The sequence below is a fragment of the Amia ocellicauda genome, chromosome 15, assembly GCF_036373705.1.
Source record: "Amia ocellicauda isolate fAmiCal2 chromosome 15, fAmiCal2.hap1, whole genome shotgun sequence".
Lineage (NCBI taxonomy): Eukaryota > Metazoa > Chordata > Actinopteri > Amiiformes > Amiidae > Amia > Amia ocellicauda.
Genome location: NC_089864.1, coordinates 4,387,815 through 4,528,589, shown reverse-complemented (window position 1 = coordinate 4,528,589; position 140,775 = coordinate 4,387,815). Strand labels below are relative to the sequence as shown.

General features: G+C 43.9%; 12 protein-coding genes and 1 long non-coding RNA gene across 17 annotated transcripts; 8 read left to right on the top strand and 5 right to left on the bottom strand.

The window, feature by feature from the left end:
• Positions 1-34,260: 34,260 nt before the first annotated feature.
• On the bottom strand, positions 34,261-40,132 carry LOC136771824 (uncharacterized). The gene is made up of 6 exons (XM_066724355.1): positions 40,026-40,132; positions 39,503-39,552; positions 38,679-39,029; positions 37,598-37,867; positions 36,868-37,128; positions 34,261-36,080 (listed from the first exon to the last, which is right to left on the bottom strand). Exons 2-6 carry the CDS (start codon positions 39,546-39,548, stop codon positions 35,965-35,967), a joined length of 1,044 nt encoding a protein of 347 aa, XP_066580452.1. The 5' UTR covers positions 39,549-39,552; positions 40,026-40,132; the 3' UTR covers positions 34,261-35,964.
• A 2,371-nt stretch (positions 40,133-42,503) lies between these two features.
• Positions 42,504-45,071, top strand: LOC136772086 (uncharacterized). The gene is made up of 5 exons (XM_066724777.1): positions 42,504-42,516; positions 43,112-43,444; positions 43,636-43,737; positions 43,984-44,036; positions 44,139-45,071. The coding sequence occupies exons 1-5, from the start codon at positions 42,504-42,506 to the stop codon at positions 44,277-44,279; spliced, it is 642 nt and encodes a 213-aa protein (XP_066580874.1). The 3' UTR covers positions 44,280-45,071.
• Positions 45,072-52,144: 7,073 nt separating this feature from the next.
• LOC136771556 (serine protease FAM111A-like) lies at positions 52,145-53,635 on the top strand. Its single transcript, XM_066723928.1, has one exon. The coding sequence runs from the start codon at positions 52,258-52,260 to the stop codon at positions 53,131-53,133; it is 876 nt and encodes a 291-aa protein (XP_066580025.1). The 5' UTR covers positions 52,145-52,257; the 3' UTR covers positions 53,134-53,635.
• Positions 53,636-55,305: 1,670 nt separating this feature from the next.
• Positions 55,306-58,310, top strand: LOC136771551 (uncharacterized). The gene is made up of 2 exons (XM_066723923.1): positions 55,306-56,688; positions 57,082-58,310. The coding sequence occupies exons 1-2, from the start codon at positions 55,786-55,788 to the stop codon at positions 57,271-57,273; spliced, it is 1,095 nt and encodes a 364-aa protein (XP_066580020.1). The 5' UTR covers positions 55,306-55,785; the 3' UTR covers positions 57,274-58,310.
• A 16,167-nt stretch (positions 58,311-74,477) lies between these two features.
• Positions 74,478-78,509, bottom strand: ppp1r11 (protein phosphatase 1, regulatory (inhibitor) subunit 11). The gene is made up of 3 exons (XM_066724166.1): positions 78,213-78,509; positions 77,528-77,636; positions 74,478-77,051 (listed from the first exon to the last, which is right to left on the bottom strand). Exons 1-3 carry the CDS (start codon positions 78,294-78,296, stop codon positions 76,870-76,872), a joined length of 375 nt encoding a protein of 124 aa, XP_066580263.1. The 5' UTR covers positions 78,297-78,509; the 3' UTR covers positions 74,478-76,869.
• Positions 78,510-78,735: 226 nt separating this feature from the next.
• On the top strand, positions 78,736-89,238 carry vars2 (valyl-tRNA synthetase 2, mitochondrial). The gene is made up of 30 exons (XM_066724159.1): positions 78,736-78,955; positions 80,195-80,446; positions 80,686-80,767; positions 81,069-81,169; positions 81,296-81,417; positions 81,513-81,579; positions 81,708-81,805; positions 82,081-82,162; positions 82,512-82,631; positions 82,882-82,990; positions 83,166-83,254; positions 83,366-83,456; positions 83,676-83,803; positions 83,959-84,062; positions 84,266-84,347; positions 84,485-84,561; positions 84,692-84,779; positions 85,000-85,105; positions 85,261-85,331; positions 85,481-85,606; positions 85,857-85,961; positions 86,098-86,166; positions 86,329-86,407; positions 86,534-86,661; positions 86,842-86,994; positions 87,233-87,436; positions 87,628-87,739; positions 88,099-88,283; positions 88,504-88,653; positions 88,808-89,238. Exons 2-30 carry the CDS (start codon positions 80,222-80,224, stop codon positions 88,886-88,888), a joined length of 3,234 nt encoding a protein of 1,077 aa, XP_066580256.1. The 5' UTR covers positions 78,736-78,955; positions 80,195-80,221; the 3' UTR covers positions 88,889-89,238.
• A 600-nt stretch (positions 89,239-89,838) lies between these two features.
• mgat1b (alpha-1,3-mannosyl-glycoprotein 2-beta-N-acetylglucosaminyltransferase b) lies at positions 89,839-98,559 on the top strand. Of its 4 annotated transcripts, XM_066724162.1 has the most exons (4): positions 93,340-93,488; positions 94,379-94,421; positions 95,144-96,071; positions 96,725-98,559. In XM_066724162.1, the coding sequence occupies exons 3-4, from the start codon at positions 95,346-95,348 to the stop codon at positions 97,427-97,429; spliced, it is 1,431 nt and encodes a 476-aa protein (XP_066580259.1). In that variant the 5' UTR covers positions 93,340-93,488; positions 94,379-94,421; positions 95,144-95,345; the 3' UTR covers positions 97,430-98,559. The 4 variants fall into 4 exon arrangements, with proteins under 4 accessions (XP_066580257.1, XP_066580259.1, XP_066580258.1 ...); XM_066724160.1 differs by lacking the exons at positions 93,340-93,488; positions 94,379-94,421 and adding an exon at positions 89,839-90,235; XM_066724161.1 differs by lacking the exon at positions 94,379-94,421.
• A 2,705-nt stretch (positions 98,560-101,264) lies between these two features.
• Positions 101,265-113,064, bottom strand: ddx39b (DEAD (Asp-Glu-Ala-Asp) box polypeptide 39B). Its single transcript, XM_066724165.1, has 11 exons — positions 112,927-113,064; positions 111,585-111,809; positions 111,284-111,411; positions 110,984-111,076; positions 110,637-110,820; positions 110,406-110,524; positions 102,947-103,078; positions 102,694-102,803; positions 102,406-102,550; positions 102,141-102,288; positions 101,265-101,941 (listed from the first exon to the last, which is right to left on the bottom strand). Exons 2-11 carry the CDS (start codon positions 111,799-111,801, stop codon positions 101,925-101,927), a joined length of 1,293 nt encoding a protein of 430 aa, XP_066580262.1. The 5' UTR covers positions 111,802-111,809; positions 112,927-113,064; the 3' UTR covers positions 101,265-101,924.
• Positions 113,065-113,286: 222 nt separating this feature from the next.
• On the top strand, positions 113,287-114,807 carry polr1h (RNA polymerase I subunit H). The gene is made up of 4 exons (XM_066724167.1): positions 113,287-113,513; positions 113,732-113,835; positions 114,105-114,214; positions 114,428-114,807. Exons 1-4 carry the CDS (start codon positions 113,396-113,398, stop codon positions 114,450-114,452), a joined length of 357 nt encoding a protein of 118 aa, XP_066580264.1. The 5' UTR covers positions 113,287-113,395; the 3' UTR covers positions 114,453-114,807.
• A 2,737-nt stretch (positions 114,808-117,544) lies between these two features.
• Positions 117,545-120,039, bottom strand: LOC136771835 (uncharacterized). The gene is made up of 2 exons (XM_066724372.1): positions 119,755-120,039; positions 117,545-118,708 (listed from the first exon to the last, which is right to left on the bottom strand). Exons 1-2 carry the CDS (start codon positions 119,810-119,812, stop codon positions 118,137-118,139), a joined length of 630 nt encoding a protein of 209 aa, XP_066580469.1. The 5' UTR covers positions 119,813-120,039; the 3' UTR covers positions 117,545-118,136.
• A 439-nt stretch (positions 120,040-120,478) lies between these two features.
• LOC136771834 (uncharacterized) lies at positions 120,479-123,002 on the bottom strand. The gene is made up of 2 exons (XM_066724371.1): positions 122,709-123,002; positions 120,479-122,322 (listed from the first exon to the last, which is right to left on the bottom strand). The coding sequence occupies exons 1-2, from the start codon at positions 122,770-122,772 to the stop codon at positions 121,706-121,708; spliced, it is 681 nt and encodes a 226-aa protein (XP_066580468.1). The 5' UTR covers positions 122,773-123,002; the 3' UTR covers positions 120,479-121,705.
• A 5,321-nt stretch (positions 123,003-128,323) lies between these two features.
• Positions 128,324-130,837, top strand: LOC136771521 (uncharacterized). Its single transcript, XR_010822336.1, has 2 exons — positions 128,324-128,392; positions 129,971-130,837. It is a non-coding gene; the product is annotated as an uncharacterized LOC136771521 (long non-coding RNA).
• Positions 130,838-131,356: 519 nt separating this feature from the next.
• On the top strand, positions 131,357-138,500 carry LOC136771951 (uncharacterized). Of its 2 annotated transcripts, none has more exons than XM_066724540.1 (5): positions 131,357-131,464; positions 135,329-135,697; positions 135,998-136,108; positions 136,437-136,501; positions 137,530-138,500. In XM_066724540.1, the coding sequence occupies exons 1-5, from the start codon at positions 131,422-131,424 to the stop codon at positions 137,659-137,661; spliced, it is 720 nt and encodes a 239-aa protein (XP_066580637.1). In that variant the 5' UTR covers positions 131,357-131,421; the 3' UTR covers positions 137,662-138,500. The 2 variants fall into 2 exon arrangements, with proteins under 2 accessions (XP_066580637.1, XP_066580636.1); XM_066724539.1 differs by having other exon boundaries at positions 135,986-136,108.
• Positions 138,501-140,775: the final 2,275 nt, after the last annotated feature.

The window sequence follows — 140,775 nt, the reverse complement described above, 5'->3', positions numbered from 1 at the left end:
GTGCGTGTATGGAGACACATGGGTAAATGGGGCAGTGGCTCTGCAGTGGAGGAGGAGTGTGGGCGGAGTTGGGTGCGTGTATGGAGACACATGGGTAAATGGGGCAGTGGCTCTGCAGTGGAGGAGGAGTGTGGGCGGAGTTGGGTGCGTGTATGGAGACACATGGGTAAATGGGGCAGTGGCTCTGCAGTGGAGGAGGAGTGTGGGCGGAGTTGGGTGCGTGTATGGAGACACATGGGTAAATGGGGCAGTGGCTCTGCAGTGGAGGAGGAGTGTGGGCGGAGTTGGGTGCGTGTATGGAGACACATGGGTAAATGGGGCAGTGGCTCTGTAGTGGAGGAGGAGTGTGGGCGGAGTTGGGTGCGTGTATGGAGACACATGGGTAAATGGGGCAGTGGCTCTGCAGTGGAGGAGGAGTGTGGGCGGAGTTGGGTGCGTGTATGGAGACACATGGGTAAATGGGGCAGTGGCTCTGCAGTGGAGGAGGAGTGTGGGCGGAGTTGGGTGCGTGTATGGAGACACATGGGTAAATGGGGCAGTGGCTCTGCAGTGGAGGAGGAGTGTGGGCGGAGTTGGGTGCGTGTATGGAGACACATGGGTAAATGGGGCAGTGGCTCTGTAGTGGAGGAGGAGTGTGGGCGGAGTTGGGTGCGTGTATGGAGACACATGGGTAAATGGGGCAGTGGCTCTGCAGTGGAGGAGGAGTGTGGGCGGAGTTGGGTGCGTGTATGGAGACACATGGGTAAATGGGGCAGTGGCTCTGCAGTGGAGGAGGAGTGTGGGCGGAGTTGGGTGCGTGTATGGAGACACATGGGTAAATGGGGCAGTGGCTCTGCAGTGGAGGAGGAGTGTGGGCGGAGTTGGGTGCGTGTATGGAGACACATGGGTAAATGGGGCAGTGGCTCTGCAGTGGAGGAGGAGTGTGGGCGGAGTTGGGTGCGTGTATGGAGACACATGGGTAAATGGGGCAGTGGCTCTGCAGTGGAGGAGGAGTGTGGGCGGAGTTGGGTGCGTGTATGGAGACACATGGGTAAATGGGGCAGTGGCTCTGCAGTGGAGGAGGAGTGTGGGCGGAGTTGGGTGCGTGTATGGAGACACATGGGTAAATGGGGCAGTGGCTCTGCAGTGGAGGAGGAGTGTGGGCGGAGTTGGGTGCGTGTATGGAGACACATGGGTAAATGGGGCAGTGGCTCTGCAGTGGAGGAGGAGTGTGGGCGGAGTTGGGTGCGTGTATGGAGACACATGGGTAAATGGGGCAGTGGCTCTGCAGTGGAGGAGGAGTGTGGGCGGAGTTGGGTGCGTGTATGGAGACACATGGGTAAATGGGGCAGTGGCTCTGCAGTGGAGGAGGAGTGTGGGCGGAGTTGGGTGCGTGTATGGGGCCACGTGGGGACAGCCAGCATCTGTCCCCGTTAGGCTCGTGTCCAGAACAAATATGTGATAACATTTTATCTCTCCATACGGTTACCTCACCCAGTGTGTACATGTTGTTTTGAACGTGAGACCATGACCATAACACGCTTAGATGCAGATGTCTGTGGGTGATAAACTTTTATCGGAGTGAAATAGACACCACCAACATATACGGCCCCCAACTGAATTCTGTAATAAGAACGACATTTGTGGCGGTTTCCTGGTATATTATGTGGAATACAATTTTGTGTGATTCTTAGAAAAATTATGAAATACAATTTTGCCCCCCCCCCATAAATAAACGGCTCCAAGCAGTTAATTTCACACATCCGATATAATATATGAAGGGGTACCGTCTTCATAATGGCATCTGACTGGGGTACATTTGATGAGGACGAGCTAGTAAATGCGTTATCATGTATTGATGGTAAGAATGTTTTTTATAGTAATAGAGTTGGGTTTAAAGTGTTAGTATATCATGCATAGTTCATGGTTTGTATAATTTAAGGTGAAACACCGGCCTTGGAGAGAACCGAGATATTACAGCACAGAATAACAGAGCCGAGACTGTCGGGCCGAGCAGCCTGCAGGGGACCAGGGAGAGTGGAACTCACAACCCCCAACGCCTACGTCCCGAACAGCGCCTTCCAAACCGCAGGAGACACGTGTTCTGAAGGTGGGCCAAAGCAATGTGTTTTATTCAGATTTCATGGTATGCCGTAGAACAAGTTGTTACATATTATGAATTAATTACATCTTCTAAAACATAATAACGTGTAAATGTATCGGTCCAATGTTTGTTTTTTGATTTGACAGTTGTCAACGAGCCTGTGTTTAACCCACATAACTACGCACTCCCCCATCCACTCCTAGTCACAGAGCGAACTTTGAATGGAGGTGTGTAACATTCACCGTTATTTTACCAATGTTATTATTATTATTATTATTATTATTATTATTATTATTATTATTATTATTATATTTTTTATTTTTCGAAATGTAGTTTGTTTTATTATAGCTATGTGGCATGTGGCACAGCCTGCATTGCCCTGCTTGAGAGGCGTGTCAAGAGGTGAGACCCGATCGTGCTGATAAGGGGAGGTCCGTTCTACAGTCTATCAGCCAGACTTGGAAATTCAGGAATATATAGATCAGGATGTATCTAACGAACTAGGGCTAGGTGCTAATAATAATGATAATCAGATCGGGGGTGGTGGTGCGGCAATGTTAGAGATGAATAATGAAAATGATGAACAAATGCCCGAGGGTGGGGTTGGTGGGAGCCCTCCTCGGGTGTTTTTAGAGATTATTGTCGCTATGACCGAGAAATTAATAGGTTTCGGGGTATGGAGTTTTATGAAGAATTCAGGTTTGTGAACCTGGATCTGGTGGAATCTTATACGGATGCTGTCCGTATTGTGCATGGAGCTGTGCAAGGGTTGTTAAATGAAATATCACACAATGTGGGTCCTAATGATTTTGTACAGCTTAGACTGAGCTCGGGGTCATTAAATAATCCTTTCTATTCGAGGAGGCGAAATTTGGGGGAGCTGGACGCTGCAGATTTCTTAGAGAGCATAGCTAATTTACTACAAAGTCACACCGAAATTCTAACAGATGGGAGTTTGCGAATAACGGTCACCGTGATTAGAAATATGCAAGGTGGTGGTGGTGCGCGGAGGCGCTTAAAAGGTGTTTCATTTAGTAAAACAATAGACAAAAAAAGGGCTTGTCTCATTGATTTCAAAAACCAAGGTAACAATTTATGTTTTGCTGCCAGTGTGTACCGCCTGTGGAAGGGTGAAGAATGTACAGATTCCGAAATGTTAGATGGTGCCAAACGATTGCATAGTCAGCTTGGGTTTTCAATTCAGAAAAAAAAAATGTTTTTCAGATATTCAGGCATTTGAAAGACTATTGGGGGTCATTATCAAAGTATTGTACCATGAAAACGGATGGGAATATTTTACTACCGGACCTACACCTATAAATGCTAAAGTCCTGTTTGTGTTACTTCACGAGCAGCATTACTATGGGATTTTAAACATCAGAACATGTATAGGTGCTAGCTATTTCTGTGATTATTGCCATGCGGTATATGGGCATACAAATAGACACAGCTGCCGGAGCCGGTGCAGAGCGTGTTTAGACCCCCACTGTTTTGAGGTTAAAGAGACCATCACCAGATGCAGTGTATGTAAAATATTCTGCAGGGGTAGTGCGTGTCTCAGGAGACACAAGGCTAAAGCAGCGACCAAAGAGATCACTTGTGTTCAACACTTTTACTGTACAGAGTGCCGGACTTTTCTCCCAATAACACATACTTGTGAAGAAAAGCTGTGTCCGCGCTGTAAAACTGTTATCTAGACACCGGACTTACATTTATGCTATATGAATGTAATAAACACCCCCAAACAATCAAAAAAATACATATTCTTTGATTTTGAATGCATGCAAGAAACAGGGACACACATCCCAAATTATGTTTATGCCTCACACATAAACAACGAACACACATGGGAGTTTTATGGGGATTCTTGCTTATCTGACTTTGTGAATTGTTTCATCGACACGCGTTTTAAAAACTACACTTTTATTTCACATAATGGTAAAGGCTATGATAACTACTTGGTCATTAGAGAGCTCATACGTGAAAAGATAGATATAAACTTAATCACACAAGGAGGTAAAATGATGTGTATGACAGTGACCGCTCTGAACATTAGGTTCATTGATTCATTAAATTTCCTGCCTATGAAACTGAGCAATATGCCAAAGCAATGGGGTTTGAGGGTGCGAAAGGACATTTCCCACACTTTTTTAATACTGTTGCAAACCAAAATTATGTAGGCCCCTTACCTGCTGAACAATTTTACGGGGTAGACTACATGATGGGTGCTGATAAAGCAGAGTTTCAGGAATGGTATGACGGGCACAAACACTCTGAATTTAATTTGGATGATGAATTGAAACGCTACTGTAGACAGGATGTGGACATACTGAGACAAGCTTGCACGATATTTAGGGATGAGATCTTAAGTATGACAGAGCAGATACCTCTGAAGTGTCCGTCTGACCCCGATTCAGACCTGATTAAAGTCAGCCTTGACCCGTTTCAGTACATCACCATCGCTTCAGTGTGTATGACGATGTACCGGTACATGTTTCTCAGACCGCAGACCATAGCATTAGTCCCACATGAGAATTATCACCGCCAGAAAAAGCGCTTCTCGACCCCCGCTATTCAGTGGCTCCTGTATACTGAACACACAGACAACATCAGTATACAACACGCACTAAAGCCGGGTGGGGGGCGTCAATATGGCCAGTACTATCTAGACGGTTTCGCAGTAATAAACGGAGTGAACACGGCATTTGTGTACCACGGTTGTTTTTTTCACGGCTGTGATAGATGTTATAGTGAAAATGACTTTAACAGCGTCACACACACAACATTTGGTTGGTTATATCAAAAGACAATGTGTAAAACCGAATTTTTAAAATTACACGGGTTTGATGTCAAAGTGATGTGGGAACACGATTGGTTGGCAATGCAGAATGAAAATCTGGATGTTAGCGCTTTTATTTCTGAAGTCCGGTTACCGGCACCTTTACACCCCAGAGAGTCTCTGTTCGGTGGTCGGACTAATGCCGTAACCCTGTATTATCAACCAAAGCCTGGTGAGGAGGTCCGATACTATGATCTTACCAGTCTCTACCCTTTCGTGAATAAAACCAAATTGTACCCTGTTGGTCACCCAGATATAATATGCGAGGGCTTTGAAGATTTACAAAATTACTTTGGGGTCGCAAAAGTCAAAGTTTACCCCCAAGGCGCTTGTTTTTCCCGGTGTTACCGACCAGGGTTGGTAAAAACCGGTTCTTTAGGCTCTGTGGGACGTGTGCTGACACCCAGCAGGGCCCCCCCTGCACACACAGCGAGGAGGAGAGAGCGCTTACCGGTGTCTGGTGCGCGCCCGAGCTGCTGGCGGCTGTACATAAGGGCTACAGAATAGCAGAAATATACGACATCTGGCACTTTAAGCACTCGGCCAACACGCTGTTTAGTGACTATATTAAAACGCATTTAAAAGGCAAACAAGAGGCCTCAGGCTATCCAGAGTGGTGCACAAATGACACAGACCGTGAACGCTGCGTCAGAGAGTATTATGACACAGAGGGGGTACACTTCGATTATTTCAACATCACTAAGAATCCGGCCAAAAGACAGATTTCAAAACTGTTTTTGAATTCTTTATGGGGAAAATGTGGACAGCAAACCGATTTACAAAACACCAGTATTGTGCGAGACCCCAACGAATTATTTCAATACGTGTTGGCCCCATACCCCGAGGTCTCGTCTTGTGATTTTATTGACGATGACTGCGCCTGTGTCACCTGGAAACGGGCAAGAGAGCACTACACACAGCTTTCAAATGTAAATATTTGTATCGCCAGTTTCACCACCGCCTATGCTAGGTTAGAAGTGTACTCTCTTCTGCATGCATTACAAGATCGCTGTTTGTATTATGACACTTATTCAATCATTTATGTAAGCAGGCCAGGACAGTGGGACCCCGAGTTAGGAGATTATCTGGGTCAATTGACAAGTGAGCTGCCTCCAGACCAGCACATTACAGAGTGTGTTGCTACAAGACCTAAATCCTATGGATATAAGCTCTCAGGAGGGAAAGCCTGTATCAAGGTAAAGGGTATCACATTAAACGCGGCTAATAGTGAGAAAATTAATTTCGATAGGCTAAAAGATTTGATACTCGACTATACGTTTTAAGGAGGCTGGTGCAAATGGTGACATAAAAGACATTACACCGGGGATAGTACGTGTTAAGCGAGACTGGCACTTAGAGACGAGAACACTGCAAAAGACCCTGAAGGTCGGGTATGATAAACGTGTCCTGGGATCAGACCTTACATCCTTGCCCTACGGGTATTGAACAATGGATTTTAGACTGCAGCACCCGTTTTCATGTATTCTGTCAGGGCCCTCAAACTGCGGCAAGAGGTTTTTTACAAGACAGTTATTAGACAATGCTAGCCATGTATTATCATGCATGCCTGATCATATTGTTTGGTTGCATGCAGCCGCTCTATAAAGAACTGAAGTTAAAATACCCTTTTATTAAATTTATAGAGGGGTTGCCTGAAACATTTAATGACGATGAATTACTACCATGTGATAAAGTAAACATGTTGATTATTGATGATCTTATGGAAAGGGCCTGTGACGGGTCTTTTCCCCCCTGACACCCCTGTGGTTTATGTGTATAAAAAACAAAGAAAGTAAAAGACTGGTTTTCCAGCTTTGAGCGCATTTGCGGTCTGTGACTGTGGCTGTCAGGCTGTCACCGCGCATGAAGAGAAACCTGGTTGTCCTGCAGCTGCTGCTTAAAGCCGCCCGTAACACAGGAAGGCCATTCTGTGCGCCGCGGGGAGCGACCTGGTGCCGCCGCGTCAGAAATCGCGCTAAATACACTGAAAGGAAACATCCGCTTGAGCGCTAAACAATTTCGGAAACTCAAGTGGGGACTGTTAAGAGAAAGAGAAATCTATTGAACCAGTCTGGGGGGTTTATCGGCAATTTGCTAAGTATCGCCCTCCCTCTCATCACTAGCTTACTGACCAAGTAAAAAATGCAGTTTACAGAAAAAATGTATTTAGTTCCGCAGAAACAGATGGACAGGATAAAAGAGGACTTTCCAGTTGAGCACGACATACGAAAAATAGCCACGTATAAATTGGATGGGGAAATGAAAGATATTGTTCAAAGCTCTCATTTGGGACAATATGAAAAAGCTTAACGCTATGCACAAGTGTTGCAGAGGTACTTGACCCTGACGCGTCAGGCGGAATCAGAAAAGGCCGTGTTAACTTTGCAGATGCCTGATACGGACACCCCGGGTCAAATAACACCTACAGAGCCTGTTTTTGATGATATTTTAGAGGCTATACCACAGAGGCAAAAGACAAATGCCGAAATATGACTTAAGAGAATGGTGTCCAACAATGCTGTAACTTCATGGAACGAGAATGGGGAATTTGTGTACAAGGGGCTCCTATCCGCGGGGCTCATGTCATAGATCTGGTCAGGGCTGTCACACAGCAGCACACACTGGCCTCAGGCAGGACACCGAAAGGTTGGGGGAGTTTTATGACCGCTATGGCTGAGATTAATATCCCCGGCTCTGTTTTGTCCAACAGAGTTAACCGGGAGTTATTGGAGAAACTAAAAATGCCCCCTACTAGAGATAGATATCCTATTTCTCCTGATCCAGAGTTTATCTCACTGGAGGGGGCTGTTGCCCCAACCGAAACTCCACAGAGAGGCCACCCCGCAAAAAGACGCAAACTATTTGGGAAATTTCCATGGTTATCTCTGTAAAAATAATACGTTTTTTATTATTATTTTGGTGTGCGTTGTTTGCTTATATATAGGCTATAGAAATACATAAATTGTTGTTATCTGTAAAATGTTTAATCCTTGTGTGATTCTGATAATAAACAAATTATTATTATTATTATTATTATTATTATTATTATTATTATTATTATTATTATTATTGTTGTTGTTGTTGTTGTTGTGTTTGTATACCAAATAACAATTGTCAGTGGTGTTTAATTGTTGTTTTTATAAAAAAAATTGTGATAATAGAGATGAATAAAAATGTAATGTGTGATGAACAATGGTGTTTGTATGTGTGAATTTATTAACTAGGTAAAACCGTACTTATTGTGCATATAATATTTTATTATCTGGTTAACAGGCATTGAATATATGAGAATTACAAATTTCATTAACAGGCACTATACATATATAGCGTTATTCATACATGGCTCTAACGTTGTTCATTTCTGTTCATGGATGAGCAATTAGCAATTATGACCGATCCTAAAATCATGCATTCGGTTACACATCTGACAATTCTCATTTAAATGAAGCTTAAACAAATACATGTGTCTGGTTCTCCTGTTATAACTTTTAACAAACTGCATTACCAAGTTGTCATTACTAATTAAATCTTCAGAATACAAATCCAATATCTGATTATAAGCTAAACCTTTACAACGCTGTTGTAAAAAATACACACAATGGTTTCCACATGTTGTGGACAAAGCATCTTGCAACTGGTTACTGTTATACATGATTAACAAGGCATTTGTGTTTAAAAAACACATGATTGATTTAGGGAAAAAAGGAGCATTGGGTGGGAATCCATAAGAATCAAAGAATTCAGCCTCCCCATCTCCTCCTAGATAGATAGCGAGCCAGTGCTCCCCGGGTCGGTCGTGGGGGTGGGTGTTAATGATGAGACAGACTGGCCTGCTATTCGGTACTCGTGATCGTTTGGGGAGCTTATCAGATGGAAACACCCCCAGAAAATAGTCTCTTGTGTAAATGTCCTTATTCATGATGGCTAAAAGTTGTTTGGTATCCATGCCCCGTTTAGTGAAAGGTACAAATCAATAGTTTTTTTTCCTTTTCAGCTGTAGTTATAAAGGACTTGGCGTCTCATGTTAATTTCAACAATGTTGTCAAAAACAGCATACACTATCATGTTCACGGTGGTTGGTAATGGCTGGGCAAAACGAATTTCTGCTCTCAGGTTCCCTGTTTTTATGAGTGTATGGTGCCCGGTGCACTCTTGATCCGGGCTCAGGTTGAACGCAAACAGTGTGTAACCTCTGGCAAACTCCTTACTCCACTACCAGAGGCTTGTCTTTGAGGCGCTTTCCGGCTGTTTCCACCAGGTTAAAGTACTCCCGGACACAGTTATCATTTGCGAAATCCGGTTGTAGTGGTTTAGTAGGGATCTGTTCGCCATCCGCATACAGGGCCAGGAAATTTATATCACAATGTTTAAAGTTGAAGGGGTTGTGTGTAACGTCACCACTGAATGCGGCGTTATCCACAAAACCAATTACTATTATTTTAGGCAATTGGCCCAGAAACAAATTTTCCTGGTTGCAGACCCGACTTCCTCTGGCCAGACTGAACACTTTCATCTGAACCCGATCTACAGGGTATTTTGCATTAGCCACCTGCAGCGCATCGGCGTGGCCCAGCCTGACAACGGGGGCCACTTGGACCCTCTTCACAAACAGAGCTGCTGAGAGAACCGACAGCTTGAAATCCTCAGCGTTGCTCATGAGACAGAACGCTTCTCTGTTTCGGGTGAGTTTAATTTTTATATCAACGCCGTTCAGCATTAATTTGTCTTGAAAAAACATGTCTGCATGAATACAACCCAACAATTCTAGTTTTCGGCTTCCTGCTGTATAGGCAGCTCTAGTTTTGAACCCCAGGTTTGCCCCGTTCAGCGCGGTTACTTCATGCTGGCCGGCTGTGTCCTTGACAAAAAGGCCTGCAGAGTACTGTGTGTTCAAAGTGCTTTCACTGTAGTTGAGAATGGATTCAATAATAGCTCTGTACGGATAACAGTTGTTGCTCTGGCTAATAAGTCGGTTCTCGATCGTGATGTCGACCTGGCTGAAAAGGGAGGCCATGGGGTAATTGACCAGGCCCACCCGATCATCCAGGGCCAGATCGGTGCCATCTTGCCTAGTTATCTTACAAGTCAGGTAGATGACGGTATTATTCAGGTCTAAATAATCTTCCCCGTTTCCAGTGATGTAGAATTCCAGGGGGGCATTGTCAGAGAGTGCTGTGAGGGGGGGGCACCTCCACATAGAAGCTCTTCTCGATGCTGGTCTGTGTGGGCGCCAGCTGAACTGCAGTGAACGAAAGTCATGTTTAAAATATATCCCCGCGATGTTGTCGCCTGGAGCTCTTCTTCTTACTGACATAGTGGGGCTTATCATATAACAGCGTAACAAACTTGCTTTCTTCCCCTTTTTTAGGTACACAGCGCAGAAGTGGGGCATAAGTGTCACCCACTAATTGGTGTTCAATTATATCGGTATAAACATACATGTGGTTAAAACCCGCAGTAATATCAGCAGGATGGGGCGATTTTTTACCTCCCTTCTCGGGAATGAACCCCAAGACGTGTGCTAGCTGGCTCCTGGTAAAAAACAATATAGTCGAATCCCCGAAAATGCACACACTTCTACTAATATAGTTGTATTGAAAGTATACCTTGGGCGATGTGGGGACAGCCTTGACAGCATTTTTCATGGCTGTTAACAGCACATCAATGTTTTTATAGTAGCCTTGTGATATTTCATAATACCAGTTTGTGTCAGTTGTTTCAGAATGCAATTCGAAGCTCTGTTTCCTGTCAAACGTATTGACAGTCATGGGGTAGTGCATCTCCACCATCCCTACCTCCCATTTACCTGCTAGATCGATGGATTTGTCTAGATGATCAGTAAAGTTGGAGCTCTTTTTATTAGGAAATAGATCCTGTGAGGCATTGCTGGTTAAAGTTAGGTAAAATCCGTTTTCACTCATTTTCTGACCCTCTCACAACCCCGGGGCTATGTCTTTCACCTCTGAAGCTTTGATCCAACTATCCAACTCCCCACCCCAACCATTTGACTAAAACTTGTTTATTTCTACCACGACCTCACGAGTCTAAAATGTTTTGTATACGATATACTCGGTCAACATTCAGGTTTATCTTTTGTAACTCTTCTGTGTAAAACTGGCCTTTTATCAAATCACCCGCATAATCTTTTAGTTTGTAAATGGGTCTTAATCCCGGGATACATTCTTTGACTATGAAAATCTCATCTGTGAATGTCTGCTCATACCCCTTTTCAAATCACCCTTTTACCCTTGATACTCTCACATGATCACCTTGTTTAAACTTTAATATTGAAGGTTTGCTTTTCAAAAATGATCCATACACTGTCCTCCATACCCTCAGGGCATTGTCAGGGGTGACATCTACTGGACGCTCCTTGACAGTTCTATGGAATGTGTGATTGTAACTGCGCACCAGGTCTGGTAAGACATCCACATATCTAAAAGTGTTCACGGCTGTAAAGTACTTCCACATTTTGCGATTTTATAGTCCTATTGAACCTCTCTACCATGCTGGCTTTCACTTTACTGTTTGTCACAAAATGTACAATTTGGTGTTGCTTGAGAAGACTTTGAAAACCATGGTTGAGGAATTATTTCCCCTGATCTGTCTGCAGTTTCTTTGGAACGCGTCCTTGGGTGAATATTCTTTTAAAGGCTGTGCACACTTGCTGACCCGTTTTGTTTTTTAACGGTACTACCCAGACATATTTGGACAACACGTCAATGCAGGTTAGAATGTATTTCATACCGTTATTGAACTTTGAGAACTGCCCCATTTCCACCAGGTCTGCCTGCCATTGCCAGTCAATGTCTTGTACCAGTGTCAAGTTCCTCTTAAACCTAACCCGCGCTGGTTTGTGCACTGAAGATGTGTATTGATCCGATAACCATTGTGAAACATGTTCTCTTTTTACATGGACACCCTTTGCTCTGGCACTTCTCAGTAGTGTATCGAGTCCTCCAAAACTTCCTGCTTCACCGGGTGTATAATATATCTCTTTTAATCTCTTTTCATAACTCATCCTCTAATGATTAAAAAATCTACACTGTGCTAGACAAAATAGCAATGATCTGCTCTTGCCAGTAAACAGGTAGAGGGTGTTGCTAGTGCAGTGCAGTTCAGCTGTTTCTTCCTGGCGGCTGTAGGAGTTGGGCATGGGAGATCACTGGTCACACGTGTCAGTATCTAAGCTCACTGTTTACTTCTGACCTGATACTATGTTGTCATGTTTAGATTGGTCACAATAAAAAGACTGTCATTGACACATATTTTACTGAGTCTTGTTTTTTTATTTACTAAAACGTCATAAAACAATATAACCTAAAATAATATATGTGTGTATTTAAAACATTTTGTATTCTTTTAATTTACTAAAACAGTATCATAAAACAATATAATGAAATATATATATAAAACTTATTTTTTAATTTACTAAAACAGTATCATAAAACAATATAACATTAAAAATGTATGTGTTTAAAACATTTTGTATTCTCTTTTTATTTACTTAAACAGTATCATAAAACAATATAACCTTAAAAATGTATATATATAAAACTTATTTTGTAATTTACTAAAACAGTATCATAAAACAATATAACTTTAAAAATGTATATATGTTTAAAACTTGTATTTTTTAATTTACTAAAACTGTATCATAAAACAATATAACCTTAAAAACACTGGTACCCTCGGACCCTCACCACGATGGATGTCACCCTAGCAAGATGGCTGCCATCTTACCAGATGACCTATGACCTTACAAGATGGCCACCATCCAAGATGGCTGCTGCCATCCAAGATGACCTATGACCTTACAAGATGGCCGCAGTTCAAGATGGCCGCCATCCAAGATGACCTATGACCTTACAAATGGCTGCCATCCAAGATGGCTGACAGGGAGGGTCAAAGGGTAACTCAGAGGGTGCTGGGAAGGAGAGAGAAGTTCCGGTTCAAAGGTGGGGGTAACCGGAAGGTGAGGTGGGCCTTCCGGTCTATGGTACGTAGGGAGGGCGGGACTTCCGGCTGTCAAAAAAGTTACATGAGCTGCCATTTAGACTACTGTGCTAGACAAAAGAACTTTTCGACTGTCTCCATACAGTGGCTAGAATACCTGAGTGTCAAGGATAACATCTTCCTCAGACATGCTTTAAATCAAGGGGAAGTCAAAATGGGGCCTTACTACTTAGACAGTTTTAGCGACTTTTCCGGGGTGCGTACTGCTTATGAGTTTGCTGGCTGTATTTACCATGGCTGTCCGCAGTGCTTCGACCCAAACACCTTTAACCCAGTAACACAAAAACTCTGCAGTGATACGTACTATGATTTCCAGGAACGAATTGAAACTTTAAAAAACACCTATGTTTTGAACATAGTGATTTGGGAACACGAGTGAACAGCCCTGAAGCAGCAGGATGCGGGGGTACAACGGTTTATGGAAACCTTGGACTTTCCTGTACGTCTAAAGCCCCGGGATGCATTATTTGGGGGTCGTACCAACACCATCTGTTTACATTATGAGGTAAAGGAGGGTGGGGGAGTAAATGACTATGATTTCACCAGTCTGTACCCTTTTGTCAAAAAGACCAAAATTTACCAAGTGGGTCATCCAACCATCATTTATCGTGACTTTCTCAAACTGGTTTGATCAAGGTCACCATGTACCCTCCTCGCGAGCCTTTCTTATCCGTGTTGTCTTACAGGTGTTCAGGAAAATTGATGTTCCCTCTGTGTAGAACGTGTGTGGAAACTGAAAATCAGACTACCTCTTGTCTGCACAGTGATGAAGAGAGAGCGCTGACAGGTGTCTGGTGTAGCATTGAGCTTGACAAGGCGGTGGAGAAAGGGTACAGTGTCGGTAAGGTGTATGAGGTTTGGCATTTTTCTGAAAAATCTGATACTCTTTTTGCTGATTACATTATGACCCATCTGAAAGGGAAACAGGAGGCATCGGGCTATCCCTCTTGGTGTGTTTACACCATGGACAAAGAGCGTTACGTTCAGCAATATTTTGAAAAGAAAGGGATCCGTCTAGAACCGGGGAACATAACTGTAAACCCCGCCAAGAGACAAATGTCCAAACTGATTTTAAACAGTCTGTGGGGTAAGTTTGGGGAAAGAAATAACCGTCTAAACACAACCTTGATTAAAACCCCTGAATAGTTTATAGAATTTATGTTTTCCAAACAACATGATGTATCACACTTTCAATTCTTAAATGACCGTGTGGCACAGGTCCAGTGGAGGGCCCTGAAGACTCTGTATAGGAAGTTGAAGAAAGTGTTTTGTGATAATTATTTAATGTTTTGTATTGGTACTAGCATTGGTACCAGATTAGATTTAGCAGGACAAGTGAAGGGTCAACAAGGTCGATTTGTTAGAAACTCCTGTTGGTAATGAAAGATTACACAGCACCGAAATAGCCTACAGATGTCTGCTGTGAATTTGTTTATGGCTTAATCGTTTCTCCAGATAAGGCAGGAATGTTTCTGTTACTGAGCGATTGACACTAGGTAAATGACATGTGGGATCGCATCTTCCTAGTGCACATCATAGACGGACATCTGCTTGTTGTATCCATCACCTCTTCACGGGAGGACAGATCGTAAACGGACCCGGACCTGTATCTTCTGATTGGATGAACGGCCATAAGATGTTACGTCATTTCCCTATAAAAGTTGTACTCATGTCTGTAAATATTAAGCCTCACTGAAGGAATTATTTCTGACAGTGGAGCTTCCGAGCCAGCCCGATTAAAGTTCTGTTCGCTTTATCTCCGCGAGTCTCCACTTATTTCCGAGATGGTTCTACAGCCCCTAAAGATTTCCCCACCAAACAGGGTAACGTTAATGTTTTCATCTTTGTCACCAGACCAGGGGATTGGGTCCCTCCCCTCGGGGACTACCTTGGGGAGTTAACGAATGAACTAGATCCTCAGGACCACATAGTGGAGTTTGTTTCAGGGGGTCCTAAGACTTACGCATACAGAACAGAGGCAGGTAAGACATGTATGAAAGTTAAGGGTTTCACTCTGAACCATTATAACAACAAGCTCATTAACATCAAGTCTCTGACGACACTGTTACAAAGTTTTGTAACCGAGAAAGACGCGCCTCCTCGTGAGATTATTACTGCCGGAAATCAGATCTGTCGCAATAAAAAGGGGTACACTTTGGAAAATAGATCACTAAACAAACGGTTCAGGGTGGTGTACAATAAAAGAGTGTTGAAGACTGATTATAACACTCTGCCTTATGGATATTAGTGGCGGTTTTGATAACAGACTTCAACACCCTTTCTCCTGTATTATAGCCGGTCCCTCCAATTCGGGTAAGAGCTATCTTATAAAGAACATCATAGAAGATGTGGAAGCAACCATGTCCCAAGCTCTCGACAACATATTGTGGTGTTACTCTTGCTGGCAACCACTCTACGATGATTTGGCTTCGAAAAAAAATAATCTGAAATTTGTGCAAGGATTCCCCGCCTCATTGTGTGACGATGACTTGTTCCCTCCCGGTCAAACTAATCTAGTGTTCCTTCATGACCTGATGGAGCAGGCTGGTGACAACAGTGAAGTGGAAAAAGCCTTCACAAAGTACACTCATCATAGGAATTTAAGTATTATTTATTTAGTTCAAAATTTATTTTTTCAAGGTAAAAAAAGCTGCACTATTCATTTAAACACCAATTATATAATTATTTTTAAAAACCCCAGAGATAAACTACAGGTCGCCGTCTTGGCTCGTCAAATGTACCCTAACCAGACCAAGTTCTTTTTGGAGGCATTTGAGGATGCCACCAAAAAACCCTACGGGTACTTGATTGCGAACTTAAAAGCACAAACCCCAGAAGACTTTCGCCTCAGAACAGGTTTGTGTCCGCCCGATTGGCCGGCAGTGTATGTGCTAAAGAGAAGGAAATAAATATGAATGTCTGTTCGGATTAAAAGAAATCTGCCACTTTTGCAAATGTTAGTTGGGAGGAGCACGTGCCATAGGAAAGCTGTGCTGGCCGCGGCCCCCTCGGATTTGATCGAGACCCTGTGTGAAATACCTTTAAACATCTTACGCGGTAATATACCCCTAACCCCTTCTCAACATTCTAAACTCCAAAAACAAAAAGCTGTTATCAAGATCATCGCTAATAAAAGTATTCTATTAAAAGAAAAAGAAAGAAGATTAATCAAACCGGGGGGTTTATTGGCACACTCTTGAGCATAGCCGTGCCTTTCCTAACCAGTCTTCAAGCTTCCAGAGTGGGTTAATAATGGAATATGCTCAGAAAATGTTTTTGATCCCTCAGGAGCAGCTTGAGAAACTGAGAAAAAATGTTGTCGGGCCAAAGCCCATTAGACAAACAGCCGAAAACAACCTGGACTCTGAAATGAAAGCTATATTGGCCAGGGCCGATTTAAATCAGTATTCCAAAGCCCAGTTGTATAGCAACACGTTACAGCGCTACCTCCGTCTGGTTAGACAGGGTGAAAAAGATCAAAACACTTTAACTTTAACCATGGCCTCTCAAGAAAATGGTTCTGGGACTGATGTGGGGGCTACGGTTGATAAAGATGTTGCGGTGACCGAGCCTGTTGAGAGTTCAGAGGGAGATGTTGTAACTGATGTTTTGAGAAACATGCCGGCCAGAAGCAAAAGACATGCGGAATATATCCTGCACAAAATGGTTCAGAAACCACGGGTAATGGCTTGGAATGAACAGAGTGAATTTGTTTTTAAAGGACAACTGATCAAAGGTTCACACATGTTTGATTTGTTGAAGAGCGTCACTAGCACTAATAAGCACTAATAATAATAATTATTAATCTCATGTTTTTATTTGTCCCCCCTGTAAATAATGACCCGACAAACTAATGTTTTTTTTTTATTTTATTTATTATTATTTTTATTTTTTCAAATGTTGTACATTTATTGATAACATAACCCATGCTTTTTCACAAACAGCGAGGCCAATAATATGGTCAGTTTATATTTTTCAGTATCAGGGGTCATCAGACAAAAAGCATTTTTACTACGGATCATTTTAATTTTAATGTCTACCCCGTTGAGCATGAGTTTTTCTTGGAAAAATATGTCTGCATGAATATGCCCCATTAGCTCAAAGGTCTGCCCTTCTGTTGAAAAGGCTGTTCTTTTTTGCAAACCCTTATTGAGTCCCTCTGGATCCTTGTCGTCCATAGCTCCCGGGGTGTCTTTGAAGAAAAGGCCGGGGCTGAACTGTTTGCTTAGGGTCTCCTCACTATAATTAAGGATACACTCCATCATGGCTCTATAGGGGTAAGTATTGCTGCTTTGACTAATGAGCCGATCTCCCAGGGTCACATCCACCTGTGAAAACATGGTGGCCATCTTCTCGATTGCATCGCCATCCTCATCAGCCACTTTACAGTTCATTAAAATAAATGTGTTATTCAAATCAATATAATCCTCGCCATTGCCTGCTATGAAAAACTCCAGAGGGGCCGTGTCTGAAATTGCTGAAAGAGGTGGAATCTCTACATATATGCTCTTATCTATACTCGTTTGAATGTATGGAACTGTAAACAGATCCAGTTCTGATTTGACACATTCTTCCGATAGAACCATGGTTCTTCGTCACCCTGGTGGACACGTGCTGTTTCTTCTTTTACCCCCACTCCTCGCCATTACCATGAGACCCGAACCCTCCTGATGCTCATGGCTAGCTGCCCGGTTCATAACATTGGTGATCACGTCACTAACAATGTTTTTAGCCGCAGATTTCAAGTGGGGTCTGGCTATAGCAAAGCCTCTCTTAAGCAGGGGTACGGCCATTCTAAAGAGACCACGAAAGAGCCCTCCTAGACCATGTAAGATATTATTTGTTAGAATGTATTTTTCTATGGGAAATTCTATACCATCTGGTTTGGTAGAGGAAACAGATCTCCTCCTTGTAGCCCCTGGTAGCCCCTGGTAGCCCCTGGTACCCCTGGTAACCCTATCTTTATGACCAGAGACCAAAAGGTACCTGTCCTCTGATTGGCTCTTAGCCAAATTCAAAATGACCCCCCACTTCTAGATTACTTTAGCATAAGACACCCAAGTCATGGTGGTGGCAAAATGCTATTGGTTGGAAGAAAACCTTATAAAAGGGAAAACAAAGAGAATTTGAGTTCTCTTAACTTCTTCATCCTGCAACGAGACACAAGACAGAGCTGGAGAGGAGAGACAGAGAGAGACACACCGCTTCCTGCCTGACCAGACTGGCCTATAAGCTGTACTGTGAGGAGAAAGAAGAAAATGGGTATTATCTGTTTCTTACTGTAATCCAGCAGAAGCTTAATATTACTTATTTTCAGTAATATAATTGAATGATATTAGTTTCCTATTTTTGTCACAATTGCACATCTCTGACTTGACCGCATCTTCCCTCTAAAAATAATCTTAAAAGAGAAACCAATTGACTATGAGTTTTCAGTTCAGCTATTTATTTAGATTGACTGAAAAACCAAGCATTCAAATTCTCTTACATAGTGGTGGCCAGTACGGGGGGATGACGGATATTTGCTACAAGTCACAGATTGCTCTGCAGTATTAATGTGCATCATTGACAGAATAGCCTGTATATCCGACTTTGCCTGAAAGATGAACCTCGCGTAACGGTGTCGTCAGCAAAGCCAGGATTGTACAAACTGATCATTGACCTTAGGAGTGTGTAGTGATTTCAACTCCAAGGAGGAAAAACACATAAAGTGTGGGCGAGTGATTGAAAAGTTACCTTCTGTGAACAGAGGCAAACATGGATCATCTGTGTCAGAAGGCAAGCCGGTGTGTCCATAAGGACCGAATTAAAAACGCGATAAAGAAGAGTCCGAGCACTTCATTACAGAACAGAGTCCTGTTTAGCGGAGTTAACACACGAAAAAGTGAAGAAGTCACAGCTGAAATTAGCTGCTCTGTATGGGTTAGCTCAGTGTGTTAATATCTTATCTGATCATTCTGCAGAGGTAGAAACTAAATTGAAACGTATTAGCGATGAGAAATCTGCTCTGCTTTTACAAAATGCAGAGTTGAAACTTCAGATGCAGACAGTGAGCAGTGATGCTGTGATTGCAGCTGCTGCGTGTTTCGATGAAGAGCTGCGCAGATCTGAGAATGAGAGTCTGAGACAAGAGAACCGCACTTTACAGCAACAGTTTAATGATTGCCAGGCAGCTCTCAGACACACTGCGTGCAAAGTAATCACACCGCGTGTAAACAGCTAGTAATGCACTTAAAAACCAAACTAGGCATGAAAACTGCTATCATTGCAGCTGTCGGAGCTCCGTGTCCTGAACTGAGTTTTCAGTTCAGCTATTTATTTAGATTGTCTGAAAAACCAAGCATCCCAAATTCTCTTACAACCGGCTACATACATTGTGGGGGCTCCTACAAAACCAGACAAGCCGTTCCCTGCTTGCATCTTGTAATAATCCACATAGGTGCTAGGATCGACATAACCCCTCGAGGTATCCATTTTAATAATGTACGCACTGTTTCAGGGGTCGCAAATGTAGTTTGACAATAACTTTACCAAAGCGGAAGGGAACGTTGATATTCTGATCCGATTTTACTTTGATTGTGATGTTGTCAAAGTGGGTCTTTGAGACTGGTACGTAGTGCGGCTTGTCATAAGTAATTGTGACCATGTCATTGCTTTTAACTTAAATAAGTACGTTTCTCAAAATAGGGACATAACTATCCTGACCCTCTGGTGGGTTATGATATCCGTATACACATAAAGAGTGTAAAAGCTGCCCCTGATGTCAGCCGGGAAGGGGGCCACCACTTCTGAGAACCTGCTCTCTGTGTCAGAATAGAACCGTAATATACGGCCCAGGTGGCCGCTGGTTTGAATGCTAACCCGGTTTTGACACCTTGTACTATCTGTTTTTAATAGGGTTGTAATATAGCTTGAGGTTGGGGGTGCCTTCTGAGAACTTTTTATTAATCTCATCTAATATTTTATCCACGTTGTCATAATAACCTCCTTGTATCGTGAATGTCCATTGACTCTTTTAAACATCATCAAAAATGGCGAAGGTGGTATCCTTATCTTGTAAAACAGACCAAGTGTGAGGATACTGTATTTCCGCCAACCCCACTTCCCACGACCCCCTTAGATCTATAGATTTTCCAAATTGTACAGTGTAACTGGATATTTCATTTGTAGGATATATATCGAAGAGAGGCGTTACTGGGTAGAGTCACGTAGAAGCCTCCTGATTCCATCTTGAGTATCTAAAGTAATGCCCCCAACACATCCGCGGTCAGGTTGTTATAAGGATTGAATATCGCAAACCTGTTGTTCCGGGACCCAACTATTGAACTTTTCAGGCCATCCTCGCCATTTCACTAACACATATTTTTTCCAGTTCTGGGTTTTTTCAGCTAATATCTTTTCAACTCGGTACACACTGTCTTTACCCACAATCATTTTTTGTAACTCGGCTTCATAAAATGTTCCTTCTATATCCTCCCCATCATAGTCTTTTAACCGGTACACAGGGGGGTCTCTAGCCAACTGTTCGGTAACGGTAAAATATTCATCAGAAAATGTTTGTTCATAACCTTTGGCAAAAGTACTCCGTAGCTTTGAAACGCAAACCACATCACCGATGTAGAACTTATAAGTAGTTTTTCCCTTCTTAATAAATGGTCCGTATACATTTTTATAGACCTTAAAAGAATTACTTTGATCAGCATCTATAGGCTTCTTTTTAATACTGGTGTGATACCCATGGTTGTAAGCCTCGATAAAATCCTGAACTTTATCAAAATACTTGAACGTGTTGACTGCTGTAAAATATCTCCATATTTTGGTCTTTATGGTGCGGTTAAACCTCTCCACCACCGATGCTTTAAGCTCATTACCGGTGGTGAAATGATGTATTTTGTGTCTCTTCAGTAGATTCTGAAATTCTCTGTTGAGAAACTCTTTTCCTTTATCAGTCTGCAGATTTTTAGGACACCGACCCTGACCCAATATATCCTCAAAGGCCCTTGTCACCGCCCTACCTGTTTTATTATGTAGGATGCGAGCCCAGGCATATTTCGATAACACGTCGATACACATCAACATCAATTTGTGACCATTGTTATATTTTGATAAATTTGACATATCGACTAGATCCATTTGCCATTGTGATTCTATGTCAGTTGCATATACGCGGTTTCTTTTAAAGTTAATCCTGAGAGGTTTATGTAAGGTATAGGCATCTTGTTGCCGTAACCATTCTGAAACAACCACATCATTAGCCTTCACACCTGCCTCCACGAGTCCCCTTTGAAAACCCTTCTTACCCGCCAAACCCCCAATCTTGGCTGGGTTGTAGTATAGTTCCTGCATTTGGGGAGCTTTCCGAGTCATTCTGTCAAATAACAACACAGACCAACACTATGCGCAAGGTTTTTATACAAGGTTTTTTATTCAACGTCAGGAGAGCAGATACCCCTTTGTAGACATTTGAGAAAAGTATAACATACACAAAATAAATTTCTACGGTCCAGACAAAAAGAAATCAGATGATTGGTTACTTGATCTATATCAACAAATACCTGCTTCTTTATCTTGTAGGCACACACCTCAGTTACATAAGTAAATAAAACAACAATATGGGCTATTTTTAAAGTAAACAGAGGTGTATTAAACATGCTCAGTAAAAGGTCATCCAGATGTTGATGAAATGGCCTAATATCATTCTTGGCCCCCTTGAGTGCTTCATCCCAGTGTTCATACCCCCCAGTCTTTGTTACAGCAGCCATTAACTTTTCCAGGTTTGAAAGTTGGTCCTCATCGATGGTTAAATCTGTAGAGAAAAGGCTCGCGTTGGCTATTTTTCTGTCAAGCACATGGTGTAATAGCGCTCTCAGGTTAGCTGCAGAGTGTTGATGACAGAACCAGTTGCAGAAGCAGTCCAGAACATTCCCCATATTCAAAGTCCCTTAGTTCAGGTCAGAGTCTGAATCATTGGGGTAGATGTCGAATTCTTCGTCGTCGTTCCCAGCTTTAACTTCTTTACGGAAGAAATAAGTTTTTAGCTTGCCAGCGGGTTTTTCTACTCGGCTCATCCAGGTCGTTGAGCAGCTGACCAAGTTTCTCTATTATAAACGGCTCCTTTTTCAGCTCCAGCAAAATCTCATCTATGATTTTCTGGACTTGAACCGGGGTGACATGTAAGTGGGAGTAAGACAGCGCCTTGATTAGCGCAGGTTTCAGCCACGGTTTGTTCAGTCTTCTGTAAAACACGTCGAAATAGAACTGGAAATAGTAGCGGTCGATGAGAACACTCAGAATATACACCAGGGTGCTTTTAACCACTCTGCTTACTTGGGCACGTACCCCGGGCATAAATCCAGCGTCTTCATCACGCCCCCGGGACAGTTCGATGTTCATTGGGTCACCTGGTGGTTTGTGGGGTGTTTCTACATCCATTGGAACGGCCCCCTCCTCAGACACATAGACGGTAGACAGTTAAGCAAAATTGAGGCCCTCCAGGAGCTCTAGAGGCTGGGGCTCACCGAGACTCAATTGGACATCCATCGCACAGCAGGCTGTTTCGTCCTCAGGGACCGAGTGTTGAGGTCTTGGAGGGTAGCCACAGTCAGAGGGTTCCGGAGTGTATACAAAATCTGGGGAATAGAACCAGGGGAGATCCCGGGATTGAAGAGGTCTGTAGAGCCTGTCGATGTCCACAGCTTTCGGGTAAGACATTCTCTTTAATTTTAAACCATGAATGAAGTGTTGCGCCTTTTATCCTATCTCTTCACTACGTCACGACAGACCGCCCTCTTAGAAGAGAGTAGCCCCTGAGCCGCCAGACCCCCCTCCAAACCCCCACAGGTTGTCTGTTTTATCATCGTCGTCGTCCTTCAAGGGGGATATATAATCCATAATCCAGCATATTCTCCTTCTAACAAAATCCAGTTGCGAACATTTGATCAAGATGTCAAAACCGTCATTTATACAGGTTATGACCTCTTTCAAGAACAGCCAGTCCAAGTCGTCAAACATGATTTTGGTAACCTGTTTTTCTGGCTCCTCCACAGCCCCTTCAATAGGGTTTGTAATCAGGGTGCTGCTAAACAAAACCTTGCGATCGGTAGTTATCGATAGACTCTTCACCACTCTACCGTAAATCTGCAAGCTTTCCCATTCACACCTTTCAAAACCCTGAGTCAGAGACCCTGTTCTCTTGGAACCTCTTGCAGGTCTTCTAAAGTCTTATCCACAAGACCCAGATCTCTCCAGGCCATCACCTTCAACCAGTCCTCATAAGAGTATTCAATTACCGTCTCAAAAGGTTCCAACATAACCTCCTTTTCTCCCAAAGCAAAAAGCTCCACTCCAACATAGCTGGGGTCCCTTTTAAAGCAGTAACCCCATTGAGCCCCCCAGAACAGCCTCCAGGTGTGCTCAATCTTCAAATCGGTGAGTAGAGGAACCCTTGACGGGCCCTCTTCTTGCGGGGTTTCACGTTGATGTCGCTGGACATGTTGAAGAAGCTGGATGTTTCAGATGCTGAGAATTAAAGAGGTATTGCCTAAAAGCAGTGCGGGTTCTTACATAGAGAGGAGAGTTTGGGGGGTGGTGCCTTCAGAGGGGGTGTGGGGTATTTAGGGGTGGCCTTGTTGTTCAGGGTTTTATGGGTGTACACTTTTTGATGGATATGACATAGGAATAATTAAGGAAATAACTCCACCTAAAATCACGCCCCCTAATTATGACGTAGGAATATGAATAAGGTTAGGTCATACGTCATAAAAATAGGCCGCGCCCATAGGACCCTACTATCTACTTAAATGAAACAAGAAACACTTTTTAGACATTTATAATGCATGTATTAATGATTAAAGATCAATTACATTCTTTCTGTAAGTTTTAATCTGTGTTAATGTATGGCCATAGTCATATTTCTATAGTTTATATTGTACATTATGGCACAAAATGTAATATTGGTGCTGAAGGTAAAAGTATTCATACAGTTTAGCATTCAAAACAACATACCATTGGAAACAATCAGCTATATTGCAACATCCATAGATAATGTTTGGAAAGTAAGATATATTTTAAATATACTGTGTATGCAGTGGCTGTTTTCATTCTATTTTGCTGCATTTTCCAAAAATAATTTCTGTATTGAGTTCATTTTAGCTATGAATGCTAAAATGAATGCATCTGTTCACTCTGCTGTAATGAATGTGAATACATTGCATACATAACTGAATTTAGGAGAGAATCGCACAGCAGTGTGGAATAGTGTTTAAGGCTCTGGAATCCTTACTGTAAGGTTTTGGGTTCAGTCCCAGGTGGGGAACACTGCTGTTGTACCTTGAGCAAGGTACTGTACCTAGATAGCTCCATTAAAAATCCAGCTCTAAATATAGGTAATTTTATGTAAAAAATAACATAATTGTAAGTTGCCATGGATAAGGGCATCTGCTAAGAAATATATTAATGTTTTTAAAGGTCCAGTATAATCAAAGTAATCTGACAAATAAAAAAAGATATTAAATACAATAAATACAATGTTTTGCTAAAGATGAAGCCAATACAGAACATGTCACCAAAAGAACATCAATAACATTTTAGAAGTTAATGTTAATATGATTACATAACAAAATGGTGGACACATGCTTGATAATTTTCAGACACTAATCATATGGCATGATTTGACATTAATTATGGAAAATATAGAAATCACTTGCTTTGAGATTACAAGATAAGTGTGTGTGATTACAAGATAAGTCTAAGAATATGTTCCTATGAAAGCAATATATTGATCCAAAGGAATATATTAACAGCACTAGTCCATAGTCTATTAATAACATAGGCAGTTTGACCACAACTGAAAGTTTTGTATTTAGCCTGCCAATTTATAATACAGGTAATCAATCATGAATTTCAGTGTAAATGCATCACAGTGGCCTATGCTTCTGTTTTGGTATATTTTATGTGATCAGAAGAATATATTCAATTGATATATAGTTGTAAAGTGTAATTTGTTTTCACAAAGTATGGCCAGTATGGCCTCATATTTTGTTTTATAATTATTCTCCAGCTGTGTCTTGAAAGTGCAGATGAACCATTTCCAATACAATTGTTCGTGACCATCTGCAGTGATACTCCACTTTACACTCAAGCTTCCTTAGATTTTTCTTACTAATTAAAGCTGCACTGGCATTTCCTTTCTTTAAAACTTGACAAATGTCTCCCAGTGAGTTGTTCAATGTTCAATTTTTGAGAAACTCCAGATCTCCTAAATCTTCATTTTCAATTATTCCCAGGCTTCTTCTTGGGATTTCCATTACTTCTCCCAGGCATTTACAGAATTCATCCAGCCACATGGAGGCATTGCTATTCATCTTTTTCACAGCTGTATTAACTGTGTTGGTGATTTGAAAATAGTCCTTTATTAAACCATCAAGTTTTTCATAAAGGGTGTTCTCTAATTTTCCACTGGCTCTGCAGTATTCCTCAAGCCTTTCTTTACTGTAAATTGGAAGGTATTCCTCTATTCTGCCAATATATTTCTCACAGTTCGTAATGTTGTCCTCTCTTTCCAGATGTGTAAGTATTAGTTTTTTCAATGTGGATCTGTTGCTACAGAAAGCTCGGTATTGTGACCTAATCTCCTCTGCGATGCTGATGTTGGCTTTGTCATACATTGCCTGCTGGATCACTGTTAGTTTGTAACACAGAAACACAGTAAAGAATGTGACAGGTGCCCCTCCCTCACAAAACTTCTCAAAACCCCAAAATAATTCTGTTTTCCTGCTTTAAAAGTGTGCCACCAGACCATTTTGTTTTTTGAAAGAGCAGCTAATTTACAGAGGCAGACTGATACATCAGTTGTCAGTTAATCTGTGAATGACAATTCTGTTGCATGTTTTTCAGGTTTACTTGTCATTGTTTTCATTATCTTTAAAATGTCAATGATGATCTCATCATTGAAGTCCCATTGATTCTCCTCTATCTTGTCAATGTATTGCATGACAGCAGTCTTCACAAAAACATTATTAGAGAAAAAGTTAACATCATAATGCTTACGGGTTTCGACTTATCTTCCTCAGAGCACATACATATACACATGATTTACTGTCACATAACAACAATAACACAAGTAATAGTAATCATGCAACACGTGCGCTGTACAATGGTACAGATTCAGGAAGATTTAACACAGCCGGGTTTATAGTGGCGCATTTAACATACGATACGCTGGACAGGGACATTTCTTTTCTGACTGTCGCGTTTTGATTCTACTTACAAGTACAGCACGTTGTTAATACAAAATAATTATAATAATAATACAACTGTTGAACCACGTCACCATCTTAATAAAACGAAAATGATACTTTCTGCATCTGTTTGCACTGCTTTCCAATTTATTAAAATGCAAACAAACGTTATTATTAATTTTATATATTAAAATATATGGGGGGGTGCTTGCAGATCAAGTTCAGCCCGGCGACGAGAGCGGGGCGCAACGTGTGCGCTTGCTCATTGAAGTATCTCTTGGTTATTGTGGTTATTCTGTGTCAGTTCACTCTCCTCATGTCTGTCTGTGTTTCTGATGCTCATTTCTTGCCGCATCTGACACGTGTGGAAGAACCGGGGAGAACGCAAAGCGTCCTAATGACGAAAAATATTGCCGTAAAGATTGCGATTTTCGACATCACGATATAAACGATATAGCATAATATGAAACGATAGACTTTTTTTCTATCATCATACGATATATATTGTCATATCAAACAGCTGGGCATCAGGCTGAATGTAAATGGAGGGATGCCGATGGTTCATTGTGACATATAGAAATCACACACCTAAGGTCTATAGTTCAGCATTGGAATTGAAAATATGTTTTCAGACCAATATCATTGAAATGGGAAAGGGTAATGCTAGAATTACTTTTAATACTTTTGATACAATCACCTCTCTGATGACTATATATTAATATGGGTCATTGTGAGGAGTTGGCCTTGTATTTCAGTGACAAAATAGACCAGATTAGGGAGTCATCATCCAATTTGCATTCTGAATTGCATGCAGTTCTTGACCCCTCTATCTCTGTCTGTTCATACTGTTCCTGTTTCTCTCTCCCATACATGCAAAATGATTAATAAGGCTAGGAGCTCAACTTGTGCTGTTGATCCATGGCCAACATACAGTATATTTTTAAAACTTGTGATGATACATTCTGTTTCTAGTTCTAATATATTTAACTCATTTTCTGAGGGAGTAGTCACAGCTGCATTGAAGCAAGCAGTTGTTAAGCCAATTAAATAAAGATAACTGTTAAAAGTAATAGTAACCAGTAATTTTTTACCAATATCAAATCTTCAGTTATTGGCTGTTGTTGTAACTCACACATCATATAATAACATAACGGGGGGAAAAACCTAGTCTGTTTTTCACATTTCACAAGTAACGAAACCGCAATGGTCAGGGTAGTAAATGATCTCCTGTTGAATGCCAATGTTGTTGCTCTTTCAGAACTGGTTCTTTTGGATCTTGGTGTTGCTTTTGATACTATTGAACACCACATTTTGCTAAAGTGTCCTGATTGGTTTAGATCTTATTTATCAGTATTTGTCCTGCTGTTTGTAATTCCACTAATTTCCAAGTAGTTCATGGTGTCCCACAGGGTTCTGTTCTTGGACCCCTTCTTTTTAACATCTGTATGCTGCCACTGGGTGATGTAATTCAAAACTATGTTGTTCAGTTTACTCCTATGCAGACAATACTCAGATTTATTAGACAATAAATTCTGACACTGATGCAGTCTTAGGTGCCTGTTTGCAGGATGTAGGTTACAAACTTAGATGTCAAATAACTTTTTAAAACTGAATTACTGGTTATTGGATCCCTTTCCCTGGGTTCTCATGTATACATAACAACAACTGTTCTGATTAGTTATATGACTGAAATATTGGATTTATTCCCAAATACATTAATACATTCAGAAAACAACAATAATAATAATGTTCTATGGCACTACAATATGTTAATGCATTCATGGTTACATGTGCAGGATTTGACACCTTACATCGATAGACTTCTTGACCTGCCCTTCAAGAATGATTGACGCTAGGAAGAAATACAAGGGTGAAAAGATTTTGCCAAAAGTAAAGGACACAAATAAATACCAAAATTAATAAATACAAGAATTAAACGTATTTATATTGATTTCCTTTATTTCTGTATTTCTATATTTATTTAGACAAAGTATAGCAGCTTTCTCTGTGTCTCCTCAGTTAGAGCAGCAACACCACAAACCACTACACGTAAGTGTGATGCATGCTAGTGTAATAAACCACTTGATTCACAAAGCCTCTTGCACTGTTCCTTACAGGCAACACGGACCAGCCCTCACCAGCCGTACGGGACTTCAGTCAGGTAACATTTTAAAATGTCCCTTGCAAGTGCAGATTAAATATATCAGTTTATATTAGGGTACTTTCAATTCCAATGGATTAGATCTTCCTTCTAGAAAAAACAAAATGTGCAAAACATTTTAGACAACATAAAAAGAGATAAAATAGAATTAAAATGTATTCAGAAAAAAAAATAGATATACTTACAATAAAACAACTTGAGTGGACTAGTAAAATAAAAACAATATTGTCTATGAAAGTATGTATTGAGCTGTTTCTTAAAACTATTCTCTAGAGGTTAGAGCTCTAATTTCACCTGGTATTTTGTTCTTCGGTGGATAATAATAAAAGCCTACCTCACCATACTTCCTGTATTTCATTTTTGGAACATTTAGTAAGCCTACACTGGAAGATCTGTGTGTATGATTAGGTACATACAATTACAAATAATTAGAAATATATTAATGTGCCATATCATTATGAGCCTTAAATACCAATAATAACATAAAATCAATCCTAAGAGAAACAGGTAGCCACTGTAAGGATGAGCCCAGTCTGCACAGAGCCACTGGTTTTATTATTTTGATCAAAGTCAGTTTGTATGAATAAACTATGTTGTAATGACAAAGGTTATTTTATTTTATGGTGGTATTAACACACCTCTGTAAATGTTTTTTGGACATTTGAATTTTGTCACTGATTAAATACTGATGACTTTGTCGGTAAAGCAACATTTCCCTGTGCCATCAAGAGGAAATTGTCCTCTTATCTGCTGTGGCTTCTTCAGTGTGTACTGTGAGTCACACTGTCAGACTCCACTGCAACCCTGGATGCAAATACCCAGCTCTCAGCTCTGCCATTGCACAATACAGCAGGCAAGGCAGCTCTAATTAATGATCTTGTATTGAGTTTCTTTCCTCTCGTATAATCTAATTAAACATCTCGGTTCTCTTGATGGAGAAGTACATTTAAGTAAACTATGTGGGGGGATGGAGTTATCCTATATTTACACGTTAGGTGCAGTAAAATATTCCTGTAGTGAAGAAACCAGTGTAATATTTAATATTAAATTATATGATTGGTCTTCACATTGGCATTAAAAATACTGGTCAGCAATGTAGTGGGAAAATATACACTTATTAGTTTATTATTTCTGTATTTGTTTCATGATATAGTATTCATTTTGGTTTTGCCTATGAAGCAATCATTTGTTTGTATGTACCCCTTTTTAGGAACTACTTTAATTTACTTTATATTCTTTATCTTATTGATCATTTGTTTGTATTTACCCCTTCATGGGAACTATTTAATTATTAGTTTACATGCAGTAATGCCATGCAAGTCATGTTACCTTCCCTCCACCTCAAGGTTAATTGTTTCTTGAATTGCATACAGCTATTGTATTGAAGTTACTCTGCCTCTGCCTTAAGGCACACTGTTTCTTTAATGTATAGGCCTACAGCTAATTTCTTTTGAATACCTGATCAACAACTGTATCAGTATGCATGGGGTAAATTGAACTCATACAGCTGGACTGACCTGGATTTCCAGTAACCTATTGTCTATCAAAGATACAAAGGGGATTATTCCAGGTCACATCTCTAGTATTTTTCTTCACTTTATGTGAGAGGAGGGCTCCAGGTTAACCTGTATTTGTTTTCTGTAATAAAATTGTTACTACTTCATTGATGTATCCTGGGATTTACTAAAAATACTAAGAACATAAGAAGGTTTACAAATGAGAGGAGGGCATTCGACCCATTGTGCTTGTTTGGTGTCCGTTAATAACAAAGTGATCTAAGGATCCTATCCAGCCACGGCGCTGTTCCTTAACCACTGCACCAACTGATATACAACATTAACATTAACCCTATTTTAACCTGCAGCTGTCACTGCCAACGGTTGTATAAAATGGTATAAAACCTTTATTATTGGGGTTATAGTCTCAAGTTAATGTATCACTGTATAACATTTAGTATAATAAATAATACAAAATAGTTGTCTGTGTGTATTTATATATATTTACACCAATCAGCCATAACGTTATGACCACTGACAGGTGAAGTGAATAATACTGATCTCATTATCATGGCACCTGTCTGTGGGTGGGATATATTAGGCAGCAAGTGAACATTTTGTCCTCAAAGTTCCCAGTGTTCCCGGTCTACGGTGGTCAGTACCTATCAAAAATGGTCCAAGGAAGGAAAAGGGGTGAATCGGCAACAGGGTCATGGGCAGCCAATGCTCTTTCATGCACGTGGGGAGCGAATGCTGGCCCGTGTGGTCCGATCCAACAGATTGAGACCGCTCCAAGTTCAGAAACGCTCCCTCCAAATCCAGCCAGTGGAGTTCTCGGACACTGAACTGTATGATAGTTTCTTCATGGACACAAATGGCGGAGGAGGACATCACAAGTAAGTGAGACAATTTTACGACAGTTCACACAAGTGCAAATCTGAATAGGACCTGCTCCCTTAAAAGTAACTGGCAGTCCGAGAGGGAGACGATTTATAAGCATAAATAAAGGTTTTACCACACTTCACATGTGAACCAGTCACAAGAAAATACATTCACAGACAGAATGTATTTATTAATATATTTCATTTTCATAATTAATTTGTTAATATTCCAATTCATATTTTTGGTAATGTGGAAGAACAGTCATCTTCAATCAGGTTGGAGGGTTAGTTGCAATGCCTTTAATACACGCAGCGTGGAGAGGAACAGTGAATCAAGATCCCAAAGTCACTCTGCCTTCATTTTAACAGTCAGAGGCTTTTATACACAAAAAACTAAGATCTGGTTACAATCACAAAGTCATTACTATATTATCTTAGAGAGTTAGCTAAGCAGAATATATATCATTATATATATCAACACATGGATTAGGGAGCAGGCACTTCAATCATACTGTTTGACATTGTCTCCAAGATTCTCATAGTAAATAACAAGAAGAAATCAAGCTTCCTTCTGGCCTGTCCTTCTGGCTTGACCTTATCTTTTTTAAGTATACAAGAGAGTAAAACAGGTATGAGAGAGAATTTCTAACTTTCCTTCCACAGAATCATTTAAAACTCTGAAAATGCCACATTGTCATCAGAAGCATTACACTTCCGGAGAGTAGTCAATCAGTCAATCACAAAAGGGGAATTTATTTTTGCACCTGATGAAATCATTCAACCGTTTGTAATGTCAGTTATTTCTCCCTGCCCACCCTGTTCACTGTGTATGATCAAATCTTACATCCCCTTGTAGCTCAGCCAGATAAACAAAACTTGATTATGTTGTGCAAAGAAAGAATGTTATTTATTTATTACATGTATACATACCTCAAATTCAAGAAAACACCTAAAACCAGCTCTTTATAGAGTTATTTACTACAATTTTATTAACTTATTTCCATGTCCTGACATCTGGAAAGATCTGGTAGGTCTCTTTTCATATCCACTTTATCCCTGTTTGTGCTCTTACTTTTTCTCTATATATATCTCTCTCTCTACATAAATATATAATCTACTAGCATCCATTCATATCCATCATTTTTCTCTCTTAATGCCCCCCCCCCCCAACATCCTCTCAGTGCAGTGTTAATGACCCCATGACAATTCGTCCCCGGTGACAATTCATCTCCATGACAATTCATCCCCATCATTATATGTTCTCTGCCATCTGCTCCCAATGTAAAGTGGCAATGGTCTTGAGGATGTCCTCGCCTCTGGATAGTCTCTTCCTCTTCATCTGCTGGCTAGAAAAGGCACTCACTGTGGATTCTGCTGTGGACATACCCTCATCATCACTACATATCCCACGGGGGCCAGAGGAGTAGGACAAGTCAAGTGGCCTAGCACTGGGTGTAGGACGTCTTTGGGCAGGCTGCTGGGAGGTCAGATGTTGGACAGGAGTTGAGGATCTAAACTGGTGTGTAGGGGTGGTGGACCTTATGTCATCCAGCTCCTCGATTTGTAGTGTCCAGAAATTGCCCTTCTTCAGGACTGGGTGTTGGTATACTTTAATCTAACTGGAATTACAATACAAAATAAACCAAATGAAAACCCAACAATAGAAATAGGTTATGTATTTCATATAAAACTAAATCAGTGCCTGTGATTATTAGAGTTCTTACATTGTTTTATTAACCTTGTGTTTCTATTTTTTTCTCCAGACCGTATTTTTATAAAATGTTTAAACGGTTTTACGTTGTAAAACATACCATTTTCTATTATTGTACTCCCCCCGTCTCTCAATTTAATTTCAATTTAAGGACCTTTATTGGCATGACAAACAAATTAATGTTTGCCAAAGCAATTGAACATAGCATATGCGTTCGGGGGGAAAAAAGTCTCCCCATCTGTTCCCTACATGCATCTTTTTATTTTATTTTAAAGGTCACCAGGCAATGCCCAAAGTCTAATTGTGTGATACGTTTACATGCACCATTGAAAGCATGCTTCCATGCTACCTCAAAATCATTTCTGAAGGCGAAACTGGTCTCCATCTCTCGATGCTTTATGAATCCATGGAGCCAAGACAGCATAAAAGAATATGCCGGTACTTTCGGTCCACCAGGCCTAGGGTCTCCACTATTGCACTTCATTTTTTTCTTGAGCCGCACAAACTTATCTCTCATTGCCTTCCATCTTTTTACTCCTGGGTCTTCGCCCACGGTTTTTCCAATTTCCCTCCAAGAAGTCATCACGACCTCAGTGTTTTTATAATTTTTAGAGGATGTGTCGTACAAATGTTTGTACCTGCGAACCTCTTCTGCTAGACGCTCCTCAAACTGCTCCATTTTTGTCCTTTGCGTAATGGAGGTGTGTTTCAGATATAATACCGGATATACTTCCCTGCCCAGCCTATCGGTGCTGGCCCGACACAGAGACGTGCAGACGCGTTGTTGAGATCTCAGAGGAGTGCGCGTCTGCACATCTGCGGGCCTCTGTGGGCTATGCTTACCCACAAACCTCTGCTCTGTGTCGCTACGCAGAGACGCAGACGCGGACCTACGCAGAAGTATAAATCGGCCTTCAGCTGCAGCTCTGGGGCAGGCTGGCCGTCTCTCAGCAGGGTCACCTCCACAGCCCAGGGTTAGAAACTGGTCACATGACAGGTCACCTCTGTCCTCTCAGTCACTAGATATCTTATGGAAAGCCCTCACTCTAGGATGGACTGCTGTGCATTGCAATAAAATAAAAAAACATGGTTCAAAACATGATAAAATCATAAATTAAGTGTACCATAATAAAAACATGGTAAAATACGTGTGTGGTGAAGCATGGTAAAAATATGGTAAAGTATAGTATACACAGAAACACATACACAGACCATATGGGCCAAAGACTGCAGATAGAGACTTCGAAGTCCACCACATGACAACACATAATAAGCAGCTTTAGGAGCATTTATTGTAGTTGTTAATAATATTAACAAGAACAACAATAAACACTACTAAAGTCTCTATTATTATGATATAAATGATAATAATGATAATAAAGTTAAATAACATAAAATATATTTATGCACAGATATCAGCATACTTATAGAGAATTGACAAAGTACTGTATCCCTTAATTTTTACAGTGTTTCATACCGCATAAACTGTCAGAGGAGTGACTCATCATAATCGGTGTACCATAAAATGTGTCTTTCTGAAAAATGTGTCGCTCCAGAACTCACTTAAAGCTAGGGTATGCAATCCTGAGAAGCCTTGTAAGCATAGAGCCCGCCCTCGCTTCAGAGGCGTCTCCAAAGCCACGCCCCCTCTATCACACATGTACGCACACACAGAGCAGAGTCTCAGCGCCAGGAGGGGAGACCGAATGCAATGATTGGCCAATCCTTTTTTAGTCCTGTCCCTTCCACAGAAGGAAGACCATTTAAATTATTGATTGCTATCAGGATGTGAAGAGACTTTCAACCAGTATAACAAAAAATGTTTCTGGAAAAGATTGCATATGCTACCTTTAATTGGTATCATGATGAATCACAGTACAAAACTGGTATGTGTATCACAAGAACTGTAGGAGAACGGAAGAATGATCATAAAGAACATGCAAGAGAACAAGACTTCGTAAGTTCTCACTTGCAGGCTAATAAGTGCAACATACAATAGAATTTGCATATGTCACAACTGATCTCCTGTATTGAATGACTGCGCTACCCCAATTTGTATTTTGGGTACTCACTACCATCATCTACCCCCTGCAGGCTCGGCACCATGCACCAAGGACTCCAGATAAATATCAAAGGCATGTATTACACACAAATATACATATGCAAATATCACACAGCAAAAAATGAACAGTCAAAGTAGTAGGGCACAAAGCCTGTTAGTTTGGGCACTCTACGGTTTTAACATGAATCTAATATCTCTATTTTAAATGGCTTTAATTATCTGGGCATGGAAATAAAGCCTAAACCCTTACTTAAAACTATAGCCCCTAAATCAACAATCAATAGCAGCAACGAGAAGGAAGAAAAGAGAACTTTTAGTTTAAACTTTTAGTCTAGAAGAACTCTTAATTTAGTATTTTAGTGTCATGAGTACAAAGAATATGAAGTGGGGCTTATTGAGCAAGAAGGACATAGTGTTCCTCTCAACCAATCATATCGGAAAACCTCTATACCATGAGCTCCATACGTGATGATATCATGCTTTACTATGGGCCCCCTTTCTGTGCCCAGGCCTAAGGTCATAAAGTGAACAGAAGAATGCACTGTAATCTAGTCTCTTTGGATGAGTTCAGGCCATGTATGGATGTGAATGGTTAAACTGCAGGCTGATGCAGGCTGCCATGGAGAGAGTCCTTCATGGCAGAGAAATATGCGGTACCTACAACACAAATTAAATGGATGGATGCCCTGTTGTCAATGTATTTGCAATTACTGGCAATTACATTAACAGTATATTGTTGATTATCATTTTGTAAGATCTGTTCTGAACCAGATCCTAGTGATGATAGTACAGATATTCAATTTAGAGATCCAGCTCCCACTCATTCATTATTCACCCCAAAGACTCAATATTGAAAACAAATATGTTTCTAAATATATCTTTCTTTTTTCTTTTTTCAATAATATATCATTTTTAATTCACATAGAATAAAACAGATAATGTGCATATTGGAATATAGTAACAGGGCCATAGAGACCCATTACTGAACCCATACAGAATCCAGTGCAGAAGAACACATCCTGTGCAGAGCAAATAAAGTGCAGACTTACTAGTGCAGAGCAGAACATATGACATCCAAGCTTTAAAACCCCGGAGACCAATCTCAAAATTAACCTTTGTTTTGTCCAAATCTCTGTGTAACTCATGGGAGAGTAGGGTGTCAGGTGGTTCTATAAAGAGCATGTTTACATTGACCGGTTTAGAGAGTTTGGACTAGATGTCTGCAGTGTTTATGAACCCCTCTCTCACCTGAGACACCAGACAGTTTGGGTTCTGAGAAAACTGTTAGTAATTAGGCTACTTTACATAAATAATCTAGTGATGTGGAGGTAAACACACACACACATAGACACCATGAAGCAGTATCTGTCAACAAAGGAAAGCGCTGCCATTTCACAATCCTCAAAACAAAAGTGCATAAACAATATTTATCATTTAGATCTTCTTAATTCTCTTCTTCCTCCTCTTCCTGTGCTGCTCACCAGGCAGGCAGGAGGGATGGACAGAGGAAGGCAGAGAGGAGGAGAGAAGAGAGGATAAGAGAAAAGGTTGCTCTCAGTCTAGACCCATCAGAATGAGATTGCTTCTCCATACCTACAGAGGGAGAGAGGGAGAGGGAGGTAAATACAGACAAGTTGGCTGGCTGACTGCCTGGACACAGTACATCAACACTGCATACTGTAGCACAGTGGAAGCAGTTAGGAAGCTTTGGATCCCCTTGGTGGATCAATCCCACAACCTCAGCCCCCATATCAGAAACTTTCCACAAACACCTGTCAGCCCAGCAGGTGCAACACATTGTGGACAATAAGGAATGGGAGATCTATAAACAGCATCTTTTGTGAGGATCTGACTACAACCCCTACTTCCAAACCACAACCATGGCTTTGGACTGCGATTCAACCCCGTACTGTACTGTGTAAATCTGTAGTAGCCCTGAGGTAGATGGGGACTTTTTTTCCCACATTCAGTCAGCGCCCTACAGTGGGGCTGGGTGTGATTTCATACACCCATATCCACAGCATCCTGGGTCCAGAAACACCTCTCCAAAACCCCCTTTTGTGTCACATTATATATATATATATATATATATATATTTCAATACACTGTATGTATTGAAATATATTATATATATATATATATATATATATATATATATATATATATATATATATATATATATATATATATATTATATATTTCAATACACTGTATGTATCACACAGTACTGTACCATACTGTTTTATACTGAACTGTAATTCTGTGCTGTGTCCCACTGTATTATCCTGCTCTGGACAGAATAGCACTATTATTATCCTGCACTGATTTGTCTTTCTTCTATGGACCACATCTTCTCATCCCGCCTGCAGCTCACACTCACCGGCCACGCTGAGCCTGAGCTTGTACACAGTATTGCCCTGGGCGTCCTGCACTTCATACAGCCCCTGGTGCCCCGGCGTCAGTCTCTGGATCACCACCCTGTCTCCCTCCTCTGTCCTGCCCTCGCCACCTCGTGGGGGCGTGTAGACGGGCCGGGGGGAGGAGGTGTCTCCCTCAGGCCAGAAGAGCACCAGCAGGTGTCTGTGTTCCTCAGGCAGGGTCAGGGGGTCTCCAGGGCTCAGTGTGCGCTCTCTGGTTGACTCTGAAGGGGGAGGGACGAGAGAGAGGTGGTTACAGGGGGGTTGGGGTGTTGAGAATAGTGTGTGTTTGTGTGTGTATAGATCTGTGTGTGAGTGTGTGCATTTCAAGATATATGTGCTGTGTGTGTGTGTGTGTGTGTGCGTGTGCACCATTATAGGGTTGTGAGTGTGAATGTCCATGGTGATCTGCGATTTTGTGTGTCCACATGGGTCTGCACGTGCGTGTGTGGTTGTATGTGTGTCTGCATGGGTCGACAGGTTTGTGTGTCAGTCCGTTAGTGTGTGTTTAAGGTGTCTGTAAGAATTTGTGTGCCTGGTTGTGTAGGCTCGCCTTTGAAGAGAAAGCCAAAGAAAGTGTAAGAGAGAAAGAAAAGGAAAAATCCAAATGAAAGACAAATGAAATAAGACAAACAAAACCATATGTTTAAAGGACAGGGGGGAGAAAACACACACACACAAAATATGTCCTACCCTCCACAGTGACAGTGACCGTGCTGAGGGTGCAGTTGCGACTGTCCAGCACAGTGTAGCTGCCCTGGTCAGCTGATGTCAGCAGCTTCACTGTCAGCTCTCTAGCTCTTTTCTCCAGCCGGTCCCCATACCTGCCCTGGGGTCCATTGTGCCACAACAACTCCCCAGGGCCCCCCGCTGAGCCCTGGAACAGCACCCTGACTCGGTGGTGTGTGTGGAGGTCCAGGTGGAGGTCCTGCCCGGATTTGAGGTTGATGTAGGATCTGTGACCTTTGCAGAGAGCAAGAGAGAGGTTTACTACAGGCACACTGACTGGACACTGCAGTACAATAAAATGAATAGAGATGGATGGATAGTAGATTAGATATTAATGTAGAGAGAGATATAGAAAGGGATAGAAAGAGCTCAAACAGGGATAAAGTGGATATGAAAAGAGACAGACTGATAGCAGATCTTAACGTTGTTGTCCAGATGCCTGTCAGAACATGGAAATAAGTAAATACAATAGTGAATAATTATATTAAGAGCTTCTGGTTTTAGGTGTTTACTTGAATTTGAGGTATGTATACATGTAATAAATAAATAACTTTCTATGCCCAACAGAATCAAGTTTTGATTATCTCGGCTGAGCTGCGACGGGATGTAAGATTCGCAGTGCACAGGGCTGGTAGGGAGGAATAAATGACATTACATGTGGTTAAATGTTTTAATCTGGTACAGAAATAAATTCCCCTTTTGTGATTGACTGATTGACTACTCTCCACATGAATCAAAGAAGGAAGTGTAATGTTTCCAGTGACAACGTGGCATTCAGAATCTTAAATTATTCCAAAATATGAATGGGCAAATGAACAAATTAATTAGGCTAATGACTGAATAAATAAATGAGTGCACTAAATGAATAATTATGTTGTGACTATCAATGTCTTTTCTTATGAGCAGTTAATATGCAAAGTGTGGTAAAACCAAATTTATTCATGCTTATCAATTGTCTCTCGCTTGGGTTGCCAGTTACTCTTAAGTGAGCAGGTCATATTCAGATTCGGACTTGTGTGAACTGTCATAAAATTGTGTCTCTTACTTGTGACAGTCAGCCAGACACTCTGTAGGAACATCCTCCTCCGCCTCGTGTCCACAAAGAAACTCTCATACAGTTCGGTGTCCGAGAACTCCACTGGCTGAATTCGGAGGGAGCAGTTGCCGTCCCACTGTGCCCCCACGACCTCCTTTGCCACCTCCAGCCCTACCCGGCCCAGGAACTGGGGTGCCTGGTACACCGTGCCCTGCTTCCACTCGAACACTCGCTCCCTGGGGGTCTGCCACTGCAGGTGCAGACTGTCTTGGGGTGGACTCCCTGTTTGCGGCGTCCCATGACATGGCAGGACCACTGACTCCCCCACCTTCACAGACACTGAGAGGGGTTGAGCGGAGACTGTGAGGGGTGGGATGGGGGGGAGAGTAGAGAGAGGCAGAAAGAGAGATGCACATACAGGGTGATATATTGTTTTTCAGTTGCCATTTTATTTCTAACCACTGCAGTCTAGGAACTACAATTTGAGTGGTTTAATTAGTCACTATTCTACTTTGATGCATTGTGTCACTCAGAGGAGGATACATCAAACATGTTCGTCTTTGAGGGCTGCATTTCCCACTTGTACTGGTAGTAAGTCAACACATGATGAGGTATAAATACTGAAAGATTGTTGAAAGTAACTGAAATTGTTCAATATCTAAATCTTTAAAAACAAAAAAACACAGTGATTCTGAACGGTTGTTTGGATGCTACAGTGCATTCCTACACTACAGTCTTACACTACAGTACATTACACTACATTACACTACAGAAATCACATTTCACATAAAATGGACACAAGACAATTAGACACAGAAAAATAAATCACTCACTCAAATGCAACGCAACCAAGCCGAATAGAAGACAGGACCTCTTCATCTCACTTACAAAGAAAGGGAACCACATAGAGAATGCATTAATGGACCTATACGCAGCCAGTCATAGGCTACAGCCAGTGAGCTCCTTCACCCAGAAACTCAGAACAAGCACGTCACTGTTAACATATTAACATATTTAAACCACAAACTGAGCGCTGAAACGAAACCCTCATCATACTTTTCAGCTCAAAACGAAACTTACAGGTTTCAGGAGACCAATTAAACACAGCAACAGAGGTGTTTAATAAGACGAGGCTGACGAGACAAGGTTGATTAACATGGCTGTACTATAAAGGTCACCTCTTTCCAGCTGTGCAGCAGTGCTGTGGCAGTCTGAGTTAGAGCTACACCGTTTCAATCACATTTCACAAGTTAGTCTGCACACATGTGTCTATAAATCACAGTGGCTGCAGTAACTGTCTGTGCAGTACAGTGTATGCACAGTGTCTATCTATATCTAATATATGTATATACTTACTTCCCAAGATGCCTCCACTGTCACTCCACACAGTCCTGCTGGTCCAACTACCCGATATTCCCATCATAATGATTAGGCTTCGCTGCTGAGCACTGTAGGCTAAAGGCAGTTTCGTTTCCCTCTGTCTGAAGGGTGATGCACCCAGCTGTAAATGAAAGTGAATCTTAACTCTGTGATCTCACACAAAATATTGTAATATATAACAACAAACAGCAAATACATAGATATGGCTAAGTTGTAACTGACGTGAAAATGAAGTGGAGTGTTTTAACACTATATACAGCGCACTATACTGTTTCGAGATACAGTGTTTAAATGACGCACGAATGGATTGTGCTTAATGATACAGTTTAATAATGATCAGACATTCTTCATAATAATCAGACAGACACTGACGGTCATATGTTTAGTTTCCTGGAGAATTTACTGCAATGAGATCTTAATATTCATCGTCACATGTTTGTTTGTTTGTGTGTGTGTGTGTGTGTGTGTGTGTGTGTGTGTGTGTGAGAGAGAGAGAGAGAGAGAGAGAGAGAGAGAGAGAGAGAGAGAGAGAGAGAGAGAGAGAGAGAGAGAGAGAGAGAGGAGGGGTGCGTGTACGGAAAACGTTTTGCTTTGAAATTAAATAACACATCACAATTCTCTCCTGAGCAGCTTTATTTCTGTTTCTTAATGAAATGTGTGTTTGGTCTCATATCCACAGCTTCTATCCTGGTTTGCGGGGTTATAATACACGTACGCCTTTTGGTTATACTGCCTGCAAAGACTTTTCTGTGCATCCTGGACGTCTCTTGAGACACTTCGCAAAACCGCCGTGTCGCGGTGTGTTTTCTGTGTAAAAGTCCTCAGTGTCTCCCAGGAGCAGCTGAATCGAAACCGGACACCCTGCTCTGTCCCGGCCTGCGCCCCCGGCCTGTCAGCTGTCCTAACTCTCGTTTTGACTCGGTCGATCGGTGCCTAGATGTGCTATGCCAGCGGCGGCGCTATATCTGTTAACTGCGGTTTTGTTTCATATAAATCGACCTTGGGTGTGACGTTTTTTTTTTTTGTTGGTTTTTTTTGTATTATGGACGCCTGATTCTGAATGTTTTTTGGGGTTTTTTTTGTATCCGCCAGAAAACAAGGACGGAAATTCTATGTAATTTCAAAACACATTGCCTACCACCAGTACAGAAAAAAAGTATTAACACGGTTCTCAGTTCTATAAAAGCTTGGGCACACCTCATTTGCTGTCATAGTTAATGTAATATTACCTCTGCAGACCCCCGTCTGAGAACAAGGCAGACCCCACCTCCGAGTATGAGTCCCCTATCTCTCGGACTGGCAGGCCTCTTGCTGTTGTTAACTCGTAAGTAGGGATCTATGTATATATCTATCAATCTGTCTGTCTGTTGGTCTAAAGTACCTGTCTATCAAATAGCCTATATAGCGCCTTGAATAAAGACGCCATTATGTCTCAACACCGTCGACACAATCCAATAACAAATGTAAGAATAATTGTAAGCCTAATCGGAAAAACAATCGGACAGATTTCAGGGCAGGGACTGATAGTGCCTTTATAATTGGCTAATTCCTGGTCATTAAGGATGGGGTGTCCATCCCAGAATCGATTTTGTTTAGTTCAAATTTGGGAATCGATTCTATTCCTGGAGAGTCGAATCCAGCACTGGGATTGATTACAACTTCATGGAATTGAATAATGAAAATAACAATGATAAAATAATAATAAAATAAAAAAACATCTAACATTTAATGTTGCAGACTCCTCTTTGTGGGGTGGTATCTAATTCCAAAAACATCACAAGCAACCTTTTTTATGTAGAATCTCCGTACGAAGATGTCTCAATATCTGTGGAAGGGGTTAGTGTGTTTGGTTCAGAATAACAATAATAATTAAAGAAAAAAACGAATACATTTTTATTTTATTATTTATGTTGATGTTGTTGTTTTCATAATCGACTATGAAATGTATGGGATCACCCTTTCCTCTAATTATAAAATAGTTCTTGTTGTAGTTGCAGCAGTAGCAGTTGCTGAGCAGTATCTGCTCCATACCTTGGTGTTCTCCATTGGTCCTTAATTAGATTTGTACGTTTTATTGCCCTTTACTTTGTTAATTTGTATTAATGTTTTTGTTACCAGTAGTAGTATGCTAATGCAAGCACAATGCTCATACAATAACAGAATCTTCATTAAAATAGAAACACATTAATTTGTGCTCGGATCGCAAATATTAATCATCACCAAAGTATGCAACAAATATATTACTCATGAAAGACATCAATGGAGGGATGGAATGGATTGATCTCAGAGATGCGTTGGTTGATGAATGTACAGCTACCACAGAAAACAATTGCAGGAGACCCACTTAGCTGATTATTTTACATTGCTATAAGCAAATAAATCACACTTCCAAGGATTGCATAGGCTACAGCTGTTTCATTAAGAATACTATAGGGTGTGTGTCTGTCTGCTTCAATGACAACTTTGGGTAACTTGTCCCAGGCTCTGACCACTATCAGCTCCCACCATTATATGAGAAGTTACACGTGTTAGATAATCTTGACTGTTTAGCAGGGATGCTGCTGCACATCTGTGTCCCATTTAGCAGGAAAACCATTTTACACTCTTACAACTAATATTTTAAATGTTAGTTCAAGGACAAAACAATGTTGTGTTAAAATTCACTAAAACACAACATAATAATGTGTGTTTTAACACAATAATGTGTAATTTTAAAACAATGTGTTTTTACCACGAAGACTTGTGTTAATGAGACGTATTATTGTGTTGACCTTTTGTGAATTTTAACTCAAAGTTGTATTGTCTTTGAAAAACATAATGTGTTAAATTTAACACATTTAAGAGTGCAGTGTGACCTTCAGTTAGCCATACAGAAATATACACTTTTCACAAACCGTATTACATGTAAAAATACTACAGTGGGACCTATACAAAATAGGTCCTTATACAATTTAAGTAAAATCTAGAACAAAATATATTGCAATGTAGATTAATAGCGAGGGCAGTGGGGTCGGAATGAACACCATTACTAACAGCGCGCAGTGGCGCTCTCTCTCCCCCAGGCGGGCGCGGTGGCTGGGCAGAGGTGCGGGCAGTGCGTCCGGGGGACTCCGTCAGTCTGCCCTGCGAGGTCCCCTTGACCTACGAGACCTTCTGGTTCTCACTGCGCTCCGAGAACATCACACTTCTCACCACCACCTTGAAAGACAAAGTCGACAAAGACCCTTTCACCACTAACAGCACCGAGGGCTTCACGGCCGAACTGGACCGCTCGACTGGCCTCGTCAGTCTGCGCATTGAGAAGGTCAGCGAGGCGGAGCTGGCGCTGTATTTCTGCGTCGATAGAGACAGCGGAGGGATGCGCGTCGGGGAGGGAATCCGCCTGACTGGCGCAGGTTAGTATCCATGTCCACTGGACTGGGTCACAGTCTCAACAGTTGAGGCTGCTGTAGTACATGTACAATTGCGGTCTCGGATCCCAGAGATTTCCCATATTATTATTATTATTAGTAGTAGTAGTAGTAGTAGTAGTAGTAGTAGTAGTATAGCGGTGGTGTTGCTGAGGTCTGTGTGTTTTGCGCTGCAGACTCTGGAAGGCGTTTCTCCGTGTGCTGGACGGTGCTGAGCTGTGTGACTGTGCTGACCATCGTGCTGGGCTGTGTGTGTGTATGTCTGTGGTACAGACCCGGTGAGCAATCCAATGATGTGTCCCTCTCTCTGTCACTCTCTATTTATCTGTCCACCTGTCTCTCTCTTTCTTGAGCTCTCTCTGTCTCTGTGTCTGGGTCATAAAGTAGGTGAACTCTCTCTTTATTTGATTGTCTCTTCTATTTTTATATGTCTAAAACAGAGATAAACAGATGGATACTGTGAAAGCTGTTATGTTCATTGTAATGTCTCTGTCTTGTGTTCCTCTTTCGCTGTTCTCTGGCAGGCTGTGGCTGTGGATCAGACTGCTGTGTAAGACACAGGACCAGAGGTACACAGGTACCACTCACACAGGGTTCACACACACTGCCAACACACACAGACTGTACACACCGGTACCTCCATAACTGACCACTCAGACACACATTATTATTGTTATAGGACTCACAGGAGCTGCACTATGCCAGTCTGGAGCTTAGCAATGACCTCCACCCTTCTGGAAGAGAGAAACCTCAAGACACCATTTATTCATCTGTCAATCTTATGAAGGGACGATCACATGACGGGACCATGCCCTTCTAGGAGAAAGCCCCCTGAGGACAGGAAGCCGGCCCCACCCTGCCAAAAGAGAGGGGCTCCCCTTGACCACATCCTTGTATTGCTGTCAGTCATAGCACAGGCCAAGCACCGCACAACGACAGCCATTGGAGGGAAGAACTGCCTTCCTTCATACAATCTACTTATATTGCTGTCAGTCATGTCAGAGACTAGGAATGCACTCAGTGACTGGAGTTTTTGTCTTTGTATCTGCAGAATGTATCTGCTTGTATGTACTGTACATATGTATTTAGTGCTGAGAAAGTATAGATATTATAAAAGAAGGCAGGAGTAGGAGGATTGGAAGAGCTCTGGGAAGATGGAGAGATTAAATGTAGAAGTGTGAAGAAGGGGATGAGGAGCGACTGAGAGAACCTAGGAGAAGAATCCTTAGGGAACAGGTCCCGAGTTTAATGAGCTGTGTGCAAGTGTGGAATTAAATTGATCAAGCGTGAGTTAACATTACCAACAGTAACAGCACTGTGTGCCTGTGACACTCACATCAACAGCTTTTCAACTTTCGATCGGGGGACCGATGATCAATGGGAGATGGGTTACACCTAGTGGTATAAACTAGCCTTTGGGGTTCATGGTAAGTCTATACTTTCTTCATAGGACTAGGGCTTGACTTGACTTGTGTAAAGGCTTAGAAGACACCAAACTGTAAAATGTAAAAAATAAAAACTATGGAAATGAAGTGTTTAATTAATCTTCCACCACAATCACAAAACAGAACAAAATAAATTATGTACATTGTATACAAAGTTACATCTGTAATTTTCCCATTCTTTAAACAAATATAAATAAATATATCTATGTTTGATGTAAACTCAAGAGCACTATGCTTATAATTTAACAGATTTTTTTCACTGTAATGAAATGCACCATCTTAACCCCTTAAGTAGGATTATAAATACCAAGGTCAGCTCCTCTCGTTTAGAGTGCACAACACAAAGTAAGATGCTGTTTTAAAGTTCACATTATAGTACAATGCACATATGTCAGTACATGTGAGGGATAGTGTTGGGCTCCTTGCGTGATGAAGGTAAATTAGCTGTGTAAATCAGATAAGTCATCAATGATAACAGTAGAAGAGCACTAAACAACAAGTTTTATTATGTAATACTATGGACACAGACTGCATAGCCTCTACTTTAACACCTTTCACACTAAATCATGGCATTTCACCTCAGCAGCTAGAGCAATACTCCGGCTCGAGAATGGGGTGAGGAAATTAAAACGCTTCACATGCTTTAGATTGTTGTTTATTATAATACTCTTTTTTCAAAAGCAATTTTATATAAACCAAATATTGTAAAAACAAATGTTCAGATTTACAGCTTGTCTTTAGGCATGTGCAAAATAGTCAGGAGTGTTCACAAATGACACCCATAGTAAAATTATTTACAGAAATCCATTTGCGCCTCATGTTAGGAGAAGAGCTCAGTGCCACCAATACAAATTTAACATCAGACAATAAGCCAGACTTCGATTCAAACCAGTGTGGAACTGGGATCCTGTTTTTCAGGTTCTGAAATCACAAAATAATAAGCAAAAGAAAACTAAATGAGAAAACAATTACTATCTGTAGGTTTTCATATATGATTGAACCACTGGAACTGTAAATCTGTGTTGTGTTCTGTCATGTTAGTATATGACCCCTTACCATCAGACTCCATCAATACTGAATGTATACAGTGACACTGTAACGCAGAACACTGTGTCTCAGCTATACTAGTGTGTCTGGATGTACAAGAGTCACCCTCTCTGGGAGCGTCTCTCGCCCCAGTCCATGTCTAGCTTGTTGTCCATGCTGCTGTGAGTGACCGTGTAGAAGTACTGGTGCTCCCTCTGCCTGAGGGGATGACAGTCAGACTCCTCCTCAGTTAGTAGGTCCACTCTCTGTTTGGCAGCACCTCCCCCCACTCTGTGTTCATTGGTGCTCTTCAGGCAGCAGATGTCATCAAAGACAACGTTTTAAGTCCTCAATGACATACCTGTGCCCCAAAACACACAACCTTCATACTGTTTAACTGTTTTAGCTGATTGAATAACCAAGAAGGCAGTAGTTGATTGAAATAACCCAAAGAAAATAGCTGTAAACAACAAAAGAAACAATGAACCAAATGAAGACCAAGACAGGGTAGCATGACTGGTAGATCTTTGTAGCATCCTGAGTGCAAAAACTACAGACCAAAATGCATTAAGAAACTAATAACTAAAGTATCCCCCAGAAAGGAGTAAATACAAACGAATGATTACTTTACAGACAAAACATAAATAAAAACATGAAACCATCTGCAATATACAGAATATAAAGAAAATAACAAAAATGTTCCAACTACACCTTACATGTTGCTTGTGACTTTCTTTGTAAACACATGTCTGGAATACACCTTTAGGACATGTGTCCTAAAATCACCTATACTATTATACCTATACCTACACCTAATTACTCTAAGTACTTACATATGTATATTGTGGACTCTGATTCATATGAAAAAAGTAATAGTTACACACAGTAAAAATCAGTTTTTTCCAAAAAATAACAAACTACACAATGTTAAACTATTACTTCAGATAATTCCCCTGCAGGCTGGATGACCTTTTCCTGCCTCTCCCGTGTTTGACATTGGCACACCAGGAAACGTTAATCTTTCTCAGAAATCCTGTGTAGCAGAAGAGGGTGATTTTACAGGCTGGGAGGATGGGGAACACACTCCACACCGCTTGCCAAGCCAAGAAAACAAAGAGACAGAGAGATGGGCAATAAACAGTATGACAATTGGCTATTCAATTTTCATGTCATGAGGTGACTCAAACTGAGCACGATGCAACATAGGGAGATTGAACTGAGCACAGGGTTACTGTTTACCTTAATATCTATCTGCACATCCGTGAAGCAACTGGAACATTTCAGTACTGATTCCACAATTACAGAATGGTTAGAAAAGCATGCAGCTGGTGTACACAGGATAACATGCATCATTTCCTTATTGAAACACCCATACTGAAACCAGCCAGCTTGGTTTACCCATTCTCTGTGACACTGGTATATGTTAAAATGCTATTGCTTCTTGTCAGGTTAATCATAGCTTGAGTTCTCCCTCACGAAGCAGGTACAGTGTTTCAGAGGCTAGCTGGATTTTTCTCCCTGTGGTGCTACGCAGTTTGCTGCTCTATCATTCTTTGAGAAACATCCTGTCCTTTCTTCCAAACTCCAGGAGATCAAACAGTAAGACATTTTACTTGTGTATTGTAATTATACTTATAATTTAGTCTTGTATTACTGGAGGAACAATTTTAATATTTTAATTAAACTCAGTTTGGGTCACGAACTTAAAAAGTCTATAGGCTGGAGGAGTGAATGGAGTAACCCCCGATGTAGAAAGACTGTGCTGTACCCCATTCTCTAGTCTACACAGTCACCGTCTATAATGTGATATATTAACAACCCTGGATAAGGGTGTCTGCTAATCGAGTAATATATTGAACTAATTACTTTATTTAGGCCTCATCTGAAATATTGTGTCCAGTGAGATTTCAAAGATACTCTCCTGAGCCTTGTGTGTGTGTTAAAAGGCGCTTTTACACTACAATTTCTGATCCGGATCAAATACATCGGAACATTTCATCAGGATCAACTTTCAGCCGTCACAGGGGTCTTCGCATGCGCACTTACACGCAAGTGCGAACATTATATGCATATATTAAATTGATCCTTTATAACATGGCAATATCAAAAATGTAGTTTTATCTCTTTACGAATTATTCTAACAAGTAAAACCAACGCAATTCTATATTTTTTCGCAACCGAAGCATTCTAAATAAATGTAGGCCTACATTTTTTGCTAACATAAAATAAGTTACTTTTCGCAGCCGAACTATTTTAAAATACAATTCTATACTTTTTACTAAGACAAAGTAACGAGCCACATAGTGATAATTTTAACAATATTTTATTTGTAATAAGGGAAGTAGAGAAGGGTCTCTTATCTGCTCCACTGATGCACGTCTGCCGCCTCCCTTTAAAACGCCGCCGCATTAGCACATCAGTGCAAACTTAATTATATGTAGCCTATATATTAAATTAGTCTTTTAGAACACAGAGATATATCGAAATCGGTCTTGAACTTATAATGATTTATTATTATTATTATTATTATTATTATTATTATAAGATGTCATGATATTTTAATTAAATTAAATCATAGTTTAATGAGCTGCATGCAATAGCGGAATTAAATTGACCAAACGCCAGTTAAGATTACCGATTACCAGAGTCACAGCAATGGCACCGTGTCACTGTGACGCACACTTAAGAACTTTGTTAGTCGTTAGTCTGCAGCTTTTAATCGGGAGATCGGTGATTAGTGGGAGATGGGAGGCACCTAGTGGCCATTTGGAGGTATAAACTAGTCTTTGGGGTTAATGGTAGGTCTATGGTTTCTTCTTATGACTAAGGCTAAACTTGACTTGTGTTAAGGCTTAGAAGACACCAAAATGTGAAATGCAACAATGGAATAAAACAAAACAATGGAAATGTAGTGTTAAATTAATCTTCCACCATTCATTGTGTAAAAAGTTGAATCTGTAATTTTCCCATTCTTTACAAATATAAATAAATAGAATTGAACTAATAATTTTCTAAATCATTTTAATCATTTAAATCAGTTAAGTATAATATTGTATGAGGAAAATATTAAGCAACCAACTTTTTATCAGTTACACAATTTAAATAGTCAAATGTAACCAAATTACTTCAATTAAGGGTTCAATTAAGTAATTGAGAGCTCAGTTGGAACAAAAACCAGCAGGGTAGGGGGTCCCCAGGACAGGTTTAAAAACCACTGGCTTAGTAGATGGGCGCAGGTCTGTGCGGTAGATGGTGGCTAGGCCTCCGCCACAGCCTGTTGTACGGGTCCTCTGAAAGTAAGAGAAGTCATTAGGGGAGGCTTCTACTAATGGAATAGTGTCGTCTGGTCTTACCAGGTATCAGTCAAGGTGAGCACATCTATGTGTGTGTCAGTTATGGTGTAATTTATTAAGGCTGCTTATCTAGGTAGTGAGAAGATGTTTAAGACAGCAAGCTTATATATGGGAGAAGTAATGTGAGCAGGTATTTTCTGTTGTGTGGTTTAAACTTTTACTAGATTGTTGAAGTGAGGGCCCAGAGAGGAAGGAATACATCCAAGCCTAGGAAAAGTTACTGTTTGAATAGGATAACTAATAATTTTGTTGGTATAATATTTAATTTCAGGACTATGTACTTTATTGGGTGCCCCCAAGCAAGGATCTACGATCGGGTTCAGGTTATGCTGGGAGTTACAGGCTGCAGCCTGACCGGTGCTCTGAAGAGTCACGTTTTTAAACAACTAGCTATATCCAGCTACATCCAGCTTGGATGGAGCCCATCTCTTCTGTATAAGCCAGGCATTTTCCCCAAAACAGTCCCAATGGTTAACAAAAGCAAATTTCTTTAATGCACACCAGCTTGTCAATCAGCTGTTTAGAGAGGACAGCTTGCTAATGGCCTCACCCCCTTTGTGTAATGTTGGTAGAGGGGTCAGGGCCTTTTTTGCTAGGCACCATATTTTATTTTAAAAATCTCTGATTGTCTATGTCTAAAATCATTAGTGCCAGCGTGAATAATCAGAGTAGAAACTGTACTGCTGGGCAGTTCGTCTAATTTAGCCTCGATGTCAGAAACTCTGGCTCCTGGGAGACATTTTACTGTTACTGCTGGTGACACTGACTTTATATTTCTAACTATGGAGTCTCCAATAATGAGCAACTTCTCAGCAGACAAGCCACTGAGGTTCGAATCTGTTTGCAGTCCGAATAGGAGACTGGTGCACCAGAGCTCTAGACTTTAATTTTGTGCTTCTAGATCCCCATAACAATCTGGGTTGACAGGGATCAGGGATCTGGGTTGACAGTAACCGTCAGGCTTCTTTACTGACTTCTCTTCTGTTTTGCTTGCTCTCTCTCCCCACTTCACGCACTCCTTCTGCTTCTCTTTAATCAAGGAGACATAGTCTCCCTTGTATATGTACATACATATATAATTTATATATATACATTTTTTTCCAGCATATTTCCCAGAGCAGGAGGAAGTTTTCTGGATACACTTCCACATTTTCCCAATTGTGTGATCTTTGCTTTTGTGGGAGCCATGTCAGCTCAAAAGGGAAAAATAAAGCTGGAGAAACTAGCATCAAATAATCATAAGATTGACGTGATGTTCAGGTAAGAAAGAATGTAATTCTGTGATTTGTTTACTTTAAAAATGTTTATTAGCTGCACTTATTCATCAATGGTATCTTTTCAGAGTTTATTGAACACTCATACAGTCTAGATAAAATGAGAAAACAATAATTGGATTTTCAATAGAGTATATCGTGTTTTATTTTATTAATAAGCATCATCTGAGAAAATACAATATAAATACAGAACACACACAAATGACATAAAAAGACAAGCATACTCCTGCTGTCTTCAGTACTACCCAATCTCCCTTCTCTCATTGAAGATGGCAATACAATATACCAAAATGATTATACTTACCCCTCCAATATTCATTTGGAATATTTCCAATTAAAATAATTGTAGATAATAAATGTAAAAACAATATCAAACAGGTCTTAATATCATGTTTATTATTTGTTTCCTTGTTTGTTTGCTTTGTTCTAGCAGTCCCAGAGGGAGATTACACCAAACCACTGAGCACAAGAAAACAGCAGCAGGAGAGCTCCTCCCAAAGTCCTCCTCAAAGGTAATGATGTTTTTTGCATGGTTGGGCATCCTTAAAGATTAGGGTACATACTTGTACTCATGTTTTAGCAGTTATGAGAAAAAATACGAATTACTTTACTAGTCAACACATTTTAAATCAAGAAAATAAAGGCGTGTCTTTTGGACTATTGGATGTTGAGAACTAAGATTTATATATTTTAAAAATAATTTTTGATTTATAGAGAATATTTGTTTCAGTAAACTGGCATTTAAATGGATAATAATCAGACACGTTAGAAATTTACCATGTCTCCTTTGTAAATCTATAATTTTCTTCTAGGACAAAACTGAACCTGACAAAACCTCACACATTAAACAAGAGGCCAAAGACTTATCTCTTCATAACGTGACACTGAAATCATTTGCGGTTGTTTTAAAAAATCAGTCCAAAAGGCAGTCTAAAACTATGATACAGGGAAAGCCTAATGAAAGCATTTATGAAGCTTTAAAGTCCTCCCCTACAGTTCTGAAAACTATAAAAAGGGTGAAGAGATACAATTGCTAGATCAAAGTGGCAAACTAGGCTATGTGAATTTGGGGATGCCACTGAAGTGTCTGGGGGAAGAGGACTGTTTTCGTGTGATGCATTTCAAAAGTGCAGTAGATGGAAAGTGGAGATATAGAAAGGAAAGCACTATAGAAGGGCAGGACTGTGTTCTATTTTACATCAAGACCAGTGGGTTTTGGAAAGGTGGGGGTGGAAACCGCCCTTTGAATATTTTGTCTAACGATAAAATGAAGGGAAGACAAAACTTGTGCGTTTTCGCTTCTCAACATGAAACTATCATGGAGGCATTGCATAAAGATGGAAGATTTGACCTTGAATGTGTGGAAGACGGTTGGAAGCTAGCAGGAGGTGAGAATTTTTTTTATGAAAACTGCTTTCCTGTCAGTAATCTGGCACATAAAAGATTTGATCTGGTGGGAGAACCAACTAAAAACCATACAAGAAAAATAGAAAAAAAGAATTGTGAGAAGCCAGAGTCTGACAACCAACCAACCTTTGCAAAATCATCCAGAAGAATTTTTAGCAACCCTTTCTAAACCCACTTGTCCTACAGTAGTTTCCACACAAGGTAATGTAGTGGATCTCCCAATCTTCAGCACTCGTAAAGAAAAGATCAGAAACATCCTGAGTGAAAAGAAACAAATCGAATGGATAGATGCAATGAAGGTAGAGTTTGGGAAAAAGAAGCTCCAGAAAGATCGCGTCAGAATTCAGAAGATCCTGATGAAGTGCAGTGAGTTCATTGGATACGTCTGGTGGAACAACAATGAAAACAGAGGGTCTGCCACCTGCTTTCACCTTGGAAACGGATATATCCTGACCTGCTTCCATGTTGTCAGGGACATTATAGGGAAGGACATCGCTGTGAACACCAATAGAGCCCGTTGGCCCAGTATATTTTCAAAGTGCACATCAATTCACTTCTCTTATGAAAAACATAATCCACCAGCTGAGGCTGATTTTGGGCTGGAGGAAGTTTTTATCCCAAACGAAGAGTTGGATTGTGCTGTTTTGCAGCTGAAGAAGATAAAACCTGAAGATTCATTTCCACCCGCTATAAATGGCACAGCCCCACCACCATTGAGTGGCCTGGTGTACCTTATAGGCCACCCAGGAGGTGAGGAGAAGTCCACAGATTCCTGCTACATTGTCCCAGTCATGTGTCAACACAAAGAAGCCCAGAAATGTTTTTTAGAAGGAAGTAACGAACCCTGTCAAGAAAGTGGCTGTTGTGATCCTGAGAAAGATAAGTGCATCCACAGTTTTTCCTTGAGATCTTTTGACGACATAACGAATCCAAAATTTGTGACCTATGACACCTGCTTCTACCATGGGGCCTCAGGCTCTCCTGTGCTCAACTCCGAAGGGAAGGTTGTTGCCATGCACACTACAGGTTACTATTATAAAACCAAAGAAGGGGGACACAGCATTATGGAGTTTGGTCCCTCAATTTTAGCCATTGATTATTTCCTTAAATCAATACCTGAGATAACAGGTGACCCCATTACAACTGCTGAGCCAATGGAAACAGACTGAGACAGGCTATCAGAGATGTCAATAATCACAATGAACAATCTGTAGAAATCATTGAAGGCAGTGAAATAAAGTTAGATAGAAAGGCAGTGTTTTGAAATACATAAATGCTACAACTAGTTGATAGAAAAACAAATTGCTATGAATGGCTAATTTTTAACACAATGAGTGATGCAATTAGGATTTATATATTCATATAGTATATTTTACATTTAAAAATTGAATTTGTGGGGGGTTTAAACTATTTTTCTATATATGTATATTGTAATATTCAGAGCTGACATTATTTACATTTGTAATTTGGTATTCATTTAATATTAAAACTACAGTCTAATTGTAATTACACATCTTAAGACTTCCAAATTTGAAAACGGCTAGTTGTGCTAATGGACATTTACAAGATACAATATACCTGTTTATAGTGCTTTGCTCTCATCTCATTGTAATTCTACTGCATAATTGTAACTGTACACAATGGCACTGTTATTGTAATTCAGATGGTCAAAAACTGCTGTAACACTTTGAGATATAATAAATAAATGAAATCAACTACAGTGTGGCGTACAGAAATTTTATTCCATACTGTGCTATAATATACACCGAGCAGCCATAACATTATGACCACCTGCCTAATATTGTGTAGGTCCGCCTTTTGCCGCCAAAACAGCCCTGACCCGTCGAGGTATGGACTCCATTAGACCTCTGAAGGTGTGCTGTGGTATCTGGCACCAAGACATTAGCAGCAGATCCTTTAAGTCCTGTAAGTTGCGAGGTGGGGCCTCCATGGATCGGACTTGTTTGTCCAGCACATCCCACAGATGCTCAATTGGATTGAGATCTGGGGAATTTGGAGGCCAAGTCAACACCTTGAACTCGTGATTCATCAGACCAGACCAGACCTTCTTCCATTGCTCCGTGGTGCAGTTCTGATGCTCACGTGCCCATTGTAGGTGCTTTCGGCAGTGGACAGGGGTCAGCATGGGCACCCTGACTGGTCTGCGGCTACGCAGCCCCATACGCAACAAACTGCGATGCACTGTGTTTTCTGACACCTTTCTATCAGAACCAGCATGAACTTTTTCAGCAATTTGAGCTACAGTAGCTCGTCTGTTGGATCGGACCACACGGGCCAGCCTTCGCTCCCCACGTGCATCAATGAGTCTTGGCCGCCTGTGACCCTGTCGCCGGTTCACCGCTTTTCTTTCCTTGGACCACTTTTGATAGGTACTGACCACTGCAGACCGAGAACACCCCACAGGAGCTGCAGTTTTGGAGATGCTCTGACCCAGTCGTCTAGCCATCACAATTTGGCCCTTGTCAAAGTCACTCAGATCCTTACGCTGCCCATTTTTCCTGCTTCTAAGACATCAACTTTGAGAACAAAATATTCACTTGCTGCCTAATATATCCCACCCACTGACAGGTGCCATGATAACGAGATTATCAGTGTTATTCACTTCACCTGTCAGTGGTCATAATGTTATGGCTGATCGGTGTATATATATATATATATATATATATATATATATACCTGTCATACAGACCCACACTAGAGCCTCTGTACTATAATGGATTTATATATCTGGTGTACGGATACCTACTGGAGTCACTGTGCTGCATACATGCACCTGCTGTACAGTTGTCAGTGACAGGTAATGCAGTGTGGTTTAGAGCATATTGTTTTCACACATAAACCAATTCAACAATGTAAAATAAGAGCAGCCTTACAGGGGCTTTGGGCTCCCACAGCATTCGCCACAGGTTAGCACAGACGAGTCAGGGCCAAGAGTGAAGACGCCATTGTGCATTCACAACACAAGCACACATTTCTCCCTTCATTTATGTGTGTGAATGACAACTGGGGGAATATGGGGTGATTCTGGACACAGGGAATTCTGCAGTGGAAATAAACTATTCCTTGCCATTGCAGCATGGTGCACTGGGGGCTGTTCATGTCTGCAGACAAGAAGAAGATTCATCATCATCATTAACACAGTACTGTTGGCACTCATCCTTTGTATTTCCCCTTCAGCAAGTTATGAAACTCTGATAGGAAGAAAGTTTGGCACTGAAGTCTAATCTTCTCACCCGGTGCAACAGTTACATCATGTTGCTCATTCTGGCAGCGGCGTGATAGTTATATATAATATCGATTCAGTGGCCATAATGAAGGTCTGCACGTCATTCTCATGATCATTCGTGTATGTGGCCAGTTTCCGCACATGCTGACGTGAGACGTTTGGCAAGATCTGTGTGTGTGGAGGCATCACACATATGTGCGCTGGCACCATTCGCTCTGCGTTTCAGGGGAAAGAGGCTGCCAGCGAGCTGCGTCATCCCGACACCGCCGCGGTCTGGTTTCGCCCGGATCCGAGGGGTACCGCGACTGACAGCTGCGAGTCCAATCCTCGGCCCGGACGGGCTGCCTGAGCCGGCCAATGGGAACCCAGACCCCGCTACCCCTTTCTGCCAGGGCCCGCCTATTCGTTTAAAGTTTACCCCTTCAGCTGCCCCTATGGGGGTGTATTTACTGACATAGCCTCGGTCTTAGTAAAGTAAATGTATTTTACTAGAGCCGTCAGTTTATAGTTTCTGCCCTTTTGTCCTTATCTCGGGGTAAGTGTTAAATGTTGCCGGACAGCTGCGTCTGTTACAATGGCTTCTGCTCCGTCCGCCTCGGCCCGGGCTGCTGTCATCCGCTATCGGGGGAACCTATTCGGCAGGACACCAGCTAGCAAGCCGAGGCCTCCCTCCGGCAGCTACAGCCGGGGACTCGAGTACGGAGCGGCGAGGGGGACAGACCCGCCTCGGCGCGGCAGCGGGCTGTGCTGGCAGTGGGGAGGCGCTTTTCGGGAATGGGGGCAGGGGGTTTTCAGGGACCTGTCGATGGAGCTTCGAGGGGGCTCGCTGGCGGGGTGCAAGTGGCAGGTCACCCGGGGGAAGAAGCAGCAGCCCAGAGGGAAGAAGGCACTTTGTTCCGGACAGCCGCCTCATCCCAGGACTGCTGTCGGACTGGCCGCCGAGCCGAGGGTGAGCCGGGCCGAGGCCGAGCAGTGCCGCTGCCTGCGCGTCTGGGGGAGCTTCCGCTCGGTTTGGTGCCTGGTGGCTGGAGTGAACAAGGGACTGGGCTCGGTGTGCGGACGGACGGGTGGCCACGAACAGCTGGAGTCGAGAAGCAAGACTGTTTGCCTCCCCGCCCCCACAGTTTGGGCTCCGAGACCGGTTTTGCGAATAAGCTTTTTAACATCCCCGTCGGAGGACAGAGCCCGGGACCCTCTGCTGTGGGGCCGGCCCGAGTGGACTGCTCTGAGGAGAGGGGGGCTGCTGTGCACCGAGGTCGTGTCTGAAATGCTCCGGAGGAAACTGGGGCTCTGGTGTCGGCGTCTCTGGGCAGGACCGGGCGAGGTGGCCGCCGGCGTGGGATCCGCCGCCGCTGCTGCTGCCTCACAGCCGGGAGATGCGGAAGAGTCGGCTGTCCCGGCCGGGCGTGGGAGCGAACAGAAGTGGGACAAATCCTCCGCCTTGTCCATAGCGGCCAGAGACGACGGGCAGCCGGCGGTGAGTGCCGTGTGTGTGCTGTTATATTGCAGTGTTCATTATCAATGTAATGGTTTTAACTATAAAGTAATGGGATAAACCTTTCTTCCCCTGAGATTAATTATCAAAAAGTCACTTATTCACTATTAATGTACAATAACACAAAATAACCGCTTCAAGTCGAGATGTGGCCAACATGTTGCTCAATATTACCTGTGCACTGACTTATCACTGTAAATAACAATGACCCGTGTTACCTGCAGCAGCGCTTTTCACATTATTTCTGTTCTGCAATGATGTGCTTCTGTCAGAGCTGCGATCTGTACATTTTATAGACACTCGGGCACTGTTTATATACTCCTTGTGTCCAGTCTGTGAGTCTATTAACACTGTCTCTCTGTTTCTCTGTCTCAGACCCCTGTTGAAGAGGTGGGCAGTGTGTCCGGACAGAGGCAGAACTGGCCCTCGGCTCTGGGGCAATGGGAGGCCGGCCTGGCAACCTCCACTGAAGCCGGAGAGAACAGGGAGCAGAGCCAGACACTGCAGCCCAGGGCAGAGACACTGAAGTCAGGGAGGAGAGCTATGACAGTGGGCAGGCTGGACTGAGACCTTTCACTACAGAGCATGGCAAGGTGTAGCCCAGGGGTGACTGAGCTTCTCCAAGGTCCTGGTTCTACCAAGCTGGGGGGAATCATGTCCATTTCCATATGTGTTTTCACACCCCTGTGTCGCTTTTGAAAGTCTTATTGGCTCTATATCATATTGCCAAGTGTTACCATTTAGAACTTAAAAAGCTGGTTATATTTAAGACCTGTACACTAAGGTGATCTGCTGTTTCTGGTTGTGGAGTTGGAAGTATAAAAACATTGTGTAACCTTGAGAGAGCCTTCAGATCTGTCCAGTTAAATCAAAGCCCTGTGTTTATCAACTGTTGAGTGTCCACTCATAATGATGGTTGGGCCCAGCGCTGGCTCCAATCTGGGCTCTGTACCATATAGTCCATCACAACATCACCCCTTCCCTCTAACCAGGCTCCAATGCAGAATAACACATCCAGAAGGCATTGCATTGTGGGAAGAGTGTGGTCTGCTTCCACTGCCATGTCTTTTCCCACCATCTGTCCTGCCATCTTGAAGGGCCCGATGCACAATTGTATAGGAACGGACTTCAGGACACCTTAGTGGTGTTTTAATTCTATACAATGTTCTAGAGCCCTTAATACTTTGTGGTGGGAGCCGATGTGTGAGACTCTGAATAGAAAGAAAGAAATGCTGCTTGCATGAGCTGTCACTGCCACGACTATATCGATTGCACACGTAGAGTTTGTCACTGTGATTGGAGGAGGGATAATTAAAAAAAGGCTGCACCCGGTTCACACATTGAGAAAGATCCTGTCCTGCCTACAGTGTAATGAAGTCCACACTGGCACTGGGTGCTGGGGACGTAGTGTATTGTAAAGTCCTGTACATGGTTCATAGTGTACCAGTTGAGGTGATTCCCAGGCACAGAATGGAAGAGAATGCTTTGAAAGGTTTTCATTTTGAGATTTCTGGTTTTGTTCACTTTTTAATTTCCACCAAGTAGCAGTAGGAGAGGCAGTACTAGTAGTATTAAAATTAATAAAACCTGCACAAGGCAAAGTATGCTCTTCTGCACTCTTGTATGTTTTGTGCTCCTGGTTTACTGTGTCGTCTCGAGCTGGACATCTGAGGTCTGCACTGCTTTAGCCTTCAGAGTCACACTGTGTGTAGAACTGTTTAGTAATGTATCTATTGGAGTATTCAAAGGCAAAATCCCTTTATAACATTACAAAGTGCAAAAAGTTATAAAATGCAGAGTGGATTAACACAAAATAAATTGTTATAGAGGAAAGCAAAACTGCAAAGTAAAACACACTCTTAAAGCTAAGTGTTGATGTTATACACATATAATAGTTCTATGATCTCATTATTTCACATTACACATTTTGTGTAGCTTTTATACAGTCTTGTGTTGGATAGCCTATTTCTCCAATGCAGTTAAAATGTGTTTAACTCCCAGATGCATTTTAAAGGGTGTTCTGACATATTGATAATCTACAGTAGTGTTTCTAAAGAATGCAGTTCTAAATTATTACATGTATATCTATATATACATACATAGATAGACATTTGTATATATAAAACAACCCGTTTTAAGATGAGCCCAGCATCTGTTGTCCCTCTTGAAATTGATAAAAGCTTGTTTTGAATAAATTTGTTTTAATAGCATAACTGCAACTGAAATAAGTTTATGATTACAATGTTCTTGAAAAGTCAGGGTATTCTGGAACTAAGTAAAATAATAAAAGGCTAATGTGTGACAACCGCGCAGTGCTGGTGATAAACGTGTGCAGGGTGCAGAGCAGAGAGCCGGGCCGGTGGATGCGTCGGTGCGGTCCTGATGTTCCCAGGTTGCTATTTCTGCCACATGGGGGCGAGGGAGGGAAACGGCACTGGGGAGAGATCGAGGAAGAGTAAGTGTTGGGAAAAAAATACACAACAAACTTCACTTAGTGTAAATCACCTTTAAAATTAATGTAGTTAATAACTGTCCTAGTTCATTAAAAAAACTAATGTTTGTATAAAATAATCGGCCTAGAAACGGTGCATTAAAGCGGAGACTCGAATTTGTGATTGTATATGTTTTAACAGTTAAATCTTATCCAAAATAATAAATCATTGCATCTCTTTTTTACATACCCATATGACTCCATGAACCAACGCCGACCTCTACTCCCTGTCCGAAACGTCCATCAACTTATGGTTTTTTTGGGGATCCTGTGGTATCAGACACACTCCCCTCAGAGAGCCTTTACTGTGTCTATTCCTGTATGTCTCCATCAAGACAGCATCCGCGAAATCCATGTAAACTGCGGAGAGATCTTGGGCCTTCACGATCTTGATGGACACGCTCTCTAACTGGACAGTGGGAGCAAACGGGACGCCCAAAGCTGGCGCTGCAGAGTACATCTGGTATGTGCGGGAGTTGCAGAAAGGACGCACCCTAGGACGTCCGAGAGCTACATTCTTATGGACGCCGACCTGTCCTGCTGACTCTTTGACGTGGACAAAGCACTTGCTCTGTGGGTTTTCCGCTGAAAGGATTACGCGCTCGGAATACTGCTGTTGCCGCTGTAATGTGTAATATCTTTCTTTCGTCAGATAGGACAAGCAGCACCCGAGGCATCGCAGGTTGAAGGCCGGTTGGATATTGCATTCTCTTATGAAGACTTCTGCATTGGTGCTGAGTCCCTGGTGACGTCTGCTCTGTTCTTGGCAGGATCGGTGGTGTCTCGGATGCTCTTGCGCCATGGTGCCGATATTGATGTAGGCTAAATCGTGTGTTTGTTAATTGTAGTTTTCAATTTTCAGACGATAATGAGAGGAAAAAACAGTTTGTTGTTTTTTCCCGCAACTACCTGAATGGAAATGTACCATTGGATTACAAAATACATGAACATCATATAGTGGAAAGTGGGGCAATATGGACCTCCTAAGTTCTTCCACCACACACGAAATCACATATAAGTGACAATTCACATTACACAAGTAATGTGTTAAATTTTACGCATTCTTTGTTTGTTCAAGGACAACACAACTTTGTGTTAAAATTCACCAAAACACATCCCAATAATGTCTTTTTAACACAATAGTTTGTATTTTCACCCAGTAATGTGTTTTTCCCACACATACTTGTGTTAAAAAGACACATTATTGTCATTGGCGGCGCCAGTCCGTAGGGCTTTATTTTTTCTCAGACCCACTCAAAAGGTTACGATCAAAGAACTTGAACTTGATATGCCGGATAAATCATTTGCACACATAAAAATATGTGTAATTAACCTTATTTTGCAATGTTAAAAATTGTATTTTAATATATGGTTAAAATACATTGAATAACCTGGACATTTACTATAAAAAAATGAAATGTATGGTTAACATGCTAGGAGCAGCCCCTCCAGTGGGAGCATGTACAAAGTTTAACCACTAAGTTTGTATTCATTACATTGTCCTGTCAGCCCCAGACTCTCACCCTGGTCTGTCCACCCTGGATTTGTAAGTAAGAGTCCAATACCACACCTCTGGTTTTCCTGCCTGTCTGTGTCTCCCAAGTGTCAGTTCACGGCTGTTCTTATACAGGATGCCCGAGGCGACGCTAAATGAAAAGCTGTCTGTGCCTTTGAGCCGGAGTCTGCGCATGCTCTGAACACACAAACTCTCGAAAGCGTTACAATACACACTTTTTGTTTTTGTTTTTTAATCACTGTTAATTTATGGTAAAAAGACTGGTAGACCAGCTGCTAGACATTTCGACGCAGAATTAGGTGCAGTACCTTAAACTTCTCTACAGTGTCATTAGGTAAATTTACAGCAATTTACATTCAAACTCTTCTGGGTTTTACTGTAAAATAACGGTGTTAAACATGCATTTAGCATGAATAAAATAAGTATGACCATGGGGACGCTGTTTTCTGGCACTTGGACAATAAACTAAACTCAGCCCCCCAGTCTCAAACAGGTATAGGACCACCATCAGCTCCAAACAACCCTACCCAAGCCCCACTATAATTGTAAGTCAACAAATGCCCCTGTGTTGTGCTTTGGTGAATTTGAACACAAAATTCTTTTGTCCTTGAACAAACACATAATGTGTTAAATTGTTAAATTCGTTCTTGTATGGTTCAACTTATTATTACATGCAGTGAATAAATACTATGTTTCTGCAATGTCATGCATGTATCAAGAAACAACATGATTCTACATGGTATAGCAGCTAAGACGCAACGTTGTGTTGGCAGGGTATACTGTGTATCCGTCAAACAAGTTCATACTTACTCTCCAAATTGTCTCCACGCAGTGAATTAGCGACGTTGCGGTAGAGCCTGTTCGTCTGTGAGAGGAGAGAGGAGATCCAGTGTATATATATATATATATGCTATGTAGGTTATATATATATATATATATATATATATATATATATATATATACTGTTTTATTGTTTGAAGTATTTTACATTTTACAAATAAAAACATTCAAAATTTTAATTCTTGTGATTAAATTTTTTTTTAAATCAATTACTAAAATCACTTAAAAAAAATTAAAATCTCAAAGTGATTAAATTCAAAATAACTGAACATGTGCATAAAAGAAAAACAAATGTGCTAAAAGCAAACCTGCTAACCAACAAAAAATGTCAAATACATTGAAAATAACTGAAAATGAATCGGACAAATCAAAAAAATAAAATAAAACAAGAAAAATAAAAAACAAACCAAAACAGTCCAATTCATTTAAAATTAAAACCAAATGGCCAATGCATTTGACAAAGAAATATAACAAAAACAACCCAAAAAAACAATCAAACTAGTGTTTTTAAAAACAACTAAATCTTTAAAAACAATTAAAATTCATTTTTAAAATTCATTTTAAAATATAATCATTCATAAAATAGTTAAAAGATCTTGGCTCGGGCTCCAGCAGGGGGAGATGACCGTCCACGGAGGTGGGTCCCATCAAGGGATCCTAAGCTCCCCCAGATCTTGTATATGCCAGTTCTTATAGGCTTCCTCCTTGCCCCTCTGATGGACCTCCAGATTGACATACTCACGAATGAGTACCATGCCCCTCCGCGCGGTGACAATCGGGTCCAGCTCCTGCTTATTAAAAAGGCAGATGTTCCGTCCCTCCCACAGGGCCTGCTTCACTGCGCAGACGACACACAACCAGCACCTCAGGGAGGGAGACGTTATTCCCTTGGCAGGGCCATAAAGGATCCGCTGGGCGGTCGTCCGCACAGGAACGGCAAACCTGCGGAGGAACGGGAAAAACAGGAGCCAGACCCTGCAGGCGGAGGGGCAATCCCTAAAGATATGAGCCTCCGTCTCCTTCCCCAGGCAACCCTTATAGGGGCAGGTGTCATAAGGAGCTATGCCCCTTCTGTGCATGAACACTCAGGTGGGGAGACACCGACTCACAGCCATCCAGGAGACATCTTTCTGTGTATTCGTGAGGCAAACGTGCGTAGCGTTAGCCCAGATAAACCGGCAGGTTTTGGGAGGGAAATCTTCTATCCGGCTGGTCTCTCTCGTTCGAGTAGGCCACGACATCCCTGAGCAGCATGGCGTTGTCGGCCGCCGATCTCCCCCGGGCACCACAGACCTGGTTGGGACCCACGACTTGAGGGAGTGGCCGCTGCAGCCGGATTGTCAGTGCTTTGGCCAGTATCTTGTAGTCAGTGCACAGGAGGCTGACCAGCCGCCAGTTCCTCAGATCTTTTTGGTCTCCCTTCTTGTGAAGAAGGGAGAGGATACTCTTCTTCATAGAAGGGGCCAATCTACCCTCTCTGTACATCGACCCCAAGACCTGGGCCAGATCTTCTTTAAGCACCTCCCAAAAGATCTTATAGAACTCAGCAGGGATCCCATCGGGACCCGGTGTCCTTCCAGAGTTAAGACTCTTTATCACCTGGGAGAGTTCAGTGGTGGTGATCTCTGGATCCTCCTCCTCCTCCTCGTCCCCCTCATTGCGGGACTCCAACAGGGACAGAAAGTGATGGATCAGATTTTGATCCACCACCTTCTGATCATACAACTCCCTGTAGAAATCCCGCACCACTGTCTCAACAGCCTCTCTGCCCTCCACCTCTTGCCCCGAGGAGTCGATCATGGAGGACATTGCAGGCCGCCTCTCCTTCGTTTTCTTGAAGAAGAAGCGGCTGCATTTCTCATCGTCCTCCATGATGCGGACCCTGGAAAGGACCTTGATCTTCTCTTGCTCCTCCCGATAGAGGGCGGAGAGACTCAGTTTGACCCGAGCCACCTCCTCAGCCATGTCGAAGCCCAATAGCTGTAAAAGACTCAGGCGCTGGAGGCGGGCGTTTAGATGGGAATATCTCGCCCGCCTCTCACGAGCTTTCCTTTTCCCTAGCTGAATGAAGTAGCCTTTGGTCCTTTTCTTCACCATCTCCCACCACTCTATGGGAGAATCAAAAAGGTCCTTCAGGGTCCTCCACTCCTCGAGGCGTCTGCTAAAGGTTTTAATAACACGAGGGTCATCAAGCAGGGAGGTGTTGAGCTTCCAGACCCCAGGGCCCGACTCCCGTGTGCTCGGGATGAGCACCTCTGTCGTCAGGAGCCTGTGGTCTGAAAAGAAGACCGCCTCCGAAGACATGGCGGTCCTCTCCAGTGGCTTACTGAGGAGGACGAGATCTATCCTGGAGAAGGGGGAGCCAGAAGAACTCACCCAGGTGAACAAGGGGACCAGGTCCCGACCTGCGTCGCAGAGTTCAAAGTCCTCCACGAACGCAGCGAGGTCCCTGCTGGATCTATCATTGCGGGGCTTACTCCGGTCTACATCCCTCAGAGCACAGTTGAAATCACCTGAAATGATAACTGGTAAGGTGCCGATCAGGAGCGGGCGTAGCTGAGGGAGAAAGAGGACTCTCTCTCTCTGGCTGGTGGGGGCATAGACATTGACCAGCCTCAATACAGCCCCCTTGTATTTAAAATCGAGGCTGGCCAGTCTGCCCGCCTCTATTACCTTAAATGCCTTTACCTCTATGAAGGGGTTTTTCAGGAGTACGGCAATCCCGTCCGCTCGGGACACATTGGACCCCGACCAGAAGGATTCGCCTAGGGTCCAAGTGTCCCGGAGATCTTTATATTCCTTTTGGAACAGGATGCCGCACTCCTGCAAACAGATGACATCCGCCTTCATACCAGCCAGAGAGTTTAGAACATCGGTCCTCTTTTTCACCTCAGCAATGCTCCTCACATTTATTGATATAATAGTTAATGCCATAATGGCTGTGAGGGCAATTACCTGCTCCGTAACAATCATGTAAAGAAACCCTCCTCTTCCGCACTTCTCTCTTCTCCCTCACCTAGCTTAGCGCTCGCACCCATCATTTCAACCATTTGCCTCACCACTTGATCCTCTAGGAAGACTATGTGGGGGGCTCGGCTCCCGCCACCCGGTAAGGCTGGCGAAACTCCACTGGGCTCAGGGCCCGCGGTGCTGGAGGTTCTCCCTGGTTCCCTTGTAGCCGAGGCCCGACGAGCAGATGGCAGGGCAGAGGCCTTGTATGCGACTGAGGAGAGGACTGGATAGACCCCGCTAGTCGTTCTTTTAACTAAAGGTGGGGGAGGGGGTGGTTTCTCCCTTCCTGGCTGTCTGTTGCCACAGGCCTCCTCCCTTAGCGCCAGTGACTCTGCCATTGCGGCCCTGAGGTCTTCTTGGCAGAAGACACTGGCGCTGACTCTCCTCTCCTGAGGACCTGCGGCTCTCCCACTACTGCCGGGAGGGCATACCTGTCCCCTCCCCTGAGAGAGTCTCGGTCGTGGGGCTGGAGGGATGTTACTATTTTGGGGCCTGTCCTCCACCAGGCTGCCCACTGGGGGGAGTGGAGAAGGCCCACAACTCTCCGCTCCGGACTCGGAGTGGGGCGTGTAAAACTGAGAGGGGGAGGTCTCTGCAGCGGGGTGGGGGGGGGCTGGCGGGGGGGGGGAGAGCCAGCAGAATTGAACCTCTTGCTCTTCGCACCCCCCCCACCCATGCTCCTCTTCTCCATCCTTCTCCTCTTCCCCGCCACAACTGTCCACTCCCCCTCTGCCTCCACTTCCGACCCAGAGTCGGAGAGGGAGCCTATGAGACTCCTGAGGACTGTTTCCTCTCTACCCCTGTCTAGGGGAATCTGCGTTAAAGGAGCCTCCACTTGGTTTTCTGTCTCTCCACCACCCCCGAGGGCCCGCGCCCTATTTGCATAGGAGAAGGAGCAATTCCTAAAAAGGTGCCCTCCCCCACCGCACAGGTTGCAGGCCCTCTCCTGCTTGCAGGCCCTGGTCAGATGTTCTCCGCCGCAAACCTTGCACTTAATAACAGTGCAGGCTGTGGCTAAATGACCCAGGGCCCCGCAGTTCCTACACAATTTGGGCATGCCATGGTAAAAGACAAGCCCCCTATTTGCACCTAAAACTACGGTGCTCGGCAGGTGGCGTACTCCGCCGATGGCGGCCACTTCCACCTGCAGGCGCACCTGCCACCGTCGAGCACCGGTCCAAACCCCATCCTCGTCATTGACTCTCTTGCTTTCTGACAGGATCTCACAGTGTCTCCTCAGCCATACCTCTACATCATACTCTGCCACTGCTTCGTTATAAAACTGAAACGTAACGATTTAAATTTCTCTATCAGTCAGGGCGTCGACCACAAAGTCACTCAGGGGTATACATTATTTTTTCTCTCTATAGATATTCCAAAAACACTCCAGCACTTGAGGGTTCTTAAAACTCACCTCAAACACGTCCCTAGGTCCAGGCAGTTTCACCACGCAGTTCAGCTCAGAAGGGGCAAAGCCCAGGCCCCTCTGCAGCACGGACCTGCTGAACTCCAGTCGGGTGAGGGCCGCGGTCTCGGCTCCAGCCTCACGGCTGAAGCGCACCGCGTTATGGAGCCTCACACCGGCAGTTCGCTGGGCCATGCTGCGCTTTCCTACCTGGGAGAAGGGTCCAGAGGCTCTCAATCCGGAGGTCGGGGCAAGTCCACCTGGCTGGGGAGCAGCTTCCACCTCCGGGGCTCTTGCAGGGAGCGGGCCTTGCGGGGAGAAGTCCGGGCCCTGGCTGCAGGAGGCCTCCCTCAGGGACGTTGCCGATCGGCCTGGTCGGTCCCTGGGATCCGAGGCCTCTCCTGGATCCTGGCTGGTGACGTCAGCAGGGAGCAGTCCTGGTCAGGCCGGGCTCCGGGTAGATGGTCGGCCGGGCTTCTGGATGGGACCCACTCCGTGAGGAGTCCGCCGACTCCTCTGGCTAGGTCCCCTGTCGCTCCCGGTCCGTCCCAATCTCCACTCGCCTCGGCCTCCGGACCGCTCCAAGGACCCAGGACTCTGCAGCTCTGTCAACCGGCACCTCCCCGTCTCGTCTGGTCTGGCCTGATGGATCAGCTCCCTGCAAGGTTATATATATATAGGAGGTATTCGCTGCCTCGCTGCCTCTTCACCTACCGAGAGTCCACAACTCAGTGCTCCCCACTTCAACCACTATTTATAGAAACACGCACCATTGTGGGCGATGGCAGAACGATATAATTTAACTGTACGTTTATTTGGCAAACGCCCATTTCTCGGAAACATGGTACTAGGTTTCTTTTTTTTTTTAGGGTATTACTTATTTGTTTATCATCATTTATCAACTTAATTGATATAAATGCAAAATCATCTAAATCCAGGTGTATAACATCCAATCGAAATACACAGTTTAAAAAATAGTGCTGTACATACTCTGCTAATATTCCTCATACCAACATCCCGGAGATTATTTGATCAGAAAAGCTGCAGTGTGCTGGGAGATTTCTTAGTTGAGTATGAATTGAATGGCTTCAAAAAGCTTTGAACGTCTCTGTCAATGATTGTGATTAAATCGTTATGGATTTTTTATGTCAAAATATGTCTCTCTTTAACATTACTCCGCAAAGACACTCGAGAACCAATGAGAAGCTCATATGTGGAAAAGGTTTATTGTGTGTGTATGTATTTCTGTCTCTCCGCATCCTATACTATGTGCTGCGGACTGTGGTGTTTGTCTTTCGTGTTGTGAAGGTGAAGGTCACTATTGTGAGGTCAGTGTTCTTGGGTCAACATCTCTCTGCTGCGCGCCGTTTATAACGAAACGAAACCGAATGCGTATCATAAATGGTCGACATCCACCTCCGTGAAGTTGTTTCCGTAGTCCTTCTTCCTTCTTCCTTATTTTTCAAAACATAAGTAATGGTTATTTATTACTTATTTCTGATTTCTCAAAATAAGTCATGATTACATATTTAATTTTTATTTCACTGTTTCTCAATACATTAAGAATGGATACTTATTTATTGTTACTGTTTTCAGTTTTTCTGCAAAATAAGGAATGTTTACTTATTTTTTATATCTGATTTGTGGTATTCGAAAAATAATAAATGGATTCAGATTTTTCCGAAATATAAGTAATGGTTGCTTATTACTTATTTCTGTTTACATGTTTTCGAAATATAAGTATGGTTACTTATTTTTACTTTTCCTTGTTGGTTACTTTTTCTGTTTGCCTGTTTTTTTATTTCTAGTTTTACCAAGAAATAAGTAATGGTTACTCATTTGTTATTTCTGTTTCCCTGTTTTCCCTCCCTGCAAACACACAACGTTGGCACAACTATACATGATGTAATTCTTGTGAATCCATAATGATTTAAATGCTCTAATTCATATGGAATTCATGTTTAATAAATTAAGTTGATCATATATATATATAAATCATGTCTTCATACATTACACAGAGGGGATGAGGCCTTCAACAGGCTGTCCTCTCTAAATAGCTGGTTGACAAGCTGGTGTGCATCAAATAATTTCGTTTTTGTGAACAATTGGGATTGTTTTTGGGAAAGGCCTGGCTTACACAGAAGAGATGGGCTCCATCCGAGCTGGAGAGGAGCGCTAATGTTATCTGATAATATAGCTAGTTGTTTAAAAGCGTGACTCCTCAGAGCACCGGTCAGGCTGCAGGCTCGCAGTCCTACACTGCAGTCTGCCTGTAACTCCCAGCACAGCCTGACCCCGATCCTAGATCCCTGCCTGGGGGCATCCAATAAAGTACATAGTCCTGAGATTAAATCTTATACAAACAAAATGAATAGTTATCCTACTAAAACAGTAATTTGTCATAGGTTTGGATGTATTCCTTCCTCTCGGGGCCCTCGTTTCAACCATCTTGCTGTCTTAAATATCCGCTCACTACCTAGCAAAGCAGCCTTAATAAATGACACCATAACTGACACACACATAGATGTGCTCACCTTGACTGAGACCTGGTTCAGACCAGACGACACTATTCCATTAGTAGAAGCCTCCCCTAATGACTTCTCTTACTGCCAGAAGGCCCGTGCAACAGGCCGCGGGGGGGGCTGGCCACCATCTACCACACAGACCTGCGCCTCTACTGAGCCATTAGACAGCTTCACATCTTTTGAAATTCACCAGGTAGAATTTAGGCTTAATCCACCTCTTCAGTTTATAGCTGTTTATAGGCCACCAGGCCCCTATTCCTTTTTTATGACCGAATTTAGGAAATCTCTTATCTGACTTAGCCATACACTATGATAAACTCATTATTTTGGGGGACTTTAACATACATATTGACATTAAATACGACCCCCTCACTGTTAGTTTCTTGTCCCTATTGGAGTCTGTAGGCTTCACTCAGCATGTGTCAGGACCAACACATCATCACAGTCACACACTAGATCTAGTTATTACCCGTGGGGTACAGATTCACAACCTAATAATATCACCCCAAAACCGGACGATTTCCGACCACTGCCTTATTACATTTGAGCTGCCTGGAGTAGAATCAGACACACAGGAGAGGAACATAGAAACTCGCTGCCTAAATCCCACTGCTATTCATAAATTCACTACCCTGTTGCCAAATGCTAGCTTTATCAAAACAGGATCTGCAGATGAATTATTAAATAATTTCAACAATACACTAAGCACTGCTTTAGATACAGTAGCCCCATTAAGGACACGACAAATTAAACCAACAAAACACTCGCCATGGTTTGACGAACTCACTGGCTCACTTAAAACAGAATGTGAGCGTAAATGGAGAGAAACAAAACTAGAGGTCTTCACATGGCATGGAATGACAGTATAATAAGATACAAGCAGCCCTGTCCTTTGCTAGGTCTCCTACTACTCCAATTTAATAGAGACGCATAAGAATAACCCACGTTTTCTTTTTAATACAATAGCGACACTTACTAACCAGCAGGTGAAGCCTTCAGAGGTTATCCCCCCCAATTTCACCTGTAGTGACTTCATGGATCATAGCAAAGTTAACGGCATTAGAAAACAGATAGAACAGGAAACATACACAGATACTATAGCCGACACATGCAGTCCTTCACAGCCCCGGCCTACCTTGGACTCGTTTAATGTAGTAAATCCCCAGGAATTGGTCTCCTTAAATACTAAAGTGAAAACAACAACCTGCGCACTAGACCCTATACCCACTAAACTGCTAAAACAATCTCTGCCATTAATTATTCACAGAATACACAATATTATTAATGTCTCTTTATCCTCAGGATGTGTTCCTGAATCGTTTAAAATAGCTGTAATTAAACCACTTCTTAAGAAACCCAGTGCCGACCCTAACCAACTTAAACGCTCGACCTATCTCAAACCTTCCCTTCCTTTCTAAGCTTCTAGAGAAAGTAGTTGCAAACCAACTGCAAGCTTTTTTAACCGATAATCATCTTTATGAAAAATTCCAATCAGGCTTCCGTTCCGGCCATAGTACAGAAACGGCCCTGTTAAAAGTATTGAATGACGTGTTTCAGTCCTCCGATGTAGGGCAGTGTTATTATTTTATTAGACTTAAGTGCAGCTTTTGACACAATCAACCACAAAATCTTGATACACCGCTTAGAAAACCGTATTGGCCTATCTCGCAATGTGCTTTCATGGTTTAAATCATATCTGTCAAACAGACTCCAATATGTACAGATTAACGAGAACCACTCAAATTTAACTAAGGTTAAGTACGGAGTCCCACAGGGCTCAGTCCTCGGACCTATATATTTTTTATTGTACATGCTCCCTTTAGGTGATGTCATTCGACGACATAATATTAACTTTCACAGTTATGCAGACGACACACAATCATATCTGTCAGTAAATCGTAACAACACCATAGACCTAGAAAAACTAATCTGCTGTCTGTCTGAGATTAAAACATGGATGACAAAAAATGTCTTATGCTTAATTCTGACAAAACAGAAGTCATAATTTTAGGAGACAAAAATCGAACTGTTTATCATGCACTAACAAAACTGAGTAATGATAACTTTAATTTCTCCCCTAAGGAGATGACACAAAACCTGGGTGTCATCTGTGATCATAATCTATCTTTTGAATCACACATTCAGAATGTGTCGAGATTTTCCTTCCTCCGGCTTAGAAACATTGCTAGACTAAAACAATTCCTCTCCTTACAGGACACTGAGAAATTGATAGACGCATTTGTTACATCTAGATTGGATTACTGCAATGCCATTCTGTCAGGCAGCACAAACAGAGCTATTTCTGCACTTCAGTTCGTCCAAAATGCTGCTGCAAGAATCCTAACAAAAACAAAAAAACATGAACACATCACTCCAGTATTGGCTTCTCTTCACTGGCTGCCCGTGCACTACAGGATAGACTTTACAGTGCTCTTATTAACATTTAAAGCACTAAAGGGACTGGCACCTCCCTACCTAAAAGATCTCCTTATCGAATACACTCCAGGTCGGCCATTGAGATCACAGGAAGCCGGTTACTTAGTGCTCCCTAAAATACACAAGAAAAGCGCAGGTGGTAGAGCATTCAGTTATAGGGCCCTGAAGCTGTGGAATGATCTTCCAGCCAATATGTCAATATGTCTCTGTCTTAGCCTTTAAATCACAGCTGAGGACTCATCTGTTTAGTCTCTGTTTTTCTAGCCCATAGTGCCGCCGGTGTACCATGGACACAACATGCAATTGCACAACTGTCTTTGGAAATGTCCTGCACTGCATGACCAGTATCTGAGCACGACTGCCCTCTTGTCTTCCAGCAACAGCCTCCTCTGAGGGTCCAACGAGGCACCTCGTCCCCCACCATGGAAGTCTGTTGAGGCACAACCCATCCCAGAAGCACCTCACCACGGAGGGTCAATGGGGCATCCACACTCAAGGTTTGACGAGCCATCGCAACCCAAAGCCTGTTGTGGTCCAAACCCTCCACCCCCGATGGCCAGCGAGAGGCCTCCTCCAGAGGGAAGAGCACAGCCAGCAGCACCGATAAAGAACTTTCTGATCTCCTTGCTGCTGTAATAACTTTACTGCTTGGAGGGGAGGCAACCATTAGGCCTAGGCCCTAAGCCGTTGGACCCCCAGAGAGTCATTTTCTCCTACATGCCATCCATAGGAGTTTTTTTGTTTTTCTCTCCTCCGTGCCTAAATGGTTTATTTACTTAAATGTTCACTCACTTTATTCTAGATCATGTAAAATGTTTACAGGTCTATATTTGATTTTATTGTATTTATGGGTTTTTTTTTGCTATACGTTTGTTGTATGTTTACCAGTCTGTAAAGCGCTCTGTGGCTACCCTGCGAAGGGCGCTATACAAATAAAAATTGATTGATTGATTGATTGATTGATTGATACATTCATTCATGTTTTTCACAACCCCCTGGCAAGCGAGTAAAAGGGTATGAATTAATTATGATTCATGGTTATTAAGGTGTTAATCACGTGTACAAATTCGGATTGGCTATATGAATAAGAGCAAACAAAATGTATGGATTCATCACAATTTTGATTTTTAAAATGTATTTTTCCAGGTAGAGTCCAGAGACTCGTACAATCTGTGCCAAGAGCATTGAAGCTGTTCTGGTGGCTTGTGGTGCCCAACACCTCACTGAGACACTATATGTTGGTTTATTGTTTAATTTGTCACCCGTCTGTATATTTACAATGAAAGCATGATCACTGAAATGTAACAGCCAACACCCTGGTGACCAGAAGTGGTTTGTGATGAGTGCGAGTCACTCCTATCATGAGATACAGGTGCTGCATTTTCTGTTCTCAGGCTTAAAATAACTGATCGGCTGCAGTTCATTATCAATGTGCTGAATTTGCATTGGTCTAAGTGAATATAAACTCATGGTTTCAACAGAGACAGAACCGACTCGGCACAGACAGCACTGGGAGTTTAATACAGGATGTGTGATGGTGGATAAACAGGACCAGAACTGAGAACAGGTGTTCTGACAAACTGAGCTACCTGTCAGAATGAGCTGCCTAGCGAACGTATGCATGCTAAGTGAACACGCCCCTAACATTAACATTATTTTGACCGTGTTATTTCATAGTGACTAACTTGCTATTTACACATAGATGACAGAGTGAGCTATCTTGGTTTTCACACAGGCATCAGCACCAGATACATGTTGCTGTAGGCAAACTGCACATCACACTCATATCTGTATGAAATTTAAAATAAAAAAAACCTCTGACTGTGAAGGGATTTTAATGTTCTAGCCAGTTCAGATGAGCCCAGTTATAACAACATGAGTTCAGCCTCTCCACTCTCCACAGCATGATGCTGCAGTAGTGTGCGCTGGTGTGTGTGGCTCTGGATACAGGTCAGGTCCAGGTCAGAGCAGTGCAGCTGGAGGAGGGGTCTCTGTGCTCTCTCCTCACATCAGTGTCTCTCCTCTGGAGCTGACCCTCCACCTGCCGCCCCTCCAGAGCCAGAGACCCCAGAGCTCTGCCAGCCCCAGTGACCACAGCCGGCGCCCCATCCCTCTCCCCCAGACCCTCTCATGTCTACATCAGAGAAGGAGGGGAGCTGGAGAGTCAGGCAGAAGTCCCCCTGTCTGATCTTGTCCAGGGGAAGCTCAGCTCTGTTCTCAAACCCTGGGCCATGGTACCTCTGATCCTCCATCCCATTTAATGTAGATCTGCTCTATAGGAGTCCCTCTGCAGGCTGATCCATCACAGGGCAGAGTGACAGAGTCCCCGACTCAGACATGATCTGAGGAGACAGGAAAGATAATTAATTAAATATTCATTACAGTGTTCAGGGGGTTTGTGTCTTAATTTAAACACTCATAGAGCTGCAGCACAGTCAGTGGGATGTTTGGTGAGGTGAATGACTGAAAAGTAGAAACACAGACAGGCTTCTGTAGTCAGTGTGTAGGAGAGAGACAGAGAGATTTGATTTTTAACACCTTTATTTTACAAAAAAACTAGCAAGACACTAAAACAAAATAGAAGCACATAAAAACCATGAACATTTTCTTGACATAAAAACCCATCCCATTAAAACCCTCAATAAAAACACTACACATGTGCTACCATTAAAAGATTAAAATGAATAAAACCAGTTGGTTGGAGTGTTCAGTGTCAATGGCACAGAGGGCTTCCCCAACCCCCCACCTCCATAGGTCTCCAAGTCTCCCGTCAGGCTGTAGAAACTGGACTCCAGTCGCACCCTGGAGCGCATGAAACCTGAAGAGGGAGAGTGCACACTGCTGCTGCACGCGCTCAGGATAGCCAGCTTTGGCTGCCCTACTAGAAAGTTTGCTAATTGACAACCATGTCTGTGGCGCTACCTGTACTGTACTCCTAAAATACATATTAGTGTAAGTGCAAATTAAATACAAAAATATACAACTTAAGTCCTAATTTAAGTACATTAACATTTCACTGAGAAAGACATGGGGACTGAATGACCAAACAAACGGGAGTCAATGGAAGAGAAACAGTCAAACAGTGAAACAGACAGGCAGGTACAGGACACGTGTGGTGAGGATGTTGCGGTTTCTTTGGCATGTGAACATCATTCTGACACAATGATCTGTTAGATTGGCAGACACTGTGAAGAAGAATGAGGTGTACAGAATAGATCATACATGGAACAGCAAGTCAGACCACATTAATGGGTGCAACATCTCTCTGCTGTGTGCCGTTTCAAACTAAATGAAACTTAATCCTTATCATAAATGGTGTACATCCAAGCACATCACTTGACTCATTCTTTACAACATTTTGGGAACTCCTTGGTGCTCATCATTACTCAAGTTTTAACCTGTACTTCATGTTACGAAAACACATAAACTATTAGTGTACTACCACTGCTGATAATAATAAAATAATAATAATAATAATAATAAACAAGAGATGTTCTAAAGAAGAGAGTCTTTCATGAAAGAAACAAAAAACAGAAATTACGTGACTTGACACAGAACTCAAACATGTCTTTAATGATGATCTCTATACAGAAAGATGCATACAGTTTATCACATCATTAAAATCATTTCCATGCCTCATTTTGGCATACACAGGAGTAATGAAATCTTAAGAATTTGATAATACAATCCATCCATCCATTTATGCTGATTTCATGTGTTTGTGGTTGGTTTATATTAATGTGAATCCCATCAAATGTGTGTAGGGGATGCAGTGACAGCAACAATCAGTATATATATACACACACACACACACAATGTCCTAGACATTTCTCCCTCCCAGCAATATCTCCCTCTTTCCCTGTGAATAGAAGATCAATTATTTCTTCCAGTCATTCACTACTATACCAAAAGTATTGGGACAGGCCTGCCTGTGAGTACCGGCCTGTCCTGTGAGAGGTGCTGTGCTGTGTGGAGCTTGATGGGCTGTTGTGAAGGGGCCCTGTGACTGGCCAGTACTGGATCAGTGGGATATTGTGGGCAACCACACTGAACTGTCCTGCCCAGCACTGATGGAGTTTGAAGGTGAGGGGCCCCGTGTACATCTACCGACACACTAGAACACAACACGACACAGTGCAACACAGTGGAGAGTTGGAGAGTTGTGCGGTGTGGTGTAGTATAGTATAGTATAGTATGGACTGGAATACAATCAGGGAGGGACCAGCAGAGCCCACCTTGTTTGGCACTACTGCGCTGTAGTGTACTGCCCTAGAAACTGCACTGTGAGAAACAGAATCTATATTGTAGGACACACTGCACTGGAAACTGTAGTGCAGGGCATTAGATTCGGCTCTGCAGGGAGGAATGGCACAGTTTTCCTATGGCAACTATGAAAAAAGACTGAAGTGCTGCAATCCTTTAGGCCAAGTCTCACCCTGCAGCGTACCATGCTGTTCCACACTGTTATAGCCTGCACTTTACACTACACACCACAGTAAATACAGCTGGGATTGGTATTTGTCTGCTGTTCTAATTGTGTAAAATACTGTATGTGTACAAATATGGAACTGGTCAGAAATTAGGTTACTGGGAAACTGCACTTTACCTTGGGGGAGCAATGTGTGTGTGTGTCGCTGCTTAAATTAGGGATTGTCTGAAATTCAGATTTTGCCCCCAGATCCACTTAGAGTCTGGGCTATTGTGAGTGCATCAGCCAGTGTGCAAATAAGTCAATCAGTCCATCTCCCAGTCAGTCAGTGTGTAAATGTATCAGTCTGATATCTTACATAATTGTCAGTCAATTTATCATCATCATGATTTTAAAATTATTTATTTTTGTAATTGAAGGTCTTTTGAAGTTTAATAAGCAGCCATCATTCTAGAAGAAGACATGGACAGTTCTGATACAATCACCTTTTTTTGTTTGTTTCGTCGATGGTTTGGATGATTAGTTTCTTTTAATCAAAACCATATCAACATATTCGCAACAATTGTAAAATTAAATAAAACAGTCCTTTCACTATATACAGTTCCTCACCACAGAGTGATGCAGGCGCCAGTCCTACAGCACTGGAGTAATATCACTGCTCTGCCCCCACCAGTAGAGAGAGAGAGAGAGAGATTACAAACTCACACACAGAATATGGGGAGGAGAGAGAGAGAGAGAGAGAGAGAGAGAGAGAGAGAGAGAGAGAGAGAGAGAGGTGTGAAAGATGTACAAGGTAGAGACACTGGAAGACTGACTGATGCTACAGTGTAGTAAAGTACAATACAGAACAGTGTAGTGCAGTATGGTACTAGACAGTAGAGCAGGAGAGAGGAGAGCAAACAGGGGGAGTGAACATGTATTATTTAACACCAGTGCTGTGGATCTGCGGATGTTGTGAGTGCGGTGGCTGTGAACTCCACTCACTGGCCCCATTCAAACTGTCAGACGAGCTCCAATAAGACAGCAGCTGTCCAGTCAATAGTGCGTCTTGGGAATAAAATATAATATCATATACAGCATCTGGTCAACTTAGGTCAATACTGAGTCTACAGCAACAAGTCGTTATACAGGAGAGAGCGAGCGAGAGATGGGGGAAGGAGAGAAGAAAGGGGAAAGAGGGAGGAGTTTGGTGGAGAGAGAGAAAGGAAAGGGAAGACAGATGGCATACAATCATATTTGACCCATCTCTCTCTCTCTCTCTCTCTCTCTCTCTCTCTCTCTCTGTCTCTGTCTCCCTCCCTCTCTCTCTCTCCTCCCCTTGTTCGGAGTCAGTGGGACACCATCAGTGTTTGTGTCTGTTTTCCGCCTCTCTATGTTTAACATTATGTTCCTTCTCCATCAGATTTTTCTGACTCCATCTCTCGGCATCCTCTCTTCTCTCCTCACTCCCCGTTTCCTCCCTCTTTCCCTCTCCCTGTATGTTCCCCTCTGTCTCTCTCTCTCTGGCTCTCAGTGCGAGTGTCGGCCCTGCTGTGGCTGCTGTCCCGATCCTCCGGCTCCCGGCGGCGCTGTGTCAGACGCTCGTTGCCGGTGTCCCATGATGCAGTTGACGCTGCCGCAGCCATCCTCCTCACCCTCACTCTCTGAGGAGCTCTCCCCGAACCGGCGTGGCTTCTCATAGATACAGCAGCCTGTGGGGAGAGAGGGTCACTGCAGTCCTTCAACACCTACTGGGCCCTACACTTCATTAACACTGCGCTGGGTGAGGGAGATTGGGGTTTAGTGCAGACACAGCTTGACACATTACACTCATTATTAATATGCATATACTAATAATAATAATATGACAATAATAATATTTATTAGAAGATGCCCTTACCCAGGGTGACGTACAGAAAAATATCATATTAGTGTAAGTGCAAATTAAATAAAAAATACTAAAATATATAACAAGTCCTAATTAAAGTACATTAACATTTCACTGAGAAAGGGGACTGACTGACCAAACAAACTGGGGAGGGGCACAGAGACACTGAAAGTGTCAATCGGAGAGAAACAGCCAGTCAGTCACGCAGACAGGTGGACAGACAGAGAGACACACAGTCGAGCGGACGGACAGACACACAGTCCAGCGGACAGACACACAGTCCAGCGGACAGACACTCACACTTGGATGACCGCCGGCCCAGGTGCTCGTTGTCCACAGTGTCGCTGGACCACTCCACCTTCTTATCCGTCTTCCTCTTCCTCAGCTTGATGGTCAGACTGCGGCCCTCCTGCAGAGACAGAAGGCAGGTGAACATCACGGTGTATTACTTAGGACCGTATGGACCCTCTCAGAGAGAGGACACTACAATACAGTCTCTGAGCACTGTATTGTACAGAGAGAGAGACTCACAGACACACAGGCCTGATCCCAGACCTCAGCTCCCCGGGGAGGGATACAGACTGGCAGACTGCTGAGGGAGGAGGCACAGGCAGCGGCACACTGAGCACTCTGGGGCCATAACACTATGCATACAACACTTACTATGCTTAATACAGTAGATATACATGTCTGTATCAATATCTGTTTAAGTCTTACGTGTATAAGGTGCGGGGTCTGTCTCTCTGTACCAATATCAGGTGCCTACACGGACTGTCCACTACAACACTCAGCTATCACTCCATTCGTTTAGTGTGTATTTTCGCTGACTGTATCCCTTTATGCAGAGCCGGTGATTGCAGGGACCAAACTGCAAACTCTCTGCTACATCCACATGCAGGTACAGATACAGATCTATATACATACCAATGTGGTATCAATTCATTTGTTTAAAACAATGACGCAGCGACTTATGATCGTGTATTACCTGCTGGGGTGGCGCTGTGTCCGTCTGCACCGTCTCCGTCTCCGTTATCGTCTCTCTGGAACCGCTGGCCGCTTCCGCCATCATGGGTAAAAATCAAAAAGCACACGACGCGCAAACAGCAGCGGCTTACCAGTAGTACCTAACCACACTGCAGTTTATTAAAACGATGACAGCTCAGGCCGAGGGAATGGACCTCGATACTGAACGATGCGGCGGGGAGGGGGTTGTTGTTGTGGCCGGAGTCGCTGCTGTGAAGGCAGGGGAAGCGCAGCCGCTGCACCTCCTGCGCGGTCCGGCCGGGAAACACGGGCCGCCGCACCTTTGGTTCCTAGTAAAGTAAAACCATAACCAGATAGAAGTGCCAGGTTTTAGCCTTACTTTGATACTTTAAGACCTTTAGCTAAAAGGTCATGTCATGGACATTTTTCAGGGGACAGATGATAGATAGATGGGTTCAGACCACATGATCGTAGCTGTCTGACGATATTTGCACTCAGTGACGCAAAATACAGCACTGCGCTAGTATGCACCTTTACAGACCAGACTGCAAGGATGTTTGTTTTGATTGTTTCTTAATAACTGGGGTGATGTTTAATGCTGAAACGTTATCTAGGCGTTGACAGTTGTGACGTCTCTGACACTCACGCTGCACTTGTTTCTGGTTGACAAGCGTGCCGTGCGTGAGGTTAAAGGTTGAAAGGAAGATGGCGGCGCCCTGTATGCCTTCCTGATTGTGTGCAGCGGTCGGTATTCTTATTCGTATGATGATGTTGATTATTGTTATTGTTGTTGCTGCTGGTATGTGTGTCTTATGTCGGTGAGTTGTTTTTCTGTCTTGGTCGCGAATATTTTGAGTTGCATAGATTGACAGATGCAAAGACAAACGGAGCTTGCTACAATTAATGTACTACAGTACAGGACCAGGGCTGAGACCCTGCTGGACTGGACTATGTTTTTGCAGGACCAGGGCTGAGACCCTGATGGACTGGACTGTGTCTCTGCAGGACCAGGGCTGAGACCCTGCTGGACTGGACTGTGTCTCTGCAGGACCAGGGCTGAGACCCTGCTGGACTGGACTGTGTCTCTGCAGGACCAGGGCTGAGACCCTGCTGGACTGGACTGTGTCTCTGCAGGACCAGGGCTGAGACCCTGCTGGACTGGACTGTGTCTCTGCAGGACCAGGGCTGAGACCCTGCTGGACTGGACTGTGTCTCTGCAGGACCAGGGCTGAGACCCTGCTGGACTGGACTGTGTCTCTGCAGGACCAGGGCTGAGACCCTGCTGGACTGGACTGTGTCTCTGCAGGACCAGGGCTGACACCCTGCTGGACTGGACTGTGTCTCTGCAGGACCAGGGCTGAGACCCTGCTGGACTGGACTGTGTCTCTGCAGGACCAGGGCTGAGACCCTGCTGGACTGGACTGTGTCTCTGCAGGACCAGGGCTGAGACCCTGCTGGACTGGACTGTGTCTCTGCAGGACCAGGGCTGACACCCTGCTGGACTGGACTGTGTCTCTGCAGGACCAGGGCTGAGACCCTGCTGGACTGGACTGTCTCTGCAGGACCAGGGCTGAGACCCTGCTGGACTGGACTGTGTCTCTGCAGGACCAGGGCTGAGACCCTGCTGGACTGGACTGTGTCTCTGCAGGACCAGGGCTGAGACCCTGCTGGACTGGACTGTGTCTCTGCAGGACCAGGGCTGAGACCCTGCTGGACTGGACTGTGTCTCTGCAGGACCAGGGCTGAGACCCTGCTGGACTGGACTATGTCTCTGCAGGACCAGGGCTGAGACCCTGCTGGACTGGACTGTGTCTCTGCAGGACCAGGGCTGAGACCCTGCTGGACTGGACTGTGTCTCTGCAGGACCAGGGCTGAGACCCTGCTGGACTGGACTGTGTCTCTGCAGGACCAGGGCTGAGACCCACCCCTATCCTAAGTCCTAATGCAGTCTTATGTCATTCCTATGTCATTCCTCTCTCTCAGGCTGCAGAGCAGGAGTAGAACACAGCTATGTGGCGCCCAGTTTGCTGTGCCCCAGTGGGAGTGGGCAGACTGGGGCTGCTGCGGGACCTGTGGGGGGCCCGTGGGGGTGTCTGCAGACTCTGTAGCAAAGATTCTGGGACCACCCCCCCTCCCCCTCCCCCTCCCCCTCCTTCACTGAGACACCGTGCTGAGAAAGAGAGGAGACGGAGAGAGAAGGAGAGAGCCATCCTGACACACTGCGGCACTGACACTGTGAGAGAGGGAGAGGGGAAGGGAAGCAGAGGATGGGTAAAGTGGGAGAGAGGGTGAGATGTAGGGAGGGATATGGAGAAGAGGGGTGAGGAGAGGGAGGGAGATATTTAGGCAGGGGATAGGAGAGAAGGAGGGAGAGGGAGGGAGAGAGGCAGAGAGTGTGGGAGGTACTAGTAATTACTGTCATCAGTCTCTGTGTGAAAGACTTTGTGAAAGTCTTTTTCATTGTGTCCTGCTAGGGTGGTGAGGAGCGAGGGGTGAGATGGAGGGAGAAAGAGAAGGTGGCCTACACCATCCCCACCCCACCCGGATCGAAGAAGGGTAGGGGAGTCGTTATAGTCTTCAACACGCACCTCTCTCTCTCTCTCTCTCTCTTTCTCTCTCTCTCCCTCTCCCCATCTCTTTCCATTTCCTTCTGTCAATTTATCTTTCTCCCCTTTCACATTCTCCTCTCTGATTCCCTCTCTCTCTGCCTTTCAGCAGAGTGTCCATCATGTGTCTAATCAGTCAGTCAGTGTTAGTGTCCAGTCAGTCAAGTCATTCAGTCAGTTGTTAATGTACTGTAGTGTCTGGTCAGTCAGTTTATCTGAACTAACCCCCTTTCTCTCTCTCTCTCTCTCAGACACCTCGGCCCCCCTCCCATCAGCCTACAGCCCCCAATATGTGGAAGCCTGCTGGTACCAGTGGTGGGAGAAAGAGGGATTCTTCACTCCAGAGTACCATGTGAGAGAGAGAGAGTGTGTGTGTGTGTGTGTCTTGCTTTCTTTGCCACTAGTCCATGTGTTCTTTCTTTCTTCCCTGTAATTTTTTCCCTCTCTTTCACTCCCTATTCTCTATTGGAAAATGTAGAGCCGGCTCCCTCAGGCTGTGGAGCACACCTTCTCCCTGTGTATCCCTCCACCCAATGTGACCGGATCGCTCCACCTTGGCCACGCCCTCACCGTGGCCATAGAAGATGCACTGACCCGCTGGTGAGGCCCCGGAGCATTCTGGGAACTGTAGTTTTTAGTTGTTTATTCTTGTACATGGTTGTGTTGTGCGTGTCAGCTGTGTTGTTGTATTTCAGGCGGAGGATGCAGGGCTATCGGGTGCTGTGGGTTCCAGGCTGTGACCACGCTGGCATCGCAACCCAGGTAACTGACTGTACACTCACTGGTCACTCTGTCTCTCACCAGTCTGTCATTGTATCTATATTAACCCCCCTCTCTCTCTCTCTCTCTCTCTCTCTCTCTCTCTCTCTCTCTCTCTCTCTCTCTCTCAGGCAGTGGTGGAGAGGAGGCTGCTCAGAGAGAGGGGGTTACGCAGACAAGATCTTAGCAGACAGCAGTTCCTGGAAGAAGTGTGGGACTGGAAGAAAGAGTGAGTCTCTCACTCTCTCGCTTTCCATGTCTGAGCCCATTTATCTGCCTGAGTCTGTTTTTTAAGTCTCGCAGTCTACAGTGTGTGTGTGTTTTTTAGTGTGTATGTGTAACAGTGTGGGTGTAACAGAGTGTCTGAAGGAGTGTGCGTCAACTTGTGTCTATGTGTGTACCTCAGTGTTTTAGCAGGCCTTGCCAGTGTGTACGTGTATAGGACATTGTGCCCTGGTGTGTAAGGTTGATTGTGTGTAACATTGCTTGTTGTCTCTGTCTCAGGAAGGGAGACGAGATCTATCTGCAGCTGAGGAGACTCGGGGCCTCTCTGGACTGGAGCCGGGCCTGCTTCACCATGGACCCGGTACCGGCACACGCACTGCAACCATTTCTAAACACACACTATAGTACATCATCTGTCTATACACACTGTCGGACACACTACCATAGACACAATATAATTGGGGTCCTGACTGAAATACTGTTTATAAAGAAGTCCTGCAAAAAACACACTTCATACACACACTATAATTTAAACACTGTACTGTACCCTGTAATACACACTATAACACACATGCTGTGTATATACTGTACTCACTCCTCTTTCTTTCTTATTTCTCCTTCCCCCCACCCCCTTCTCTCTCTCACTCTTCCTCCTTCCCTCTCACCCCTCACACCTTTTCTCTCTATCTCTCCCTCCACTCCCCCCCCAGGGGTTCAGTGCTGCAGTGTCCGAGGCGTTTGTGCGTCTGTTTGAGGCTGGACTGATCTACCGCAGCGAGCGGCTGGTCAACTGGTCCTGCGCCCTTACCTCCGCCATCTCCGACATCGAGGTCAGCACCACCACCCCCTCTCTGCCTCCTCTCTTTCAGGAATTTATTCACTCTGTCAGATAGTCACTGTCTCAGTCAATCAGTCAGCCAGTGTGGTATCCTCTTCCTTCTCCCTCTCTCTCCTTCTCTCCCTCCCTCCCTCTCTCTCTCTCTGCACTGTTCACATTGCCCTGGTCTTCTGTGGAAGTGCTGTTTCCACACTGCTGTAGCCTTGTCATACGTTTCTGACTGTGGTTGGCTGTGATTGCAGGTGGACAGTGTGCAGCTCAGCGGCAGGACTCTGCTGTCTGTCCCCGGGTACGAGGACAAGGTGGAGTTTGGGACCATGGTGACATTCGCCTACCCCTTAGAGGGACAGGGTGAGGACTGCACTGTGCCATAATGTACTGTACGGCACTGCGCTATAGTGTAATATACTATAATATTCGGCACTGTAGTGTACTACAGTATATTTTACTTCACTGTACTATACTGCACTGTATTGTACTTAACGCTACTGCACCGTATTGCCCCCCTCTCTTCCCTCTCTTTCAGATGGAGAGATTGCAGTGTCTACCACTCGTCCAGAGACGATGCTGGGTGACGTGGCGATCGTTGTTCACCCCGATGATCCCCGCTACCAGGTAACCCCCCCAGCCAGTCACTGTGTCAGTCAGACAGTTTTTCTGTGTGTCTTTGTATCAGTCAGTGTCACAGTCAGTATACATTTAAAAGTCCCTCTCTCTCTCTCTCAGTCTCTCCAGGGCAGTGTGTGTTGTCACCCCTTCACTGGCCGTCTGCTGCCCATCCTGACTGACCCCATAGTGGACACACAGCTGGGCACTGGTACAGACCCTCCTCTCCCTCTGTCTCTTCCCCTCCCTCTCTCTTTCATTCTCTTCCTCTTCCTTTGTCTATTCCTGTCTCTCGCAGTGCAGTTTTGGTGAACTGTAGTGTCCAGTGTCTGTGGATCTGTACTGTATTAATTATATAATCTGTATCTATATAGCCCCCCCCCCCCCCACTCTCTCTCTCTCTCTCTCTCTCTCTCTCTCTCTCTCTCAGGGGCAGTAAAAGTCACTCCCGCTCACGATCACACAGACTTCCAGCTGTCCCTGCGACACGCCCTCCCACGGCTCTCTGTGATTGGAGGAGATGGCACCATGAACGAGCTGTGCGGCAAATGGCTACAGGTGGGCCCAGCCGCCAACCAAACCACACCAAACGCACCCCCTCCATGGCACTCGCATTTTCTCCTCACACTGGTGATGTTCTTTAGGCTCTTTTCAGTTATAGCAAGTTTATTACCCCTGTCTTTCTCTCTCCCCCATCTCTTGCTCTCTTTCAGGGTGTGCGGCGGTTCGAGGCGAGGGGGAAGGTGCTGTCTGCGCTGAAGGAGAGGGGGCTCTATAGAGGCACGGTGGAGCACCCCATGACCCTGCCAATCTGCAGGTAACCCCTCCCCCCCAGGGGTGTAAACCAATAGGGACACACTGGGAGCATTGCGCCCATCAGCTGTCTGTTTAAACCCCACTCTTCCACTTGCTGTGCAAATTCATGTCAGAAAATAAAATGTTTATTGGCATCTGAAGTTAAGCCCAGTGTTGCAAAAGCATTGATGTGTGTGTCTCTCTCTCTCCCTCTCTCCCTCTCAGTCGTTCAGGGGACGTGGTGGAGCCCCTGTTAAGGAGTCAGTGGTTTGTGCGCTGTGAGGCGATGGCACAGAGAGCCATGCAGGTGAGACACACACACACACACGGACACACAAACACATGGACAACAAGGTTACTGAATCTGTGTCTCAGTCAGTTATTGCATCACTCAGTCAGTGTGTCAGTGTGAGTCGATTGTTCTGTCCCTGTCCCCCCCGCCAGGCAGTGGAAGACGGACAGTTGGACATCACTCCCGACTTCTACAAGAAGACCTGGAGGTCCTGGCTGTCCAACATCAGGTGAGACACTGGGCTGGGAGAGGAGAGACCTCCTGTCTCACCCTCTCTAAGCAGTATTAATGTTCTCTAGAGTCCAGACACTCACTCACTCACTCAGTGTGTCTATGTCCCTCTCTCTCCCTCTCCTCAGTGATTGGTGCATCTCCAGGCAGCTGTGGTGGGGTCACCAGATTCCAGCCTATCAGGTGTCTTTCTCAGGATCAGCTGAACTGCAAGAGGTGCTACTGCAAAACTGTCTGTGTATTGATCTGTCTGTCAATCCATCTATATTGCTTTGTGTCAGACTGTTGTTAATGTCAGGGACTCAGTCTTGCTCTCTCTCTCACTCTTTCTCTCTGCCAGTCCAAAGTTTACTCCCTTCCCCCCACCCTCTTGTCAACACTCAATACAGCTGTGTGAACAGGGGGATGATTGACTTTTGTCTCTTGTTGCACACAGGAAGGCAGCGATGCATTGTGGGTGTGCGGGCGGAGCTCAGACGAGGCCAGGAAGAAGGCCGCACAGAAATATGGGGTGTCTGAAGAGGAAGTCACCCTGACGCAAGGCAAGAGCCCCCCCACCGATGAACTGACTCATACACTGACTTGCTGAGTGGCAGACTGACTGATTGATATATTAGCTGATTCACGGACCGATTCACCAACTGACCGATGCTCTGAGTGACTGACTTACTGATTCTCTCTCTCTCTCTTTGTTCAGATCCAGATGTGCTGGACACCTGGTTCTCATCTGCTTTGTTTCCATTCGCTATGTTGGGCTGGCCAGACCAGGTGTGTGTCAGTGTGTGTGTCTCAGTGTGAGAGTGCATGTGTGACTGTTGGGGTCTGTGTGCATCAGTCTTTGAGTGTTTTGAGCTTTTCTCAAAATAAAACTTTTTTTATTTTAATTGACAAATCTACTCTCTGTGATTTCCTCTCAGACTCCAGATCTGCAGAGGTTCTATCCCAACAGCCTCCTGGAGACAGGAAGTGACCTCATCTTCTTCTGGGTCGCACGGATGGTTATGCTGGGGTCAGAGCTGACTGGACAGCTGCCCTTCCAACAGGTATCCATGATGACTGCATATGTCCATCTCTCCATTTGTCCACTTCTGTCTGTGTCAAACTGTCTGTTTCTCTGTGTGTTTGCCAGCCTATTTGTTTGTCGGCCTCTGCATTCCTGTCTCCTCTTCTGTCTGTCTGTCTTTTTACCAGTGTTTCTCTCTTCATCTGTCTTCTCTCCCTCTCTCCCTATATCTGTTTGCGTGACCAACTTTCCATCTCCCTGTAATCCTCTCTCTGTCTCTCTCTCTCCAGGTGGTCCTCCACTCCATGGTGAGGGATGCTCATGGCCGGAAGATGAGCAAGTCTCTAGGAAATGTCATCGACCCTCTAGACGTCATCGCGGGGGTGTCTCTGCAGGTGGGGTGCTTTACACAGGCTCCCTAACCAGTGTGTCTGTAACAATCATATCTGCCTCTTGGGGCAGTGCAGTCAGTCAGAGTATCTGTGTTAAACTCTCCCTCTCCCTCTCTCTCTGTGTCTCTGTCTCTCTCAGGCGCTGCAGCAGAAGGTCACTGCGGGGAATCTTGACCCCAAAGAGACTACAGTAGCCCTGGAAGCACAGGTCAGGGATCTTTCTTTCTCCCCCTCTGTCTCTCACTCAGTCGGTGTTTGTATTCGGCCCTTCTCTCTCCTCTCTCCTCTCTTTCTTACAACGGCAGTGTTAGTGTTCTGCAGTGAGTGATTCTGTATTCACCCCCTATCTCTGTCTCTCTCTCTCTCTCAGAGGCATGATTTCCCCAGTGGTATTCCTGAGTGTGGGACAGACGCCCTCCGATTCGCTCTGTGTTCCTACAAAGCCCAGGGTGAGACACTATAGTACTGACTGACTGATACACTGACTGCCTGACTGACTGATATACTATTTAATAAGTTGTGTAAATATCAGTAGAGTCACTTTTAACCCCCCCACCTCTCTCTCTCTCTGTCAGGAGATGACATCAATCTCTCCGTCTCCCAGGTTCTCAGCACGCGTCACTTCTGTAACAAAATCTGGAATGCCGTCAAGTTCACACTGGGAGCACTGGGAGAAGACTTCACCCCCCTTCCGCTGACCAAGGTCCTGACGCACAGACTACTGACACTGTTCTGTACAGTTCACAGCATTCCATTGAGTTCCATTTGTATTCCTACCATTCCATGAAAGAGGTGTTCTTGGTGTGACTATCGGCCAGGTTCAAAAACGCTTGACAATAAATGACTTTAAACATCTGTCTCTCCCTCTCTCTCTCTCTCTCAGGTCAGTGTGCAGGGCGGTGTGGACAGGTGGCAGTGCAGCAGACTATACAGCACGGTGCTGCAGTGTGACCAGGGCTTCCAGCAGTTTGAACTGCATGCTGTCACTGCGGCCGTATACAGCTACTGGCTCCACAACCTCTGTGATGTCTACCTGGTACTAATCCATTCACTGATACACTGACTGACGCACTGAAACACTGACTGATTGATACACTGACTGACACACTGAAACACTGGCTGATTGATACACTGACTGGCGCACTGAAACACTGACTGACACACTGAAACACTGGCTGATTGATACACTGATATAGTGATATACTGATTGATGCACTCCCTCCCCCCCTCCCCCTGTTTTCCCTCTCTATCCTCCCTTCTCTGTCTCTGTTCAGGAGTGCGTTAAGCCGGTGCTGTCCGGGGATGGCAGTGCCAGGGAGGCGGCCCGCCAGGTGCTGTACCACAGTGTGCGGCAGGGCCTGGCCCTCCTGTCCCCCTTCATGCCCTACCTGAGTGAGGAGCTGTGGCACAGGCTGCCCCCCCTGGCCCCCCAGCCCCCCAGCATCTGTCTGGCACCATACCCTCAGCCTGCCAACCTGGTGAGAGCAGGGGAGAAGGGAAAGGGAGGGAGGGAGAGAGAGAGAGGCAGAGAGTGAAAAAGAGAGTTAGTGGGTGAGCTATAAGAAGTTAACTGTCCTCTCTCTCTTCCATCCCTCTCTCCTCTTTCCCATTATACTCACCTCTCTCCCCCCCCCTCTCTCTCTCTCTTCCATGTCCCCCTCTCTCTCAGGCTCACTGGCACTTTCCAGAAGAGGAGGCCAACTTCCTCTTAGTACAGGAAGTAGTTCGTGTGGCCCGGTCACTGCGCTCCCAGTACAGACTGACCAAAGAGCGGCCGGACAGTGAGTGACCTTTACTGTGACCTTTGCTATGACCAGTAGTATACTGTAGAATACTATACCACTCTATGATAATGCAGTGTACTGTACTGTACTGTTTTACGGTTTGCTACGCTAAAGTAGTGCACTGTGATAAAGAGCATTGAGTTGTGTTGTGTAGCAGTGTGTTATAATGCTGTGTTGCAGTGTGGGTGCAGTATGTTATAATGTGGTGTGCTGTGGTGCAGTGTGTTATAATGCTGTGTGCTGTGTTGCAGTGTGGGTGCAGTGTGTTATAATGTGATGTGCTGTGGTGCAGTGTGTTATAATGCTGTGGTGCAGTGTGGGTGCAGTGTGTCATAATGCTGTGTGCTGTGTTGCAGTGTGGGTGCAATGTTCGGGCCCTCAGCAGGCGGCAGCGCTGGAGCAGTTCCTGTCCGCAGTGCAGACTCTCTCGCGTGTCGGGGCGCTGCGTCTCCTCTTGCCAGCGGGGGGCGACCCTTCCCCCCCTTCAGGCTGTGCTGTGGGAGTGGTCAACGACAGCTGTCAGATACACATGCGTATCCAGGTAAAAGCTCCCCCTTTATCCAAATCAGAAGAAAAGCAGCCTTTGATGTAGCGGTGGCATTTCAAAATTACAACATATTAGTATAGGCTGTCACAATGTCACATGACATCTGTATTTACCTCTCTCTCTCTCTCTCTCTCTCAGTGCAGTTAAGTGTGCCATAGTGTCCAGTTAGTTGGTGTCTGTTAATCCCCTTTCTCTATCATACTCTCTCTCTCAGGGCAGTGTTGATGTCCAGCGGCAGTGCGCGACACTGTCTCAGCGCAGGAACAAGCTGGCCTCTCAGCTGGAGGAGGCCGTGTCTCGAACCCAGGCTCCAGAGTACCAGGAGAAAGTGCCTGAGAGAGTGAGACTGGAGCACACGCACAGGGTGAGGCCGACTGACACACCGACTCACTGACTGACTACACTGATATTCACTGGCTGATGTACCGATTGACTGACACACTGACTTAATCAATTGGTCTGTCTGTCTGTTTACCATTGCAACACTGTTTCTCTCTGGCTGTATCTGTTTATTTCAGATCGCTTCTCTACGCTTGGAACTGCAGCACACAGAGGAGCAGCTTTCGACATTACAGCACCTAAAGACAGAGGACCGATAAAGATTGTTTGAGAGTGTATTTCAATACTCAGGGGGTGTTCTGCCTGGCTGCAGTCCCCACCTCTGAACACACAGAGGCGCCGTTTTCCCACAAGAGAGGCGAGCTGGCCAGGAAGAGGCGAACGAGACACACAGTCTTCAGTCCCGCTGCGTGAGGGCGACAGCCACGGAAACAAACCTGGACATGAAACAAAACTTTTACTACAACTACTGCTGTAAAGTCTAAAAAGCTGGTGATCAACTCTTCTGAGGACACGCGTGGGAAAATAAAGTACAAATTATGTCAACCCAGAACAAAAATCATGAGCTATATGTGACACTTAAAAAAAATAAAATCTAAGGGCATCTGGGGTGGCTGTCTCTTTAACCACTTCACTGACTTTATAAAACAATCTGGGGCGGCTGTCTCTTTGAATACCCTTCACCGTCTTTTATAAGGGTATCTGGGGCAGCTGTCTCTTGAAACCCTATCCGCGGGCTTTTATAAGGGTGTGGGGCAGCTGTGATGCTGAACAATGTTCACATTGTGGCGCTCAAAATTTGTTTAATTCGCCCGTTGTCGTCCTTGTGATCATACATCGCTGTAGAGTCGAGGCTACTCACCGACTCTCGTTGGACTATAGTGTTTTTGGACGTTCAAATGACAGTTTTATGTTATTTCTATACGTTTATGTATAAGCACTTTTCATTTTCATAGACATCAGCCACAAAATACCAGGCCTAATGTCACTACTACAACAACCAGTAAATGATAATAATATACATGTGTATAATTAATGGCAACTAAAAAAATGATGCATTTTGGTTTTGCACAAATTCCTGTGGATAGTTTGATATAAACAAACAAGGATGGATTTAATTAATCCCCGAAGAGGTTGCTAGGGAGTTGCTAAGGCAGGGGCCGGAAGTGTGTGTGGTAGGTGGGGAGCGAGAAGGAGGCGGGACTTCCGGACTAGCAGTCCGGAAGTGTGTCGCGGTGTATGTGTGCGTCCAGTGGAGTAGTTACAGCGGGTCGGGAATTTTAATAGAGGGAGAGAGAGGGAGGGAGGGAGAGAGAAAGAAAGAGAGAAAGACGGTTAGCGGGGAGAGGGAAGGAAAGACGGAGCGGAGAAAAGGAACACAATCCCCGTTGGCTGTTGCAAATGTCTGCCATCGGAGCAGCGGACTGGGTCGCCGGGCCGCGTTAGAATTGCAGCCGGAGGGGGGGGAGAGGAAATGGGCGTCGGGGGAGATCTAGCGCGATACTGACACCGGCGACGGAGCAGAGGAAAGGGGGAAGAAGAGAGCAAGAGCCCAGCAGAGGGAGAGAGAGCCTCCGCCCAGCACAACGGAGACACGTCTTCACCAGGTGAGAGAGAAACTGGCCAGTGATGATCGTTTCTTGTTTTGGTGAAGGATGAACACAAATACAATCTGGGAACCGTGGAGCTGAGCCACAGCAGCCCATGCGCCGTGAATGCAGGGGCTGTGTTAGTGCTGTGGGAGCGGGGGGATAACCCTCGACACGCCGTGCGGTTGACACCCCGACCCGCAGCTGCCCCGCTTAGCCAGTCAAAGCACGGCGCCGGATAACGCGGTGCAACCAAGTGCACAATCACAGCCCTGGCGTGAGCCCTGCTGTGTGCGCACCCGTCACACGTGTGTGTAGTTTGTGCTCCTCTGCCCGTCTGGTTTCTCCGGGTCGTCATCATGAAAGCGTTGGCTTAACCGAGGTCCGACCTGTTGATCACTACGACTGTAATTGTATGCCACCGTATCAAACTGCTGCCCTTTGTAGCTTCTCTCGCAATACCGCACCTCCAGTTATACTACACCTGTTGTGCAAACACCTATCGGAGCCACTGTACTGAACATACACCTGGTCTACATGCACTGTAACCGCTATTGTATTGTACATGTACTGTACTTGTAACATGTTACATACTGTTACATGATGCACAGACACTAATTGGAGCTGTTGTATAGACACTTGTTGAAGGCACTGGGCTGTATACAAACCTGTTGCACAGACACTCATTTGAGTTGCTGTACTCTACTTATTACCCTGTTGTAAAGACACTTGCTGAAGGCACCGGCTGCATGGTGTACAGCTGCAAACTGGGTTTCACCTGAACTGCAGCTCTCTTTTAGGGTGGAAATAGTGACCTAGAGAGACCGAGCCCAACACTGTCCTTATGCAAACAACATACAAATGAATGGCATACACACTTCCACCCAAGATCAGTGACATGCCCACTCGCTCACACATCACACACTCACAACAGCTCCTACAGTGCCTGTCTTAACTCGGCTTGGGTATTTACAGTTTTCTCTAGGTTACAAGAAACTGAAATTAGTCTAGTGAAATGAACAGTATTTTCTTAACAAAGCGATAAACATTTTGTGCATATGTTTTTCTGCGTCTGCACACACACACACACACACACACACACACACACACTTAAGCTCCCACTCACTCTCACCCAGACACACACACACCGACACACACAAACACAGTGCCCCATTCATGCTAACTTGACACCTGTGCCACAACACAGTGAAGCTGCCATGACCCCCCCCATGCTGCGAAACCCAATCGTCCCCTGGGGGGCAGCTTCAGCAGGTCTGTTGTCTGTGTAACCAGTAATCTGGTTTATGACAAAAGACAGTCACATCTCACTCTCCCTGTCAGATAATACCTCATGCATACACAGGGCACTTATGTGCATGTACACTTACACGTACCCCAAGGAGAATAGCAAATGTAGGAGATGCTCAACAGACCAAGCAGGTCCCATGTTTGTATATTGTCCGGCTTCAAGTACATACTGGGAAAAAATTATACTTTAATAGAATATTATCAAAATTCTTACAAATCGATCCTGTCCGTATTATTCTAGGAATTGAGTCTGCATCATCAGAAAACGTAGCTGTAAACTAATTAGATCTCTACTATTGATGTCAAACAATAATATAAAGACATTGGAAAGAGGAAAATTCAACCTTTGCAGAATGGCTATAAATATCAATGACAACAAATATACCATCTGCATTAATAAGCATGAAATGTATAAGGTATGCATTTAATTATATTTGTGTATAGGTAGTCACCTTTGATATGATATGCTGTCTGTCTGACACCCCCAAACCTTTGCTTCTAAGTGCTTGTATTTTTGTAACCATGGAGCGTTATTGTTAAATAAGCATCTATAATAAAAAAATAAAGTTTGTACCTTCTTCGTAAATGTCTGTTTATTAAGACTTTTTATTCGCCAGATGCGTGAGGTTGGATCAAGCAACTTGCTGATAGTAAAGTTTCAAATCCTTTTTTTTTTTTTTTTTTTTTAACTCATTGCAAGATCTGAGGACCTCACTAAACCATCCAGTTGGTCTTTTTTAGTTCATCCAGGCAGGCAAACTCAGCCTGTGGAAACCTGAGGAGAAAATCCATTCAATTCAAGTGCTTTTAGTGGCGCCACCCCAGGCTTTATACAAGTTTTTAGAGAGCTGATTTCATCCCCTGAGCACGTGCCTTGATAAGGGTCACTGGTACACATCCTTACAGACACACTCACTCATACACACAACCATTCATTAATGAATGTTTTGATTATTCTTGTCGATGTGGTTTCTTGTGTCTCTGCCAATTCTGTTTTGTGTTTTTCTTGCACACTGGTGCAATAAAGCGCTCTGAGGCTGTTCTTTTGTAAAGGGTGCTATATTAAATAAAGACGCACAGGATAGGGGTGGTGTGCCTGCAGGGTGTGCACAGGAAAGCAAACCTCCGCCTTCCCCACCCCTGTAGACTCCCACAGCTGACTGCCGGCACTGGTCCGACTGGTCTGACGGAGGGGAGAACAAACAAAACGGAACTACATGCAGAAAAGCACACAGTTGTGCAGATGTTTTTGCTGCCTCCTTCCCTCCCTTTTGTCCTCCCACTCATCTGTCTCTGGTTTCGAAGGAGCAGCTGCTTCTGGCTGGGCTGGGAGCTGTTTGTGGTTTTAACCTTAAAATACATCTTGCACAAATTCACTCGCTCACCCACGCACCCACCTTTCTCAGCGTCAGTAGTAGGGATTGTGTAGAAATTGGCAGTTCTGATGCCGTGTCTGGGTCTGTAGGAATCGTGGGTGACTCTCCACCATCACCATCCAGTTCGACTCGTCAGATCAGTTCCCTTTGAGACGGTTCGCAGGCACCTGGACTGGGATCCTGGGCAGCTGTTCCTATAAAAACTGCTCAGTTTTATATCGGGCAATCTGGGGCAGCTTTCTTTTTAAACAGTGTGCACAGGCTTTCAAAAAGGCATCTGGGGCAGCTGTTGCTTTAAGCACTGTTCTCAGACTGTAATAAGGGGATCCGCCAATTTAAACTGAATTTGAGAAGCGGTTTGCTGCGCATTGAACTTTGAACTGCGTTTCCTCTCCAGTAACCTACTCAGCACTGACACGTTCGAGAGAGGGGTGGGGGGTTGTGGGTTGGACAGCGGGAAATTGTAGGACGATTTTCTCCTCCCCTTCTCTCTCTCTCTCTCTCTCTCTCTCTCTCTCTCTCTCTTTGTTGAAGTTCTCTCGCACATAGAAGCTGACAGACACGAGAGACATTTCGATAATCTTAAGGTACTGGAGTCAAGCTAGCATTTTGCAAACTCTTCTCTCTTGTCTTTGTTTCCCCTCTTCTCTTCTGCAGCTGTTCTCGCTCTCAGAGACAGTCTGTGTTTCTCTTACTTTTCAACTCTCTCTCCCCCCCTTATGTCTACAAAATTCTCTTGTTCTTTACTCCTCTGTTCCTCTTCAGTCTCCCTCAACACTTTTCCTCCGTCTGCTTCATTTCCGTCTTTGTATGCTCTCTCTCATTCTCTGCATCCCCCCACCCCCCTCATTATCTTTATCTGTGGCTGTTTGTTTAAAACCATGTGTTTTTGATTATCTGATGTGTGTGTTTGTGTGTGTGTGTGCATTAGTCTGCGTTTACTGGAGTGGATGGTGCATCTTTCTGTGGGTCCGAACTTTCTATACCGAGTGTGTCTGTATGTATTTGTGTAGCTCTACTTGTGTGTGTTTGTGTGTATATACTTTATGTATCTCTATCTGTGTCTTTGTGCATCTGTTTCTCTGTTTGTATGTGTAATACAAGTGTACTACTGTCTGTATATTTATGACATTGTGTGTGTGTGCGCAGGGGTCTTTGTGTACTGTCGGTCTCTATATATTTGTATAAATATGTGTGAGTCTCTCTATTAGTGTCTCTATTCATATCTCTACCTATCTGCATGGCCCTGTGCATAAGAGAGCACAGTTCATGTCTCTGTGTGTCAGAGTGTATTTGCATGTCTTTTGGTGTGTCCAGAGCCCCAATCTGCATCTCTCTCTCCTGCCTATTTCACCTTGCCGTGGCATCCCTTATCTGTATTTATTCCACAGCCATAATCCGAGCGGCCTAACGAGCCTGTCACTGGTAATTAACACCACTCTCTTCTCTTGGCCTCCTCACAAATCCCCTCCAGCAGCATTAAGAGGCCGATCCAGTGACAGTGGTGGAGATTAAGACGGGTGTGTGTAGGAGGTGTTAAGTTGTGTCTGAGCCCAACAGTCCTATGTCTCTGTCCTGTATGGGACTTCTGTCGATGCCGTCCAGATTCGGTGCTGTGTTGAACAGCGTGGGTCGTGGGTGCAATGATGCCTCTCTGTGAATGGGCCGACCGCAGCCGCCTGCAGGGCAGTGCTCTGCAGCTTCCAGGGCTGCTCTCACCCGTTGCTACGAGCTGTGTGGCGGTCCTCTCGTTGGACCTTCCTGCAGTTGTCTTTACATGCTGTTCACAGGTCTTTAATAGGGGATTTGGGGGTGGCTGACTCTTCAGACTTTTATAAGGGCATCTGTAGGGTGGCAGCATCTCTAATCGCCGTTCACAGACACTTTGAGCGGATCTGCGGCGCCTGACTCTGCAGAAACCTCTGGAGTCTTTTAAATCCTGTTTGGTCTGCAAGGGAATCTGTAGCGCAACTGTGTCTTTTAAAAGCGTTCTGTTCACAGGCGTTTATCTGGGAACGAGGGGTGGCCGTCTCTTTAAATCTCCATGCGGGGGCTTTTTTAAGGGGTTCTAGGGGTGGCTGTCTCTTAAAACACTATGTCCTGGCTTTTATAAGGGGATATCTGTACTGTTAACAAAATTATAAGGCAAGTACAGAGAGAATAAATAATAATAATGTAGTCACAGTGTTAATTGTTTGCGAATTAACTCCTCTCTCTCTCTCTCTCTCTCTCTCTCTCCCAGGTTCATGGCAGTGGGTTAGACGACACCAGGCCTCCCTCTCTTTCCCTTCCCTTTCCCTTTTTTTTTTTTCCTTCCCTTTTCCCCCACCCTGTCCCCCATTTTTTTTGTCCTCAATTACATTATTCCTCGATTTTTCTTTTTTCTCCGGTCTCTCATCACCCCTTCCCCACTCCCCCCCGTCCCTCCCTGACTCTGATTGGCCATGGTGCGCAAGAAAGGCTCTGTCATCCTGTGCGGGGCCCTCCTGTTCATCGCCTGGAACGCCTTGCTCCTGCTCTTCCTGTGGGGCCGGCCTCCCATTGGCCGGCTGGGGCCGGGCGGTGGTGGGGCGGAGCCGGGAGAGGGCCGGGAGTGGGGAGAGGGCGGGGACCTGACGGGGGAGGTAATGCGATTGGCCGAGGAGGTGGAGAAGGAGCTGGAGACGCAGCAGGTTCTCCTGCAGCAGATCCAGAGCCACCGGGCGCTGTGGGAGCACCGCCAGGGCAAGGGCCAGGCCAAAGACAGCCAACGCTTGATTGGCGGAGGCCTCTCGGACCCCAGGAAGGCGGGAACGCGGGCCCCCGGGGCCTCCGTGGCTCCGACCGCCCCCGACTCGGACACGGTCATCCCCGTCGTGGTGATCGCCTGTGACCGGGTCACCGTGCGGCGCTGCCTGGACAAGCTGCTGCAGTACCGGCCCTCCGCCGCACTGCACCCCATCATCGTGAGCCAGGACTGCGGCCACGAGGACACGGCCCGTGCCATCGCTGCCTACGGGGAGCGCGTCACCCACCTGCGGCAGCCCGAGCTGGGGGACATGCCCGTGCGGCCCGAGCACCGCAAGTTCCAGGGCTACTACAAGATCGCCCGGCACTACCGCTGGGCCCTGGGCCAGGTCTTCAATACGTTGGGCTACAGCGCCGCAGTCATCGTGGAGGACGACCTGGAGGTGAGGCGTGGTAGCTTGAGATATGGTCTAGGGGTGCCCTGTGCCTCTGCGCCCCTTATCCGACCGATAAGGCAGTGAGTGTGTCTCAGTGTGTGCCATTGAGTGGTTGTGCGTGTCAGCATGTGTCTGATCCCATCAGGGGTAAATACAGACATTCCCCCAAATTAGCAGGCAAACAGGAAGAGTTTAGCTCAATGAGATTACAGTATGCACAGACGCACACTGGACTGGACTGACACAGACTGCTGGGACCACTGCACTCACAGAGGCAGATTGCCCTACCTTCTGGCTCCTCTCTCTCTCTCTCTCTCTCTCTCTCTCTCTCTTTGTCTTTCTCTCTGTGTCTTTGTCTTTCTCTCTGTGTGCAGTATTCAACTACCCTGCCGTCCAGCCACCCCATGTCGCGGTACAAACTACAGCTCAGGGTGGTAGTGTTCGTTTACTCCAGTGTATCGGTGTTTCAGGATTAATTTCTCTCTCGGTGCAGTATCACAGTAGCTTATTGTCCAGTCAGTCAACCCCCTGCAGACCTTAGGCTCTCTTTCAGTGTGTTGTCATCACTCCATTCAGCCCCCCCCCACCTGTCTCTCTTTCAGACTGCAGTGTCACAGCAAGCCTCCGTATTAACTCACTCTCTCCTCTTCCTCTACCAGGTGGCCCCAGACTTCTTCGAGTATTTCCGTGCCCTGCTGCCGCTGTTGCGCCAGGACCCGTCCTTGTGGTGCGTGTCCGCCTGGAACGACAACGGGCGGGAGGGCGTGGTGGACGCCGGCGCGCCTGAACTGCTGTACCGCACCGACTTCTTTCCCGGCCTGGGCTGGATGCTGCTGCGCGAGCTGTGGGCCGAACTGGAGCCCAAGTGGCCCGCAGCCTTCTGGGACGACTGGATGCGGCAGCCCGAACAGCGCCGGGGCCGGGCCTGCCTGCGGCCCGAGGTGTCCCGTACGCTGACCTTCGGCCGCAAGGGTGTGAGCCTGGGCCAGTTCTTCGACCAGTACCTGCGCTACATCAAGCTCAACTCCCAATTTGTGCCTTTCACCCGTCTGGACCTGTCCTACCTGGAGAAGGCCGCCTACGACCGGACGTTCGAGGAGAAGGTGTACAGCGCCCCCCTAGTGCGGCCCGAGGAGCTCACCCAAGGGGGCGGCCAGCTCCGGGGCACCGGGCCCTACCGGGTGCAGTACTCCAGCCGGGACTCCTTCAAGGTGTTCGCCAAAGCCCTGGGGGTCATGGACGACCTCAAGTCCGGGGTACCCCGCGCAGGGTACCGGGGGGTGGTCAGCTTTCTGCACAAGGGTCGCAGGGTCTACTTGGCACCCCCGCCTGGCTGGAAAGGCTACGACACCACCTGGAGCTAACGCTGGGGACGGGGAGGGCGAGAGAGACAGAGAGACTGGTATAGGAGAGTCCTGGGGAGCATCTGAGACACACGGGCAGAGAGAGTTAGACTGCACTGGGAGAAAGACACAAAGAGGAGGATCTCGAGTACCATCTATAGCCGATGCTGGCCTCACAGGCTGGAGTTAATGCTGTCAGGGTGAGACTGAGCCAGAGGCTGGAGCAAATGCAGGCAGAGGGAGAGGGAGGAAGAGGGCCTGGCAGAGGTTCTGGGCAGCATGTGAAGCTGGTACTGGGACGGACAGGAGAGAGAGTGGAGAGATGCTGGCTAGACTGTGACTGAGCAAGAGACTGCAGGGGAATGCTGGCAGGCTGGAGTGAGTGAGACCCCCAGACGGCAGCTGTACGCGAGATGGGTTGGCAGGCCACTGACAGACCTGCACCAGGAGCTCACGTTGAGAGACTGAGCGCAAGAGAGAGATCCAGCTCTCCGCAACACTACGACAGCCCTATGCGCTACACGGCAGTCTCCGACCCACACTGCCCGGAGCTCGGGCCGCATCCGTGCACTACTAGTACCTTCACATCAGTCCAGTCTAGCCCGCTCCGTCCACTGCAGCCCAGTCAGTTCGCTATAGTCCAGTACAGCTCAGTCCAGCCCAAAGTCTCTGTCCGTGTGGATGGAAGGACCCTCAGCGTGACGATGTTTGGATTAATCAATATTAATTCATCTTTCTTCAAAACCAATGATTTTAATTTAATTTTTTTCCATGATTGTTTGCTTTTTCTATGAAGGGGTTATTATTCTGGGACAGGGCAGAGTTGATTTGGTTGTGTAAAAAAGAAAAAATATACATATATAAATATATATTAAAAAGTATAATAATTTTTAATCACTACTTGAATTTTTCCATTTATTTTTCTGACTGATTATTTTTGATTCGTTTGCTGTTCCTCTGAATGCTGAGAGAAAATGGACATTTGAAATCATTTCAGTCAGACGCCTTTTGGAAACCAATCTTATTGCTGTAATTATGATGATTATTGTTTTTAATGTTTTTTTTCAATGGTGAAGATGAAATGTAACCACTGCCTGGGTTGTTTATAAAATTTAATACGAAGGAAATAAAAAAAGATTATTTTAACGACGGCCCCAGATTCTCACATTTCATGAGTTCTTCGATCGCATTCATCCCAGTCACAGGGAGATTAGTCCGAGTCATTATTATTATTAATTTATGTAGCCATATAATTAGAACTAGTTTGATAACAGCCATTGTTATACTATTTCTAGTCCTGTTTTGTCAATGTTTTTATTCAGTTTTATTCAGCTAGTTGATCAGGAGTTAGTGGTATTCATATGGAGGGACATCACTAAGATTTGTATCCATAAAAAACATTTGTACGTGTAATTACGGATACAAATAAAAAATAAGAGTACAAACCACCAACAATTACAAATAAAAAATACTCGCAAAAACTTACAAGTTCAAAACTAAATTATGAATTGGAAAGAACGTGAAATCACTCAAAAATACGCCACACTGAGATTGTGGATTTTGGGAGCAATCAATGAGGATTTAACAGCATATACGTGTGTATATACACTCACCTAAAGGATTATTAGGAACACCTGTTCAATTTCTCATTAATGCAATTATCTAACCAACCAATCACATGGCAGTTGCTTCAATGCATTTAGGGGTGTGGTCCTGGTCAAGACAATCTCCTGAACTCCAAACTGAATGTCTGAATGGGAAAGAAAGGTGATTTAAGCAATTTTGAGCGTGGCATGGTTGTTGGTGCCAGACGGGTCGGTCTGAGTATTTCACAATCTGCTCAGTTACTGGGATTTTCACGCACAACCATTTCTAGGGTTTACAAAGAATGGTGTGAAAAGGGAAAAACATCCAGTATGCGGCAGTCCTGTGCGCGAAAATGCCTTGTTGATGCTAGAGGTCAGAGGAGAATGGGCCGACTGATTCAAGCTGATAGAAGAGCAACTTTGACTGAAAAAACCACTCGTTACAACCGAGGTATGCAGCAAAGCATTTGTGAAGCCACAACACGTACAACCTTGAGGCGGATGGGCTACAACAGCAGAAGACCCCACCGGGTACCACTCATCTCCACTACAAATAGGAAAAAGAGGCTACAATTTGCACAAGCTCACCAAAATTGGACAGTTGAAGACTGGAAAAATGTTGCCTGGTCTGATGAGTCTCCATTTCTGTTGAGACATTCAGATGGTAGAGTCAGAATTTGGCGTAAACAGAATGAGAACATGGATCCATCATGCCTAGTTACCACTGTGCAGGCTGGTGGTGGTGGTGTAATGGTGTGGGGGATGTTTTCTTGGCACACTTTAGGCCCCTTAGTGCCAACTGGGCATCGTTTAAATGCCACGGCCTACCTGAGCATTGTTTCTGACCATGTCCATCCCTTTATGACCACCATGTACCCATAATCCATAATTTACTCCAAATCGTTTTCACAAATTCCAGTGTTAGTATTTTGTTTTTCCTAGATAACCTCCACATAAGCTTAATCAGTTACAGTAAGTGCTGCTAAATAAATGAATCGCACTGTAACATCGTGTGCCGCATCAACTTTGGTTTGGGAATCCTTCAAAAAAATGTAATGGTTGCAGAAAGCAGTCTATAGTAGCATTACCGTATTACACAGTTCTAGTAATTAAAATGTTTGCCGCTTATGTGATCGATCGCAGAAAAACATGCCTTGTCTATGTGTTTTAAGAGTTTGAAGTGAGTCTAAACAAGGGAAAACTAAAAATTGAGACATTTAAACAATTTTAAGAGTAGTCCGGAAACCGGGCCTAATCAAATGAGCTATTAACTTAGACCTGGAAATGTTCGGGTTGTAAGCCCTGCACATGCACAGTACTTACAAGAAACATAGCATTGGCATTTTTTACAAGATTGGCATTATTAGCATTAGCATTTCACTTGAGCATTCCCAGGTCCCGACTGGCGTTGTGTAACTGAACGCATGCACTGTTCAACACTAATCGATTGCCCCCACAATCCACAATCTCAGCCTGTGACCTTTGTGATGTATTTTTAGTGACTTCACGCTCTTCCCAATTTGTATTTGTGATTTGTTCTCATAGTTTAGGTACAAATTATTTTATACACCTAAACCTTTTTGACTGATGTCCCTCCATACATTAACACTGGTTTACATACCAGCGAATAGAGACATGGCTTGAGTAAACAGTGGTAATGAACACTCGTGGGAGGCAGTGTGCGCGTGCTATATGTGGCATCAGAGACTCCTTCAGGGAATAGACACAACGGGTCAGGAGAGGAAAATAAAAGAGGGAGAGAGAGAAAAACATCCCTTCAATGGAAAACAAGGACAGGGGAGAGAGGGAGGGAAGCGTCTACACAAACAATAGCCCAGGATCCCGTGTGTTGTAGGTGACAACAGGGAATTCCTCAGTGAGTAAACCATAGCAGGCACACATGAAAAAGCAGGAGTGTCCTTTTCAATGAATACACAACAGGACAGGACAGGAGAGACTGTGCAAGAGAGGTAGAAGACACAATCTCAAATTGTGTGTATGTATATATATATATAGTGAGAGAGATGGATGAGAGGAAGAGAGGAAATATGAACACAATAGAAAAGGATATTTCACTGTGACTGTCCCCTGCCCTTTGACCCCTCATGTCACTCCTGTCCTGACCCCAGCTGGACTCCGCTTCCCGTTCCTGTTTTTCCGTGCTTCGGGGGGTTTCTGTAGAGGTTCTGCTTCTCCACAGCACACTACTGAAACTGCACAAACGAGACCCTTCACCGCTTTCACAAACGCCAAAGCAGACGACAAAAAGCTTTAGATCAAACATTTGATTTTATTATTTTCCAGCAGGTTATTCAAACAAGTACAGAACACACAGAGAGACTAGGAATATCAAGTCTCTCTCTCTTCGTTCCCCCCCTTCCCTACCACAAACAAAATATCAGTAAAACACAATGCAGCCTGACAATACTACACAACTAGAAGTCACTGGCTTATGGTTGCAGTCAACTCTAATAACACACTACAGCAATGCTGCTACATACCAATGACAATCATAGTACTGATAACAGATATATCATCATTATCAACAACAGCAAAGGTAGAAAATAAACTAAAATACAAAAAAGCTGCCTCGCTGTGTGCTGAAAACCCAAATCCTTAAAAAAGTAGATCTTGATTAGTGAAAGGAATTGTTTTAAATCTATTTGCTTTTAAAATGTACTCTAGGGACAGGGGGAGGTTGGTAAATTTGTAAAAGAAAGACGGGAGAACAGAGAGAGCAAGTTTTGAATGTTAAATCCGTGATGCAAATGTTTTTTTTGTTTGCTTTTTAATGCACGTTTGTTTGACACGCGGTTTGCGCTACATTCCGCTTAACGACTTCAATTGAGTAGCGAGATTCCGTGCCCAAGACGGTGTTTTCTCCTCTGCCGTTTGGTTCTCTCTCTTTGTGATGCTTCTTCTTTTCTTCTTTATCGGGACTGTTCAACTGGGGAGGGATGGAAAGAACAATGAGAGTCAGACAGTGATCGAGAGGGATGGAGAGAGAGGTAGAGATAGAGATGGGTGCTATAGGGGATGTGTGACAGACTGAGAAAGGTGGAGAGGTGCATTAGTGTACAGAGAGTGACAGTGAGGTGGAGAGGCGTGTACTGTAGAGTGAGAGAGAGAGACAGAGAAGCACGTACTGTAGGAGGAGATGTCGATCTCGTCTGGCAGCTCGCTGATGTTGACCTCGAAACGGTCCTGCACGTCGTTCAGGATCTTGGCGTCGTTTTCGTCCGATACGAAGGTGATGGCCAGGCCCTTAGTGCCAAACCGGCCAGCACGCGCCACCTGAGGAGAGGGGGGGTTTATACAATACAGTGTGTCCAATGTGTGGGGTGTGATGTGCAGTGTGTGGGGTGTGTTTTGTCCACTGTGTCCAGCACGCCAGTTGCGGGGGAGGCCTACCCTGTGCAGGTAGGTGTCTGAGTCCTCGGGCATGTCGTAGTTGAAGGCGATGTTGACCCTCTCGATGTCCATCCCCCGGCCAAACAGGTTCGTCGCCACCAGGATCCGCCGCTGGAAATCCTTGAACTGCTGATATCGAGAGAGCCTGAGAGAGGAGAGAGAGGGGAAAGGAGAGGAGGATTACAAACTGATTAGACACTTCACTGAGAGAAGAGGAGATTCCTTCCCATAACTCCCACAGCCCTCCTTCTACTACCTACCCCCCTCTCCCTCTTCCCCTCCCCATACCTCTCCTCCTGGGGCATCCCTCTGTGGATGGCGATGGCAGGGAAGTTCTGCTCCACCAGCAGCTGAGCCAGAGCCACACAGCGCTGTACTGACTTCACGAAGATCACCACCTGAGACACAGAGAGACAGTGTTCAGCCCTCCACGGTGCTGTTTGGTGTTCTAGTGTGTTCTACAGTGTTCTTCAAGTGTTGCCAGTGTTCCATCAAGTGCTGTTCAATTCACAAAACTTTCTATAGAGTGGTGCACACAGACCTGGTTGAACTCCAGCACGTCCAGCAGGTCGAACAGCTTGCGGTTCTTCTCGTTGTCCTTCAGCTTGACGTAGTACTGCTGCAGGCCGTGCAGGGTCAGCTTCGTCTCGTCGTCCACAAAGATCTCCATTGGCTGCAGGGAGGGGAGGGAGGGAAAAGAGAGAGGGCCCAGGGTTAGAAATTCACCCTCCCCTCCCACCCCAGTGTCAACTCATCAACTCTACCTCTCTCTCTAACACACACTTTCAATCGCACTCGCTGTACAGACACAGCACTGTGGAATCCACAGGGCACACATCGCTGCAGGCACACACACTCACACACCAGCTGTCTGTCAAAGGAACCCCCCCATTCCCTTCCAGGAACCTCGATTCTTGCCCCCCCCGTATCTACAGATACCTTGAAGGGAAGGGTAGAGAATTGTGTATGTGAGGGGGTCAATTTGAGAGAGAGCTTATGTACACACAAACACACACTCGAACACTGACACTCTGTGTAGCACTGAGCTATGGTTGATGGGGTGAGAGTTTGCTCTGATTGATTGACAGTTCTCGGGCTCTCCTCCAGCTCCACCCCGGGGAATTAACCAACTGGCTGTGTACCGTCAGAGCTGTTGAAGAGCTGCTGAACACAGCAGGGAACTGAGAAGAACAGTCAAAGACAATAGACCATGGTGGGGAAGACCTGAGCCAGGATCCCAATCAAGGCTAGGTTACTCTGCGACTGACACTCACTGAGCAACTGACACACCAACTGACTGATTGAATGATACCCTGATTGCCCAGAACATTGAGTGACTGATGCACTGACTGACTCATTCCCTGACCATGTACCGGCTGAAGGATCTGATTAAAGTGCAGACCAGTCAGTCAGTGCGTATCAGTGGCTATAATGTTCCTCTGCAGCAGCACACGTGTGTTCAGTAACAGTTCGACAGCTCCGCTCACCAGCCCCCTAAACCCCTCCTGCTCTGACTACCAGGAGCTTCTTATTTTGCATTCCCCTGCCACACTGTCTCCTGTGCACAAGGCAACATCTGGCTCCCCTGTCCCCAATGGTGGGCGCCACTGTGCGGTAGGTATCGTTATTTAGCAAGCTTGCTAAACCTGCTTGCTAAATAGGGATCCTAATTCCTTTCGCTACACTGACAGCTGCCCTGGCCAAATACGGAGACTCACTTGACCGCCCTGTTACAGCAGAGGGGGCACTGGCCTGCTAGATAAGGAGCCCTGCAGACTTACCTGGGTGTCTGCGTCAATGAGCAGCACAGGGCTGGTATGACAGCGTCCAGGGCAGAAGCGAGTCAATGCAGTGCCCTCTATCTCCCTGCTAACTCTCATCTACCTGTGTCATTAACACACACCCCTGTATACTGCACAACAGCATCAGTATACTCTATACCAGGTAAACTAGCTCTATATGGCATCAGCACACCCTATACAATGTAAACAAGACCTATTTCATTAACACATCCCATACACTGCACGTAGCAACTCTACAGCAATATTCCAGGCCTTATGCACTATAAACTAGCTCTATAGCATTAGCACACTCCACAGTGTAGATGAGCTCTACAGCAACATACCCTATACACCAGCTCTATACCATTAACACAGGCCATACACTGCATACCAACACTATAGCAGCAACCTATACAGTATAAACTAGCCTTATAGCGTCATAACAATCTGTGAACTGTATATCAGCTCTATAACAATAACACGATCTGCAAACTGTATACCAGCTCTATAGTATTAACATGATTTACAGACTGTATACCAGCTCTATAGCATTAACATGATCTAGACAGTATACCAGATCTACAAACACTAACACAGCCCAAATACAATACAGACACACTACAGGCCGTGTAGCTGCTCTATTGCACAAACACACACCTGGCAGACTGCATTGCCAGCTCCTCAGTTCAACACCCTCCTGGGTCACTGTATACCAGCCCAGTCTCATTAACACCCTCCCTACCCGGCCCCTGAGGGCGCTCTGTGGACAGTGCAGATCAGCCAGAGTATGGGCAAAGGATAAAGACTGCTCTGGGGCCGGGCAGCAGCCGCCCGCCCTGCCGTCCGTTTCTCTGTGCGTGTCCGTCTGCCTGTCCGTCGTCCAGTCGGTGCCACGGCCCCCCCGACCCCTGCAGCTCTCCATCCTGTCCAGCGCAGGGGGCTCCTCTCTCTCTCGCTCTCTGGAATCTCGCGGTTCTCCTATATTACTGGGGTCTGGGCCATCTTCGGTGTGTGAGTGGGAGAAGGGCTGTGCGTGTGAAGGACTAGCGTTGTGTGTTGCAGTTCTGTGACTGAGGGAGGGGGTGTGTGTGAGCATGTGTGTTTAGCATGTGTGTGGCAGTGCTAATGTGTGAGTATCTCTCAGTGCTGGGGACAAAAATTTGCTTGTAGCAGCCAAAGGTATGTCATATTTTACACTAGCTGCTCTCCCCTTGCCATACAGCTCAAGCCAAAACCCCTCTCACTGTCTTGTGAGCAGAAGTGAATGGTTTCAATATGGGCTTCTCCTCCTCCCCACCGTAAAATCTGTGACCTGTTAGAGTCACGATGTGTGAAATGGTCTTTTAAGCGGTTTCTTTTTCTAAAATCTAATTCTGCTTTCTCTACTTCTGCTTTCCAGTTCTCCTCAAGGAAATTGCCAAGAGCTGATGGGAGGCGCAGGTGAAGTCTTGAGGCGTGGGGGTCTGCCCAGTCTATGCAATACATAAGCCTATGCAATACAGAAGGCAAGGGGGCGTGCCTTCGCAAATTTGGCCTGGTAAGGCGTGAGGCTGTACTTCCAAAGCAGCTGTCGGTAACTGGCTTCCCATTCATTGCTTATTTCGCAAACAGCTGCTGACTGTAGGCAGAGCAGGACTTGTTTATAGCAGCTTTAGTTTCAGCGCTTTCACAGAAGTGCGGTCCCCAGCACTGCTCAGTGCATGTGTCACTAGATGCTGGCTTAAATTAATTACTTAGGTGTCTAGTTATTTCGGGGGGCAGGCGTGTGATATGACCCTGTGATTTTATCTGTGAGAGACATGGAAGGTGGTCTCTGAGAGCAAGTGTCTGTGTTTTTTCGGTTTTGTTGTACGGTTTTGATTTTAAAGCAGGGATGCCATTTCCACACAGCTGGGATTTTGGAAAGGAGAGAGGAATGTGCCGGTGTTGCTGGGGGGAGGGGAGGGGAGAGAGAGGGCAGGCTCGGGATCCCCCCCCCTCCAGACGCATGAGGAGGAAGAACAAAACTGAGAACGAAACTGTTCCCCAGAGAGATGACATGTACACAGAGAGGCATGGAAATCTGCGGGGTTTTCCAAAGGGAGTCACAGTTAACAAAAGCTTTGGGTTGTGAAATTTATAATTTTTTCCCTGATCATTTGTTTTTGTTTTTCGTCAAATTCAACATTGAGCAATAGTTATGCTGCAGGACTTTTTGTTTCTTCCCCTATTTTGTTTTTGGCTGAATTCACCAGCTTGAACATTGGGGAATTGTTACAGTGACATTTTTTTTTTTTTTTTTAGCTAGAATTCAGAACTCCACCATAGATGTGATCAAGAGTTTCAGTTGTGCCATAACTTTAATCCATATTTATCTAATAGCTCGTGATAAACACTATACTGTAAGTACTGTGCATTACAAGTGGAGTGTGATTTAATTCTGGGATGTACTGTGCCATATAGCTCAGTAGCTTCCCACTGTAAGAACGCAGGCCTCTTCAAGTCTTAATGAGGTTGCTGGCTCAACTAATTAGTTGCTAAAGGAACCAGACAAGCTTCAGTAGAGGCTTAGAGTAGAAGTGGATATGGGATTTTTCTGTTATTTCTTTCCGTCTTTATATATTTTGTTTGACAGTTAAAGGGGATTGTGGGCGTTTCAATAGCTCTCTGAGTAGTGAAGGGGGGTAAATGGAAAACAAAAAAATGAAGGGAAAATGTGTGGGAGGAAAAGCTAAATTAAAATGAACAAGATGGGATGGGAGAGGGAGAAGTGAAGGAAATGGATTGGAGGGGGGGATACGGGCTGAACAAATACGGAATAAAGTCACAATCGAAAAAAACCAACTCCCCTGCCCCGATGTATTGATTAATTTGTGACGCCAGTTCTCTGCCCCCATCCTGTTTTAGGATCCCCGTTGTTTTCGATCGATTTCCCTGGTATTGAGTGGTTAGCACACTTGTATTTATGTATCCACTATATGACGTATACACTATTTGCGCTGCCAGTTTTTAATTCCCATTGGCAGAGAGGGATTATCTGTTACGTCTTTCACTCTTGTGAGTTCTCTCTCACGTTTGCAGAAGAAGGGACGGAGAGAGCGACAGCAGTGAAAAGATGAAGTGACAGCAATGGCATGATTGGCAGTCTGGATGGTGATATAGATGACTCCCTCCATCTCTCTTCTCTTCTTTCTCTCATCAGGGTAGCAGTCATAGCAGCCTCTCTCGTTTGGATTATTTTATTAATTAGTTTTTTTCTGCTCTCCTCTAAGCCCGCGCACGTCTTTCCTGTCCCCTAACTCTTGTTTGTCATTATCAGCTCATCCCTCCCGATCCAGTCTTCCGCATCTCAACCCTCCCTGTCATCCAGGATTTCTCTCATACCTCACACCCGCGCATGCTGTTCTTTCCTTTACTCTCTCTCTCAACCTTTTTCTCTGGTCACAGGCTTCTCCAATGCAGACTAATATATTGCTTTCTCTCTCCATTTGCTCATTGATATCAGGGATCTCCAATTATTTATTTCCATTAAAATAGCTTCTTTTCGCTCTCTCCCCCGTCTCCACACTGACAAACACTACCCAAGGGCAGCAGCCACCTATATTCGAATATCAAAGCCATTTTAAATTTCACTTCACTTAGTGAATTCCACTTAGATTTTTAGCAGTAGGTCGAGGTGTCAGTATCTTATTTGGAGGTGAATGGAAAACTTTATTTTTCCACATCCACGCATGTTTTTTTTCCATGGAGTGTCCAAAATTGGACACTGTAGCCATTTTACGTTTGTGTCTGACATCGGAGACATATGACTGTGGTGAATTTCAAGGGTGAGTGATTGACGCAACGGGGTGTGAGAACTGGGGCATGGTGCATTGTGGGACTTTGAGTCACAGAAGGTTTTGTGGTGTTACTTGAATTGTGGTGTTTTGAGAGACTGGGATGTCTCTTTAGGTTTTAATTATTTGCAGAGAGTGGATTCCTCTGTACTGGACATGAGAATAGGCCAAAGTAGCATTTAAAGGCTTCATGATTTTATATTGGATCGTAACTGAGTGTGCAGTAGATTGAAGAGGAGCTGGGCTGAATTAAAAGTGTGTTTTTTGTTTTAACTGTTGATCTAGGTCTTTTATACTGTGTGCACCAAAGACAAACGCACACACTTTAAGCAAAAGTCAACTGGGACTGAGTGCCACCTTGACCTGGTCAGGGTTCGGGAGGACCAGACTGGGCCCTGGGGGCTGTAGTTTGGATGGGACTTCTCTTCCCTGCGAGTAGGAATTATTCCTATGTTCACAGCAAAGTCTAAAGTGTACTAAAACATCTCCAAGATTCAACAAGAGCTGTGCTGTAGAAACCACTTAATCCAGGGTTTGAATATGAACAAGACTGGGCTCTCATTTGCATCTCACTGTATCTAATGCCTGTGAGAAAAGTGGTGGGGGGAGGGCGCAGAACAGACAGTGTGCCGGTGCCTATAAGGAACAGACCGGATGTGAAGACTGGGCTCCAAGCGGCAAAACACCAGGGCTCTGACTGCACTGCTCTGTGTTAGCTGGTGTGTTTCCAGAATATATTGTTTTGGATGCAGAGAAGTATATTTAAGTTTTATGGTTAAACAACATCTGCTTTCCCCATTTAGTGAAGTGTGCAAAGCTTTGGGTTTTTAATTTAATTAATTTATAACTAAAAGTTCTATACTAAATAAATATCATTATTATTAGTCTTATTTCCAGTTACAAGGGCCCTTACATGGTGGGGAGCTTGGCTCCACAGAGGGTTCTTTCCAATGTTGTTTTAAACGTCCAGTAGAAGTAATTTAGCTGGTCTGGATTGTCAAATACAGACTATGTAACTGTTTTAATACAGAGACACTATAAAGCAGAGCAGCTTGTATAGGCATCTAATCAAAATTATTTTAGTAGTAATGAGTAATTTTAACTGTATACAGCCCAGTGTTACCAATACTAGTCTACCAGTGTTGATGCCAAGTCCGTATACAGCCAGTGGTGCGTTTGCCTTATTTTTATGCACTCTGCTCAGACGGAGCAGTGTCCGGACACTGTGCAGTTGGGCGTATTATTGTATGGGCCTGGATACGTCTTAGACTAGTCCCTGTTGGCATCATACAGAATTCTGTGTTAACGCACCAGCTAGATGAGGGCCTACAATACAAGGCATTATTTGAAACTGTAGAGCACAGTCACAGTGCCAGGATATCAAAGTTACTGGTATCTCTCATTTTATCAGTCTCTATTGGCATAGTAGAGCCTTGGATAACTAATTGGGGTCAATTCAGCAGTCTCTAACAAAGCCCCGCTGTTCAAAAGACTGTTCCACACTGATGCTTCCACAGCCCACCCACGCCAGGATCTCTGCCCGTTCCTCTGGCGCAGTCAATATCGTCACCGTATGGCCCAGCGTACTGACACAGCTCCCCGACAGCTCTCCATTTTGCCAATGCTCAGCCTGGTATTGTCAGGCAGTCCGTTTCAGTTTAAAAGCCCCCTCAGTCTGGTCAGTACCGACACTGACAAGGCGCACTGCGCTGGCAGAGTGTGCGACAGCGGTCAGTACTGCCAGTATATTGCCTGCCAACTGACTACAGGCATGCGAATGCTAGGCCCAGTCTTGTGTCAGTTCCAGCTGACTCAAGAACGTCATTGGACTGCTTCTTGTTTAGAATCTGAACGTCTTGGTGTACCACTCAGTATTGACTCTGTAAAATCCTGTTTTGGTTTACTGTTCAGTATCGACTATGTAAAGCCCTGTGTCTTGGTGTAACGGTCAGTTTCTACTCTGTAAAGCCCTGTGTCTTGGTGTACCAGTCAGTATCGACTCTGTAGCAACCCTATACAGCCCCATGTGTCTATGTCTGTAGCATGGATTCAGTCAGCATAGCACCCCTATATATGCTGCTGCCGAAATGCTTTGTGTTAAGGGGGTCAGAATCGACCCCATGTACAGGCTGGGCAGTGCAGTACCCAGAATCCTCAGGGCTGCAGCTGTGGCTTGTCAGGTAGGAAGGGGGGGTGGTTATGGAGAGGACAGCACTGAGATGGAGAACCGGAGAGAAAAAAAAATTCATCCGTTCTCTCTTTTTTCGCTCTCCTCTTCTCTTCTCCCCCTCCCTCTCTCTTGCCTCTCCCTCCCTCCCCCTCCCTCTCTGTGGAGCGAGAGGGAGGGGGCAGGGGGGGGAGGTGGAGGGAGCAGGTGGGGTGGGGGGATGTGGAGGGTATTTACGTCTTGCATGAACTTCCTGCAGACGGGCCGGATCTCTTTGCTCAGGGTGGCGCTGAACATCATGACCTGCTTCTCATGGGGGGTCATTCGGAAAATCTCCTGGACATCCCGACGCATGTCTGTGTGTCGGGGGGGAGAGAGGCATGGGTTAGTACAGAGACAGAGACACACACACACTCATACAGGGACACATAGACATGCACCCCATCACACCTCACACGCCTCCCTCACCCAGCTGCTCCAGCATCTTGTCGCACTCATCCAGGATGAAGTGCTTGATGTGCTTGAGGTTGAGGCTCTTGTTGCGGGCCAGCGCCAGGATGCGGCCCGGCGTGCCCACCACCACGTGAGGGCAGTTCTTTTTCAGCACCTCCTCGTCCTTCTTGATGGACAAACCGCCGAAGAACACCGCCACCTGGGGGGAGAGAGGAAAGGAAGGGAGGAAGGGCGAGATATGTAATCACACTATTTTCCATGAAGTCAAAGCAAACAAATCTGAATGACTCTACCAACTGAGCCGGGCAAGAGAGACGATAAAGCACTTTGAATATGAATTTGAATTTGAGAGAGATCCGTACCTTGACAGTGGGCATGTACTTGGAGAATCGCTCGTACTCTTTACTGATCTGGAAGGCCAGCTCTCTGGTGTGACACATGACCAGTACTGACACCTGGGAACAGATGCAAAGAACAAGAGTGAGACACTTAACACTGAGGGAGACCAACACAAAGACACAGGCAGAGAGTGAGAGAGAGTGCGAGCGAGCGAGAGAGAGAGACAGTGCGAGCGAGAGAGAGAGAGAATACAGAACTCACGGCAGAACACTAACACTGCCATTGTAAGAAAAAGATATAGAGACAGAAAGCTGTGCAGTTACCTGTCCAGTGACAGGCTCCAGCTGCTGCAGGGTGGCCAGCACAAATACGGCTGTCTTGCCCATACCGGACTTGGCCTGGCACAGCACGTCCATGCCCAGGATCGCCTGTGGAATACACTCATGCTGCACTGGGGTGGGGAAAAAAAACCAAAAGGGGGGGGGGGTTAATACAGACTGAGTGGACACTGTAGTACATTAACACTGCCCTGAGAGAGAGCAAGAAACAGGGGTGATACAGACTGACTGGACACTGCAGTACATTAACATAGCACTTCCTCCCTCCCTCCCTCCCTCTCCTCACCTTCGGAGGGGTGCTCGAAGCCGCAGTCCACGATGGCACGGAGCAGCTCAGGTTTGAGCAGGAAGTCCCTGAAGCCAGAGCTGTGGATGGACACGTAGGAGCCCTTCACCTCCTTCTTGGGGGCAAGCAGCTCCCCCCCGTCACCAGTGACCCCCGTCGCCTCCACCTCGTCATCTTCATAGTCCAGCAGCTCATTGTCAACGTCGTTCTCTGCCATGGTGTAAGCTGAGAGAGAGGGAGGGGGAGCGTGCAAACATGATGGTCAATATCTCAGTGTTAAAAGTAAGATTACTGTATTTACTGTCCACCCTAAGCTTCAGAGAAAAAAAAAAATCAAGAAAACTTCAATAAAAGTAAATTGCTAGATCAACATAAGCAATCTAGGCGTAATAAACATTTAGATCACTTACAATTCATGGAGGTCTAAAGTAAAGATTAAAAAACTGGGTTGCTCAATACAGGATTAGCCAATGACTGAAATCTGCGTGTGCATGAAAATAAAAGCAATAAAATAAAAACAATGCCTCGTTTGTCAAGTAAAACTGCAGGAGTGACAGGTGACCATGCCTTGAATGCCTGACGATTTAACCGTCGCGCCACGCCTCTAACGGGGGGGGGTTTCCATATTTGAACGTCTAAGCAATTACATATATATCCTGAACAAACAATGTGTAATAAGTTATCCATGCTTCTTTAAAGGCTTCAATTATAAACGAGAAACACTGTATAAAATATTTGATCGAATGTGCGTTTACAATCCAGAGAAAATAAAACCAGCACTTTTGTGTTTTTAGAATTTGAATAAGAAATAACTATGTTTATCACACGCCCCGCCCCCATTTGTTGAAAAATTAGGTTTACTGTCCCACAAAACTGAACAATGGACAAGGACCACACAATTATATTGAAATCACAACACATTATGATTCACACTACCTGTGCAGCCTATACTGTGGCTGATTAGAGCACCCAAGTACCCCACTGGCCTAAGCTATTTGGCCCTTTTACAGTCAGCAATTAAGTCCATTTAAATAATTAAAAACGTTAATATCTTGCGTGCATACATAATGTGCATTGTGCATGTTTACATTTCCTACCAAAAACAACCACCGTGTGTTTGAATAACCGGTGTTTAAGGGTCTGTACACGGTAATCGTACATTTTCACTGGAAAAGCGTCTCCTCCTCTCCGGGAAGTTTTCCGCGGCCCGGCCCACACGCGGTGCACCGGACCGGGGTTTGAGGGAGCGCGGCGGGGGGCACATTTATCCGGAGGGAGGCGCTTTCGTCGAGTGTTAGGGGCTTTGGGGGGTATTGTTTACCGATAAACGTATCTGTTTTACCTTTTTATCAGTCTTTCTGTGTCTCGGTCGGAGCGTCTCTCTTGTCCACGACGGCGCAGCTCAGCTAGTGTTGTCTCGCAGGCTGCGTCACAGGGCGGCGCAAGCGACAGCTGCCCTCCACGAAGGACCCCAGGCCCGTCCAGCCAAGGGAGGCTAATTCAGTGCCTGATAAGAAAATTAATAGTAATCAGCGCGTAGTGCGATTTACTGCATCTGCTACTACAGCTATGTGTCTCTGAAGGCTTTCTGGCGTTGCTGTACTGAGGAGGTGTGTTACAATAAGTTTGTTTGTCTTACAGTTGTCCGTTTGAGACTTTTATGAGCGGCGTGGTAACTCGCACACGCTAGGGGGCGCTGTGGGTCCCCCCTGTCGTTATTCTGAGGAGGTAGGATTGCGTGAACTCTGTGGTCCCGTCGTGCCCATGCGTGTGTCGGTGTCAGTGCCCAGCTCTTTCTCCATCTGTCTGCCATGTCTTGCTTCCACGGGGACCCAAATTTCTGCCCCGAGTGCGGCACCGTGCTCCCGATTCCCGGCATGGAGGACACGGTCACCTGTCGCCGCTGCTCCTACAACATCAGCGTGACGGGTAGGTCTTGAGCACCCCCTCTCTTCATCCACTTGCTCTCATCAAAAGAACTGCACAATACCCATGTAGAGTAAGACTACACTGGAGTAGTTATCTTCCAAAGGGGGCTGTAGTTACAGTACAGTGGATTAGTCCTGGGACGGGGGGGGTGTTGGCAGTGCAGTGGAACAGCCCTGTAGGCACTCCAGTCATTGTGCGTCTCTCACTGGGTGTTTCAGAGTTTGCAGATGTCACCATCACGTCCTCGGTGGTCTTCAACAGCCTGGAGGGATCGTCCACCACCATGGAGGCCGAGGAGGGAGGAGAGCTGAAGGGCCCTGTGGTGAGTGAGAGCTGCCGCAGCCAGTAGAAGCCCCAGCCTCTCTCTGGGGCTGTTTGCTATGAGCCACCACTGATGCAGATGCTCCTAATGTGTGTCCTGATTGAGAGAGGCCATGTTTAAAAGTCGACTGGTATGGTGACTGGCTGATTTGATACGTTGCCTGACTCTTGCACTCACTGATGGACTGGCAGACGCCCCCAATGCCGGGATCCCTGTCTGCTGTGGGATTGTATGGTATTGAATTGTACGGTTGTATCTCTCTCCCCCAGATTGACAGGAAGTGCTCTCGCTGTGGGCAGGAGGGCATGGTGTATCATACCCGGCAGATGAGGTCTGCGGATGAGGGACAGACAGTCTTCTACACCTGTATGCACTGCAGGTAACACGGACTCTCTCTCTATCTCACAACACACAGTGCAGACCGAGACATATAGATCAGTAGTAAGAAGTGTGTCAGTCACCCCGTAACAGTACCGTAAAGATGATGATAATAGTTGTAAGAAGAAGTAGCAGAAGAAATTAAGTCAGCTACTAAGATGTCACTACAGCTGGATGACTCGATGACTGTAAGATTACGGTTTGTGTGTTTCAGGTACCAGGAGAAAGAGGATTCCTGAAGAGAGAGCGAGATCTCAGACATCCTGGGCTGTAATTGTCTCTCTCTGGCTCTGATAACTGTCTCTGGATACACAGACAGACAGCCGTGTGTGGATTGGCCAGCTGAGTTCTCCTCTTGATTTCGGCCCAGCTGTTCCTGCTTACTGAGCTCCAGTAAAGTGTTTCCAAGAGGGGCTAGTCTTCGGTAATTTAACGCTGCAATAATTTGCCTGACGGTCAGTATATCAGTCGAAATGGCCGATAAAAATCTAATAACAAGGAATAATGTCAATGTCTAGCCCACTATTCTGTCTGTCCCTGTCTCATGTATATTTAAACATCATGTGATTTGTAAATAAATGAAAATAAGTTTTAGTTTTTTTCCAAGATGTGTCTTGTTTTTCATTCCAGGGAATTAGTTGCTACATCTACAAAATGTCTGTTTGTGGGTAAAATAATCCAAACAAAGGCAGTAAATAAATACACCCACCAGAATAACTACAGGAGGTGAAGTTAACCAGGGAGGCTACAGTACATTACATTAACACAAGATGGCACTATTTGCTAAGAGCAGCCCTTAATCCGTTTGTTCCCTTTCTGTCACCAGGAGCAACTAATCTATTCCAGAGAGGCTAAGAGTATGGCAAAGGCTCAGTGTGGGTGGCAGTATTGAGACCGTTTTAAATGTCCAATGCCTGCTACATGGATTGGTATAGTGCAGGAGAGCTATACTGTGTTTATAGAGCGTGGGCCCCTTATATCGGTCTCAGAAGTAGACCTGCTATGATGTGTACAGTGTGTAGGGAAGCAGACACAGTAGTGATACAATAATGAACTTCATAGCATAGAACAACAACATGCTTTTTCTTTATTTCGTTTTGTTTTAGTACAAAAAATAATTTTGTATGTACATTAAGTTTCAGTTACTCCTTCATCAAGTGTCTGAACTGTGTCTAAATACTGTATATGATTAGTAGGCACCTCTTTAATTTATTACAGACTTACTAATTTCTTGTGTTGATTACTTCATTTATTTATTTATCCTCCTGCGCTTCTTTGGGGATGTCCCCAGATTCTACCCTCTCTTCCTTCTGCCTGGGCGCAGGTTGGCGATGAAGCCCAGCAACTGCCCCCTCAGCCTCCTCTCCTACTCCCCGGCCCTGTCCCTGTCCCTGTCCTTCTCCCAGTTCTGCCGCCACTCCTCCTCCACGCCCAGCCACAGAGAGCCCTCCTGGCAGGCCCGCAGCGTGGCTATGAGCAGGGACAGTGCCCCCTGCAGGAGGTGGGAGGCGGCGGCACCCAGGGACAGCAACGCTTGGCTCAGGCAGGCCAGGGTCTCTACCACCAGGCAGGCTCCCTCCAGGAAACGGACGCCCCCTCTACAGGCTGCCCTTCCTGCCTCTGAAACATGATTCTTGGCACTCTCCTGCTTCAGTCTGGCCTTCTCTTGCAGGATCTGCCACTGCTTAAACCCCAGCGGCGCCTTCTCCGATGCGTCCCTGTAGTATTGCATCTGGCCCAGGGCGGGCAGAGCGCTCAGCAGCCGCAGGAGGGCCAGGCAGGTCAGCAGGGCAGAGAGGCTGAGCTGCAGTACCACCTGGCGCAGGGGCAGGGTGGCCAGGTATAGGTGGCTCAGGGACTTGGCCAGAGACACAGCACAGAGACCGCACTGTCCTCTCTGAGAGAGAGAGAGAGAGAGAGAGAGAGAGACAGACTGAGACTCATGTTTAGGTTTATTGATGTCCCACTGTAATGTTACCTACTTGGGTGTGTTTTTCAAGCTGTGGAAAACCTGATCTTACACTTCTAGTGTAACTTTGTGCATGTAGACAATCACATCCCAGCTTGCAGTCCGCCTACCTCAAAACAGCACAATGATGCACACGTTAACATCTAGTGAGTTCAAAATGTTTAGAAGCCCACAATTAAACATTGATTCACCTCAGTACAATCAAATGGCACGTCTTCAAGTCCACCCAGTTTACAGCCGGGAAATACATGAAGCTCCCATAACTCCCATCTATTCTTACAATATATTTGCAGATTATTAATATATGTGAATAACAGCCTATTATTATTCCGCCAAGACCGTTCACTTGGCTGATTTTTGTAGTAGGACAGTGAGAATCTCGTTCATCAGGCGCTACGGATAAGCATTGCCTGAACGGACAGCAGTTTTGATGCAGTTTAATGTCAGTAGAAATGGTGCAGCTCACGGCATCTTACACATAGATCTCGAATGGCTGTAAGTACACACTGAAATGTGCCTGGGAATATTATTAAATAATTATAATAATTGCATGTCCCATTTTATTATGTGTGTGTTATAATAACATCAAATACACACTTACTTATCAGATTCATTATATTTAGGTATTCGTTTATTTGCGAGTTTACCGACTAACATCTACCTATTAATTTAACACGAAACGAATTTCCACTTACTGTCGATGGCCAGGATGACCCAGGCAGACACGGCCGCCGCCACACTGCACTGCTGCTTAGCGAGCCGCCTCGGCGATTCCACAGAAACGAAACCGATCCTGTCCGGGCCGAGCACTGGCGGGTGCAGGGAGAGGGGCAGGCAGTGAGCAGCTGAGCACAACAAGACCGATAAAACGTCTTCATGATTTGGATAATAACGTCCACATCGCTTTCTTGAACACTGAGCAACCGCAGCATCCTTGTAACTTCTCACTCTCTCAAAGTCAAGTTCAAATCCTTGTCCTTGAACAAACACAGAGTGAGTTAATGTCCTCCTGGACGGGGGCTCGATACATCGGACAAGTGCGGAGCGACAGAGGTTGAAGGTTAAGTGAAGTCTCTCCATGGAAAAGCCACAATGAGAGGCTGTAAATAATGAGCTGCGGCGCAGTTCTGTGATTTAGGGCCGGATTAAATCAAAACTTTGACCCACCAGCGGTGACATTTCTGATTAGAAGAAAGTGGCATCTTACTGAAAATGAACCCGCAACTGAGACAGTTAGTTTTCTATTAGCGGGGGTCAGTGTTTTGATCAATCTGGCCCTTAGAGTAAGTTCGTGTACTGAGGTCAGCTGCAGTGCTCTCCTTGTTGCCACTGACCGAAATAACTTATAGATTTGTAGGCTGCTTGATTATTATTTATTTATTGGCAGACACCCTTATCCAGGGCAACTTACAAAATATAAGCGCAATACAAATTGCAAAAATACAGTTCAGTACAAGGCATGAAACACTACAAACTCAAATGTATAAAATACAGTGCAATTCAAAGCATAGGCCTAATGCATTTTACAAATTCCAGTTTACACAAGTGGATACAGTAAATGAGGTCTTACAATTGTAAAAGGATTGTGAAAGCTGAGAGCAGACCAGATGTTAGGTCACAGTCAAGGGCCATGGGAAAAGGAGTAGGGGAAATCAAAATAATACGAGTACTAATACTTGTTAATTGGGATATTGAAAAGTGTGTGGGTGCTATGAATGGTATTGATTGAGAAGATATGGTGGTACATCTATTGAATCGCTACTGAAGGGACACAGTATACATGTACAATGTGATTTGAATCCGGACTTCTGTACAATCACATTACAGTTCAATTTTCAAACAGAAATAATTTTATGACAAAAGCCTTGTAGTGGATATCAGTTAAAAGTGTTAAAACCTGCAAACAAATAACTAACTCTCCACGGGCCATGACAAAGACATTTCATTATTGTCTTTAATTGTGGAGGGGTCCCTCGGTCAGAGCCCACCTCTCTCTCTTCACCTGCCAAGATGGCCTGGGCTCCTGCTGGAACTCCTCCCGCCACTCCCTCCCGCACAGCCACAGCATCCTCTTCTGGCAGAAGCGCAGGGAGGCAACCAGCAGGAAGAGTATGGCCCGGAGAAGGTGAGAGGCGGACAGGCAGAGGTAAAACACAAACTCCAGTAAAGGGTAGAGCGAGTCTCCCAGTACGAGCGGCGCCTGAAACAGACGCACCACAGCCTGGGCGACAGATCTCAGGCCGAGCAACAGTTGACTACCGGCCATCTTGCCCTCTCTCTGGGCTCTTTCGTCCAAGATGCGCCACTTGTCGTACTTGATCTCCTCGTTGGCCGACTGCCTGAGCTGCTTAGTGCTATTGCAGTAATACATGGTGCACCACAGGTGGTAGCTCGTTTTGCACAGCAGCAGGACAGAGAGGCCGAGCTGGGACAGGGTGGAGCGCAGGGTCACAGTGGCCAGGTACAGGTGGCCCAGAGACCTGGTCAGTTGATGCATACACTGCTGCAAATGGTACATCGTCCCATCTGACAAAACAGCACGACCACACAGACAAGTCAACTTCTATCAGTGCAGAGTTTGTTCTTGTTTTCTACTAATTCAAATACATGCTTTTATCACTGCAGCTACATATTAGTGGCCTATATATACTGCTAGTTGCGATACATGTATACATGTACCGCAACTAGCAGTATATGGGCTACTAATACTTCTGCAAAAAAACAATTGAAGTATGGGGCGTGAAATGTAAAACAGCGCACACTTTTTTGGTCGATTGTCTTTTTTCACACATTTAACTTAAACCTTATGTTTTTCCACATTTAGTAAATATTTTGTTTATTTAAATAAATACTTAAATAAATGCTAAATCTCAGTTTTTTAAAAAGAAATATTTATCGTTTGATCAAATATTTAACTAAATCCTAAATATCTGAGTCACAAAATAAATATACAGTTTTAAAATAAATGTAAATGTTAAATCTAAATGTTAAATCTAAATCTAAATGTAAATGTTAAATATAAATGTAAAAGTTAAATATATGTTAAATATAAATGTTTAATATCAATATAAATGGTAAATGTGGAGTTTGCAAAATAAATGTATAGCTAATATGCCCCGTCCCTCTCTGGTCAGTCAGTCTCTCACTCCCTTAAATGGCGGCAGTGCAGTGTAGTGACAGGAGTCCAGTGTATTCTGTGTCTATTATTGACAGAGGGATCCTTAATAAGAAATAGTCAAAAACAAAAGACCTACGATATACAGATTCTTCACATAAAACGCTTTGTTTAACTGAATTGCATTAGCAGCTGGTAGACCAAGATGAGCAATTAGGTATTGACACATAAGTAAATTAATACCTCATTAAATAACTGAGGACAAATCGTTATAGTCCATGTATGTGTTAAATACGTATAACGTGCTAGTAAACTACTTCATCCTGCCTAACCCCCTCACTCTCGTTTTCTCTCTTTATCCGGCGTTTTGTCGCTTGTGTGGAAACATTTGAAACTACTTAAAAGCATTTATGGCTGGGTGTATTTGTGTATTTGGTGTTAATTTAACTGCTCTTACCGTCAATCACCAACATTACACAGACGACAGCCACCAACACACTGCAGAGCTGCTCCATTGCCTCTGATTTCTGCGGAATCGAAACTGATCCGCCGCTGCTGTGCACAGTGTTGTTCACTGTACCGTGAGCCTGGCTGTAACAAAACACTCAGGAAAAGTGCACACGAAAAATATTAAACACAATACACATACAGAATTACAGAGTAACTGATGAAAGTGTAATAACTTCCGTGTGAAATAAACGTATTGGTGTACCAGAAACGTACAGTTTAGACTACCACCACTACTACTACTACTACTACTACTACTACTACTACTACTACTAAATAATAATAATCAGATCTAACTTTAGAAACGAATTTTATACTTTATTCTCTTTGTAATTGTCTTTCCCTTTCTCCTTTCCTTAACACCTGCGAGTATCAGTGTCGTTTCTCTGTCCCTCTGTGTCTATAATGCCAATCATTCAGTCTATATTAATTTATTTCCAATTAAGTTATTTTAAATTAAATCGCATTAACCAGCCCAGTCTGGTTGTGCTCTAATCTAATGTAGTTGATTCCAGTCTTTTAAATCCAGTCCAGATTACTCAACTCACAATTTCCAGTGAAGGGAGCACTGGTGTCTGGGGGGCTAATGGGAATGCTGGTGTGTGTTCCTGTAAAGTACCTTGCAGTAATGTTGATAATGAAGGGAAATTAAAGACAAATGTGGAGGATAAAAGTAGGTTCCAGAAAACAACGTGTTTATTGCTCATAGGGAATATCAATTGCAACAATGAGAGGTCTTTTGAGTGAATGATATACAAAGTAAAGCAAAAAATAAAACAAATCAAATAACCTAAGCCTTAGCTGGAACATATAACAAATGCTAGTCACAAAACAAAACAAAATAAAAAATATATTAAAACAACATAAAACAGAATAATCATAATACAGGACACTCTTGGACCATAATTCTGTAAAGAAGCTCTTCCCTTTCACTGACTGACATAACTATACCTTGCTGACCTGCTTTAAAGCCCAAAGCTGGTTCCTCCCTTCTTATCCCCCCACTAACTACGTATAGCACATTAAAATAGCAATGTTCATCCCACATACAAACATGACAAATCATTACATTTGACTGAATCATATGTAGTCTAGCCCGGAGTACTCTTTGGGAGATTAAAATCATTTTTATTAATCCCATTCTGCTTGTATATTACATCAATCTTTAGGACAAAATTCAAACGAACACAAATATCACATGGTTGTTTTTTTTTTCTTTTCTCATAAACAATTACTTCCTTATCCCCAGTTTACGTTATTTATTAATTAAAACTCTCATAAGGAAGTGAGCATTTCATTAAGGGAGATCTCAGTCCGTCACAGTTTACAATGATCTCAACTGACTTTCACAAAGCAAAAACAAATGAGCCTCCTGAATGAAATTGTGACTTGTTTCCAGGTTGATCACACACAGATTATGCGATTTGGCCTAAAAGCTGCTGGACTGGATCTCTTGGGGACCAGTGTGTGACACCCGTGCTACAAAACCTCAGCCTGTTTCAGTAGAGCGAAGCACTTCCCTTGATGATCACTCCCTCCTCTGCTCATGCTGAGGCCTGTTATGACCAGCACCGCCCCCTAGTGGGAGACACAGGGGCTCTTCCTTTTTCTGTTCCTCTAGTTTCCTGCAGGGGAGTCCAACCCTGGTCCTGTAGATCACCCTAAATCACCAATTTATAAATACTTGAAACACGTGGTAGTGATTAATAAATTAAGCAAGTCAACCAATCAGGAGGCTGCAGGTATTCAGATAATTGCTCCAATAGTTTCTAAAGGACTGAATTTACCATCTCCTTCATTGATCAGAATGAAATACTTCCAGGTGTTTATAAATTGGTGATACAAGGGTGACCCCCTGCTGTAGATAAATACACTGGAAAGAGAGTTACAGTTTTTAGAAACTAGGAATTTTGCTCAACTGCTTGAGACTGTCTTTTCAAAGGGCTGTTTACCAGGGTGCTTTTTGTGAATGGATCTGACATATTGGAGCTCTTCCAATCCCCCTTCTTTCTAAACCTATCCCCTTCCCGACCCCTCTCTTTCCGCCACTCTGCGCTGCAAAGATGCAGTGCCCCCTTCTGGATGAAACGCAGGGAGTCCCCCACCAGGCACACCCCAGCCCTGAGAAGGTGGGTGGCGGCCAGGCTGAGGAAGAATGCCACCCGGAGGACGCAGGTCAACGAGTCGCCCAGCAGGAGAAGAGCCTCCAGGAGGTGCACGACTGCCTGGGGCACCGCTCTCCAGTCCAGCGCTCTCCAGTCCAGTGCTCCTGCCCGGCTCCCCACACCGCTGTCCACTATGTCGGACACCCCCTTGGCTGACTGCTTGAGACGTCGATAGAGGAGCGGGCCAGTCTGGTAGAGGAGCTGGCCAATCTGGTACAGGAGCGGGCGAATCTGCTGGCAGGTGTTGCGGAGCTCCAGCAGGACCTTGTGGAGGGGCTTGGCGGCTTCATACAGGGGCTGCACGGACTCGGATAGATACTGGGTGCACCTGTGCAGTTCCTCCTTCGTCCACTCTGAAGAAGCAGAAGAGCACGTACTCTCTAGATCTGTGAGGTTACAGACACCCCCCCCACACACACACACACACTACTGTTTTTCTTTCTCTTTCTCTTTTGTCTTCCTGTTCATTTCATCTAGAGCTTCCATCGCTTACATTCCTACCAAAATCATTTAAATAGCGCAAAAACTGAACTGCATATTTATTTATGTATGCATACTTACTGACAGATTTATTATATGCAGACTTTGGATTCCCCTTCACTCCCCCTGCCACACACTCTCTCACTATCTTAATCTCAACCATTAATTTATTCCGATCATTTAATTCAAGCATTTATTTATTTAAAATATATTCGTTATTTTGAGGTATGCTATTCTTTTCGATCGTAACTAGTCTTACCATCAACAACAACCGAGATCCAACCGACCAGGACGGTCACCGTTACACAGCAGTACAGCTCCATCCTCTCTGAACCGAAACTAATCGTCTGCTGGACAGGAGGTTGTTCCACCTCCAGGCATGTTATCTTATTTCCTCAGGCTATAAGAAATATTCAACTTGGCTTCGCAGTGTGAGACAGCTCAGTTTTCCTCCCACTAACGTCACAAACCGTTCATCATTTGTTTGACGTTTTTGTTATTATGGATTCGAATATATTAACATGTATTTATTTTAGGCGAGTTACGTCACACAGACACCCCCCCTTCCCAAAATGAATAAATAAATAAACGACATTAAAAATGAAACCGAAACCAATGCTTCAGTCATTCTAGATTTAAAGACATAAATTAAGTATGTTAGATTAGATCCCAAATCAGAGGAGCCATTGCTTTTTGCCAGCCACACAGGACGGCACATTCTTGCTTGGTCACACTGCGTGTTTGTTGAAAAGGCATGATTTCAGGTGGGAGAAGTATGATGGGTCAAATGGAGTCAAATCCACAAATGGGACTAATTGGACTTTTATTTAAAATAAAATCGTCACCTCTGGAAGAGATGCTCGTCGCAGGTAGTATTAAACAGGAGGCTGGACTGCGCAGACGCGTCGGGGATCCTTCCCGCAGAGAGACCACCGCACCCTGCTGTGCTCGAACCTGGTAGAGAGCCTGGATTTACCGCATGCAAAACAAAAACAAAACAAAATGGATGTTGAGATCAAAAATAAAAAGATCGAAAGCAAAATGTATAGAATTGAAAACAAAAAAATGTATCGAAAGCAAAAAAAAAAAAAAAAACAATGACTTGAAAGCAAAACATGTTAAATCGAGAGCAAAACTCGCCTGCAGACCCTGAGCCCACCTGCTCACTGATTGGGTCAGGAAGAACCGTCACTCACACCTGCTGGACCAATGGAGACCCAGGATCCGCGCCTCCCTGTAAATCCCGCCCTCACGGCAAAAACAGACAAAACTCGTAACGAAAAAATAATTCGAAAGCAAATAAACTGGCGCAAAAGCAAAGATCACAGCATCGCAAGCAAAGACAGGGACTGCAGGCGAGTTTTGCTCTCTTTTTTGCTGTTGATAAAAAAAAATTGGTTTACAATTTATACATTTCGATTTTTTTATTTTTGATCTCAACATCAATTATTTCTCGTTTTTTTGTTTTGTTTACAATATTTTTTTGTTTTGAATGCGATACTCATGGCGCTAATTTGAGCCCATATGGATTAAACATCAATTTAATCCGCAAAATGCAACCAATAGATGTTGGATGAACCTAGAGCGAAAACCCTAAATAAACAGATATTTGTTGAAATTACAGGATTATCATGTGAGCTGTAGGCCTATATAGCTATATTAGTTTGTCACATTTTGTTATTTAAAATAACCAATGCTTTTCGGATTCCTATAGGAATGTGCTTAAATACCAGGGCTGTGGTGTCCGTCTTAAGGGCTGTCCCAGGGAGCGAGTTAAGGATAAACAGGTCACAACAATTGAAAAAAGATTAAATTCACTATTCTACAGGAGTGGGCTCGGGGCAGAAATACATCCAGTCTCCGGTCAATTCTGAATTTACAGTATTGAATCCCAGAACTTTTAAAAAAATTAAAAGACGTATTAAAATAAGTAAAACACTGTTTGTCGCAAATCAAAAAGTAAAAATAATCAAATGAACTCTGAAGATATCCAAGGAAACCATTTACCTTGGGTATAGGTCGGAATTGTTAGCCAATGTAAATTAGCAACAATCTTGGCTTGCCCTACCAATAGAGATTTACACGTTATTTTAAATCAAATTTAGCTAATATAAACCAGGTTAATCTACACAATTGACAACGAATAAAACCCCAACTTGCCCTACAAGTACCAACAGAAAAAACATTTACCTGCAGACCAAGGCCCGGCCACCAGGGGCCCCCAGAGAGCACGATTGACAATGGAAAAAACGTGAATGTGACAGAATTTATTTGTTTTTGTTTGTGTATGTGTATTTGTTGTCGTTTATGCTTTTCCGTAGTAGTCAACATGCATTGTTGATCTGAAGTGTGTGCCTTCCCACTGACTTTCAATATGTTAAATAAGCAATCTATGGAAAAACATCACAGTGGAGCTCAAAAACGTAAACTTCAACAACAAAAGCAAATCAAAACAGATTAATTGTTGAAAAATACATAAAAATTAACAAACTTTGAAAAGAGTCAATCGGAAGAACAAGAACATACTGTTTTATTGGTTTAAACGTATTTTACATTTTCAAAATAAAAACATTTCATTTTTTTAATACTTATGATTAAAAATAAAATAAAATCCATTGCTAAAATCACTTAAAAATTTTAAAATCTTAAAGTGATAAAATTCAAACATAACTAAAACATGTGCATAAAAAAAAAAAACGCGACGACAATCGGCTCCAGCTCCTGCTTAGACAGATGTTCCGTCCCTCCCACAGGGCCTGTTTCACTGCGCAGACGACACGCCACCAGCACCTGAGGGTGGGAGATGTTATTCCCCTGGCCGGACCATATAAGATCGCCTGGGCAGTCGCCCGCACAGGAACGGCAAACCTGTGGAGGAACGGAGAAAACAGGAGCCAGACCCTGCAGGCGGAGGGGCAATCCCTAAAGATATGAGCCTCCGTCCCACTCCCCAGTCAACCCTTGTAGGGGTAGGTGTCATAAGAACAAGAAAAGCAGGAAAAAGCCCCTCTAACATGATACATCGGCGAGTCAGGTATTGTTATTCATGCTTTTGAATTGTCGTTGTTTTTATTGTTTAACTATCTGTAGTCTTGTGGGTTATGTTGTTGAATGTAAGACTATGCCTTAGTAGCCGACTGCTACTGGAACAGCAACTAGTCTAGCTGTCTATGCCATGTGTTGCATGATGTCTCACTGTTAGTGGTGCTGACTACTATAATTGCAGTGAAACTGTTGTTGCCTGTATATCTCTGTAATTGTCATGTGTTTTATGTAGGTATGACAACACTATGCAATCAGCGCCTGCAATTTTCTCCAGCAGTTAGTTTGCTACTTGCGCATGCGCAGAGGGCAATCATAGAAAACGGGCTCTGTTGCTTTTTACGGAATTTGTGTGATTTCTTACTTTTTTTTCTGTCATGCTGTCAATGTTTACGTGAAGTTTCAATTCATTAATAAGTAAATTCATATAAATTAAATATACAAATAAATTAATTCGAATGTACCAAAACGGTTACTGGCTCAATCGTTTTAGGATGTTTAATCTGATTGTACTGAAAGTTTCATTACATTATAATTTTAATGGCGATATGAGCTTTTTAAAATGTTTTCAATCAATGTATGATTTATGTTTTCGAAGTTTTTGTTTTCTTTTCATAGTTCAATGGTAAGTCAATGGAAGAAAAAAATATAATTATCCGAGTGTTAATTGGGGATAACTTCCTAAATAATGAATGTACCGTACACGCATGGTTTTGGTATCAAATTTCAATTCATTTAACCCTCTATCTTCACCGGGAAAAGGGCTCATTGGTGACGTGTAAAAATGTATCTCCTGTGTTATGGAGTAGGATGTGACTGGAGCTCTTGCAGATCGCATTTTTCTGTTGTGCGGCGGATGCAGAGATGTGCGCACACTGTGTGTTGGCGTGTCGGGCTGGGGGTGGGGGACCTCGGCTTAACCCGGCCTTAAGTAAGCCTGTATTATTTCTGTACTATTGTGACCCAATATACTTTTAGTACACTACTCTTCACAAGGGATGTTACATATCACATTACATTAAATCCTGTCAATTGCTTACAGCTAACTTCAAGATCATCCTAATTCCATGAACCCGTGTGATTGTGAATGTAGCATGCTACTTTAATAGCAGTTTAATCTCCTGATCAACGACCTGCAAACTACTCGCAATTCATTTACCAAGATTCTATTTATTTACTAACACCAGCGCCAACTCTTCGATATTAACCAACCACCCAGACATTTGCTCCCTCCTCTTCGTTTTTCAAAATGATTGACACGCATTTCCTGAGAAGTGATTGGGTGCTTAAAATAAGATACAAAAGCTATACATACTGGGTCTGGTGTATGTCTGCGCTGTGATTTCTACTGTGCGTGTCTGCATACACGAGTTTTTACTTAATTGAACTAATCATTTCCCAAGTTAGAGCCTTTTAACTATTTTATATTACACGAAATTAAGGTTCCAAAACAACTCGTGCTAAATGGGGTGAATAATACATTTAAGTAATGGAGAGATGGAAAAGTAGTAAAATATTGTAAATGCTGTTAATCAAAAAATTGGTTTGATTAAATTAACAATACATATATAGGAAATTTAATGTTAATCTGCCGAGGTTCCTGATGCTCTTCTGTTTGCGTTTAGATTGTCCATCTGAACTTCCATTTCAGGCTCATTTTGGGCCCATTATAGTGTACCTTTTTATAGATTAAAAAATATAATTTTTGAATAAGAACAGCTAACGTCTCTTCAGATGATGTCAGCAGGCAGGATGTATGCTGTGGCTTTTGTTTGTCTTGTTGTACACCAGATAGACTTTGTACAAGTAGCTTCTCCTGCTTTGATCTGTGTGTGCGTGCAGTTTTTAATGCACAGGCATGAACATGTATGCAATCGCCCACCGACAGGTAATGTCCCGATTCAATCATTACATTATTTGTCATTTAGCAGACGCTCTTATCCAGGACGACATACATTTGTACCCATTTATACAGCTGGGCATTTTGCTGGAGCAATCTAAGTGAAGTACCTTTGCTCAAGGGATTTGAACCCACAACCTGTTATGAGTCCAGAGCCCTAACCACTACTCCACAGTGCTGCCTATCGAACAATCAAACAATCAATTCAGTCTAATTTCGACGTTTAAAGTCAGATAGGAAATTCTCTGAGACAGTTCGCAACAATAAATCATAAAAATAAGCGAAATTCTATTGTCCATTATTATAATTATCTGGAAAATAAATACAATATTATGGTAAAAGGTTGATTTTTAATTGCACTCTTATTAGAACTAAAGTGTAATGTCTAGTTATACAGTACAATGTAGGTTGTAAGCTGTATTTCGCACTGTAGATCACGCTGGGTAATTATGTAAGCTAATTATGTAAAATAATTACATCATACTACACTGTCACTGTAGTTATCACACACGGTTGTACTTCCAGTAGCTTCTTTCTCATGTCGCTGTGCAGCACTACCTGCCTGCGGGAGGGATTTACAGAGAAAATTACCCCAAGTGGCTCAGTGGAAAAAAAAAATGAAGAGAAAAACATAACCTATGCGCACAATGAATTAAAATCATCAAGAATATTTCTTTATACACTGATTCACTGAAATGATTCAGCCTGATAGTAATAATTACTTTATTGTAAAAATATTGTATTCGATATAATATAATTTGTTGTATTTACCTCAATATTATGAGTTACCAACTCTATAACACAAGTTCAGCTGACATTATACTGAAAATATAACCTGAGCGCATGTTTGTGTGTAATTTAAACGTGTATATTTCCAAACATTCAAAAAACAAATATTGAGTTAAACGGGACATGAACTACGCATGCGCATTGTTACACTGTGCTAGGGGGGGGGGATGTCGGCAAGCTGTCTTCGTAATAGAAATTCACAAATATTTACAGTAAGTTGCTTCACGATTGTTTTATTTTCTATTACGATTGAGTTTTTCCGACTAGTAAGACGTATTTACGGTGGATTGTATTGGCCCAAAACGCTGGTCCTATGTTATTATTGAAAGTCCATTTCCTCTCAATGTCGCTAAGTTTGTTGACCCAACGCTTATGTGTGTCAGTTTATTTTGTGCGAGAAAGGAAAATGTAAAAATGCAGCCAGCTAACGTCAGTTTGATTAGTAATTTGCCTTCACAAAACCTCTCATGCGATCTCCGCGCGTTTTAAATAATAATGTAATATTTTATTTTTGTAATGTCTAAAATCGTTGTCTTATTATTAATCGCGGATAAGTTTTTGCTGTTTGAATGATTTGTTTTCTTACTGTATTTTGTTAGTTTAGCAGACATTGTAGATTGTTGCCGATATTGCACTGGTTAGCCTAAGTAGTTGGAAGTCTGATAAACCATTGAATAATGTCAAGTAAGCTTGATTGTGAGACTTGTGTCGTTTAATAATAATATATTCCAAGTTTAGTTCACCTGTATGAACGAATTTGTTACATACCATTTAATCTGTAGGAGCCAGTGACATTGGGTAATTAAGTAAACCCTTTGAAAACTGATTTCAAAACAAATATTCAGGAATCCACAGTTATGTATCTTTGTATGTAGCGATTACTCAAAACTTACATACTCTTTTCAGACTGCTTGTAATTGTAGTTGTCATTTATTCTCCTGTAAAATTGCACCTATATAACGTATTGCAATCGTATTGCATTTTGATTTCCTCTATGCTCCCCCCTTTACTTTAGCTCTTAACTGTGACTTATAATACATTATTTGTCATTTATCCAAGGCGACTTACATTTGTACCCATTTATACAGCAAGGGCACAACAGCATTGCACCACCTGCCATTTGAACCCACATCCTTCCAGAGCCCTAACCTCTACTCCACAGTGCTGCCTCTGCACGTATCAGATTTTACAATCTAGGATGCAATACCTTATATATTGTTTACTGTATATCTCCTATACACTTATGTAAATTGGAATTTGTAAATTGCATCATGCCTTTAACTGCATTGTATTATTGCACTTTGTAGTGCTTTTATGTTGTCTAATTTGCCCTGGAGAAGGGCGTCTGCTAAGAAAGAAATAATAATAACATCACTACTCTGCTGTATTATCTCACTTACAAACATCTGAACTGTGGAGAATCCCCTTCTCATTGTAATATTCTTAATTTGGTTGATTAAATCCTGTGTGATCATGGGGAAACCCATTGATGTAGGGGAGCAGATATAAGCCAATAAGTGTTTTGTCATCCTGTCCCTTACCGTCCCGTCCCCCTCCATTTCTCAGCACAATATGATTGAAAGATGACGAAAAGTTGCCATCCGCTGCTTGGTGGTGTACCTGAGGGAAAACGGGGCTTACCTTTTCAAAATGTGTTTAGTACATCCATATTAATGGCGTCCACTGACATCAAAGTTAATTGTATGTTGTGATACTATTTAAGTTTTAAAATTAAGATGTTATATCACATGAGCGCTGATGGATGTCTTTGATTTTTTTTTTTTGATCAGGACTCATAAGAGGACAGGAAGATCAATGTTTCCAAAGATGGGCCTGTGAGTGCATCTGATACAGACCATCATGATCCCGGGAACAGAGAACCTGGAGGGGCTTGATGTACTACAGGCTTGTGCCTTGCTGAGGGGCCTGCTATATGCTCTGAATCTCCACAATCCAAAGAACTGAAGCATACCTTTTGAGGAATTTCAGAAGTTATGTCTGGAGTTGGACAGGCTGAATGCTAACCCTAAAGTGATGTTTCTTAACCACAAGCTGCTCTCCTCATAGAATTATTTAAGGTCATTGTTAATTTGTGCACTGTTTTTGTAAATATATTTTTCAGTGGTGATATACCTGCAACTGTGAATGTGTGAGTGAATGTACACATATGCATGAGTGCTGTGAGTGGTGTTTGTGTGAGCACAGAGTTGAATGTGTTCGTATGTGCTTGTGGGAGAGGGAGGGGTGTGTGGAGGTGTACAGAGGGATGCACTGGATAAAGGCTATAATTTGTCATTTTTAATGGAGGGCTATATCTTACTGTTGGATTTGTATTTGAGCATGTCCCTTTGAAGAATAAGATGCAGCAAGTGCCCCAAATGAACATTACTTTTGTAAGGCAATTTGAGTTTTGTTGACAGATGACCAAGTAACAGAGCTTATTGTCAGAAGTGAATGTATTTTTTTCTTATAGTTTTTTCTAAAAGAAATGCTCTTTTTAGTACCTGAAAAGTCTCCTTAACAAGACTAACCCAGTTAATATAACCAAAGTGTAAAAATCTGACTGATAATTTGAAGCAGTTTAGCTGCATGTTATCACTGTTAGCATACAATTGTTTGTGTACACTTGCTAATAAACAAGTTTAAATTGTCTTGAATTTATTTTTCTTTACTTAATATGTTTGTCAACAGTATGCATCAGATTTTGAGTAGAACTGACAAAACATTGCTAGTTGGATCAGCTTAAGATTCCTATGATGAACATAAGTCATGTTGGTTAAACTTTAATTTAGTAGTGCTTGTCTGACAATGATGGGTTTGTAGTATCCAAGAATGATTTACTTAATACATAAAGTTGAAATTCCTTACAAAGATCCATTCAAATAGTTGCTTTATTTTTTAAAGACTATTTTTCTTTAGAGTGTAATCATAATTATTAATAGACAAACATACCTGGGAATCGGTACTTAATACTTAAAGTATAACTGTACAGTACTGTCTTGTCTTCAGCACTTTCAACAGTAAGGCTTGCACAGGGTTAAATTAACACCCAATGAGCTGAAAGACCTCCAGGTGGTTCACTGTGGTTGTATTGTTAGGGGGTTAAGTCGCTGCATCAAAGGAGACTGTGCTGTGAAATGGTCAGCAAGTGTCACCCACCAGTCTGCCACCCCCTCCAGTACGGAAGCTGCTCATCCGCCCTAGAGCCCCAGTCTCTCCAGTGCAGTCAGTGTCTGCTGAGATGGACGGGCTGGACAGCAGGGCGGCTCTGCTCCTCTTCCTCTGTGAGTACTGCGACTGCCGGCAAAGGGCTACTGATCTAATTATTTAATTATATTTAATAAGAGTAGACTTCATTTCCATGATATGGCGTAGGCTTAATGCACCTGTTCGCAATGACACGTTACAGTGACACTGTTTCTGTTCTTTTGAAAAGTTAATGTATTAATTAAAAATAAATGCATCAATAAACTGCATCAATAGACAGATTTTATACATCGATTTAATTTCTGTAATTAAACTAAAATTTAAACTTTAACCGTGGGCAGGTTTAAAGTCTATATAGATAGGGCATTTGTCTACCTTCAATTTGAAGTCAATTCCAGAATTATTTGGTCAATTGCAACGACAAAAGGAATCTGACGAGCTGTGGATGATCTATAGTTGATCATCAGTCTAGACTAAATTAGTGCGCTAATTTCCAACGACGATGAACCTCGGTGCGGATTAAATCAAACCTTTGACCAACCAACTAATAGCAAACTACAAACCTGTACATCATAGCGGTTACATTTATGATTAAAATAAAGTGGCATCTAAATAAAAATGATGCCGCGATTCAGTACAGTTCTGTAGTTAGCAGGTGGGTCAAACTTTTGATTTAATGGCAGCCCTCATCTCTCTGTGGTTTTTATCTGTGGAATACAATGTTACCAATTGCATCGAATTTCAACTCCAAAAACTCACGGCTGTCCTTAGATATTGCTGATATTTCGGATTAAATTAAACCATCAGACGAAGAGGTTTAAACCCCAAATTTAACTAAATTTACGTGGCAAATGCAATTAATCTGATTTTAAAAAGTCACTTATGAAATGTAGATATTGTAAGTAAGAATTTGCCTAACATTTTAAATTGCTAGTCTGGATTATTACGTTGTAGAGTGAGAGTCTTAACCTGCTGCGTGGGCTTTAACACGCATGCACATAAAGTAAAATTGATTAATGCTTCCCTCAAAAATAATGTAAATTTTTTCGTTCAACTCGGAAAAGTTTAACCTCTTAACAGAAGAACATAAGCTTTCATACTAAATCAATTTTGAGTAGCCTACAAAGAAAGATAAAGTACAAAGCAAAAAGTAAAACTGCTTTACTGGTCAAATAAAAGGGTAATGTTATTATTATTATTATTATTATTATTATTATTATTGTCATTTAGCTGACGCTCTTATCCAGGGCGACTTACATTTGTACCCATTTATACAGCTGGGCATTTTACTAGAGCAATCTAAGTGAAGTGATTTGAACCCACAAACGTCCAGTGCTGTTAGTTTTATTTTACACAGAAATGCGCAGAGTTTGCAGTATTAGCTACATTAAAATAAACGACATATTTTGTTTATGCACGATTTATCCAATATATATATGCAATCTTACAAAACAGAGTAGGGCCTGTGCGGTTACAGCCAGCAAGATGTAACCGTTCAGCGTATGTTCCCTAATAATGTACCGCACTGTTGCTCATTGCAATTGAGTCATATAATCAGGCAATACTTAATGCAAGGGCTTACCAGGGCAGGGGTCCATGCGGCTTGAGGGAAATGTGTTACAAAGTATGTATGTATATGTCGTCTTTGCTTGTGGTGGGATTTGCTCTTGTGTCCACGCAGCCCTGCGTCTGTGCCGCCTGCCAGCCTGCGATGCCATGGGGGAGAGGCGGGGGCGCAGATGTTTGATCTGGGCAGACTGGTTTCCTACTGGCCAGGGTTAAATACATAAATACATCTAAAACATCTATGATTGTTTGGTGCATGGACCGCAGAAGCGGGGGCGATCGCTTATTATTGTATACATAAAACTACAGAAAGAAGTAACGTATTAATGACAACACATTATAATATAGATCAGTACAATGCCTAATAATTATATGCATTATATTTCTTTTATTACATGTCACATTGCCTGATTGGGCTCCTTGTGCTGTCACTGTGTGTAGTCCCGCCTTCAATAAGTAAATTACGCGTGTCATAGAACCTGCCTCCAAAAGCCACGTAACCAATCAGAGGTCAGAGAGAATGTGACAGGCTAGAATTATTTTAATCACAAAACCGGAAAAGATAATAATGTCGTTTGGAGTTTGCAAGCATCGATCGACTGTAAGATCTCCATAGTGAAATACCGTTTTCTATATTTTATATGTTTACATTTTGCATTGAATACATACTGGCATTAACAACTGTACTCATTGCATTTCTATAGTGTTTTCGTTGTTCCAATGTACACTTTTCAACATTAATTTTGATCGTTAACACTATAGGCTAGGCTACAGTATAGATTCACTATAAAACATGATTAGGTGTCTTTGGTTACAGCTTAATTAAACTCGGGAAGGGAGCTGGAAAAAAAAATTCAATGAGGTATGTCCCTAGACCCTGACCTATATTTTCTCTCACCCCCAGAAAACCCACACCCCCCAAAAATTATTCAATAAAAGAATCCAAGAATGAAAAAGTAACTCCTCAAAACACTGTCCGCAACACCCCCGCCGCTCTGACACAGGAACAGAAACACCTTCAGCACCCCCAACCCCGGCTATTACACAAAAAAAAAAACACCGCCCCCACTACACCGGAAAAAAACACCTTCTGCTCCACCCCCTCATCCTGGACACCATTTCAGAGCAGTTATACTAAAACAAGTCTAGAAACGCCCCTGTGTATATGTGTGTGTGCGTGGGTGCGATAATTAGGCTACATGCCTACCTATCTAACAAATAGTAAATAAAAGCTAGAGTTTTTGAGAAATAATATTATAATGATGATGTTGGTTTATGTAGCCTACACTAGTGCAAATGTATTGATTTATTCCATCTCGGAGCACTTCGTGGTAGGAACAGTATTGAGGCATTGTGGTTGAAAGTGCCAAGGTCATCAGGTGTTTTTTTCACATAAATGGCTAACGTGTTGTGGATGTGTGTCTAGTCAGACTGGGCTGGAAGTGAATATGGCCGCTGTCGCCAATTTGTAAGTGAAATGAATGACAGGTGCACGTTTACGGGAAGCTTGAGGAGCACTATGGAGCATGTGAGCTTTATTATTATTTTCCAGTAGCAGCCTGTGAATTGTGCACTGACACTGATGGCAACGTGTCTCCCTGGGCGCTGTGAGTTGACCGGATGCCCTGCGGTCCATGGTTGTGTTGCTCTTGCTGTGTTGGTGGTGAATGATGTGATAAATGTTGCAGATCAAATGTTGGCTTGGAAATTGTGTAAACGATCATTATTTCTGTGTTTTTAGTCACTCATTTCTATGTATAGTGTATCTGAGAATATAATATGTTGGAATGTGGAAGCATTATCTTCAGCCTGCTATGCATGGACACTTTAAACTGTACAGTCACTGCGTGTGAATGGACTGGGCGGCAGAGGGGTGCGCTTAGAATGGGCGGCTAGAAAAACGTCATAGCCCCAGAGCCCAGTGTGGTTTAATACGGGCCTGCATGCAATATGTGTGTATGAGATTGTCTCCTGTCCCGCTGCTGTAGTGGTGTCTGTCCTGAGCCGCTCCTCTGTGTCCCGCTGCTGTAGTGGTGTCTGTCCTGAGCCGCTCCTCTGTGTCCCGCTGCTGTAGTGGTGTCTGTCCTGAGCCGCTCCTCTGTGTCCCGCTGCTGTAGTGGTGTCTGTCCTGAGCCGCTCCTCTGTGTCCCGCTGCTGTAGTGGTGTCTGTCCTGAGCCGCTCCTCTGTGTCCCGCTGCTGTAGTGGTGTCTGTCCTGAGCCGCTCCTCTGTGTCCCGCTGCTGTAGTGGTGTCTGTCCTGAGCCGCTCCTCTGTGTCCCGCTGCTGTAGTGGTGTCTGTCCTGAGCCGCTCCTCTGTGTCCCGCTGCTGTAGTGGTGTCTGTCCTGAGCCGCTCCTCTGTGTCCCGCTGCTGTAGTTCTGGTCCAGCGGGAGAGTCTGTGTGAAGCGGCCGAGCGACGGACTGTCAGAGCCGGGGACACTGTCACCCTGGACTGCGACATCACACATCAGAAAAAAACTATTTGGTTTGTACAGCGAGACGACGAGGCTCCGTTTCAGCTCATTTCGGCACATAAAATCGCAGGGTCTCATGACAATGTGTTCTGGGAAGCCTCTAAATGGTCCAGCCCTCATCTCTCTCCCGTGTGGAAGTCCTCTGCACCGTCTATCAGTCTGCGGATCCAGAATATCACAGAGACAGACCTGGCGCTGTACTACTGCGCGGAGATTGATGGAACAGAGCTGACGTTTGGAAATAGAACCAGGCTCGTCTATGAGGGTCAGAGTGAGTACAGTTTTTCCACCATTAGTATTACAAGTAGTATCAACACACAATAATAAAAAGATGTGTATTCAAGTCAGTGGAGAAATTCTGGACAGAGCCGTTAATTAGTTTCTGGTTGGACCGTCAGAAAGGCTAGATTATGGTTATTTGTAAACCTATTTTTTTTTTAGCCGAACTGGTTATAAAATAGCGGTTTAACTTTAGTTCATTATTTTAATGCATTTGTATTTTAGATTTTGCTTGACATTCTTGTATCAGTATCTGTTCTAATTTAATCAACGTGTAAAGTTGTCTTTACAGAGGACATCAGTCCCCCTGCCCCCTGTGTGCTGAGCTGGGCGCTGCTGGGCTGTGTGTCTGCAGGCTGCCTCCTGCTCTCCGGCTGTCTCTGCTGCCTCTGGAGCAGGAGAGGTGAGACTGTCCTCTCTCAGAGCTGCTACAGGGACAATACAAGGCTAACATGTGATTAGGAGTCATCCCAGTGATCTGTATTGTATAATGGGGGGGCATTAATGTGTTATCAAGGGCTGCAATACAAAATACCTTAACATATTTCCACTGATTTCTGGATTATGTAATCTAGTTGTAAATATGATATACCTTGTATAAATGGCTGTACCTTCTACATGGGATAGTGGAAAGCACGGTAAAAATAGTACTAAGCAAAGACCTAAAATTACAGCTGATTCAATTTTTTAATACATTGCATTAAACTCTCTGTCTCTGTCTCTGTATCCAGGTGGTGTTCAGTGCGTTGGGCAGCAGAGGAGCCCAATGCAGAGCAGGAGTGAAGGAGCAGTGCAGGTATTGTGTAAAAATAATTTTATTTGTAACACGCTCTTCTCATACCCAGAGCCCTACAAGGCAAAAGGTAAAGACAGACACAGTAGGAAGATACGGCTGGCAGCACTACCGAAGCAACTGAAATATGCAGAACACAAGGAAAATAACAGATCTAACAGATCATTAAAAGCTTTTTTTAAAAAGGTGAGTTTTAAGAAGTTTCTGAAAACTATCAGCTGTAGTGCTTTTCGAATCCTCTGGCAGTGCGTTCCACAGCCGGGGAGCACTACAACAGAAGGCCGTCAGCCATAATTTTAATTTTGCAACGGGGCTGCTGAAGACATAAGGAGCTTGCTGAGTGCAGAGAACGGCTGGGTGTGTTTGTCTTAATCAGGTCACAAAGGTAATCGGGGGGCTGTACCATGTAGTGCTATTTATGTTAAAATACAAACTCTCAAACTCAATGCATGAAGAAACAGGGAGGCAGTGTAAATTTAAAAGTACAGGAGTGATGTGTTGGCTGAGTGGTGTGTGTGTGAGGGCATGGGCGGCACAGTTTTTAACATTTTGCAAGTAATCCAGAAAAGAGGGAATTACAATAATCTAACCTGGGTAATGAAAGCATGAACCAGTATTTTTTTATATGGGAGGGAGAGGAGTGGCGTAAGTCTGGCAGTGCTTCACAGATGTCTTAGTTATGTTCTTTATGTGAGTTTTGAATGTCATATGGTTGTCAAATACAACTCCAAGGTTAGGAGCCCTGGCAGAGGGAGAAACTTGAGTATTATCAATGGTGAGATACAGGACTATACAGTCCAGCACTGGCTAGTGTGTGTCAGTGATGACCTGATGTACTTTTGTAGTTTTTCTAGAACAGACCAAACCAATATCTACATGATAGGAGTGAGAATGGGGGTTTGCATTTCTATAGTGTGTGAAGTGTATCTTCTCTTGTAAAATAATAATGCTTACCCCAGAAATCAGTCATACTGAATCTATATTTACTTGTAACAAATTACAAATTATGATTTTATTTTATTTTATTCTAGAATGAAGGCAGTGATGTGAGTTACCACTCCCTGAAGATCCCTACACACTACCAACACCCAAGGGCACGAGCAGAGGAGACGGCACACCGCAGTACTTACTCTGTCATTAACTACATTCAGGAGAAGCAGTGAATGTGCTTAGAGAGGATATTATAAGAACCAAAACGTATTGAGGAAAAAGTATCTTGGCTGTATTTTATAAATGAGAAAAGGGGAAACTTTGGGGACAGCTGAACAGTGGCTTCACCAGTTACATCACTGCTTATATTTATGACTGACTGATATTTAATTTGAAAACATATTTTAAACTTTAACTTTAGTTATTTATAAATGTTTATGTTGCAGGGTGAGGATCCTGGGGATGTCTGCACTGTTTCTTGCATAGTTTTGATGATATAATATATCTTTAGGTAATGTAGGAATCCTATCAATGCAACACAGTGCTGCAGTCTTGTACTTGTGTGTGTGAATGCTGTACTGAATAACTAGTCTTGTTCTCTGCTCTCTGCTGTAGGAGAACAGCTTTTAATATTCGGTTGCATTATGACTAACTAGAAATAGTTTTTCTAAATGTACAGGCATTTGAAGTTCATTTTGTAACCATCAATTAATTAATTAATTAATTTAAAATGTGTTATGACTTATTCTGACAAGATCAAAATGATCAATTCCTCATTTGTAGTATTGCATTAATGTTAATATGCAAGTACAGTTCATTCTAAAATGTAAAAGTCTATTTTTTGGGGGGGAAATCATTTTGCAGGTACTAACATTAGCTCAGATGCAAGGTCTTCAAAGTCCTAAAATAGATAAACAAAGCATTCCAATATTTCTCATTTATGGTGCAAATTGGACTATTTTGTACTTGTTTAAGTTTACAGTAACTAGGACTTATGTTGTAAATTGTATTTTGCATTTTCTATCTCATGTCATACTTTTGTCTAAAGTGTATATTTTGTGGGGAATGCCAATAAATATATTCATGAAAAAAAATGCAAAGGTGAGTGGATATTCTTTGATAGGTGTATAGTGTTGACTGATCAACTTGGCACACATAGATTTGGCAATATTTGACCATTGTTTACAAAATTGTTTAGACTTCCTTGGGAAGAGTTGATGGACCACAATCTTTAAATGATGCCACAAGATTTTGATTGGATTGAGGTTGGGCCCTGACTGGACCACTTAAGGACCTTTTCGTTCCTTAGCCACTCTGGGGTAGTTTTGGCTGTGTGCTTCAGGTACTTCTGTCTTAGTTTCAGCTTTCTTGCAGAGAGAGCAGCAGGTTTGTTCCATTAATTCTCCTACTATCCTAAGTGTCCAAGTCCCTGCTGATGAGAAAAATCTCCATAACACGATGTTGCACCACAATGTTTCACAGTGGGGACAGTGTTCTTTGGGGGATGTGTTGTATTTTGTTTGATGTTAATGCTTTGCATATGGACCACAGACTTGGGAATTGCCAATTATTGTATTTTTTCTCCCTCACGATTTGTATTCACCAAATGTGCTAAGGCATTTCGGGTGGGTGAGGAAGTACAACTGGGATCTTCCAATCCCAGCTGCCCTCACGCCACCTGACATTTTACACACTGATGATTTATAGCCACATGGGAGGTTCTGTGCTGATTGAAGGAGAGGCATGTCTTCCCCCCATGCAACACACCTTCCACTTCTTAATAATTGTCTTCAGCAGTCTATAAGGGATATTGAAGGCCTTTGGTGTTTTATACTCATCCCCTAATCTGTGCCTTTCAAAAACATTTTACAACATAATTCTGGGTTATAAAACAACAAAATCTTGAAAGTGGGTCTAGAATAACTACATATTTTTAAGGAAAAGTGTTGCTTGAATGTATGGTTGCATGCTAAATTGTTTGTGGTTGACACCCTGCGGTGTGAATGTAGGTGTTTTTTGCAGCATGCACACAGTCTATATGTATACATACACTCACCTAAAGGATTATTAGGAACACCTGTTCAATTTCTCATTAATGCAATTATCTAACCAACCAATCACATGGCAGTTGCTTCAATGCATTTAGGGGTGTGGTCCTGGTCAAGACAATCTCCTGAACTCCAAACTGAATGTCTGAATGGGAAAGAAAGGTGATTTAAGCAATTTTGAGCGTGGCATGGTTGTTGGTGCCAGACGGGCCGGTCTGAGTATTTCACAATCTGCTCAGTTACTGGGATTTTCACGCACAACCATTTCTAGGGTTTACAAAGAATGGTGTGAAAAGGGAAAAACATCCAGTATGCGGCAGTCCTGTGCGCGAAAATGCCTTGTTGATGCTAGAGGTCAGAGGAGAATGGGCCGACTGATTCAAGCTGATAGAAGAGCAACTTTGACTGAAATAACCACTCGTTACAACCGAGGTATGCAGCAAAGCATTTGTGAAGCCACAACACGTACAACCTTGAGGCGGATGGGCTACAACAGCAGAAGACCCCACCGGGTACCACTCATCTCCACTACAAATAGGAAAAAGAGGCTACAATTTGCACAAGCTCACCAAAATTGGACAGTTGAAGACTGGAAAAATGTTGCCTGGTCTGATGAGTCTCGATTTCTGTTGAGACATTCAGATGGTAGAGTCAGAATTTGGCGTAAACAGAATGAGAACATGGATCCATCATGCCTTGTTACCACTGTGCAGGCTGGTGGTGGTGGTGTAATGGTGTGGGGGATGTTTTCTTGGCACACTTTAGGCCCCTTAGTGCCAATTGGGCATCGTTTAAATGCCACGGCCTACCTGAGCATTGTTTCTGACCATGTCCATCCCTTTATGACCACCATGTACCCATCCTCTGATGGCTACTTCCAGCAGGATAATGCACCATGTCACAAAGGTCGAATCATTTCAAATTGGTTTCTTGAACATGACAATGAGTTCACTGTACAAAACTGGCCCCCACAGTCACCAGATCTCAACCCAATAGAGCATCTTTGGGATGTGGTGGAACGGGAGCTTCGTGCCCTGGATGTGCATCCCACAAATCTCCATCAACTGCAAGATGCTATCCTATCAATATGGGCCAACATTTCTAAAGAATGCTTTCAGCACCTTGTTGAATCAATGCCACGTAGAATTAAGGCAGTTCTGAAGGCGAAAGGGGGTCAAACACAGTATTAGTATGGTGTTCCTAATAATCCTTTAGGTGAGTGTATATTTGTGGTTCACTTTCCATGATACTAAACCTGAAGCAGCTGAAGTTAGAGTCATCTGTTCTCTTGCAGGTGAA

What these genes read in the sequence shown, in the direction of transcription:
- ppp1r11 (XM_066724166.1), bottom strand. Translation starts at nt 78,296, where the DNA reads ATGATGGCGGAAGCGGCCAGCGGTTCCAGAGAGACGATAACGGAGACG. An exon ending in ACACAGCGCCACCCCAGCAG is followed by an intron (nt 77,637 to 78,212) that starts GTAATACACGAT and finishes CTGTCTCTGCAG; the next exon opens with GAGGGCCGCAGTCTGACCAT. An exon ending in GGGCCGGCGGTCATCCAAGT is followed by an intron (nt 77,052 to 77,527) that starts GTGAGTGTCTGT and finishes CTCTCCCCACAG; the next exon opens with GCTGCTGTATCTATGAGAAG.
- vars2 (XM_066724159.1), top strand. Translation starts at nt 80,222, where the DNA reads ATGTGGCGCCCAGTTTGCTGTGCCCCAGTGGGAGTGGGCAGACTGGGG. An exon ending in TCTTCACTCCAGAGTACCAT is followed by an intron (nt 81,170 to 81,295) that starts GTGAGAGAGAGA and finishes TGGAAAATGTAG; the next exon opens with AGCCGGCTCCCTCAGGCTGT. An exon ending in CCGCCATCTCCGACATCGAG is followed by an intron (nt 82,632 to 82,881) that starts GTCAGCACCACC and finishes CTGTGATTGCAG; the next exon opens with GTGGACAGTGTGCAGCTCAG.
- mgat1b (XM_066724160.1), top strand. Translation starts at nt 95,346, where the DNA reads ATGGTGCGCAAGAAAGGCTCTGTCATCCTGTGCGGGGCCCTCCTGTTC. An exon ending in TCGTGGAGGACGACCTGGAG is followed by an intron (nt 96,072 to 96,724) that starts GTGAGGCGTGGT and finishes TTCCTCTACCAG; the next exon opens with GTGGCCCCAGACTTCTTCGA.
- LOC136772086 (XM_066724777.1), top strand. An exon ending in AATCCGCCTGACTGGCGCAG is followed by an intron (nt 43,445 to 43,635) that starts GTTAGTATCCAT and finishes TTTGCGCTGCAG; the next exon opens with ACTCTGGAAGGCGTTTCTCC. An exon ending in ATGTCTGTGGTACAGACCCG is followed by an intron (nt 43,738 to 43,983) that starts GTGAGCAATCCA and finishes GTTCTCTGGCAG; the next exon opens with GCTGTGGCTGTGGATCAGAC.
- LOC136771551 (XM_066723923.1), top strand. Translation starts at nt 55,786, where the DNA reads ATGGCTTCTGCTCCGTCCGCCTCGGCCCGGGCTGCTGTCATCCGCTAT. An exon ending in GAGACGACGGGCAGCCGGCG is followed by an intron (nt 56,689 to 57,081) that starts GTGAGTGCCGTG and finishes TCTCTGTCTCAG; the next exon opens with ACCCCTGTTGAAGAGGTGGG.
- polr1h (XM_066724167.1), top strand. Translation starts at nt 113,396, where the DNA reads ATGTCTTGCTTCCACGGGGACCCAAATTTCTGCCCCGAGTGCGGCACC. An exon ending in GAGAGCTGAAGGGCCCTGTG is followed by an intron (nt 113,836 to 114,104) that starts GTGAGTGAGAGC and finishes TCTCTCCCCCAG; the next exon opens with ATTGACAGGAAGTGCTCTCG. An exon ending in TACACCTGTATGCACTGCAG is followed by an intron (nt 114,215 to 114,427) that starts GTAACACGGACT and finishes TGTGTGTTTCAG; the next exon opens with GTACCAGGAGAAAGAGGATT.
- LOC136771951 (XM_066724539.1), top strand. Translation starts at nt 131,422, where the DNA reads ATGGACGGGCTGGACAGCAGGGCGGCTCTGCTCCTCTTCCTCT. An exon ending in CTGCCTCTGGAGCAGGAGAG is followed by an intron (nt 136,109 to 136,436) that starts GTGAGACTGTCC and finishes CTCTGTATCCAG; the next exon opens with GTGGTGTTCAGTGCGTTGGG. An exon ending in GGAGTGAAGGAGCAGTGCAG is followed by an intron (nt 136,502 to 137,529) that starts GTATTGTGTAAA and finishes ATTTTATTCTAG; the next exon opens with AATGAAGGCAGTGATGTGAG.
- LOC136771834 (XM_066724371.1), bottom strand. Translation starts at nt 122,772, where the DNA reads ATGGAGCTGTACTGCTGTGTAACGGTGACCGTCCTGGTCGGTTGGATC. An exon ending in GATCTCGGTTGTTGTTGATG is followed by an intron (nt 122,323 to 122,708) that starts GTAAGACTAGTT and finishes CTGCTTCTTCAG; the next exon opens with AGTGGACGAAGGAGGAACTG.
- ddx39b (XM_066724165.1), bottom strand. Translation starts at nt 111,801, where the DNA reads ATGGCAGAGAACGACGTTGACAATGAGCTGCTGGACTATGAAGATGAC. An exon ending in CTTCGAGCACCCCTCCGAAG is followed by an intron (nt 111,412 to 111,584) that starts GTGAGGAGAGGG and finishes TCCCCACCCCAG; the next exon opens with TGCAGCATGAGTGTATTCCA. An exon ending in TGGAGCCTGTCACTGGACAG is followed by an intron (nt 111,077 to 111,283) that starts GTAACTGCACAG and finishes ATCTGTTCCCAG; the next exon opens with GTGTCAGTACTGGTCATGTG.
- LOC136771824 (XM_066724355.1), bottom strand. Translation starts at nt 39,548, where the DNA reads ATGAAGAGGTCCTGTCTTCTATTCGGCTTGGTTGCGTTGCATTTGA. An exon ending in GGTCACTGTCACTGTGGAGG is followed by an intron (nt 37,129 to 37,597) that starts GTAGGACATATT and finishes CTCCCCCTTCAG; the next exon opens with AGTCAACCAGAGAGCGCACA. An exon ending in GCTCAGGCTCAGCGTGGCCG is followed by an intron (nt 36,081 to 36,867) that starts GTGAGTGTGAGC and finishes CTCCCTCTGTAG; the next exon opens with GTATGGAGAAGCAATCTCAT.
- LOC136771835 (XM_066724372.1), bottom strand. Translation starts at nt 119,812, where the DNA reads ATGGAGCAGCTCTGCAGTGTGTTGGTGGCTGTCGTCTGTGTAATGTTG. An exon ending in TGTAATGTTGGTGATTGACG is followed by an intron (nt 118,709 to 119,754) that starts GTAAGAGCAGTT and finishes CTGTTTTGTCAG; the next exon opens with ATGGGACGATGTACCATTTG.
- LOC136771556 (XM_066723928.1), top strand. Translation starts at nt 52,258, where the DNA reads ATGAAGGTAGAGTTTGGGAAAAAGAAGCTCCAGAAAGATCGCGTCAGA.